The sequence below is a fragment of the Vigna unguiculata genome, chromosome 11 (assembly GCF_037176805.1).
Source record: "Vigna unguiculata cultivar grain cowpea cultivar isolate G323 ecotype 2 chromosome 11, ASM3717680v1, whole genome shotgun sequence".
NCBI classification, from domain to species: domain Eukaryota; kingdom Viridiplantae; phylum Streptophyta; class Magnoliopsida; order Fabales; family Fabaceae; genus Vigna; species Vigna unguiculata.
In genome coordinates, this window is record NC_140802.1 from 3,228,811 (window position 1) to 3,372,989 (window position 144,179).

The window sequence follows — 144,179 nt, forward strand, 5'->3', positions numbered from 1 at the left end:
TTTTCTCCACCACTCGACAAGCGGGCAGCGTCTCTCCATTTCTACCGAGCTGATTTGCTACGGTCTCAACTCGGGAGACGTACTCAGCAACCCCTTCATCTTCCTTCATCCTCATCTTTTCAAGCTCGCCCCTGAGAGTTTGAAGCCGAACTTGCTTCACACGGTTATCCCCTTTGTATGCCTTCTCCAGAATATCCCACGCTTCTTTTGAAGACATAGCATTTGCTATCTTCTCAAAGCCGGACTCATCAACAGCTCGGTACAGTACGTACAAAGCCGTTTTGTCCTTTGCTCGTGTTGCTTTTAACGTAGCAATCTGGGCTATCGTCATTTCTCTAATATCCTCTGGTTCTTGGTGCCCATTTTCGACCACCTCCCATACTTCTTGGGAACCAAGGAGAGCCTTCATCTGCAGGCTCCAGTTATCATAGCTGACGCCTTTTGATAATTTCGGCAGGGGCATGCTGTTAGCTAAGCTGGCCATCTCGATCAAACTCTCTAACTCACTCAAACACTCAAGCTCTCAAGCTCTGATACCAATTTGTTGACAAACAAGTTTCTCTGGATAAACACTTTGTATTTAGATTTGTTGTGTTTTTGAAATGAAGCACTACATGGTCCTTTTATAGGCCTTTGGACATTACCCTTCAACTACACTAATTAAATATAACTACTACCTAACTCACAATTAATACAACAACTTCCAACTACCCACCTTCCAACTACCAACTACCCACATTTAAGTTTACCTAACAAGCCGACTATTCCCTTGCAGTACTTTTCTAAAGTTTCCTCGATTGTTAGTTCATGCATAGAGTGTGGGTTAATTTTATTGGCGAAGATCCAAAGTGAAACAAAAGTGTCAAATGGATTTCTGCAGATATAAACTATCTTACAGTTGGAGTCCGATCTGTTGTATTTGATGATATAGGTCCATAGCTACGCCATAGATGAGGGACCAACTTAGCCTCATAAAAGCATCACGTTCACATCATAGTATATCTTCTAACATCTAAGAATCTTTAAGTGACATTTTACTATTTATGATGACAGTATTATTTATTTAATTATGGTTTTCTGATGTTTGATGTTCAATATTTATTAATTAATTTGGTATAAGATATCACTACTAGAAAAAAAAACATTTTAGTCACCAACAAAATCTGTGACTAAATAGTTAAAATTGGTGGCTAACACCCTTAATCACCAAAAATAACTAGTAATGAAAATCTAGTATAAAAATAGTTAATCACCGATTTTAAAATTATTGACTAAATAGCCACCGAAATTTGAGTCATTTAAATAGTCACTTTGCTCGATGTGGAATATATTTATATCTACCTACATCAATGATTTCTACTTTTTTTTGCTGTATCTACAATATTCATGTGTAATTCCTCATTATTTGTTTTGTATGTATTCGTTAAACTGGTGAGAGATGGTGTTTCTAGAGTTATTTGGTTCGAAACAAATGGGGACATATTTGATTTAATGTCATCATTTCATTTCACGTTACCCGAAGGCCAATGCAGATTGTTATCAAAATTTTGTGAAGAATAAATAATATATAGAGTAAATTTTATGTACTAATGAAATATAAAAAAGTTCATCTTCTTGAATGCTGAATAAAATTTATGCAGAATTTACTTTTCATTATCCTTCCACTCTCATTCATCTTCTTTTCTTTATTTAATATACATTTTCCCGGCTCATACCTAAACTTTATTCCATTCAAAACCAATGTCTTTGCCCTTTCAACTTCCATTTTCAAGATTTCTTACTCCATTTTCCAACCTCCCCTAATTCGGAAATAGGTTTCTGACATAAAGACTTCATTTTGGTAACTATCTTCCCAAAAACGAATATGATTTTCGTTTCCTCTTAACTAAGAAATATTTTTATCAAGCCAATTCCATTTTTGTCCTTTCCCACGTACTTTTCTAAAAAATTTCTACTACAAGAATTCATATGTATAGTCATTTTTCATTTTTGTTGTTCAAGCGTCTCCATCCATTCGTAACTCCAAAACATTATCACAAGAATACATTCATTTAGCAAAAGAGAAAATAGCATAGACAAAACATTGAAAGTAAATAATGTTGGCTCTTTGGTCGCAACACGAAAATAACAACAACATTACTGCATACAAAATTTAATAATTTAAAGAAATAAAAATTTAATCATTAACGAGGGTTTAACCCTTTCTTTATATCATTTTTTAAAATTAGTTTTAGTTTTGTGAGGGTATATAACCCTCTGTGTCTATTTTATTTTTAACATAATTTTTTTGCTGTAGAAATTAATTTTATCTTACAAAGAGTTTTGACCCCTCTTTATATTATTTTTTATTTTTTGAATTAATTTTAGTTTAACAAGGGTCTATTCCTCTCTTTATGTTATTCTTTTAAATGATATTTTACATTAACAAACTTTTTATAGTTTTTTTTTTTAAATTAAAGACTTTTAGGGTAAACTTACTATAAAAAATAACAATTTAAAAAAATAAAATTTCATCCATTAACGAGCATCTACTTTAGTTTAAGGAGAGTTCATCCCTCTTTATAATATTTTTTGAAATTAGTTTTAGCTTAACAAGCATCTAATCTCTCTATTTATTATTTCTTCGAATGATTTTCAATCTTAGAAATTAATTCTACCATACAATTCGTGTTTACAGTTGGTGTTTGTTTGTGTGGTTTTTAATATTACTAAATGTATATTATATTAAAATTGATTTTGAGGTCGAAAAAAAATAATATAAATTCATAATTAAGTTTAACGGGCAGTGACGCAGCGGAATCAAAAAAATTAAATTGACATTTTCCCTTGTCACTTCCCCATTTCGCTGTTAAAGTGAGTTCGAACCCGTAAGTTAACCCAGCTCATCACGAGTTTGAGTCGGATCGGGTTGAAAAAACATTATTTTTCGTGATTATGGGTCAAAACGGGTTGAGTTCACTTAACCCGTGAGCTGTGCGGGTTCGAGTCGGGTTTGAGTGAGCTGACCCACCAACCCACTTAACTTAATAAAATTAATTATTTTAATATTAAGTTTGACATTCACACAAAATCGCAATCCCTAAAATTGGAATAAAATCCCTAACCACTGCAATCCTCTTCCTCGAGCTACACTTCCAACACCAGACGAATCAAAACTCACTTCCCTTCCCTTCCCTCTGATTCACGGTCATGGTGGTGCCTCCATTTGGTGGTGGTCGTCTGGTCTGAGACGTGGTGGTCGTTCGTCGTCTGTCTGAGGCGTGGTGGTCGTTCGTCGTTTGCGGCAAAACGGTGGTCGACGTTGGTGCCCATTCGGTGGTCTGTGGCTTAGGTGTTGACGGTTGTCTAGTCTGAGGCGTGGTGGTCATTCGTCGTTTGCAGTAAAACGGTGGTCGACGTTGGTGCCCATTCGGTGGTCTGCGGCTTAGGTGTTGACGGTCGTTTGGTCTGTGGCGTGCGTGCTCGTTGGTGGTCTAAGTGGTCTACGATGATGCTGCTAGACTCGACGTTGGTGGCCATTTGTTAGTGTTGTGCGCTGTTCTGCAACGACAAGGTGCTTTTTTGGTGTTTTCCTCATGTACAATCATCCCTTGCCTATTGCAATCGTTGTCTACTGCGAATAGGTTAGTTGTTCACTCATCTCATCTTTTTGGTTAGATTTGTTCATGTGTTCGATGGCTGTTTTTAGTAAGCTTTTCACACTATTTTTTTCATAAATTAATCTGCAGCATGGAATCTGAAACCATTAATCGAAGTGTGAATGTGAATGTTAATGTTGATGATAATATACATAATCAAAATGCTAATGAGCCACAAGAACCACCCTCTGTAAACAATGAAGACAATGAAGTTCAAAAAGAAACTACGAAACCTAAGACAACTACCTCTGAAGTTTGGAAATATTTTTCTAAAGTTGGAGTAAAAGATGGTAAAGAGAAAGCCAAATGTAATGCATGTGGGCAATAGTATGTAATTGGTGGTACTAAAATAGGCACTTCAACACTGTTGCGCCATTTAAAAAAATGCAATGTTAGCCAAAAATATAAAGATGTAGGGGGGATGATAATTGATAACATGGGAAAGTTAAGGAGTAGGGAACTTGATCACAAGCATGTTAGAGAGATTATGACAATGGATATTGTCAAACATGGTTTGCAATTTAAGTTTGTTGAATACAAATGGATAAGAATTACTTTCATATTTGAATCCTGATGTAAAGCATGTGAGTAGGAATACATATGTTTCTGATTTGTGGAAATTACATGTTGAAATGAAGGAGAAATTAAAACATGAAATGCATCATTGTCATAACCGAATTTGTTTGACATCAGATTGTTGGACTGCTTTGTACTCAAGAGGGATATATTTGTTTAACAGCCCATTTTGTTGATAACAATTGGAAATTGAATAGTAAGATTCTTGCTTTTTGTAAAATGGAACCTCCACACACGGGTCATGATCTAGCAAATAAAGTGTTTGAATGTTTGAGTGATTGGGGAATTGATAGGAAAATATTTTCTATAACTTTAGACAATGCTACTGCCAATGACCGTATGCAACATATTTTGGGTGAACAATTAAGCTTACAAAATAGCTTATTATGTGATGGTGAATTTTTTTATATGAGGTGTTGTGCTCATATCTTGAATCTTATAGTTCAAGAGGGTTTAAAAGTGGTTGAAGTTGCTTTGCAGGAAATTAGAGAAAGCATTAAATATGTTAAAGGGTCAGAGGCAAGGAAAATGGCATTTACTGAATGTGTTGTTCAAGTGAGGGGCATTGATACTAAAATGGGTTTAAGGTTAGATGTACCTACTAGATGGACTTCAACTTTTATGATGCTTGAAAGTGGTCTTAGTATCGTCGCGCTTTTTCAAGTTTCACTTTACGTGATAAAAATTTTAAACATCGCCCAACAACTGAAGAGTGGAAAAGAGTTGAGAGGATATGTGAATTTTTAAGGCCATTTTATAAGATAACCAATTTGATTTCACGCACATCTTATCCAACCTCTAATGAATATTTTATGCAAGTTTGGAAAATTGAGTGGTTGTTAAGGGATACTCTTAAAAGCGATGACCCCTTGATGAAGGACATGGAAAAAAGGATGATGGATAAATTTGACAAGTATTGGGGTGAATATAGTACCATTCTTTCAATTGCTATGATTCTTGACCCACGGATGAAACTTGAAACACTCTGGTTCTATTACTCCAAGCTTGATTCTTCTACTTGTGATGAAAAGCTTATTCATATAAAAGGGAAGATGTACAAACTTTTTGAAGAATACGTGAGTGTGAGTGTGAAGTCAATTTCATCTAATGCATCAAGTTCTCAATTCACTTGTTCAACAGAAGAACATTTGAACATGGAAGAAGACAAAGAGATTGATCCATACAATGTAAGTTAGTCATCATTATGTCATTGTTATTTATTATTATGTAATCTTTATTAACCAATTTTTATCTTTGGATTATATTTTTATAGGAATATATCAATTACGTAAGCCAAAATGTGAATGTAACCTACAAGTCTGAGTTGGATCTGTATCTAACTGAAATACCACTTGAGCCAAAGTATTTTTCAAAGTTAGATGTTTTGAGCTATTGGAAGGATCGTCAAGAACATTATCCAAATCTATGTAGACTAGCATGCGAGGTGTTAAGTATTCCAATAACAACGGTTGCCAGTGAGTCTGCATTTAGCATTAGTGGTCACGTGCTTAACAAGTATCGTTCTAATCTTCTTTCTAACAATGTTCAAACACTGATTTTAACTCAAAATTGGTTACATGGTTTTGAAAATATTGGTAATGTATTTTTTCACTCTTTTCTTTACATCATACCTCTAATTCTAAATTATATTATTTTCTAATAATTTCTTCTTGATTTTGAAGATGAAGATAATGAAGATGATCAAAAGGAAGAGAAAATTATTCTAGACTTTTTAATCCATGACTCCAATGCACCTCATGTGTAATAATTCTAGGTAAGGAAACAAAAACTTGTAGTCTTCTCCATACTGTCTCTGTCTCTGGTATTATGTATTTTATACTATTTTTCAGAATTCAATATGCATGTGAGTTGTTGGTGTATTAGATTACTAAGTTGGAAAATAGTAATGCATATAGATGTCCCTTCTTCAAACTATAGGAAAATGTCAGTTGTTAGTGCGTTAGAAATAAATGTAATATTGAATGTTATAGCATCTTGAACAAAGAGTTTGGCAGACTGCACTGCCATTCAAATAGAAATAAATGGCATATAAATAATAAGTTAGAGAATAGAATAACGATTGCAGGAAGAAAATAAATTATGCAATAACTGTGTGACTTTGAGTGGGTGAACTTGAAATATTTAATGTGAGAAAATGACTTTGAGTGGATAATGTGAGAACTTGAATCAGAATCTTGATCTTCATACACATGGATAATGATTTTGAGTGGGTGAACTTGAAATATATAATGTGAGAAAATCTATTAGGTGGGAAAATTTAGAGTAGCACCGACTTTTTTATGATGTTGCTAAAATTACGCATAGATAATTTTGGTGTATCATGTTGGGGAAATCTTGTTCTTATTTTATCATGCTTTTTGCAGTCATTTAGCATCTGTCAAATTTCGAATTTAATGCTTTGCCTTTTATACACCATTAAGCAATGCCGGAGGAAGGTTTTGTTTTTTGCCGTTCGTGTAGGACACCGTCTATTTTGAGAACTGCATATGTTAGAAGAGTGGCAAAGGGAGATAAAACAATTGGAGGATGACAAGATTGAAACAACCTGTTATGAACCAAATTTTCTAAATTAACATGATAAAGATGTGTATTATTTTCATTTATGTTTTGTTGAATACCACGGTAGAAATTTCCTAGTATGAGCCTTGTTAGTGAGCATGATGGAGACACATTGGTACTTGATTTTATTGTAATTATCATCTCATACATTACTTAAAAAAAATTTAAATATTAAAATATTTAAAAATTAAAAAATAAATAAAATTTTAATTTTTTATGCGGATTGGTGAGTCAACCTACTTAACCTACCAACCTATGGTGGGTTGAACCGAGTTGTAAAAAATCTGGCTCACCTTAAAGTGAGCCGGGTTGGGCTTACTCGTTTTTTGACCCGGTCTGTGGTGAGCCAACACGTGTGAGTCGGGTTGGCTCACTTTCGCATGTCTTTCGCCCTTTCACTTTCCCATTTTCACTTTTTCGATACCATTTCCTTTCATATCTCACTTAACCTTTCCGCATCTCCTTCCACATCTCACTGCATCACTCACTTCTCATAATCTCACTCTCCCCTTTTCTAATTTCTCCAACCATTCTTACCACCGCACCAGAGAGAAAATCGCGCTCAAGGTCAGGTTAAGCCACCCTCGGTACATGATATTCCGACACGTCTCATAAATGGCGTGTACCGTGTCCGATATGTATCGGACACTGATACTTGTAGAATACATTATGTTCAATTTGAAATATATTTTTTTATTTTTTATATGATTCTGACAATTAAAATAAGGAACAAATATTATATTATCATTACTTTTCGCATGTTGGATATTAGATAGGTAGATTAGATTTATTTTTGTGTTAGTTGACAGTTTCAAACTTAATATATATATATATATATATATATATATATACTCCCGTGTTTTATATTTTTTCGATTTAGTCGTATCTTATCCTTGTCCATGTCGTACCCGTATCCAATCAACATAACCTCTAAATTCGTACACGTGTTGTCCAAAGGCAAAGTTGGCACCATGAACGAGCTGCAACGCTTCATCTTACGCGACTACACCGAAAAGTTCTTGGACCGTGAATCAACTCCGATGGAGGAGTTGCAGCATCTACGCTTGGACACCCTGCATGCACTGTCTAAAGGTGATGCAACCGCCGTGATAATTTCTTGAATTTCCAAGATAATTTATTTTTCATCAAGTCCTTAATTCTATTTTTTTTTAATTTGTTAGATTTCATTTAAATAATGCACGAAATGGTTTATAGGGAGAATGTTTGAATAAAAATTGTATAAAAATTTTAATAAACAATTGTATAAAAATGTTTTATTTACGAAAAATATATTAATTTATTACCATAAATATGTATTATTAATTTAAATTTTTGTTTGTGTGATTTCATTAAAATAATATATTATAATTTTTATTAGTCTATTTGATGTTTATAATTTCTAAATAATTGAAAGAGAACAAATATTTTAACGAGTGAAAATGAATTTTATGATGAAAATGGATTTGATGATGAAAGTATGTTATATTTTGATAACAAAATTTTTCATTCGTATTTGTTATATCTAACTTTTTTGTATTTTTTTTATATAGATGTGAATAGTGAAATTAGTCAATATTTATAGAATGAGTAGATATTTTGATTCTCAAATTTTTTAATTATGTATAATAATTCTATTCTCTTATATAATTATTTAATTGTTATTTAATATTTTAATTTGAGATTTATATAAATATTTTATCTTTAGATATTGGAAGAAAAGAAAATGTATTATTTTAACATTTTAAATATTATATTTGACGAATGATTTTTTGAGTGTTAAATTGTCTGTAAGAGCTTGCTCCCTAATAAAACAACAGTAGCATGTGATCTTCATTATTTCTCATCTACCTACCAATTAATTATCTGTCTTCCATCTTTTATTTTTATTATTCGTTTTTGGATCACATTCAATTTGCACTTTCAAAACAGTTTTTATGTCGAGCACACACGTATGACAAGTTACACACACGTGTGTGTATATATATATATATATATATATATATATATATATATATATATATATATTTATTGTTAATTAATTTATAAGTTTTTTAGAATGGGATCACAGAAACAGTATTATGTTTACGGATGCTTAAACCGTTGGGAAGGAAGTATTTTGGGACTACAAAACTTAAAGCTTGGATCAGGGTAAAATTAAAATTCAGAAAGCAACTTTCTTTTACTTTGACTCGTATAATACATAACATCCTATATTAGAACATCTTAATTTTTTTTTTTGTTATAGAATTATAACGATTAGAATTAATTAATATACATAATAAACAAAGTGATAAATATGATATATGTGTGGAATCTAAAATAATAAAAAATATATATAGAACGTTCACTAATTTTCACTAATAATAATAATAATATTATAAAACATGCACTAAAATGTTCACTTAACTGTTTTTTTTTATTTTATTTCAGAATCTGTTTGACCATAAAATTATAAAATAGGTTGCGTTGATTTTTTTTTTTTTAAATTGGGTCAAGTCATTATGGAAAGGACGTTATTAAGAATGAAGTCGTACTCTACCAGGCTGGTTTCGTTTTTCCTTTTTAAAATAATGTTGTCGTTGAAGAGGACGACTTATGTTGAATTGAAAAGTGAAGTCGTCCTCTAACATGATGACTTCACTTTTCACTTATTTTTGTTTTTTTTTTCAAAATTTTAAATTTTCATTATTTTAATTTTTTTTTTCAAAATTTTCACTTTTCATTATTTTTCTTTTTTTTTCAAATATTTCAAATTTCATTATTTTTCCTATTTTTTTTTAGATTTATCGGTTTTCATTATATTTCCATTTTTTCAAATTTTTTTAATTTTTCAAAATTCATTAATTACGAAAAAAAAATTGAAAGATGAAGTCGTTATATAAGAGTACTGACTTGACTTTTTTCACCCACATCACATAAAACATCCTCTATACGGATGACATTAGGTATTAAAAGAAAAAAAAAAAACTGATCGAGTGAAAGACGACTTCACCTACAACGTCGTCCTCTACCTTGACGACTTAATCCATTTATACAAATTTCAATTCAAATAGACCCCAAAATAAGAAAAAAAAAAAAAACCTCTTAAATCACACTGGTTGATGCTATAAAAAACTACTCCCAAGGTGAGAAAAATGACCACACACACTACTGTCGTAAACTACTTCCATGGCTTCGACAGATAGAAAACATGCAAAGACGAGCCAGTTTTCTCCCTTCGCAGAGAGAGGGGTTTAGCACCCACTTATCTCTGCCTATTTCAAGAATTCTGGTGCCCAGATCTTTTTATAGAAGGTGTAAAAAGTTTTCAAAAGTGCTTTGAAGCAAAAGATAGTGATGTTGTTGTTGCAAGCTTTCCAAAAACAGGTACTACTTGGTTGATAGCCCTTACTTTTGCCATTGTCAACCGCAAACACTTCTCTGCAGAGAACCATCCATTACTTATTTCCAATCCTCATACACTTGTGTCTTGCCTTGAGTCTAAGATCTTCTTCGTTGATGAAATCCATGACCCACTCCTTCACCTATCCAATATGCTTGAGCCAAGACTTTTTAGTACTCACACTCCTTTCACTGCATTACCTAAGTCACTCAATGAGTCTAATGCTAAGATAATATACATTTGTAGGAACCCATTTGACACTTTTCTTTCGGCATGGATTTACTTTAACAAATTGATGTTAAAACCTTTACCAGCATTAGAATTAGAGGAAGCTTTTGAGATGTTTTGCGATGGGAGTTATCTTTGGTCCTTGGTGGAGTCATATGTTAGGGTATTGGAAGGAGAGCTTGGCTAGACCAAACAAAGTTCTGTTCTTAAAGTACGAGGATCTTAAGGAGAATGTCAATTTTCACGTGAAAAGCATTGCAGAGTTTCTGGGATGTCCTTTCACTGCTGAGGAAGAAAGTGATGGAGACATTGAAAGTATAATGAAGCTATGTAGCTTTGAGAAAATGAAAGATTTGGAGGTAAACGTTTCAGGAAAGTTAGACAAATTCATTGACAATAAGTTATTCTTTCGGAAGGGTGAAATAGGTGATTGGGTAAATTACTTTTCTCCATCTATGATAACAAAATTATCCAAAGTTATTGAAGAAAAGTTGAGTGGATCAGGTCTTTCGTTTAAAATGTATGCTTAAAACTTCAAGAGCCAAACACATGTAGCTGTGTCTTTGGCTCAAATGTTGTCGTCACTTTTTCTTTTGCTGAATAAAGAGTCGTCATAATGTAATGTGGCTACCTTCCTGTAACCATCCAATCTGAGTTGAATGGAAAATGCATCTCAATGTTTCAAGACAAGTTTTTTTTTCTTTGGATTTCTTCATAGATTTACTTCTTCTTTTTTTTCGTCAGGAAATCTTTTACCACTACCAGTATATACTCAATCTATTGGCCTGAGTTGGAAACTAGTTTAGAATCCATTAATCGGAAAATACAATAGAGAGTAAAATAGGAATATAAGAAATGAAAAATAATTTTCTCCTTTTCTGATTCATTACTTATCTTGTGTTAATAATCTCTTTTTCCGACTATGCCAGTTAAATTACTATTTTATCTGTCATGTGTAATTACTCTGGAAATCTTAAAGTAAAATCATTGTTTCATTTATTCATCGGATTATCAATTAAATATTTTGCAATATTGTTCGTTATCACAATCAAATTACCAAGAAAAAATCGATGCAAAATAATTCTTAGTATCATCGCAGGTACATGCCACTCTAAGATCATAGATGCTAATTTGTTAGCATTGACTTTTATGGACTGACTCTAAATTTAGTTGGTTAAATCAACACTAAATTGTCACTTTTTTTATTAATAACAAAAAATTAAATAAATATAACATGATATTTGGGATGTTCTAACTCTTTTACAAGATTACAAAGAAATTATATAATTGGGTAATATAATGTAACTCGATAATCAGAAGACTAAAAACATTAATGAGTAGTAGATTACGTTGACATGACACTAGTGCAGGAAGGGCCTTTGGCAGCGGTTGTTTTTAATATTCTGCACCGGTTTGGTAATCGAAGCATATTGGGGTGAGGCCAAAAGAGCATAGCTTTTGGTCTCGGTTAAGAACCGAAGCCATAGAGTCCCCTTCGGCCTCGGTTCTGTACAACCCGAGGCCATAGAGCGCGGCCTTTTGGCCTCGGTTTTCCGTTCCACCCGAGGCCATATGAGCTTCTTTTTTTTTTAAAAAAAAATTCGATATCCTTTTGGCCTCGGTTTTGGTTGCACCCGAGGCCATATGGGCTTCTTTTTTTTTTTAAAAAAAAAAATTCGATACCCTTTTGGCCTCGGTTTTGGGTGCATCCGAGGCCATATGGGCTTCTTTTTTTTTTAAAAAAAAAAAAATCGATACCCTTTTGGCCTCGGTTTTGGTTGCACCCGAGGCCAAAAGTACGCTTTTTGCTTCGGTTCTAGTATGAACCGAGGCCTAATACGCTGTTTTTTTTAATGTTGTTTCTGATTTGGTGTTATTCCCACATTTAAACCTGCAAATTTTATTCAGCACCCAGCACAGACCAGAATAGACCAGAACATAATATTTTAAAACACATCCACAATTCAAATTCATTTAAAAGACAATTACAAATCATTTGCAATCAAGATACATGTTCTAATCAATAGTGTTATACATTTCAATTATATATTTGGCACATGCTATCCTACCAAACTTGATGGACTTTGCGGGAATTGCTGCAGGACTCTTGAATGTCTACAAAATAATAGATTAAGTTAAGTTAGTATATAAAAAGGAAATATTGCTAAGTATTCATTTTAATTCAAATATATATTACCGTTTCCCAATTTGTTGTAATACGAGCACACACAGTGGTTGTCATCCATTGCATTATATAGTAACCGTACTCATATGAGCCGGTTTGTCTATTACACTACATTATATTAACAACGTTACAATTAATTAAGGAAGAAAATCAAGCAAACAATCATGAAGATATGAATAGAAATATCAAACCTGGAGAGAACACCATACAAGACCTTTTGCCTTAGCCGTTGATCTCCCTAACAACATGTTATGTGCAGCAATTGAATTATGATATAGGGAATAAGTTAGGATATTTTTATATAACATGTCATATTCATAAGATTGATATTGAGGTTCTTACCAATCTATCACTTGTCTAAGATGGTTGGGGGGAGGGCGATGCAAAGAGCAAAACCATACAGCAAGGTTCTCCCTTAGGGAAACCACAAGTAACTGCCAATGACGCCTGATAAGAAAATAAATTCATTGTTATGCATTAAAATGACTGATTATATTCATAAGTTAACAAAAAAGACTTACCCAGCAACATAAGGGACAAAATAAATTTCTTTTCCACGTTGAAAGCATTTGGTCACATATGCTTGGATGTCATCAAACTTGTTGCCTTCATGGGTGAGTTGGGGGTCTATAAACCCATATAGATCATTCAGCCTCATAGTTTCAGTGACACCAGACAGATACCTAAACCAAAAATTGATTTGATATAAGTAAATACATAAATATATCAAATAACTATATATAATGACTAAAAGACTTACACCATCCATAATTGAATAATGGTAATCGGACAATTCAAGATTCAATACATTTAAATTATTAGTATTGTATCCCCTTATATCTAATTTTAAAAAAATGTAGTTTTTTGAAAATAAAAACTCGGGGACAATACATAATTTACGTATTGAATCTCAAACAGGAAACTAAGGCTAACTCACATATAAGAAAAACAAACAACATGTTTTAACAAATAATTAATAAAATATATAAAGCAAACAACATATTGGCATCGTAGGAAAATATTAGAATTAGGAACCTGGGAGCGCGTAAAAAGAGCAGATGACAGTGGAAGATGATGCAATTCAACGCGTTCGAAAGCTACAAGAGATAACAAAAAACACAAGAGAAAGTCATAAGTAACAAATAAAAGCAAAAACAACAATTTCCTTAACATCATATATTACCTATTTAATTATAGTGTTTTCACAATTCTGTTAAATTCAGACTTAATGCTCTACATATGAAGACACAATGCTCTTAAATTGAGACTCAATCCTTTCACAAAATTAATCAAAACACTCCAAACAATTTCAATCTCAATCCAAATTAACACTCACAATAACTAAAATTTAAAATTAACATACACAAAAACAGAAAATCAAACAAAAACGCGTTGGAAATTTACCTTAGAGAAAACCGCGGCGCGACAATTGCGGCAAAAGAACGAAAATGTTCGCGTGGTGGTGGACAGACGCGAGACGAGACGGCGGCAGGGGGCTCGCGTGGTGGTGGCTGGATGCAAGACGAGACGGCGGTGGCTGGATGCGAGACGAGACGGCGGTGGCAGGAGGCTCGCGTGGTGGTCTCGAGTGGTGGGCTCGCCGGAAGTCGCGGAGAGAAGAAGAGACAGCGACGACGGCAACGCAATAGTGGCAGTGGCAGCGGCAACACGAGAAGCGGTGGCAGTGGTAGCACGGAGCTCGCGTTGTTGGAGTGGCCGGAACTTGCAGAGAGTCACTGGAATTTGCAGATAGAAATGGCAGCTGCGTGCGCAAGGAAGAAAGGGCTTTATTTTTGAGCCCTAATTAAACAATATGGCCTCGGTTCGACGTAGAACCGAGGCATATAACCCCTATTTGGCCTCAGTTCCCCAACACCCGAGGCATATAACCACTATTTGGCACCGGCTTTTCCCCAACCGAAGCCTATAGGTCCCAATGTCAATGGTATTTTTGAAATTTTTGGCGATCTTTTTGGCTTCGAGCCTCCTTAACCGAGGCCTATTACAGCGTTTGGCACCGGTTTTTTCAGAACCGAGGCCTATAATAGCGTTTGGCACCGGTTTTTCTGTGAACCGAGGCCTATAAGTTGCCTTTAATTTCAAAATTGCCACCGCACCGTTATATGCTTCGGTTGCTCGCCAACCGAGGCCTATAAGGCGAGGTAAAAACGTAATTCTGCATTAGTGTGAGTACTAAATCTTAAAACTACCATGCAAATTTCAATTTCAATTTAGTAAACTACCACACATATATATTTGAAGAGTTCATATATGGAATCACCCAAAAGAATAACCTTCATATTCTCTTCATATTTGCTCCAACTTTTAGTTTTATAGAACATTTTAGAGTAGTCAGATCTTGTTACAAAGAGCCCTTGATTTTCTTGACTTTTACTCCTTTCTCATAAGTTCCAACTCCATATTAAATCTCAACATATCCTTGGACAACAACTTAATCTACATAGGAATAAGAAGAAGCTTATTTTTTTGCATCTCTATTTTTAACATTCCACATAACTTTTTACTACAATTTTGATTACTCCCTGTTAACTTATTGGCAAGTGTACCAATTCGTTTTCAAGTAGTAAAATGGTAGTCCAAGTGTCGTTTTCCCAAGGAATTTGTGTTTGTTAATCTACTTTTGATTATTTACTGATTTTAGCAATTGTGAAAAATATTTTTAATTCAAAGTACAATAAAGCATGCAAAATTATAAAAATAAATATGTGATTCGGTAAAAGGCATCATTAGGATTGGATTTCATGAATCAACTTAATGTAACGCTACACAATATATACATCTCTCCATAGTCACATTCATGTTAAAAGCATACTTACTATAATCCCTTAGAAGCAAGTTCTAAATCATATGTTAAAACTCTAATTCCTTAGCCATTTTAGCATACAATTTGCATTAAGATCACATTTCTAGAATGACCAAGAGTTAATGTTTATTCCTAGATCATAACTCTTGGGATGTTCTATCAATGTCTAGTTCCAAATTCATTTTCCACTGATTTAGTAACAACAAATAACATGATATTGCTATCATACACATTAATAATCAAGATAGAACAATTGAATACGAAGTAGATTATATTGCATAGGAAAAGTCACATAGTGTATGAATTCATTACATCCAATCCTAATGAAAATAGAGATTAGCTACTCCTAATCATCTAGAGCATACGAATTTGATGAATTCGCACAAATAAATGGAAGAATTCGCTGTAATTTCGTCCACAAGGTGCCCTTGACCGAAGTTTTTGAGTTTTTCTGTGTTTTCCACAACAATAGAACTCACTCCTTTCCGTTGATTCTCGAAACTTAACCAACCAGAACTGTCTGCTCGCCGGGCGAGCCCTATCTCTCGTTGGGCAAGAGATCACTTAACTGCCATAGAACTGTTGTGTCTCGCTGGGTGAGACAGACCATCTCGCCCAGCCAGAGCCCCTCACTCGCCTAGCGAGAAGTCTGTCTGACAATGACCTAAGAAAAGAAAAATACTTCTAACTAAACAAAACACAAAATACAAATAAACTACCTAAGAAATTGTTGAGAATATTACTTAATATCTTTTTTTATTTAAATTAGTTTTTAGAAAATATTTCAGTTTTAGAGATATGTTTTAGTTTTAGAAATTAGTTATTATTTTGGATTAGGAGTGAGATATTCTAAATATTTTAAACTTGATATTTGTTATATTTTGCTCTATATATAGAGTATATCAATAAAATACAAAAAAATGTTCCTCCGTATAACGTATCACATATATCTCATATTTTCAAAAGCCCTAAAAATCCCAACAATTGGTATCAAGAGCCATTGTTCTTATTACCGATAGAATGGAAGGAAATATGTCACACGTCGCTATTCCACTCTTTGACGGTGAAAGCTATGATCTATGGGCGGTAAGGATGCAAACATATCTAGAGGGCCTAGATCTATGGGAAGTTGTGGAGGAAGATGATGTTCCCTTATCTGAAAATCCCACCGCGGCTCAAATGAAAGCACATCAAGAAAAGAAAACAAGAAAGGCAAAGGTAAAATCATGCTTATTCGCAGGTGTTTCACAAATGATTATGACCAGGATCATAACCCTAAAGTCTCCCAAAGAAATATGGGAATACTTTAAAGCAGAATATGAAGGGAACGAGAAGATTCGAGGCTTGAAAGTTTTGAATTTGATTAGGGAGTTCGAGATGCAAAGAATGAAAGAGTCAGAGACGATTAAAGAATACTCAAACAAATTGTTGGGTATTGCCAACAAGATAAAATTGTTGAGAAAAGAGTTTTCAGATTCCAGACTCGTTGAGAAAATTCTGGTGACGGTGCCGGAAAGATATGAGACATCTATTGCTTCCTTAGAAAACACAAAAGATTTGTCTACAATTACCTTTACAGAAGTGATACATGCCTTGCAAGCATAAGAACAACGGAGATTGATGAGAGAAGATCATGAGGCGGTTGAAGGTAATTTAAATTACACGGAAGATAATGCTCTCATAGTCAAGAAAAATAGAAGGAGCAAATACAATAACACACAGGTTTTTTCATCTTGTCCCCATTGCAAGAGAAAAGGTCATCAACCCAACTGGTGTTGGTGGAGGCCAGATGTCAAATGTCACAAATGCGGTCAATTGGGACATGTGGAAAAGGTATGCAAATCTAAAGATTCTCAAGAAGATGTTCAGATTATGGAGAATAAATAAGAGGAAGATCTACTTTTTACAACATCATGTGTCACTACCAACGAATCTTCAAAAGATTGGATTATAGTAGTGGTTGCACAAACCACATGACTCATGATAGAGAAATTTTTAAGGAGCTCAATAAATCAAATATTTCCAAGGTAAGAATTGGGAATGGAGAACAACTTGCTGTGAAAGGTACATGAACAGTTTCAATTAAAAGTCATTCAGGTATCACTGGTGCAGATTGGGGTTTTTAACTTGCCTTATAGGCCTCGGTTATTGCGGGACCGAAGCCTATAAGGAGGCGGTGGCATTTTTGAAAATTTTCTCAGCATTTTGCCTCGGGTCCAAATTCAACCGAAGCATATAACCGGTTTTATGCTTCGGTTCTAAACCAACCGAAGCCTATAACCCATCTGTGGCCCTCAGTATTACAAAATTGCCACTGACAGCGCATGATTTGGCCTCGAGTAACAAAGGACTGAGGCTTATAACAGACGATTTGGCCTCGGGTGGCGAAGGACCGAGGCCTATAATGCTTTATGCATTGGGTGTTTACAGAACTGAGGCCATATCCTTTATTTAGGTTCCTAAATTGCGCGAACCCATCACTGTTCATCATCTTCTCTCTCGCGAACCCTCTCCGCCACCGTGCCCTCTGTCACGATTCGCCCTCCGTTGTCCTCCATCACCGATTGTGCCTCCGTCCACGAAGTTAGGGTCACTGATCTCGCTCTGCCACCGAACAACATACGAAAAGGAAGAAGATTTCGCCACTGTCCTGCCCTCGTTACGGCCTCCGTCGCGCCACCGTCGTGCCTCCGTTACGCCCTCCTGCGCGCCACCGTCACCCAGCCTATGTTGCGCCCTGGTTGCGCCCTCTTTCGCGCGTAGGTCGCGCCCTCCGTCGCCCCACTTCGCCATGGTCCCCCACAGCCACCACTTGGTGACAAACGTTGCACTGCTGCTCCGTCTCACTACTCCAGCAAGTATCTTGCGCCTCCTTCGCCATTTCCAGCCACCGTTGCATTGCCAATTCTGCCCGGGGTAAATTCAAAACGCGTTATTTTTTTTTTTGTTTTGTATATTTTTTTATGATTTATGTAATTGTTTTGCATTTTGATGAGGTTTTTGGTTGATTTTTGCGTTGTTCTTTTGCTATTTTTACGGTATTTTATTTATTTTATTGTCTCTTATAGCTCTTGAAGACCTTAGTATCGTGGGTGTGCATCATCTTCCATTGTCATTCCATTTTCACACTCCCAGGTTCCTAATTCTATTATTTTGTAAGATTTTGTTGTCTATTATGTATTAGTAATATGTTATATATATGTGGTTTATTATTTACTTAAATATTTGTTTGATTTGTGAGTTAGCCTTAGTTTCTCGTTTGAGATTCAATACGAAAATTATGTATTGTCCTCCAGTTTTCATTTTGAAAAAATTACATTTTTTTTAAATTAGATATAAGGGGATACAATACTAATAATTTAAATGTATTGAATCTTGAATTGTCCGATTGGACAGTTTAAGAAGATTAATCACTTTCTAGTAATTTATTAGTGCATATATATATATATATATGTATATATATATATATATACATATATATATATATATATATATATATATATACATATATATTTTAAAATACATATCTTAAAATTCATGAATATTTGTCAATTGTGTTTTGTATTGATCTTCGGATGCATATTTGATTGTGGTTTATAATAACTTTCATTTCGTGTATCCTGAAGGCCAATGCGAAATGCTGGCAAAATTTCGTGAAATTTAAGATATGTATTTTAAAAGTAATATGTACCAATAAAATAAAGAAAGTGAAATCCACTCATTTAGAAGAACGATAAATGTTGATGAAATCCGTCTAGTTGATGATGTACATGCAATTCGAGAAGATCACGATGAAGGAATATACATATGACCAATCAATAACTTTATGTATGAATTTCATATTCTTGTTAAAATTTAGGTGTTTTGTTAAATAATGTTTTATATATTATTTTGCCAGTTGCTTATTAATGTTTTTTTATGTTTTCATTTCACAGATACATGGCTGAACATTATACTTCATCAGAGGATGAAGCACCTACTAAGAGACCCACCAGAGGAGCCATTAGGTTGAGAGAGCTTTTAATTAGAAGAGCTAAAGGTCAGAAAACACATGTTGATATTAATGTCGACACTGATGAGCCTAGTGGTCGTTCTGGGGACGTCTTCAAAAGCTATTTAGGAATGTTGGCACGAGAGAGAATATCAATCCTTACGCCATCTTTTGATCATGTCACTGAAGCTGATCGGGAAATGATATGGCAAGATTTATTGGTAACTAATATTAATGTTATTAACGTTATACTTTGATTTTGTTGATAATATGATAAATATTGTTGATGACATTTTCTATATTGCAGCTAACATTTGATATTCCAAATGTGCCGACGCTAAGACAAAAATGTTTGTCATCGGTGGCTGAGAAATTTCATGGTTTTAAGACCAAGTTGACGTCTAGGTATGTCTTTGGACATAAAAAGAATGAAAATCCATTGTTGAAATACACTTGGATTGATGAAGACACATGGCGTCAGTTTCTTGAGCTTCGGACATCTGAGGGGTGACAAGTATTTTATTTGAAATCATCAATAGCACAATTGATAATTATGCAAAATTTTAACTAATTCATAAAGTGGGTTTTATATGTTACAGGTAAAGAGGAAAAAGGCTCAAAGCATAAGTGCTCAAAATAAAAACCCGCACATATTATCTCGTGGTGGGTATAGAAAACTTGAAGAGAAGATAATGACAGAAAAGAAAAAATCTAGGCCCCCACCTTCTGAGGGTGAAGATACTGAGCCTCCTTCACCACCATCACGTCATCAGAAGTGGAAGTTAGCCGGTTTACGCTCATCGGGCAACTACACTTTTGACTCTGCACGAGAAATCTCTGAGAAAATTGTAAGATACAATTCTTATCTAAATTGTTCGTTCATGTTTTATATTGTATTTTTATTTATAAATTTTTTGTTACATTGTAGGATTCGTTGGTTGAGCAGACCTCCCAAGGAGGATTCATTCCAGAAGGTCGTCATGACATACTTGCTGCTGCAATTGGACGACCTAAGCACCCTGGACGTGTGCGTGGTGTTGAATCAGGAGTCGGCATACGCCAATTTTTTGGTTCCTCCTCTCGTCAGTCTTCATGCAGTCATGGTGCTGATTATGAACAAAGACTAAAGGAAATGATCACGACGCAGGTGAGAGAAGAACTAATGCACCAATTTGAGCATTATGGAATTGGTTCGCCAGTGGATCATCCGCCAGAACTAAACCCATTTGTGCCTCCCACGGGTAAATTTGTTTTCTATAAGTTATCAATTGAATAAATGATATTTAATAAAGTAATTGAATAACATTAATAAATCGTTGACTCTAACAGGTAGAAGCAGAAAGGGGAGTTGTTCAGCTCCACCCGGGGATGACATGGATGGCATTCATCCATGTCAGCTATATATTTGGGATGGTATAGAGAAGACACTAGTGGCTCATGGAAAAGTATTTGAGACGGCCACAGTTCTTCATGGCATGGAGTAATAAGAGGATGAGGTTAAGGTCACAGTAGAGGAGGTTCTCATGCCGTATGCTTTAGTTCCTGTGCCAACAGATTAGGTGTATACTGTGGCACATGCATTCCAGTGTTTCCTCGCCTGGCCTAGAGATTTGGTTGATTCTGACCCCCCGGTACAGACTCTTAAACCCACAAATATACTACATTTTTAAGTTTACATGTTTATTATATTCAAACTTAAATTATATTCCATTTTAACTGAAATTGCATCAATATAGGAAAAACCTCAATCAAAGAAGATTCTTCTCTCTTTGGACGATCCTCTTGGTGCATTGCTCCAACTTGCAGAAATCATAACTGATAAGCCGATGCAGGTTCCTTGGGATGCTAACATTTTTGGGAGAGATCTTGACATCCCACTTTACTTGCATTCCCAAGATGTCTTGGAGCTTGCACGGGGACAAGAGGAACTCAATATTACCATTATTCAGTTATGGATGATGTAAGTCTTTTAGTCATTATATATAGTTATTGGATATATTTATCTATTTATTTATATCAAATCAATTTTTGGTTTAGGTATCTTTCTGGTGTCACTGAAACTATGGGGCTGAATGATCTATATGGGTTTATAGACCCCCAACTCACCCATGAAGGCAACAAGTTTGATGACATCCAAGCATATGTGACCAAATGCTTTCAATGTGGAAAAGAAATTTATTTTGTCCCTTATGTTATTGGGTAAGTCATTTTTGTTAACTTATGAATATAATTAGTCATTTTAATGCATAACAATGAATTTATTTTCTTATCAGGCGTTATTGACAGTTACTTGTGGTTTCCTTAAGGGAGAACCTTGCTGTGTGGTTTTGCTCTTTGCATCGCCCTCCCCCCAACCATCTTAGACAAGTGATAGATTGGTAAGAACCTCAATATCAATCTTATGAATATGACATGTTATATAAAAATATCCTAACTTATTCCCTATATCATAGTTCAATTGTTGTACATAACATGTTGTTAGGGAGATCAACGGCTAAGGCAAAAGGTCTTGTATGGTGTTCTGTCCAGGTTTGATATTTCTATCTATATCTTCATAATTGTTTGCTTGATTTTCTTCCTTAATTAATTGTAACGTTGTTAATATAATGTAGTGTAATAGACAAACCGGCTCATATGAGTGCAGTTACTATATAATGCAATGAATGACAACCACTGTGCATGCTCGTATTACAACAAATTGGGAAACGGTAATATATATTTGAATTAAAATGAATACTTTGCAATATTTCCTTTTTATATACTGACTTAACTTAATCTATTATTTTGTAGACATTCAAGAGTCCTGCAGCAATTCCCGCAAAGTCCATCAAGTTTGGTAGGATAGCATGTGCCAAATATATAATTGAAATGTATAATACTATTGATTAGGACATGCATCTTGATTGTAAATGATTTGTAATTGTCTTTTAAATGAATTTGAATTGTGGATGTGTTATAAAATATTATGTTCTGGTCTATTCTGGTCTGTGATGGGTGCTGAACAAAATTTGCAGATTTAAATGTGGGAATAACAACAAACAGAAACTGCATTAAAAAAAACAACATATTAGGCCTCAGTTCATACCAGAACCGAAGCAAAAAGCGTACTTTTGGTCTTGGGTGCAACCAAAATTGAGGCCAAAAGGGGATCGAATTTTAAAAACGAAAAAAAGAAGCACATATGGCCTTGGGTGTAGCAAAAACCGAAGCCAAAAGGGGACCGAATTGATAAAAAAAATAAAAGAAGCACATATGGCCTCGGGTGGAACGAAAACCGAGGCCAAAAGGTCGGGCTCTATGGCCTCGGGTTCCATTGAACCGAGGCAGAAGGGGGCTCTATGGCTTCGGTTCTTAATCGAGGCTAAAAGCTATGCTCTTTTGGCATCGCCCCAATATGCTTCAGTTCTCGAACCAGTGCAGATTATTAAAAGCAACCGCTGCTAAAGCCCCTTCCTGCACTGGTGTATCAAATTAATTTTTTATGTCTTACGTGTTCCTGAGATTACCCAGAATTTGTTAAGTGTTGCTCAATTGTTAGAGAAAGGTTATAAGGTCTCCTTTGAAAATAAAGTATGTGTGATCAAAAATACTAACAACATAAAAGTATTCAAAGTCCACATGAAAGACAAAAGATTTGCGCTGAATTTTATGAAGGAGGAATTTGCTACAAATAAAGTGAGTATAAAAGAAAGATCAAAATTAGAAGATAAATATCTCTGGAAGAAAGTAGATGTCCAAGTGAAGAAAGTAGATGGAGGTTCACATTCTACTATTCACAAAAGGTCCAATGCCACTCCAATGAAATCCACACCGAACAAAGAAAAAGAAGATGATGCTGATATAAGAAGAAATATGAAGGATGATGCCAAATTGAGGAAAGATGTGATGTCATGGAAGAAAGAGAAAAACAAATATTGCAAGCACAAAAAGAGGAGAAAATCAAGCATCAAAAGATGGAGAATCAAATATGAAGATATAAAATTTAAATAAACAAATATTAAGCAAGGAGGAATGTTGAGAATATTACTTAATATTTTTTTTTATTTAAATTAGTTTTTAGAAAATATTTCAGTTTTAGAGATATGTTTTAGTTTTAGAAATTAGTTATTATTTTGGATTAGGAATGAAATATTCTAAATATTTTAAACTTGATATTTGTTATATTTTGCTCTATACATAGAGTATATCAATAAAATACAAAAACATGTTTCTTCGTATAACATATCACATATATACATAAGGGATTAGCTAAAGATCTGGCATTAAAATAGCAGTTTAAAGACTGAAGGACTCTATATATACATAAGGGATTAAGGAAAAAAGGGTGAACTCAAGAGTGAAGGAGAGAGAGAATTATTGTTCTGATTTGGCCATCATTCCTAAACCAGAACACTTTCATATTTTCAAAAGCTCTAAAAATTTCAACAACAAAAAATAAACACCAAATATATGAAATAAAGACAAATAAAAAAAGTTAATAAGCTTAAATACCAAGTATTTATCGAACTTATCACTCGGTCATTTCATTTGGGCTTGTATTGACTCATCTTATGCTTGTTGAGAGGACTACCCAATTCCTCTCTTCACTAATATTTAAATTACTTTTTTACTACACTTACTCGTCACTGATATTTAAATTATTTTTTTATTAATGTAATTTAGCGTCAACCATATTGTAGTTAAACTTTATACTCTTCCTCATTTTAAAAAATTGTCCACGTGTCGTATTCACCGAAGGTGTTGAACAAATGAGAGAAGAAGAATGTTGACCATTTAACGTTCACGTTTCTCGTCTTCAACCTCAGTTGGTTTCAAAGATAAATTCGTAGGTTGACGTGATTTTTTGAGAGCACGGAATTGGGAGCATAATAACCATAGTTACAGAGCAACCAAACGAAAAGTGGGATAATAGTGAAAAAGTTTGGGAGTTAATCACTCAAGTATAATCTACTGCTGACTGATTTTCTTTTTTCTTTCACAGTCATTTATTTTTTATAATAGACGATATTAAATTTTAATAATTTTCTCTTATAATTTAAAATATTTGAAGTGTTAATTTTAAAATATAAAATTTAAAAAAATAGAAAATAAAATACCATTTAAAAAATAATACATTAAATTATAAGAAAAATTTGTAAAAATTTAATCATTAAAAAATCATTTTTCATATTTTATTCGGAAGCATGGGAAAAAGGCATCATTGGAGAGATTCATGCGCACAAACATCGCCGGTTGACTGACATATTTACAAATAATTTAAAACATAATTAAATAAAAACTGTCTATAAAGAAATCTATTTATTTCATGTTAACCTTTAATTACAAATTCTGTGTAATTTGAGGCTGTCCCATTGCATCATCTATCAATCATTTTCTGTTCTCAAAACAATTATGAAAGAAAAAAGGAAAATGTTACAGTTACTACCCAATTTGACTACTCAAATGACTACCTTACGTGGAATTAAATTTTTCATTTTTTTTAATTGAAACAAATGGAGTGGCACGTGAGTGAAGAAATCTGAACTTAAGTGCCCCTTTCACTTGTTGCCGTGAACTAACGGCCATTTTGTGAAATTGAGAAAAGAGGGAAAAAGTTTCACTTCGCAGACATTTGCAGAAACTTCACGGGTTCCATACCAACACTTTTGTTCTCCACCTCCATCCCACCTCTGAACTGCCACACCCCTTCGAAGTCCACAGCGCAGGCACAAAGTCCACCGTCCATTTCGAAAATCCACCACGACGACGAAGTCCGCCGTCCCTGCGAAGACCACCGTGCCTGCGAAGTGCCCCGTCCCTGCGAGATCCCCCGTCCGTGCGCAGTCCACCGTTTTGGTGGTCTCCTTCGAAAATCCACCGCCCCGAAACACGGAAAGGTAACTTCTTTGTGTTGTTGTGTGTATTGTAAGTGTTTAGGGTTTTCCAGTGAAAGGGGGTTTTTAACATCACAGTGTTCTCCATTTGCAGGGTATTCTTCCATTTGGTTCAAGGTATGATTTTTTTGTTTTCCCCAAATCATTGACGTCGTGGTTGTATCGTTTTGGTGTGGCCTTGAAAAATGTATGTCTAATAATGGTGGATTTGATAAAAAATGTCTCTCTAATATCACTGTTTACTTACTTTTTTAAGATTTTCATGATAATCATTGTGTTGAATGTAGGTTTTGATCGATAGTGTGTTATTTAATTGTAATATTGATGGGATGATTTCTTATGAATTTGTGGTGACTGCATTTGTGTTGAGAAGTATTTTACTGTTGGACTTAGCATCCTTATCCTAATACCTTAATAATTCATGCAGTTCACCAATCTGTAATAGAATAAATAGTAGGAGTTGTGACTACCAAGTAATTTACTCATTTTCTGTTGTTGTAAGCCTTACACCATTGTCAGTGATAGGAAATCATACCAATTCATGAATCATCATAGAATTGAAATCCATATGTATGCTATCAGTTGGTATATGTAGTTTTGAATGAAAAAGAAAATACTGATTTTAATTCTCCCAAATAGAACTAGTTTAAAACTATTATTTATTCATTCAACACATAGTTAAAACTAAATATCACTCTAAGGAACATTGTCAAGGCAAATAAAATAACAACACATAATTTAGTTTTTTTCTTCACTTGTACATATGGTTGAATTTGATACACTTTTCTCATTTTTCTGTTTAATAGGTTTTCAAATATGACATTAGCCCTCCAACTGAAGAAGAAGTAAAGGCTTCTTTGCCTGTAGTGCGACTTAACTATGTTCCGAAAAAAACTGTCGATCAAAATATGGAGACAAATGTGCAATCTGATTTAAACGTAAATCAAAACATAAATATAGATCATAATGTCGGAGCAAATGTCGACACCAACAACCCACCACCTATGTCGGCCAATGTGGACGAAATACTACAGAAGATGGTTCCTCCGTCAACTCAAAGTCCTTCTTATGAACTGGGGGAGACCTCTAAGGATGAATCATCTGCCTTGGATAATATTTCACTTAGTTAGCTCAAAACTATTTGATGTATTTTATTTCCATGCTATTTAAATTTTGATTAAGCATTGAATGTTGTTGTTTGTACTTTGAACTATCAAACAATATTTGGTTAAAGAAATGTAGTAACTTTCTATTATTGTTGTTATTATGCAGACCTCTTTATTCACCTAAGCAACATTCTCTGATAAAATCAAACTGCATAGAGGAAGTTGTAAGGGCAGCAAAATTGTTCCCCACTTACGGTGACAAGAATGACCCTCAAAGCATGTGTGTAAGGGATGTTGAACCTAATAAATATTGGTGCCACATAATTGGTCCACATAATTTACCTCACATAAATTAGGTCTGTAAGAAATATCTGGTGACCACACAATTGATAACTGCTGACCTCCCCTGAACGTTTTGCACAACTTATTCACCCCTGCTATGTTGTAAGGATGTCCACAACTGATACCTGAAGGATGTAAGGGAATACCTCAATCACAATTAGAGTAGGTATATACACTCCTAGTACAAAAAGGTCAGAAATAATTAGCCCACAAGTGCTTCAGCACACACATCCTAACATTGACTGAATTATCTGGTGACCCCTGATGTTTTATGTGGTGACCTTCCCACAACATTTTGTACAAACAAAATGAATTGGGGTCTGTTGTTTGGGCAGCAAAATTTTTCCCCACTTACGGTGACAAGAATGACCCTCAAAGCATGTGTGTAAGGGATGTTGAACCTAATAAATATTGGTGCCACATAATTGGTCCACATAATTCACCACACATAAATTAGGTCTGTAAGAAATATCTGGTGACCACACAATTGATAACTGGTGACCTTCCCTGAACTTTTTGCACAACTTATTCACCCCTGCTATGTTGTAAGGATGTCCACAACTGATACCTCAAGGATGTAAGGGAATACCTCAATCACAATGAGAGTAGGTATATACACTCCTAGTACAAAAAGGTCAGAAATAATTAGCCCACAAGTGCTTCAGCACACACATCCTAACATTGACTGAATTATCTGGTGACCCCTGATGTTTTATGTGGTGACCTTCCCACAACATTTTGTACAAAAAAAATGAATTGGGGTCTGTTCCATGGGCAGAAAAATTGTTCCCCACTTACGATGACAAGAATGCCCCTCAAACCATGTGTGTAAGGGATGTTGAACCTAATAAATATTGGTGCCACATAATTAGTCCACATAATTCACCACACATAAATTAGGTCTGTAAGAAATATCTGGTGACCACACAATTGATAACTGGTGACCTTCCCAGAACTTTTTGCACAACTTATTCACCCCTGCTATGTTGTAAGGATGTCCACAACTGATACCCGAAGGATGTAAGGGAATACCTCAATCACAATTAGAGTAGGTATATACACTCCTAGTACAAAAAGGTCAGAAATAATTAGCCCACAAGTGCTTCAACACACACATCCTAACATTGACTGAATTATTTGGTGACCCCTGATGTTTTATCTGGTGACCTTCCCACAACATTTTGTACAAAAAAATGAATTGGGGTCTGTTGTATGGGCAGCAAAATTGTTCCCCACTTACGGTGACAAGAATGACCCTCAAAGCATGTGTGTAAGGGATGTTGAACCTAATAAATATTGGTGCCACATAATTGGTCCACATAATTCACCACACATAAATTAGGTCTGTAAGAAATATCTGGTGACCACACAATTGATAACTGGTGACCTTCCCTGAACTTTTTGCACAACTTATTCACCCCTGCTATGTTGTAAGGATGTCCACAACTGATACCTGAAGGATGTAAGGGAATACCTCAATCACAATTAGAGTAGGTATATACACTCCTAGTACAAAAAGGTCAGAAATAATTAGCCTACAAGTGCTTCAGCACACACATCTTAACATTGACTGAATTATTTGGTGACCCCTGATGTTTTATGTGGTTACCTTCCCACAACATTTTGTACAAAAAAAATGAATTGGAGTCTGTTGTATGGGCAGCAAAATTGTTCCCCACTTACGGTGACAAGAATGACCCTCAAAGCATGTGTGTAAGGGATGTTGAACCTAATAAATATTGGTGCCACATAATTAGTCCACATAATTCACCACACATAAATTAGGTTTGTAAGAAATATCTGGTGACCACACAATTGATAACTGCTGACCTCTTCTGAAATTTTCGCACAACTTATTCACCCCTGCTATGTTGTAAGGATGTCCACAACTGATACCTGAAGGATGTAAGAGAATAGCTCAATCACAATTAGAGTAGGTATATACACTCCTAGTACAAAAAGGTCAGAAATAATTGTTGACCCCTGATGTATTATCAGGTCACCTGCCCATAACATTTTGCACAAAATTATGAAGTGAGGTCTGCTGTTTGGATTCCATTGCAAAAAATTATAAAATACAATATGTTGTATTCACTTCAATATTATTTTACAAACCAAAATATGTATCCTAAACAAAACAATTGAATATCAGTAACAAGACTTCACTAAGAATTTCAACAAAGTTGTATGAAATACAATTGTTTCACAACTACCATATGTAAATGTCAAATTAACATAATCCAAGCTGAACTCTTAATAACACAAAACAACATTCATCTAAATCAACTATTGACTGCGTTTCCTCCTGCTATACGTTGCAAACGGAGTTCTTATTGCAATACTCTTGAAACGCTTCCTTGGATCATCCCTGCGTCTTACATACATATTGCTTTGTTGTATTTCCTTGCCATCATGATGTACACCATCTTCTTCTTCTTTGCCAAGTTGATCCGTCGATGTCTCAACAAAATTACCTTCATCAATATCCCCAGATTTATGTTCAGCAATCTCACTGAATTTTTCTTCACCTATGTCAGCAACACTAGATTCATCCCATTGATAATATTTATCTTCAACCTCATCATGGCCTTGCTTCTTCCTTTCACTCATATTTGCTTTCAACTCATAAACTTCTTTTTGAATTTCACCCAACATTTGTTCTTGACGTTCAACAACTTCCATTAACTCATCTTTTCTGCCACCCTTACTTCCACGTCCAAATTCCTCAAAACCTTCTTTCACAAAGGTATTGCTGAGCTCTTCTGCAGAGGCAGCAACATCTGAAACAACCTGCAAGAAATTCAAAAAAACTCTCAACAAGTACTAATCACATAATTAAGAAAAGCTTAAGATCAATCATGTCAAACAGCTTACCATGTTTCTATGCACACTCCTTTTAATTACATAGTCCCCTACTTTCACTTCCATCCAATGCAAGATTCTAGGGAACTTGGTAGTTGGACGCCGTTCCTTTGAGTTGGACATCAGAAAATGGTCGAACGACCATAACTAGAACATTTGAAAGGAAAATTAGTCACATCTCTTCACCACTTACTTTTATCTCATGAAATGGAAAATCAACCAAATTAAAGATACGGTACCTGTAACAAGTAAACACATCCTATAACATGGAAGTTTTTTGAACCTGGTTTGTCTCTCATCAACATTTTAGCTTCACAAATGCTTCCAACCAAATACTCATACACCACACCACCCCAATTATATTTCCCAATACTACAAACGTCATCAACAATGTTGAACAAAATAGAAAATACTCTGCCACTACGATTGGCTAACAAAAACTCAGAAATTCCTAACAAAAGATAAAGCTTACAAAAATCATTAACTTCTAGATGTTTACTATGTTCTAATAGGTAGTCATATACCATTTCAACATCAACAACTTTTTAGGTCCAAATAACTTCTTGCAATGACTATCTAAGCCTTCTCGGGTTAAATCAATGTTCTGCCCAACTACCCTCAAACCAAGACCAACACATACGTCTAATAAGCTAAAAGCAACAACTTTTGTATCCATGTCAAACCCCCCCAGCCTTTCAACCCACCGACTAATTAACAGACTCAACAGATTCCTAGATATCTTCACAGACTCTTTCAACTCAACCAACCATGCAAATGGTGTTGCCTTAATAAATGACTTTTGATCGTTTGTTAACTTCTTATTCAAACTACCAATAAATTTGGTTCGGCATGAATGCCTAAAACAAATCTGGATCAACACAAAAAAAAAAAAACTAGTTATAGCAATTTTAATCAAACACACATTCAAAACAAAATGAATTAAAAAAATATCATACCTTCCGGTCAACACTAAAATCGCTTCCTTCACTAACTTGACTCATAATTTTGACCTTCTCAACACAAATGCAGTCACCACAAATTCATAAGAAATCATCCCATCAATATTACAATTAAATAACACACTACCAATCAAAACCTACATTCAACACAATGATTATCATGAAAATCTTAAAAAAGTAAGTAAACAGTGATATTAGAGAGACATTTTTTATCAAATCCACCATTATTAGACATACATTTTTCGAGGCCACACCAAAACGATACAACCACGACGTCAATGATTTGGGGAAAACAAAAAAGTCATACCTTGAACCAAATGGAAGAATACCCTGCAAATGGAGAACACTGTGATGTTAAAAACCCCCTTTCACTAGAAAACCCTAAACACTTACAATACACACAACAACACAAAGAAGTTACCTTTCCGTGTTTCGGGGCGGTGGATTTTCGAAGGAGACCACCAAAACGGTGGACTGCGCACGGACGGGGGACCTCGTAGGGACGGGGCACTTCGCCGGCACGGTGGTCTTCGCAAGGACGGTGGACTTCGTCGTCGTGGTGGATTTTCGAAATGGACGGTGGACTTTGTGCCTGCGCTGTGGACTTCGAAGGGGTGTGGCAGTTCAGAGGTGGGATGGAGGTGGAGAACAAAAGTGTTGGTATGGAACCCGTGAAGTTTCTGCAAATGTCTGCGAAGTGAAACTTTTTCCCTCTTTTTTCAATTTCACAAAATGGCCATTAGTTCACGACAACAAGTGAAAGGGGCACTTAAGTTCAGATTTCTTCACTCACGTGCCACTCCATTTGTTTCAATTAAAAAAAAATGAAAAATTTAATTCCACGTAAGGTAGTCATTTGAGTAGTCAAATTGGGTAGTAAGTGTAACATTTTCCAAGAAAAAAATAGTTTATCTAACTCTTTCGTATAAGTTCACATCTATTTTACTGTTGCTATTTTTTCATCTGGTTTTTAATTTGTACCACAAAATTATATATTAGTTATTAAATCTCAACGATAGGAAATTATTCTGATTTTGGCTTCCATCAAAATAATAACAATATTTTTATCAGTGAGGATTAACTTCACGGTCTTTTCTTTTAAGATAAAAAAATTGTAAATTGCATCAAATAGATACAATTTATGCATAATTCATCTTATAAAGGGTTAAACATCTTTTTTAAATTAATTTTCAATGAAAATTATAATTAATTCAATTTTAAAATTTTGGTCTAATTTAATCCTTTAATTTTAAAATTATGTTAATTTAATTTTTAACACGTTTCACGATAACATTTAAGTTGTTACATCCTGTGACATATTCATTTCAAAGATAGTTGAAAAACGTATTTAAGTGTTAAATAAGTTTAAAAAAATTTAGTTAAAAAAACTAAATTCACACATTATTAAATTTGAAAGTCTAAATTGATCCAAATTTTTTAATAAAAACTAATTTAAATATTTACTTAAAATTAAGAAACTAAAAACGTATTTAACTTTTTTTAAACCTACTTATTAAACTTACGGTGTTAATATAAAGGATAATGATATTTTAACTATTAAATTTATACAATTTTCTCTTACAATATAATATATCATCTTTTAAATGGTTTTGGAAGATTGAGAATGAGAAAAATGAAAAACTACTTAGAAGATGACACCTAAGGGTGTAAGAAAAAGTTGTCAAAGTTTAGTAGTCAAAATATCATTTTCCTAATATAAACATTATATAGTATTCCTTTTTCTTTGGCACACGACCTATAGCAAATGCTTTGCACTTCCAAATAATACAATAGGAATCTGGAATTATCTTAGAATTTCCCAAAATTTGGGTAATAATATTATTGAAGTCAAACGTTAATGATACAGAAAAGAAACTTAAATTTAACACAGGCTAAATCCAAATAATAAAAAGGTACCCACAATCAGAACACGAAGCAGAAGTAACAGTCATAGGTAACAAATTAAACACATTTTAAGAAGACGTTTTAAAGGAAAGACCAGATCCCCCTAATTTTTATTCCATTGTTTTGGATAATTTTTCTATCATAGCTGGGGAAAAGTAGTTTACCCAATCTCCTATTTCACCCTTCCGAAACAAGTATTTTTTCTCAAAGTTCCCGCAAAATGTTCCAGCTTTATTGACTTCTAGGTTCTTCATTTTCTCCAAACTGCATAAATTGATTATGCTTTCAATCACTCCGTTACTTTCCTCTTCTTCAGTGAAGGGACAATCCAGGAATTCTGCAACTCTTTTCACGTAAAAATTTGCATTTTCTTTGAGTTCTTCATACTTCAAGAACAGAACCTTGTTAGGGTTTGCTATGCTCTCTTTCCAGTAACCTAACATATGCTCCCAAGTCGGACCAAAGCCGAGTATTCCTTTGCAGTACTTTTCTAGAGTTTCCTCGATTGTTAGTTCATGCATAGAGTGTGGGTTAATTTTATTGGCGAAGATCCAAATTGAAACAATAGTGTCAAATGGATTTCTGCAGATATAAACTATCTTACAGTTGGATTCCTTAATTGATTTGGAGAGGGAAGGGAATGGAATGTGAGTACCAAAAACTCTTGGTTCAGTCATATTGGAGAGGTGAGAAAGCTTGTCTTGGATGTTATCAACATGAAAGATGAATTCAAGGGAAGGAACAAGTTCATGAGAATTGGAAGCGAGTAATGGATGATTATGAGAAGAAGAGAAACGTTGTCTGTTGAGAATAGCAAAAGTTAGGGCTTTCAACCATGTAGTACCTGATTTGGGAAAGCTTGAAACAATAACATCACTGTCTTTTGCCTGAAAGTGCTTTTGAAAATTGATTACACCTTGAAAAATAATTGATGGACACCAAAAGTCTTGAAAGAGATAGAGATGTTGTGCTACCCAACCCTTCTGTTTGGGAAGGGACAGAAGGCACTACAAAAAAATAGATATTACCGACGGTCGAGATCCGTCGATAACAACATATATCCGTCGGTAAACAACTTTTTTCGACGGATATCCGACGAGCCAAAATCCGTTGGTAAAAGGGTCGTAGCTAACATTTATCGACGGATACTGTCCGTCGGTAATTACCGACCGCAGAATCCGTCGGTAATTACCGTCCGCAGGATCCGTCGGTAATTACCGACCGCAGCATCTGTCGGTAATTACTGTCCGCAGGATCCGTCGGAAATTACCGTCCACAGGATCCGTCGGTAATTTGAAAATAGTTTTCCAGTGCAGTTTGTATTCGCACTATCCACAAAATTTATCAAACCTGCAACCTCACAAATACAGTCAGACCTGCCCATCTTATAGTTATCTATAGCCAATCCATACAGGTATCTTATACATACATCACACGCATAAATATTTTTAGAGTCTGCATATAAAAGTGAAATAAAGATAAACATCTTTCAATCACAATCTCATAGGTTATGTTTAACTAATCTAAAAGCAGACATAAATAACAAACTCAGTATAGAAAAATGTCCTAATAATCTACATAATCATCTGAATTATTTTCTTCTGTAGGGTCTTCTTGTTGCTCAATCTGTGGCTGGACTGGAGTGGGTTGGACTGGAGTGGGTTGTACTGGTGTGGGTTGGACTGGTGTGGGTTGGACTGGAGTGGGTTGTTGTTGGGGCGGTGTTGGGTTGGACTGCTGTTGTTGAAGACGGGTCTGGGCATCAGGAGGTAGAAAGGCCATGACTAGATTTTGGAAGTTTTGAAACTGCCTTGTCAAATTTTCATAAGCTTGACCACGTTCTTCTAGTCGTTGCGTGAGTCGGTTCACGGCCTCCTCAGCATTGCTGGAAGAAGATGCTTGTTGTTTGTGGATACCTCTTCCAGCAGTGTAACCTTTGCCAAGTTCTCCAGTGCCATAAAGTCTTCCTTTATTTTTTCCGCCGACAACATCAACCCAGCACATGACCCTTGCTCAGATCTGACCTGTGAGAGTCTAGTTGAAAATTCTTCCTGTTAAAGAAAACAATGACAAATTAGTTAAACAAGGTACAACATTTAAGTTTAAAGGAAATAATAAATAGTAAAAGGATTTCCTTACATGTGTTCTTCGAGACCTTTCATCAACAAACTGGCCAGATCCCTTGCGAAGATGAGTTTGGTAAAATACCTCATCAATATATGCCTCTCGCCCCAACTCTTTTTCCTTTAACAAAATAAATGGTTATATGTATAAATCGATTTTAAAAGAAGTAAATTATATCATAATATGAAAATAATATTTATATTGTCGAGCCGTCCAAATAAAGTCCTCAACTCCTATGATAAAATCTTCCTTTAAACCTCTTCTTCCAGGATAACAACGGTCATACATCCAACCACGGTGGATGGGAACTTCGGCCATGTCCTGAGACAAGCCAAAGGAGAAAAATGTTATGTTACACTATACTAGTGCAACAAAGTAAAATTATCAAACATGAGACTTAAGTAATAAACCTGTTACTACTTAAGCCCATGCATGTGGAAGGCAAAGATAGAGGGTGCACGAATAATTTCTTCATTCTAGCACACCTCTAGTTAACTTGATTTCAATTTTTGCACCAATTTTATAGTATTATTTTAGTCCAATAGCAATTCGCATATACAATTGGATGAGAAATTCGGCCATGTCCTAGGACAAACCAAAGGACGAAAATGTTATGTTACATTGGATAAGTGCAACAAAGGACAATTATCAAACATTAGACTTAAGTAATAAACCTATTACTACTTAAGCCCATGCATGTAGAAGGCATATGAAAGGTAGTATACTTGATTTCAAGGTAGCAATTGAATAAAGCAATTAGTATTTGCTATAATCATACTTCAATCATATATATTCAAACAACAACAAAAAATTTACAATGAAAGCTACATACCAAAAGCACCAGACAAGGGTTGAGGAACTACAAAAGAAGATAGTCAATGTACCTGCAAAAGAAGAAGCCATTTAGAAAGTTGACTAAACTTTGACTTTTTTATTTGAACCTTAAACGCAAGTGTAAACTAATGGAGAATGTTTAGGATGCTTCAATACACGTATTATAATTAACAAAAGAAAGGTGGAGAAAAGATCACAACTCAGAATTAACAAGGTAATTCAAGTTTGCCTAGTCAAAACTCAAAAAATGAACTAGAAAATGACCAAAATGAGCTAAGGCTACCAAATTAGCAAAGGAATTGTTAAGCAATGATGCAAACACAATCTAATTTGTATAAGAATGATGAAAACTTAGGCCAAAGTGAGGAATAAGATGGCACACGAAAATTCATATGTGGAGGCTAACTTTATGCATAAGTAGTCTACCACTCAAAACTTAGTTAATGTTTTTCTCATTGAATTAGAGTGACTAACTTTGTGGCTTGGTTTGATGCAGAAACAGTGATCCCATGGTAGAAAATGCAGCTGAAACAGTGGCCTAAATAAACACTAAATTGGATTAAAAGTTGCTAAGTTGACCAAGAGTTGACTTTTTGCATTTTTGCTCTAATATGCTAACTATGAAAACTGGTAAAAACAGAACCAAGAACCTACTCAACAAGCTTAAAATGACAAAAGGAACCTAAGAAATAACTCAAAACTAAAATCCTACCTAAAACTCAAAGTTTCACTACCTAAAACCTCCTAAAAGACACTAAAACTAGGCTAAAAACTATGGTTATGCTAAATCATGGGTAGAAGTGGATAGAAACTACCTAGACAAGTTTAAAATGACTTAGGAAAACTTAATCCTAACACACAAGCTGCCTCCGAACAGATTTACACAAAATCACTACCTAAAACCAAGACTAGTCTACTAAATTAAGTATTTTCTATGTGCATGTACTACCCTAACCTATGAAACTTTAATCTAACTATCCACACAAGTTTCTAATGCCAAAACATGACTACAAAGGAACTCACACGACAAAAATCAACAACAACTCGAAATCTTGGTCCTTAAAACCTAAAAGTACCACTAAACTAGGCTAAAAGTGCAAAAATTTAGAAATTAAGTACACTAGTGCATATAACTATTATAAAACTAATTGGACAAGTTCTAATTAACACAAGAGAGGTGGAGAAAACATCACAACTCAGAATTAACAAGGTAATTCAAGTTTGCCTAGTCAAAACTCAAAAAATGAACTAGAAAATGACCAAAATGAGCTAAGGCTACCAAATTAGCAAAGGAATTGTTAAGCAATGATGCAAACACAATCTAATTTGTATAAGAATGATGAAAACTTAGGCCAAAGTGAGGAATAAGATGGCACACGAAAATTCATATGTGGAGGCTAACTTTATGCATAAGTAGTCTACCACTCAAAACTTAGTTAATGTTTTTCTCATTGAATTAGAGTGACTAACTTTGTGGCTTGGTTTGATGCAGAAACAGTGATCCCAAGGCAGAAAATGCAGCTGAAACAGTGGCCTAAATAAACACTAAATTGGATTAAAAGTTGCTAAGTTGACCAAGAGTTGACTTTTTGCATTTTTGCTCTAATATGATAACTATGAAAACTGGTAAAAACAGCACCAAGAACCTACTCAACAAGCTTAAAATGACAAAAGGAACCTAAGAAAGAACTCAAAACTCAAATCCTACCTAAAACTCAAAGTTTCACTACCTAAAACCTCCTAAAAGACACTAAAACTAGGCTAAAAACTATGGTTATGCTAAATCACGGGTAGAAGATGTTAGCTAGCTAAATCAGATCTTTAATTCCAATCACAAACATATCAAAATTCACTACTTTTCACGTTCAAGTTTTCCATTCACCAAAATAATGCAGTCCAAAATACATGCATCTATATACATTGGTTAGTTAAAATGAAGTTTATCTAAACAATTATCAAAGATTGGTGATGATAATTATCATAAAATTAAGCTTCAAACCAGCAGCACATGCTCTATCATTCAATTCCATTCAATTCGGATGCACTGCAATAGGAAGAAAAATGAAAGGAAAATGGGTGTTACCTCCAAGACAGCCCAGCAGCACCAAAACCAATGGTTCCCCCCACGGTCAGAGCACCTCGACGGCCGGAATCCTCAACGGCCGGAGCAGCACCAAACAGAGCACCCTCACTCACGCGGAAGCCCAATTCGAATTTCTCTCGCCACAAAAATGGAAGCAACTATCAGAAAAAAAATAATGGGTAAGGATGAATTAAAAGCTTGGATTATTGCTCGAGCAACAAAACCCTTACCCTGCTTCTCCCGACGTCAGAGCGGATCCCCAAACTCGAACTCAAGCCACCGAAAGCGTTACTGGAAGGAGGCACTCACGGCGACGATTGGGAGTGGGATTGCGATGGCAGTGGCAGCAGCAATGGGCGGCAACAGCAGCGGCGACTTCAATAATGCGTTTGGAGAAGAAGAATCGAGTTTTGCAGTGGGTGACGGCAGCGACACCGGAAGAAGGTCGTTACGGCCAAGATTGGAAGTGGCACGGCGGCGGTTCAGAGTGGCGGTAATGGCGCAACGCGAGTGGCGCATTCTTAGTGCGTTTTGGAGGAGACGACCTTCACGAAATGGGGGGAAAGGGTTTCTGATTTTTTTTAAGTTTAATCCGCGAACTTACCGACGGACTAATCCGTCGGTAATCCGTCGGTAATTGCATGAAAAAAATTTACCGACGGATAAATCCGTCGCCAGCTGTCTCTTGTGTTATTACCGACGGACAAATCTGTCGGTATTGTTCCCGCTTAAATTCCGTCGCTAAATCCGTCGGAAAATTATCATTACAGACGGATAATAATCCGTCGGTATTTGTCCGTCGGTAATTAACATATTTCTTGTAGTGAGGAGATTCTCTTCTTCGTATGCTTGCAGGTCTTCTGTTGAAGCCATTGGAAGCTATAGCTATGGAATGTGTGTGAATGATAACTTACCAATGAAAGTTTGATGATATTTCGCTCAATATGGGATATATTTATAGCCTGATCAGTGTTTCAAAGTGGTGAAGTGCTTTTTTTTTTTACGCACATCCATGTGCTTTTTATTTGGAAGCATGTGGAAAAAGGCATGATTGGAGCTTTCTTTCCATTCTCTCCCAGATGGGCATTGAAAATATCTTTCTCCCATCGTCACGTCAGGGTGTTATTAGCCAGCTATGTTTGGTTGCTTGTTACATTGGGCCTTAGTTAGCTTTTAGTTTCTTTTTTTTTATATATTTGTACAGAGAGATCTTTAGTTGAATAATACTTGGTGGATTTTAACTGCTGGTTTATGTGTTTATGTTTGTGTAACATGAAGTGAAACGTAGTTTGTCAACGTATGATAAACTTTAACGTTATTAGAAATGAAAATCTAAAAACACATATTTTTTAAAGTAAATGAATTAAATGGAATCAAAGTTTTGAAGTGGACCGTTTGCAACTTTTAAAATAAATAAAACCATGGTATTATTTCATATTAATTACAAAACATAATATTTATTAAAACATAAAAACAATTACACAATATCATATGAGAAAAAAATAATCATATTATTCAATTAATAAAAAAATTAAATATAAACATATTGTAACATCCCATTTAATAGTTTTCACCCTACTAAATAAAATATTAACATCATGATCAAACAAAGCAGATAGTATGGATAAACCGTTATAGAGTGCTGATACAGTCATCCAAAATAATCATATAAGTCCCTATCAACAAAATACAGTCTATACAAGGAGAAGTCAGTTCATACAACTTAAACTCCAAGGAACCTAACTCAAAAAGTCACTACGGAATTTCCAAGCCAAGATCAGCTCTTGTCCAGGAGAGGGGTGTCTTCATCTGAATTCGACTCTGTTCACACCAACAGTAGGTGATCATTGCAAATGAGAACACACGAGGAAAACAAACATAAACAAAAAGGGTAAGCTAACTGAAATAAGAGAAAATCATACAGTTCACAGTATAAATATCATTCATAAAACATAGCTCAATTGTATAATTCTAGACTCGATATCCGGATTGTGTAAGCGACATTGGAGCTCTTGGTGGCTTGCACCTGTGAAGGTTCCCAAACTCTGTAGAGTTTGGGCACAAGGGGTTATCACCCAACCACTCCTAGGGTAAGTCCCCTTCACGTCTAAGACTTGATCAAGTCCAAAGACTAGGACCTCCTGCTACTCCTCACGACATAATCCATTCTGCTCTATCTGAGCGTGAAAGATTATTGGAGTTTCAAGATACCAACCAATACGGATTCCTGACGTCCTTACACACACTAACAAGCTCATATGAATTTCCCTTGAAATTCTATTTCAACCACAACTCCTCATAATTCATATTCATCCAATTTCACCACTCACTACAGTAATAATGACATTTCAAGCACATAAAAGACTAATTGCACAAGATCACATTTGAACATATAATTTCACCCTTTAAAACAGAACCTTAAGCACCTCACTACAGTAGCTCTCGCTCAAGCTAAACAATCTAGCCCAGGTGAGAGGCCATCTTGCTTAGGCGAGTTAGTCTCGCCTGAGCGAGGCGCTAACAGTAGCCAAAATAAAAACCTGGGCGAACTCTCGCTCAGGCTAAGTTGGTTCGCTTAGACGAGAGTGTCTCTCGCTTAAGCGACCACAGCTCGCCTAGGCCTCAGCTCACCTAGGCGAGGCTTTATGCAGGAACAGGGGTGGGTTTTCTAGTGTTTTCGCTCAAGCGAGAGTCACTCGCCTAGGCGAAAATACCATATTACGAACCTGTTCCCATATGCAGGAGCCCAGAATCCATGGAAAAAATCAATCAAGCAACCACACATGCATTTCAAACATCAATTTAGCACACAATGCTTCAATCAAACTCATCTAACATGGTTCCCGAATTGAAATAAGAAGAAAGACAGTTAGCTTCCCTTACCTTTGCAATTATCAAAAGCAAGAACTCTTTCAACTAGGGGCACCTCAATTTCACAACCTAAGGTACTGAATTACAAATGTTAAGTGTAAGAACAAGCCCAAACTCAACCCATAAATATGGAAGTACCCAAAATTCGAAAATTGGAAGGCAAGGGAGAAATTGAGATTGACTTACGCGTAGAGGGGAGGCTCAGCTTGAGGAAGTGGTCCTGAACTAGCCTCAGATCTGAATTCTGTAACAGAAAAGAATGATTCAGACTTTTGGATGTAAATTCAGAATGTTTTCTGGCAGAGAGAAGACAGAGAAAAATAGAGAGGGAGAAGGGTGCATGGTGAGAGTGAAGTGTTGTTTATGTGAAGTTGGTAGCAGAGAGAGGATTTATGGTTAAGAAAAAAATCAAAGAGGGGTTCTCACACATATAAATAAAAATTTATTAAAGACTTAATTGAAAATATTTAAAATTATAAATAATTTAAAACATTATTTAATAAAAACTGTATGAAAAGAAATTTATTTATTTCATGTTAACCTTGTAATTATCAAAATTCCGTGTAATTTGAGGCGGTCCCATTGGATCATCTATCAATCATTTTCTGTTCTTAAAACAATTATGAAAAAAAAATAGTTTATCTAACTCTTTCCTAAGTTCACATCCTATTTTACTGTTGCTATTTTTTTTATCTGGTTTTTAATTTGTAGCACAAAAATATATATTAGTTATTAAAAACCAACAATAGGAAATTATTCTGATTTTGGCTTTCATCAAAATAATAACAATATTTTTATCAGTGAGCATTAACTTTACGGTCTTTTTTTTTTTAAGATAAAAAATTGTAAATTGCATCAAATAGTTACAATCTATGCATCATTCATCTTATAAAGGGTTAAATATCTTTTTTAAATTAATTTTCAATGAAAATTACACTTAATTCATTTTTGAGTTCTTCATAAGAACAGAACCTTGTTAGGGTTTGCTATGCTCTCTTTCCAGTAACCTATGCTCCTAAGTCGGACCAAAGCCGACTATTCCCTTGTAGTAGTTTTCTTCCTCCATTGTTAGTTGATGCAGAGGGTGTGGGTTTATTTTATTGGCGAAGATCCAAAATGAAACAAAAGTGTCAAATGGATTTTTGCAGATATAAACTATCTTACAGTTGGATTCCTTAATTGATTTGGGGAGGGAAGGGAATGGAACGTGAGTACCAAACACTCTTGGTTCAGTCATATTAGAGAGGTAAGAAAGCTTGTCTGGGATGATGTGAAAGAATATACTAAACATATAGAAAGAAATATTATGTTTATTATTGTGTATCATTCAGTGATATATGAACCACTTATATACAGTAATCCAGTACTTAATTATGGAGAAAATACAACAATATCTCTTATAATTAAGCTAAGAAAATCTCGTAATATTCCATCTATTATGCTATCATAATATTACGCTAACACCTCCCCTCAAACTCTATAGTTGGTATAGATGTCAACTTGAGTTTGCTTAAGAGATCTTGGAATCGTTTTGGTAAAGATATCAGCAGTTTGATCAGCAGAGGAGACCGGAGTCAATAGGATAGTGCCATTAACAACATGATGACAAACAAGGTGACAATCAATTTCAATGTGCTTTGTGCGCTCATGGAAAACATCATTATGAGAAATGTGTATGGCACTTCTATTGTCACAATAAAGTAAAGTAGCAGAAGAATGTGTGACACTCATATCACTTAACAACCAGAGTAATTCAGAAGTGGCATCAGCAAGAGCACGATATTCAGATTCAGTGCTAGAGCGGGCAACAATAATTTGCTTTTTGCTATGCCAGGAAATAAGAGAAGTTCCCAAGAAGAAACAATAACATGTGGTAGAGCGACGATCTGTGGGATCACCGGCCCAATCGGCATCAGAGTATCTAGATAAAACCAAAGATGAATTAGCAGAGAAATGTAAACCATGAAACATACTTGAAAAATGGCCCAAAAGATAATAAAGAGTTAATCATGCTAAGTTAGACACTCAACAATGGTAAAAAGGAATGATGGTACTCATACTAGAGATGAATTCATTGTAATGGCTCCAAAAGGTCGAGATCAATGAGCTTCTGTTGTTGATTATTGTCTAAATGAAAAAATAAAGGCATAATTGAAACTTTTTTTTCATCAACCTTATTCATAATTATTAATTTTTATATGTTGATTATTATGACCATGCCCTAAAAAATAAAGAGAATAGAGCGAAGCAAACCATTGCTGACATAGGTCGATCTAAGAGCATTGCAAGGAAAAGAGATGAAATGGTTACATACTACATATTTTCAAGTGAAATTTATCTGTTAATTTTTTGAATTATGTCATATAATTTTTCCTCAATTTTATCATTAAAAGAATGTGGCCACAATGTCAACATAGGAGAGGTATGGATATCTACACACAAGCTTACTAATGGAACATATGCTAATGATGAAGTCAAAGAAATTGGTGTAAGTTAGCTTCTAATAAAGTTTATAATTATCATCCACACTTCATGTTATTTTATTAGTTTCTTCTCTTGTGTTCTATGTAGGAAAAAATTAAAGTATATGAATCAAAATTATCATAATCCTAATCAAAAAGATAAATCAAGTAATGATTTCTTAACTTAATTCTGCTTTCGAAAGTGAAGAACATTGTGGACATGTTTTGGGACCTTATACATCTAAAGTTTTTGGCTTCAACACTCTTTCATATCGTGGGGTGTCTTCAAGTTTTCCTTATATAGTTACAAAACTAGGTTGGTAACTTTTTTTTTATCACACTAGTTGTTTTTATTATTAGAATATGAATAACCCATTCTTCTGCTAGCTCTGGATGTGATGGCATGAGCTTGTCTCTATTCTCAAATGCTTGAGCCAAAGCTAACTAGTGCATTGCTCTAAATATCACAAAAGTACAAATAAACCTAAATAAACAATAGAATCAAGACCATTTGCAAAATTCATTAAAGTAGAAGACAAAGATGTGATTGTCATTATTTCAAATAGTTATATTCACTTCATCCTCAGGGGATTAAGTAGGTATGAAGTAAACTTAAATCTACCAAGATGATTGCAATTTACAAGCATTTCACTCACTGTTTAACCCTTTTGATTTTGAAATATGGGAACAATAGCAGAGTAAAGGGTTTCCATTTCACAATTTCAATTGTCACTGAATTGTGATAGATAGCTATAGATATATAGCATAATGTATGAATATAAGTAATATTAAAAAAAAAACTATATGATTTGATCTTTAAAAAAACAAAAAGATATAATATGGTTCTGAGACTAAACTAATTTAGGACTAAAGTAGGATGTTTTAGAACATCGATAGTGTTAGAAATCCAAGTATGAGTCTAAGTCCCACATTGACCATAAATAAGAAAGTAGAGCACTATATAAGAATAAAGACCTACAAATCTATTATCTTAAGGTTAGCTCAAGACTCGGTGTAATCCTAACAGATAGTATATTGAATAAAAGTCTGTATAACCTATATTTTAATATACGTTTGTATTATTTAGTTAACTTATTCATTAGAAGTGAACCATGCTTTTATCCGTTGTGTTGATCATCAATTATTGCTCCAAAATTTAAAAATGGTTTTGAACTCCAAATGCAATTATAGTTCACCACATTTCAGCATAAAATAATAATTAATTTGGAACCTCAAGCCATAAAAAATAGAAATAAACAGAAAAATTCAAGTAAATTGAAATGATTTTTCATTTGTAAATTGAAATTCTATAACCAACTTCCCAATAAAAAAGTCCCATTAAGATGAAGATAAAAATTGCATTAGAACCGTTTTTTTTTATCACACATAAGGATACTAGCCAATTTTAAAACCTTAATAAAGTTGGTGTCATACGCAACACATGTCTGCCACTACTGCCATTTGCCAAAGAAGAAAACAATAATGCTATGAAAGGGCACTAAAATATTCAAAATATTGAACGGTGTCGACAATGATAATTCATGCAATTATAACAAATTAGTGAAATATTTTACGCGCATGAGTATTATTCTTTTAATTTTAATAATAAATATGAATAATATATTAAATTTTATTATAAATATGTTTTACTTATTTTATAGATAATTTTTTTATTAAAGATATCTATATTAATTTAAAAGAAAAATTAAATAATAAGACAGTTAAATGTAAAAAAAAATAATCATTTAAAAAGTAAAAATAATAAAATAATAATTTTAATTTAAAAACGATTATTTATAAAACCATAAATTTAGAAGTAGAAATATGAACGCCGCCTATAATTATAGATATGTAACCGTTGCTTGAATGGTAACCAACTGCTTACGTGATACAATAAAACTTTAAAACATGTTTTACTTATTAAAACCCAACCATAGGAAATTATTATGATTTTGTCTTTCATCAAAATATCTATTTCGTTTTTAAAATACAATAAAACTTGTCTAACGAATATTTTATCAGTGAGCATTAACTTCACGGTCTTTGTTCTAAGTACAAAAAAGAAAATAGAAATTGCATCAAATAGTTACAATCTATGCATCATTCATTTTATTGAACTTACGTTGTTAATATAATATAACAAAAAGGTGTTAAACTTACGACCTATTGCTCCAAATAATATAACAGGATTCTGGAATTCTCAGAATTTCCCAAGTATGGGTAATCAAATTATTGAAGACAGCATACATAGAACCATATAATAAAAAGGTATCCACTTGTCTCTGCAACGCATGGATGCCTCTTCACACAGTAAAACCAGAATTCACATTATATATATATATATATATATATATATATATATATATATATATATATTAAGGAGATGTTTTAAAGGAAAGACCAGATCCACCTAATTTTTCTTCCACCGTTTTGGATAATTTGTCTATCATAGCTGGGGAAAAGTAGTTTACCCAATCTCCTATTTCACCCTTTCGAAATAAGTATTTTTTCTCATAGTTCCTGTCAAATGTTCCAGCTTTATTGATTTCTAGGTTCTTCATTTTCTCAAAACTGCATAAATTGATTATGCTTTCAATGACTCCGTTACTTTCCTCTTCTTCTGTGAAAGGACAATCCAAGAATTCTGCAACTCTTTTCACGTAAAATTTGGCATCTTCTTTGAGTTCTTCATACTTCAAGAAGAGAACCTTGTTAGGTGTAGCTATGCTCTCTTTCCAATAACCTAACATATGCTCCCAAGTCGGACCAAATCCAATTGTTCCCTTGCAGTAGTTTTCTAAGGCTTCCTCAATTTGCAGTTGATGCAGAGAGTGTGGGTTAATTTTATTGGCGAAGATCCAAAATGAAACAAAAGTGTCAAATGGATTTCTGCAGATATAAACTATCTTACAGTTGGATTCCTTAATTGATTGGGAGAGGGAAGGGAATGGAATGTGAGTACCAAAAACTCTTGGTTCAGTCATGTTGGAGAGGTGAGAAAGCTTGTCATGGATGTTATCAGCATGAAAGATGAAATCAAGGAAAGGAACAAGTTCATGAGAATTGGAAGTGAGTAATGGATGATTATGAGAAGATGAGAAACGTTGTCTGTTGATAATAGCAAAAGTAAGGGCTTTCAACCATGTAGTACCTGATTTGGGAAAGCTGGCAACAATAACATCACTGTCTTTTGCCTGAAAGTGATTTTGAAATTTGATTACACCTTCAATAAAATTTGATGGACACCAAAAGCCTTGAAAGAGATAGAGATGGCGTGCTGCCCAACCCTTCTCTTTGGGAAGGGACAGAAGGAGGTTATCTTCTTCGTATGCTTGGAGGCCTTCTGTTGAAGCCATTGGAAGCTATAGCTATGGAATGTGTGTGAATGATAACTTACCAATGAAAGTTTGATGATATTTAGCTCAATATGGGATATATTTATAGTCTGATCAGTGCTTCAAAGTGCTTTTTTTTTTACCTACATCCATGATTTTCTACTCTTTTGCTTGCACTATCTACAGTATTCACGTGTAATTTCTCAGTATTTGTTTTGTCTGTATTCATTAAACTGGTGAGAGATGGTGTTTCTAGAGGAGTTTGGTTCGAAACAAATGGGGACATATTTGATTTAATGTCATCATTTCATTTCACGTTACCCGAAGGCCAGTACAGATTGTTATCGAAATTTTGTGAAGAATAAATAATATATAGAATAAAATATAAAAAAGTTCATCTTCTTGAATGCTGAATAAAATTTATGCAGAATATTAATTTTCATTATTCTTCCACTCTCTTTCATCTTCTTTTTTTTATTTAATATACACTTTTCCAACTCATACATAATTAAAGTTAGCTTACTAAACTTTATCCCATTCCAACCGATCTAATTCGAAAATATGTTTTTAATAGAGACTTCATTTACGCAACTATCTTCCCAAAAACAAATAAGATTTTGGTTTCCTCTACACTACAAAATATGTTTATAACACACCAGTTCTTTTTTTTTCCCTTCCCACTACATTTTTAAAAATTTTCTACTACAAGGACTCGTGTATAGTCATTTTTGTTGTTTAAGCTTCTCCAACCATACTAACTCCAAAACATCATTCCATAAATTGAGTTTTTATTTTGTCTAGTCTCCATTTTTATTTACCTCATAAAGCTAGATGAAACACTTCTAATTAAGTCTCTCAAACGTAACTAACCCACCCTCTTATTTAGATTTGCATAAGTTTTTTTAGCTTACCCATGCAATTTTTCTGCCATTCTGTTCATTACAAGAAAATTACATAACAATAGTATGTTAGGTCTATACAGCTTTATTAGAGAAATATAATATCAAAGACTCATTAACAAAATTACATAAAAAATTTACATTATTTTTTGAACCAAAAATATTAAGACAAACAAAATTAAGACAATAAATTTATAAATTTTTATTCTCATATAATATTCTACTTTCTTGTTTTTATTTATATTTATATTTATACTTATAAAAACATCACTCAACTTATACCAGGATAAAAAAGATACACACATATGCCAGTGAGATTTGCACACAACACAAATATATATATATATATATATATATATGAGTCACATTATAATAATTATTTTGATTTTGTTTTCTAATTATGCTACTTAGTTTCACAAAATTAATGTCTAAACTATAAGATTAATGAGTTTCTTCTATCTTAATATACTAATATTATAAGTTTGGTTTAAATCTTTCAAATGTCCTTATTTTTATTTCAAAATTTCAATTAGATCTTCAAAGTTTAAGTTGTTCTAATTGGATTTTTATTTTTGAAAATGCGTTTTAATTCAACTTGTTAGCGCAACATTGAAGATATTAACTTTGTATCACGGGTCGGTTAATAATTTTTTGATTTTTGTTTCTAATGTTTTTAAAATAAATTGTCAAATATCAAATTAGTGATTAAAATAAATTGTCAAATATCAAATTAGTGTTTATCATATGTCAGGTCATCACTTCTTTTATTTATTCTTTTTATAATTTATTTTAAAAGTACATGCTAGATGTCACATCGTAATAATTAGTTTGATTTGTTCTCTAATTATGCTACTTAGTTTCACAATATTAATGTCTAAAATATAAGATTATTGACTTTCTTCAAGCTAAATATACTAATATTATAAGTTCTAGTTGATATGAACTTGCAGCTCAGACTTAGTAATTGATGTGGATTACTTAGCCTTATAGAGAGAATATTTTGCTTTAAAAAATACAATTACTCTTTTCTCATATCCGTTTCTGCATTCAATAATTTCTTCAACAATTTGGGCCATGGTGGTCCAGAACTTCCAAAGGCTTGCCCCCTGTCACTAAATTGGGCCTCCCAATCCCAACTACGCAATCTTTAGCATATAAATATTAAGGGGCTTCTTCCTACACCTTTAAGAATCTCGTTTATACCCCTAAAACCAATTTTATTTTCCTAATTGTCCATGGTTAAATATAACACTTACTATGTTTTTTTATTGCACACCTTGCACCCCTAAATGCCTGACGACGTTGCACCCCTAAACAAACCCCAATTTTGACCGCATACCCCTGCACCACTGCACCCCAAAACAAACCCCAATAAAGTGAGAATCTGATTCCCTGCACCCATCAGGAATCTTTGACCTAGCTGCTGGTCCAGTTTGTTCTCCCTCATTCTCCTCTTCTCCCACACAGCCTCCACACACTCTTCCTCCGTCTTCTCCCACGTTTGGTCTTCTCCCACACATTGTCGCACACATCCTCCACCACACAGTTCTTCTCTCGAGCGTCCACAACACATTCTTCATCTCTGCTGCCTCCCTTTTCTGGTCTTCTCTTGCGCAACACCACAGACCCATATTCTCCAAGTAATGTTTTTAAATTTGTAATTAATTTCAGGAATGATGGTTGTGTGTTTATTTGAATTGATTTTTGCATCTTCGTTTTAAGAGTGCACTTCCAGAATGGTGAAACGGAATACACATTCCGTTTGGTCTTTTTTTTTTTTCAATTTTACTGAAACGGCTTTTGTAAACTGTGTGGGAAGTGTATGAAACGGAATACACATTCCGTTTGGTAATTATTTTTTTTCAAAATTACTGAAACGGCTTTTGTAAGCCGTGTGGGAAGTGTTTGAAACGGAATACACATTCCGTTTGTATTTTTTTTTTTCAAATTTACTGAAACGGCTTTTGTAAGCCGTGTCGGAGGCGTATGAAACGGAATACGCATTCCGTTTTGGTTTTTTTTTTAATAGTGCTGAAACGGATTTTGGATTCCGTTTCTTGTTTTTTTTTTTTTTTGAATTGTGGTGAAACGGATTTTGGTATCCGTTTTGGGTTTTTTGGTGTTTTTTTCGGGTAATCCGTTGTAGCAGTTACTTGTTGAATGTAATTAAGGAGTGAGTCTTTAAAGCATTATGTCTGTGAAATGGAAAAAGAAAGAATGGTTAGAGAGGTATAAAGAAGAGAGAACACACGGTAGCTGGGCATTAAAATGAGGTAATTCATTGTTGGTACTAAGAACAAAAATGTTGCGAGACACTTTTGATATTTTCAAAAACCTGGACCGAAAGATTCATGCATTATATGATTAACTTTAAAGTGGTCCGTCACCAATTTAAGCAGTAAATCCAACAAACATTTCTTCCAAGTCTAGCATGTCAAATTTACAAACCAGTAGAGGAAATTGCCTTCATCACCTTGAAGCATCAATAATTTACCAGTGTTTCGTCCGTCGCACAAAACAACCATGCAAATAAGGATTTCAATTCTATTTCTAAGAGGAGGATAACACGTACATGCATGCCACCAATCTTATTCACGACTTATTTTCATTAAACATTGTTGTCGGAACCGGAAATGGAATCAAGAAGAAAGAAATGGGGTGTGGGTGTAATTTTGAAGAGATTATGATGCAAAATTTATCTACCACTAAGGATTAAAAGAATGAGGTGAGGGTGTAATTTTTTAATGAATGGGGTGTAAGAAAAAAAACAAAATTTATCGGAAACGGCATACACTTTCCATTTCATAAAATTGTGAAAAGGATTCCTCTTTCCCAGAGAAAAAGAAAATCCTTATTAAATTAAGAAAGTTGACTTAGAGCATCCCAGAACCACCTACGAACATGAGAGTAAGGTTTAAAATTAATGGGGAGGGGTGTAATTTTAGCATGGATGGAAAAATCAAAAGGCATGGGAAACGGATTACAGATTCCGTTTCATAATACTGTGAAACGAATTCTGTAATGTGTTTCATAAAAAAAATTGCAAATTTTTTTATGAAACGGATTACAGAATCCGTTTCACAGTGTTATGAAACGGAATCTGTATTCCGTTTCAAAAAAAATTGCAAATGTTTTTACGAAACGGAATCTGTATTCCGTTTCCCATACATTATGATTTTTTTCCTGAAACGGCTTTTGTATTTCGTTTGGTAAAAGTTTGAAACGCATTCCAGTATCCGTTTCGTAAAAGATTTCCTTATATACGTTTCACAGAAGCAAACAGAAAAAGAAAAAGTTTAAGCTGGAAGGCTAACCTGGATGGAAACTACCACTTGGAGAGAAGATAAGGGAGTTACTTACAACCACCTTCCTTCAAAGAACGATACAACCTTCGATCACAAGAACCACACAACGCAAAGTAAAGACAGTGAGTGAGAGAATAAATAACATTCCTTAAAAAAAAATGAAAGTGATACAAACCAGGGACCACCACCACCAGAGAGAATGAAGGAATGACAGAGAAATTAAAACTTTCAGGGACCACGAACCACAGAGAATGAGAGCAAAATTTTAAATGAAAGTCGGGATGGAGAAGAAACAAAACGGAGTAGAAGAAATAACGTTTTGGGGGTGCAGGACGTTGGCGACGCAGTAAATGAAATTTACTGCGTCCCAACACACTTTCACCCACTCTCTCACTGGTAATAAATAAGGGTATTAGAGTCATTTTGGGGGGTACAGAAGAATCTTTTGGGGTGCAGGGAGAAGGCGCCAAATATTAATAATCATGATAAAAATAATAATAATAAAATGGAGATGAAAATCAATGAAGTCAAACAATTTTTATCACAAAAATAAGAAAATAAATAAAATTGTAAATGAAAAAAGGATTACGAAAAGCTTGGATTGAGACATGCAGAACACTAACATTAAAGAGAAAAGACATTTTCACTAGTGTTCAGTTCATTGGAGCATTATGCCGATAACCTAATAATGTATTATAAGATAAAGTTAATAATGGCATAAAGAAGAGAATGAAGAATAGAGGATTAGGGAATATGCAACAATGTTTATGTATGTTTTATTACTGATCGGACAAGTTCTATTTATAAATATAAGATATAACCCATAATGAATGAGTATTAACTGTATCAATAATATAATTAACTATATCAAATTAATGACAACCATTAATTAGTAAGAATTACAACAATTATTACATTTTTGTTAATTTTTAACTTACCTGAGTATTCCCAAGTAATTCTCGTAACAAGTCTTTTCGTTATGCTTTCACACATGTAGAGGACGGACTATTAGAAAGTTTATTTGTACAGTGAATGATGTGGTAGATGAAATTAGAAAGCAAAAATATTGCGGAATCTTATATTAAAACTATATTTAGAGAAAACATATACATAATAAACTATTTATCTTTGTCGGTAGAATCACATAAATAAATTAAGTTATTATAGCACATTTGTTCTTCTTATCATTTTCAAGATGTCATTAAGAGTGAGGCAGCATGAGTTTTTTGGGGCGGACTGCTACAAGAAAATTCTTACATAATAACTACACTAATTTAAATATTGATTTATAAAATAAAAAAGTATTGATTTATAAAATAAAAAAAATATTGATTATTCAAATAGTTATTGTAAGTTCTTTTTTTAGTTTGTATGTGTATGGGTCTAGCCCTTTTCGTAGGTCCAAGATCAGTCCAGTTAGGGATCCTTAATACTCTGTCAAGCCCCTCACACTTTTACTTTACTCTTTTCCAAAAACCAGCTTCCTCTCCCTCTCCCTTCACTCCACCAAAGCGCTTTGCTAAGGCATAAGCTCCTCCCCTCACTAGTTATCTAAACTAATTCGTTCCCTCGGGTAAGTTGAACTTCAACTTTGTTCTTCTCTTTTATCGGTTCAGATGGCTCTAGTTCTGTCTTGGGTTCTCCCCGGAACCTCATTCTCAACTTTGGGTGTGTTTCTTTTTAACTCCGTAGCTTGCTCCAGTGCGCTGTTGCTCTTTCTTGGGTTACCATTCTTTTGTTAGCGTCTAAAGAGGTAAGGGAAGCTATGGTTTAAAGTTTTTTTATGATTATTGCATGTTTTCCTAGTTTTAAATCATGTTTATGATGTTTGCTCGGTGTTGTGGTTGTCTGGAAAGGGTTGAAATGTTGTTTGGTACTCCTTTTTTTGGTTTGCATGCGTGAGCAGGGGAGAGCTCTGTTGTTTTCACCCAAGCGAGCAACCCTCGCTTAAGCGCAATTAACAAGAAGTTTACCCCTAGGTTCTGCTTGAGTTGTCGCTCAGGAGATGAGCTCTAGTTTTGAGCGAGAGTAATCTCGCTCAAGCGAGGAGGCCTCGCTTAAGCGAGAACTCTTCATAATGCCTTTAATTTCAATCTCGCCTAAGCGAGAGCTTTTCGCTTGAGCGAGAGACTGTTGTCGCTTGAGCGATAGCTGTTTAGCTTGAGCGAGAGCTCTTTAGTTTGAATGAAATTGACAACTAAGTTGTTTAAATGCTTGTATGCTCCCAGGATTAATTTAAAATATCAGTACAATGTATTCCGGTAAAAAACAGAAAAAAATCAGTAAAGAATATTTTGTTTATAGCTTGAGATTCCGAATTAATTATTATTTTATGCTGAAATGTGGTGAACTACAATTGCATTTGGAGTTCAAAACCATTTTTAAATTTTGGAGCAATTGATGATCAACACAACGGATAAAAGCATGGTTCAGTTCTAATGAATAAGTTAACTAAATAATACAAACGTATATTAAAATATAGGTTATACAGACTTTTATTCAATATACTTTCGATGTTCTAAAACATCCTAGTTTAGTCCCAAATTATTTAAAATGTCAAAATCATAAAAGAAATAAAAGAAAAGAACAAGCTTATGTGCATAATATGCTAAGCGTTACCTAAGCTTACTTTGTGCATTATACGTAATTCGTAGATAAATTCTATGTAAAATCTTTATGTAATCAGTCTATAAATGTTATTTGTAATCGGTAGGTAATAAATATATGGATAAAATTTATTGGTAAATTATATAAGTAAATTTTTTTGGTAGTTTTAGGGAAGATAGTTAGTTACCTAAATGAAGTCTTTATGTTAGAAATTTATCTTTGAATGTTAGGTCTTTTAAGAGAGGATCATTACGGAAGATACAACATCAATGAACATTAATCTAACCCACATATAAAGGATTGATACCACTCTTAACCTAAAATCTTAAGATAATAAATTTATGGATCTTGATATGCTCAACTTTCTCATGTGGGATTTAGATTCATATTTAGATTCTATCATGAATTAGGAGAGGTTGGAAAATGGAGTAAGAAATCTTGGAAATGGAAGTTGAAATGACAAAGACATTGGTTTTGAATGAGATAAAGTTTAGGTAGCTAACTTTAATTATGTACGGGCTGGAAAAGTGAGTATTAAATAAAGAAAAGAAGATGAAAGAGAGTGGAAGGATAATGAAAACTAATACTCTGCATAAATTTTATTCAGCATTCAAGAGGATGAACTTTTTTATATTTCATTAATACATAAAATTTATTCCATATATTATTTATTCTTCACAAAATTTAGATAACAATTTGTACTGGCCTTCGGGTAACGTGAAATGAAACGATGACACTAAATCAAATATGTCCCCATTTGTTTCGAACCAAACTACTCTAGAAACACCATCTCTCACCAGTTTAATGAATACAGACTAAACACACGTGAATATTGTAGATACTGCAAGCAAAAAAGCAGAAATCATGGAGGTAAAAAAAAAAAGAAGCACTTAATCACTTTGAAGCACTGATCAGGCTATAAATATATCCCATATTGAGCTAAATATCATCAAACTTTCATTGGTAAGTTATCATTCACACATTCCATAGCTATAGCTTCCAATGGCTTCAACAGAAGGCCTGCAAGCATATGAAGAAGATAACTCCTTCTGTCCCTTCCCAAACAGAAGGGTTGGGCAGATATTTTGATGAAAATCAAAATCATAATAATTTCCTATGCACTATAATCTCCGGTTAAAAATCAATGTTAGAAAAAAAAAATAGTTAGTCACTATAATTGTAACGTATCATTTAATAGAAAATAAATCTATAAATGAAACATCATACAAAATATAATATAGAAGAGCAATACCAAGAGGTACACATGTATAAACCATTATAGTTATCCAGGATGTAGTAGAAAGGAAGACTAAGGCACACCATGATATCAAAATCAAAACAGAAAGTAGTAGTTTAACGATTGATCAAAAGTTTGCTCATCTAGTGCAAGATATTACATAAGCAATAGTGTCTACAAAGGTTACTTGAAGGAAATAGATCCAACCCAAGCCTGGCTACACTGTAGAATTTCCATCACCTTGATGAACACTAGGGGTCTCCACATCTGCTCACATCAATAAATTGATGATCATCGCAAAAGGAGAAAATCACACACAGAACACACAAGCAAATAGAAAGGGTAAGCTAAAGTAAAAAGGTTTTATCATACAATTGAACATGTAATTTAAAAGTCAATAACACGTGAATCAACCAAACATGTGATAGCAACCAAGCAAGACTCTAAGACTCACATATCCGGATACATATAATCATTCAGATTCACTGGAAGCTTACACTTGTGGTGGCCTCTACTGCTCTGCAGAGCCATTACCAATGGTTTTCACCTTACCACGCACAAGGTTGGCCTTCAAACATCTAAGGTCATTGTTCTGCCAAAGACTAAGGCATTCTGCTACTCTCACCACTTGAGTCAATACGCTCTACGTGAGATTAATTGACTCTTTAGAGTTTCAGGATGCGATCCTTACTTAATTATATACTGAGGCACCACCACGAAATCTTACTAAGAAGTTCATGGAATTACCATTACCTGAGGCACCACCATGAGCTCTTACCAAGAGGGTCATGGAATTACGTCCATTACATGAGGCATCACCATGAGATCTCACTAAGAGGTCCATGGAATTACGTCTTATTCATACCATAACCGTGTCTCACCAACCAATCATAGAATGATCATGCATACCAATCTCATGCCAAATTATAATCAACCATCCAATCATGTTTCATACACATAATCATACCAACTTATCAATTCTAGCCCATGAACCATTTAATACATGCATAATCACACAATTCATGCTTTAACAAAGTAATTCAATCAAACATGTGACCATCAACCAAAAACAAAGGAAAAAACAGTACCTGAGCATGCCCCTGCCTGTTCTCGCTCAAGCGAAAGGGGTCCTCTCACTCAGGTGAGCTCCTTTCGCCCAAGCGAGAACTCGAGTAGTGGAATAGTGGCTTTTGAGTTTTCCCCACTTAAGCGAGATGGACTCTCGCTCAAAATTGGAGCTCGTCGCCTAAACGAAGCTCGCACAAGCCCTAGGGAGCACTTTTGGTACTCTCGCTTGGGCCAGCCTTGCTCGCCTGGGTGTAAACACCAAGTTCCTCCACTGTTCACGCGTACAACAACTAGACATTCACAACTAAACAATGTTTTAGCATTTTCCAAGCAATCACAACATCAAACAAGCCACACTATCATGAAAGAAAGCCAAAGCAAGCAGAATATCACAAAAGATAGGCAAACCCTAACTTCCCTTACTTGGACAGATGCTAGCGGAAAGCACAGGCATTCAACAGAGGGTTTTCCACAACTCCAGGAATAGATTTGTGAGCTGGGAATACTGACAACAGAACCCAAAATGAGATTACTACAAGAACTTTAGTTGGAATCACGAAGAATAAGCTGCAGAATCGAGAGTATGAGTCAAGAACTAACTTACATGGATTAGGAATGGAGTTAGCCAGCTTGACGCGGAAAGGGGTCAAATCCTAGCAGAGCTCGTTCTATCAGGGAGGAGGGGAGCTATTTTCTGAAAAGTGGGTAGAATGAGAAGGTTAGGGCTAGTTTAGGGGTTTTGGGTACCCTATGGGCCAGTCTTAGGCCTAACAGATTAGGGTAGGCCCTTAAATATTGGGGCAGAAAAATAAATGGGCCTTACAATAATGACCAAATTAGATACTAATTTATAAAATTAAAAATTATTGGTTCTTAAAATAGTCACTATTATAAATAAAAAAGTTATAATTAGTCACTAATTAATTAGAGATAAATTTAGAAACTAAGTCATTTTGATAGTAAAACTTAAGCAGTTAATTTTTAATGACCAATCTTTTTTGGTAGCTAAAACTATGGTAGTTAATTTTAAAGATCAATTTAATGACCAATTATAATTTTTTATTCATAATAGTGACGATTTTAGTAACCAATAATTTTCAATTTTTTAAATTAGTATTTAAATATCTAAATTAGTTACTATAATTATTAATTGATCACTAAAACTAGTCTTTGAAAGTTTTTTTTAATGATAAAGTTTTAATAAATAATACATATCTACCGAGGCATCTAACTATATATAAAGGCTGTTATAACTATATATATAGGCTGCTTTCGTATTTCTATTTCTAAATTTATTTATTTATAAATAATCATTTTTAAAAATAAAATAATTATTTTTACTTTTTAAATAACTAGATTTAATTATTTTATTCATTTAACTTTTTTTCGAATTAATTTTTTTATAATTAATATAAATATCTTTGATAAAAATTTATCTATAAAATAAGTGAAAGGTATTTATAATAAATTTAAAATATTATTCATATTTATTATTAAAATTAAAAAATAACACACATACACATAAAATATGAATTTAGATTTTCTGCAATTTTTTTGATGTTATTTTTCTATTATGTATTATAATATATTGATTATATAAATTTTAATATTTTAAAATATATTTAAAATATCAACTCAATATATTTTTAATATTTAATAAAAAATAAAAAAATTAATAAAAAATCTAGATTCATAAATTATTTCACGTTTAAATGGTGAATTATTATTGCCGACACGGACACCAACCCATCGTTAATATTGAATATTTTAGTACACTTTCACAGCATTATTTATCTTTTCTTTTTCTGACAAATGGCAGCAGGGGCAGACATGTGTTGCGTATGCCACCAACTTTATTATGTAAGTTTTCAAATGGGCTCGTATCCTTATGTGTGAAAAAAAAAACGGTTCTAATGCAATTTTTATCTTCATCTTAATGGGACTTTTTTATTGGGAAGTTGGTTTTGTAGAGAATTTCAATTTACAACGGATAGAAGCATGGTTCACTTCTAATGAATAAGTTAACTAAATAATACAAACGTATATTAAAATAAAGGTTATATAGACTTTTTTTCAATGTTCTAAAACATCCTAGTTTAGTCCCAAATCTATTTAAAATCTCAAAATCATACAAATATAAAAAAAACAAGCTTATGTGCATAATATCTAAACGTTAGTTAAGCTTACTGTGTGCATAATATGTAATTCGTAGGTAAATTCTACGTAAAATTTATCTGTAATCAGTCGATAAATGTTGTGGTGTTTCGTAGACTATGATGCATCGATATTTTACTTTGAATTACGTATCTATATCCGATACGTATTTGTATCCGATATGTATCTGTATCTGATACATATCGTGTCCGATACTTTGTGATACTTTATTGATACTTATGAATGAAGTATCTAAATTATAAAGTCGTACTACACTACGAGAAAATATTTGAATAGTGATCAATTTTAGTAACAAATACTAATTAGTCACTATATAGTGATCAAATTGACAATTAAAATAGTTCTAAAAAATTATAATTGGTCTCTAAATTAATAATTAAAATAGTTTTAATTATGAATTGGTTTCTAAATTGATCACTAACATTAGCTACCTGGTTTTGGCTACCAAAATAATTAGTCTCTAAATTGATCTCTAATTAGAAAATTGGTTTCTAACATATTTTTGGTTACTAAAATTGGTCATTATTTAAAAGTTTTCTTATAATGGTACTTCTATGATAACAATAATTTATATTTTATGTTGACAATTTTAGTACATATAGTTTTAATTTGGATTTACACAAAAACAATCATATATTTATTATGTTTTTAAGAATTATTATATACTTTTGAATATTCATATATCACGTATCTATTACGTATCGTATCCTATTATTTTGAAAATAAACGTATCAATGTATTGGATAGGTGTCGTATCCGATACACGTATCGTATCTATGTATCATAGTCTGTAGGTAATAGATATATCGATAAAATTTATTGATAAATTATGTAAGTAAATTTTTTTGGTAGATTATTTTGGTAAATTCGGCCAATCCATATGTAATAGAATTTTTGTAGAAATTTGTTGGTAACTTCCATCGATAAATTGGATGTCAAATTTCCTACTATTTGTTTTGGACTTTGACCATTTTTGTGGTAATATTCGTCAGTTACTGATTTTTATATTGATTTGTTAGCAACTTTAATCATAAAATGGATACCAAATTTTTCGTCCAAATATGTCATACTAAACCCACAATTGCACAATAAAGAAGAGGAATAAGGAAGAGGAGGAGGAAGGGGTGGAGGAAGAGATGGAAGAGGAGGAGAGTAGGAAAAGGATGAGAAGGAGGAAGAAGAAAATGAAAGAAGAAGAATAGGTCATAGTCCGATTTCATTATTTTATTAGAATTTTCATCCCTCGATAAATTATTAATTTTGTACAAACTCTTCTAGGAGAAGTTGTTCATTTCTATAACATAATATTTTTCTAAAAGGGTTGTTAAGAACTAATCAATTCATGTTGATTGAAATTTAGATTGATGTATCTTTCTAATTTCTTACTATCGGTTCAATCTTTTTTCTTCTTTTATGTGGCATTGGAAGTCAAAAGGTATTGTGTAGGTGGTTGTTAGATTCTACCTATACCACAAAACATGTAGATTCTAGAGTTGTATAGGTAATAAACATGATACCTTCCAAGTGAGAATATGGACATGGTTGAAACATAAAAATAAAGATGTAAACTTCTCCTTCTCTGATTGGTGTCTTTGGCCCATACTTTGTTTAAGAGCCATGGGATTGGAACCCTTTGAATTAGGGAGAATATTAGGATAATTGTAGAGAATCTCTTATCTATAACCTAGACCTTGTTGTCTAGAGTGGATTTTTTTGTGGTTGCAGGTGTGATCTTTAGCTGATTGTCTATGCAAGAACCACACTATATTATTGGTTGGTGATATGGATGACAAAAAGTCGGGTCGAGTGCGGATAGTTCCTACCTGCAACCTGACCCGCAACAAAAAAATCCACTCACTACCCGCCTTGTTACCCGCGTTGGTACCCGATGATACCTGCAAATATTTAAAATATATAAGAGAAGGGGATTGTGTATTATTCACTGTGTATAAAATGTTACCAGAAGTGTGTTGTATATACACACAAAGTTATAAACCTAGAAGCCATAAGTAAATGGGCCAAAAACATGAGAATATGCTAACATCCCTCCTCAAACTCACAATACGGTAAATGTATTGAGAGTTTGTCAAATAAAAAATGAAAGCGTAAAATAGAGTACGATTTAGTAAATATATATGTAATCTGTAAAGTCGAAGGAACAAATGGTAAAAATATAGTGCCAAGTTGAAGATGATGACGAGTAAAATGACAATCTGTTTCAAAATGCTTGGTTCACTCTTGAAAAATAGTTAGATAACTAACGTAACTAAATAATCTCACAAGTACTCAAAGTCATGGCGTGATACTAAGCTTCTATGGACAATTGAGATGTAACATCTTGTTTCTTACTCTTTCATGATATAAGTGAATCACCATGAAAAATACATCACCAATAGTGGATTTTCAATCATTAGGATCACCATTCAAATTCGCATCACAATAGGCACGCAAGTCTAAAGAGGATGTAGAATAAAGAAAAAGAGATTGAAATTAAGTGTCTAGAAGATACTTGATAATACGAAGAATAGCACCCCAATGAACTATTCTGGGAGCTGAAACAAACTAATTAACAACATGAACAACATGTGCAGTGTTTGCACGAGTCATAGTAAGATAAACCAAACTCCAATAATAGTTCAATATAAAGTAGAATCAATTAAAGGAATATCATCTGATGGGGAATATCGTACACTTATCTAGGAGTATCAACAATCTTGTTGTCGATAAACTGAGCAAACACAAATAGGTCAACAATATACTTGGACTAAGACAGAAGATAACCTTTGGAAGAAGAAACAACCTCAATACCTAAAAAATAACGTAGTACACTTAAATATTTCATAGCAAAATGATGAGATGATGCAATATTTAAGGATGTAATTCCCTCAAAATCATCACCAATAATAATTATATCATCAACATATAAGAATAAAAAAATATGTCCTGCTGGTTTTCCTGACAAATAATGCACAATCATGATGACTAACAACAAAACCAAAAGGGACCATTATTGTAGAAAACTTCTAAAACCAAACACAAGGCGTTTGTTTAAGACCAATGAGGGCTTTTTGAAGTTGGTAAACTTCACTAGATTTGTGAAAGACAATTGGGGATGGAATCATGTAGACTTCCTCATGTAGATTCCTATTCAAAAATACATTCTTCACATCTATTTGAAAAATATCCATTGAAAAATAGAAGCAACAACAATTAACATACGAACAATAGTCATTTTTGCAATAATTTTAACTTTATACCTTTTAATTGAGCTATCTGATTTTGTCTTTATTTTTTATACCCAACAAAATTCAATAGGACGTTTTTCTGGTGTCAGTGAACTATATCCCATGTATGACTCTAATGTAGAACATTAAGTTTTTCAACCATAACATTCTGCCAAAGTGGATTATAAACATTCTCTCTACAATAAAATCACCAAATAAACCATAATAAGAGGAATAAATAAAAGTTGTTATTTTATCGGTGAAGTGTTCAATTACGTGTAGAGATAAAATAATTAAATAACAACGTATAAATGCATAATCACAAATTTTAATGATAACATAATGAAAATAATTTAATATGTGTAAATACGCTATCAACTTAAATATATTTTCTCAATAAAGAAAAATTAATTTATCGAAAATGAATAACTCATGTTCAAAATGTTGATATTTAACCTCAAATCATATCTTACGCCAAATTAATTAATAAATATTGAACGTCAAACATCAGAAAACCATAATTGAATAAATAATAATATCATCATCGTAAAATATATATTATTTGTGGATTTTAATTAGTTCTTATTAAAGTTTTCTGATTTATTGTATATTGAAAAATTTTATATTTTTCTTAATTAAGTTCTTCTTATTTAATTTTTTGATTAATTAATATAAGACACTAAACATATTAATTAAGAAACTAATCAATCATTGTTTTCATTAAAAAATATGGTAAGAAAACGGCAGTTTTTTAGCTTTCGGTACGTGTGGTGTTTGATTTAGAGAAATGTTAGTTTTTATAGAAATTATTGGTTTATGTTTGATCTCTCTGATATGAGATCTCATGTAGTTTTGAAATGTAGTTGGGACTTGGGAGGCCCAATTCAGTGACATAAACTGACATAAATATATCCCATATTTATCACATGGATGTGCGTAAAAGAAAAAGCATTTCATCACTTTGAAACACTGATCAGGCTATAAATATATCCTATATTGACCTAAATATCATCAAACTTTCATTGGTAAGTTATCATTCACACACATTCCATAGCTATAGCTTCCAATGGCTTCAACAGAAGGCCTGCAAGCATTCAAAGAAGATAACCTCCTTCTGTCCCTTCCCAAACAGAAGGGTTGGGCAGCACGCCATCTCTATCTCTTTCAACACTTTTGGTATCCATCAACTTTTATTGAAGGCGTAATCAAATTTCAGAAGCACTTTCAGGCTAAAGACAGTGATGTTATTGTTGCCAGTTTTCCAAAATCAGGTACTACTTGGTTGAAAGCCCTTACTTTTGCTATTCTTAACAGACAACGTTTCTCATCTTCTCATAATCATCCATTACTCACTTCCAATCCTCATGAACTTGTTCCTTTCCTTGATTTCATCTTTCATGATGATAACATCCAAGACAAGCTTTCTGACCTCTCCAATATGACTGAACCAAGAGTTTTCGGTACTCACGTTCCATTTCCTTCCCTCTCCAAATCAATTAAGGAATCCAATTGTAAGATAGTTTATATCTGCAGAAATCCATTTGACATTTTTGTTTCACTTTGGATCTTCACCAATAAAATTAACCCACACGCTATGCATGAACTAAAAATCGAGGAAACTCTAGAAAACTACTGCAAGGGAATAGTCGGGTTTGGTCCGACTTGGGAGCATATGTTAGGTTACTGGAAAGAGAGCATAGCAAACCCTAACAGGGTTCTGTTCTTGAAGTATGAAGAACTCAAAGAAGATGTCAATTTTTACGTTAAAAGAGTTGCAGAATTCTTGGATTGTCCCTTCACAGAAGAAGAGGAAAGTAATGGAGTGATTGAAAACATAATCAACTTATGCAGTTTCGAGAAAATGAAGAATCTAGAAGTGAATAAATCTGGAACATTTGACAGGAACTTTGAGAAGAAACACTTATTTCGGAAGGGTGAAGTAGGAGATTGGGTAAACTACTTTTCCCCAGCTATGATAGAAAAATTATCGAAGACGATGGAAGAAAAATTAGGTGGGTCTGGTCTTTCCTTTAAAACGTCTTCTTAAAATGTGTTCTACTTGTTACTTATTACTGTTACTTCTGCTTCGTGTTCTGATTGGTACCTTTTTATTATTTGGATTTAGCCTCTGTTAAATTTAAGTTTCTTGTTTGTGTCATGTACTTTTGTCTTCAATAATATTATTTCCCATATTTTGGGAAATTCTAAGATAATTCCAGATTCCTAGTGTATTATTTGAGGTGTAAAGCATTTTGCTGTGTACGGAAGAAAAAGGAATATTATTATTATTGTTATATTAAGATTAATAAAGGAGTTAAATATGTTTCAAATTTCTTACCTTGATAAATTTGGAATTAGTTTTTTTTTTTAAATACTTTTTTCGTCTCCATTTTCGTAATGTTTTCAAATTTCTTACTTTGATAAATTTGGAATTAGTTTTTTTTTGTTTAAATACCTTTTTCGTCTCCATTTTCGTAATGTTTGTTGCGGATGGTCCTTATTTTGACATAATGTTTTAAACGGTCCTCATTTTTACTTAATATTTAAAGGGTTAAATATGTTTTTGGTCTCTCAAGTTTTAGTGAAATTTGGAACTGGTCCCTCTTCAAAACTTTTGACAAATTTAGTCTTTCATCTCTAGAAACCTATGGATTTAGTCCTTTTAACCAGATTTTGTTAAGTTTATCTAACGTTTCAAGCGCATTTCATGATAGTATTTGAACTGTTTAAACTGTTTGACCCATCTTCGCTTAAATGCTAACTCAAATATATTATCATAAAACGCGTTTGAAACTTCAAATAAACTTAACAAATTTTGATTAAAAGGACTAAATCCACGCATTTCTGAAGATGAAAGACTAAATTGGTCAAAAGTTTCGATGAGGGACTAATTCCAAATTTCACTGAAACTTGAGGGACCAAAAACATATTTAACCCATATTTAAAATAGTCCTCATTTTCACAATTCGTGTTTTATTTGGTCATTCTTTGTGACATGTTTAAATTAGTAACAAAGCACTGTATAGATGGCACGATTTGTATTACGTTGCATTGGGGTATGTTAGTGATCCGTTACTAATTTAGACGGTGTCACAGAAAAGGACTAAATAAAACACGAATTGCGAAAATGAGAACCATTTTAAACATTATGTTAAGATGAAGATCATTCGCAACAAACACTACAAAAATGAGGACCAAAAAGATATTTAAACCTTTTTTTTTCAAAAACATTAGATTAATTAATCTTCCATTTTTAGAAATAGATGAATTTAATATTTTTAACTAAATTTTATGAAATTTAGTTGACTTTTTTAACTAATTTTAAAATGAAATAAATAACTCAAATATTATTATGAGATGCGATTGAAACCTAAATTAAACTTACAATATTTAGTTAAAAGAATTAAATTAATGCATTTTTAAAATTGGAAGTCAAAATTTTAAAAAATAATTTTAATTTTTACTGAAATTAATTTAAAAGAAAAAAAAGTAAATAAATTGTAACTATATTTGATGCTATTTACAATTGTTTTATCTTAAAACAAAGACCGTTATTGAGTTTTAATAATTAATATATATTTTTGCACTAGACATTAAAAACAAGATGAAATAATAGCAACAGTAAAATAGATGTGAACTTATGAAATATAAACTTAAAAAAGAAATTGATAATTGTTTTGACAACAGAAAATGATTGATAGTTAGCTCAATGGGACAGCCTCAAATTACACGGAATTTTGTAATTATAAGGTTAACTTGAAATAAATAGATTTCCTTTCAGACATTTTTTTATTTAATTATGTTTTAAATTATTTATAATTTATTTATTTTAATTGACTCTTTACTAAAAATTTCATTTATATTTGAGTATTGATTTTTTTTAACTTAGTTTATATTATTTAATTTTGTTATTTCGTCATGTGATATTGTGTAATTATTTTTATTTGTTAATAAATATTTGGTTTTGTAATTAATATGAAACAACATCATAGTTTTAGTTATCTTAAAATAAGGTTAAAATATATTTTTAAGAATTACAAATAGTCCCCGTTCGAAATTTTCCTTTTGCTTAGTTCCTTTATTTTTAAAGATATTGATTTTAGTTTATCGATTATAATGGCTTCAAATTTTATCACATGTGTCTGCCACACGTTGATTCAGATTTTTTTGAATAAAAATTAATTTTTTTTTCAACACGCATGCATTTGGGTTATCGTGGTTGCCACTGGACATTACTTCTCCAACGACAGTGGCACTATCTTTTCATCCTCTTCACTGTCATGCCTTCATCGGAGAGGGGCATCTCCTATTACGTGTTTGAATCTCCTTGCTTGAGTTCGCTGCAGGTTCTTCAAAGCGTTGTTTTCTCGTTTTTCTTGTGTGCCGTGATTGTAGAATAAAGATGTATACTTTAAGTGATTGGGTAAATTAGATATTTTAAACTTTTATATTTATTTACCCTATTATTACTAGTTGGCATGGTCCTTCTAGGTACCATGACTGATTTTGCAAATGATCTTGGATTTCATCGTTTGTTCAGGCTTATTTGTACTTTTTTTGATATTTAGAACAATCCCCTAGTTAGCTCTAACTTAAGCATTTGAGACTAGGGACAAGCTCATGACATCACATCCTGAGCTAAAAGAAGAATGGGCTATTCAGATTCTAATAATTAAAACAACTAGTGATAAAAAAGTTATCAACCTAGTTTTGTAACTATATAAGGGAAACTTAAAGACATCTCAATATATGAAAAAGTGTTGAAGTCAAACATTTTAGATGGACAAAGTCCCAAACTTAAACCGCTAACACGTGTTCTTGACTTTCAAAAACATAAGTTAAGAATCATTACTTGATATATCTTTTGATTGGGATGAATATAATTTTGATTCATATGCTTAAATTTTTTCCAATATAAAACATTTGAAGAAACTAATTAAAATAACATGAAGTGTGGATATGCTCATAATAATCAACATATAAAAATTAATAATTATGAATAAGGTTGATGAAAAAAAGTTTCAATTATGCCTTTATTTTTGCATTTAGATAATAATGAACAAAAAAAACCATTGATCTCGACCTATTCCTTTTAGAGCCATTACGATGAATTCATTTTTAATAGGTGTACCATCATTTCTTTTTACCATTGTTGAGGGTCTCTAACTTAACTTTTGGTTGTCTTTTGACCTGTTTTTCAAGTATTGGCTCTTTCCCAAATCAAAATTGACAGTTTTAACTTGTATTAAATGAATAATAAAAACTGACTGCAACAAATATGAAAGAAAAAATAATTAATATTATATATATATATATATATAAACATGTACTACTCTATAAAAAGAATTACCTGGTTCAATTGGGCAGAGTTCTCGTGTTGATACCGTATTATAAAATATAACTGTGTTATAAAATATAAAGTTGATAATGAAGAGAGGAAGGAAAATGGATAAGAGAGAATGAGAGAGAATAGAAACTAATTTTTTTTATCATTAATAAATGGAAAAATCTTGTTTATAGATAAAATATGGGACCCTAAAATACAAATCAATGATTACAAATAGTTAATATAAATAATTAAATTTAATCAAGAATAATCGATATGATCATACAATGTCATTATAACAAATCAATAATTGATGAGTAGTAACGGCAGCAAACCAATCAACAACCATTATAATTTATAAGAGTTTCAACCTTTTACATTTGTTTGAGAATGGGAGATGAATAAAAACAAATTTTATTAAAAAAATTTCAATAAAGAATATATTATTGAAAACAACGTACATGGACCAAAACATAAAACTTAAATTTAACGTGCTCAATCCGATTGATTTTGGTATAATACTACTAGAAAAATGCAATTTAACCACCGAAATTAGCTACTGAAATAATTTAGTCGCAAATGATTACTGAAATAATCACCGAATAGTAGTAGTTACAAATTAGCTACCGAATTCGCGATCGAATCAATGTACAATAATATTAATTGTTATAGCGACCGAATTTGTGATCAAAATTTTTTTGTCTATAAATGTAAGGTTTTAGTCATCGATTTACCAATCAAAATAAATATTATTTTATAAAATATATTTGATATGGTCATTAGCCACCAAATATTTTGGTCGCTAACATACTATTTAATATGTATTGTTGTAACCACCGATGTTGCGACCGAAATAAATATTATTTTATAAAATATATTTAATATGGTAATTAGCCATTAAATATTTTGGTCGCTAAAACATTATTTAATATGTATTATTTTAGCACTAATTTTGCAACAAAAATAAATATTATCTTATAAAATATATTTAATATGATAATTAACCGTTAAATATTTTTTATCGTTAAAATATTATTTAATATGTAATATTTTAGTCACCAATTTTATGATTGATTCTACCAACTTTGTTAGTGACTAAAATGCTTTTTTGTAGTAGAGTAAACAATTAATACAAAGGTAACCACTTCTCTCTAACAATTCATGGATCCCTCTTCACATAGCAAAAAGGAGGTATTTTTGTATTTCAGGGTTCTTTTAAATTGAAATTTGTAAAAATGGGCCTGTTAAGTCGTCGGTGGAGGACGACATTACAAGTGAAGTCCTCCTCCACCAAGTGAAGTCGTCTTTATACATGATGACTTCACTTTTAACTTTTTCTTATATATTTTTTATCATTAAAATTTATTATCATTTAAGATTTTTTTAATGAAAAGTGATGAACCTGAAGTTACTTCATAAAAGTTCGAGGCTTCGTTCACACTGTTCTTCTTCCTGTACGAGCACACCGGAGACTTTTGCCTCCATTAGAGGTGAAGGTGATCTTAGTGGTCCAACTTAAGCTGTGGCAGAGATGAATAACAATGAAACCACGTTTTTCTTTTCAAACTTTCCAAATAACTTTGGAGAGTATGATATGTGGAAGATCTTTCAAAGATGGGGGAGACTAAAGGAGGTATTCATCTCAAGAAGGTTAGACAGGAAGGGGCGTAGATTTGGTTTTGTTAGATTCTGGAATGTCAAGCACCAGGGGCAACTGGAAAGTGAGCTAAATGCAATAAGAATAGGAAATATTAAAATGCAAGTAAACATAGCTCGATTTAGCAAAGAGAAAGAAAAAAGCACTCGAGCACCCAAAGAGAAACCGAAGGTAGCAACAGTTTGGAAAAGGAAGGATGATCACCAAACATATACACATGCAGTTAAAAGCCCTATAAAAAAGCACTACTAAGAGGAATGGAAAGGACACGAAATCACAACTACTGAGAACGAAATAGAATGGTTGAATAGATGTGTGGTGGGAAGAGTAAACAACTACGATCTCATTGAATCAATACAAGAGCATTTCATAATGGGGGGAATGGGATCTTTATCAGCAAAATATATGGGTGACAATATGATGCTAATTTCAGGAGGAGAAGGCATCGAAGTAACAAAGGTAGTAGAAAAGAATAAGTCATGGTTTGAAACAATGTTTGACTCCATAGTGCCATGGTCAAATCGTGAAATTGCAGGGAACAAAGTTATTTGGGTTAGATGTCGAGGGTTACCATTATCATGTTGGAATGAAGAATGCTTAAGAAAAGTGATGGCCACATTTGGTACCCTCATAAAAGTGGTCCAAATTGTGAACTCAAAAAAGGATTTCGAGCACATAAGAGTGAAAGTACGTGTGCCCATTGCTGTTGATATGAGATTACTATGGAAGGATATTAAAATCAACGGGCACGTATATCGCATTACGCTGGAGGAGGAATTTTTCAGAGAGGAGAAATTTGAATGTAGCTGCGAAAAAAGGGGTTGCACATCATCAGAAAATTCTTTTGCCAAGTACCCACAAATATGCCTATCATCACAATCAGAATGCTCAGAACTCCTGGAATCTGAAGTCCAATGGCCCGATCATCAAATTGTGGAGCAAACGGTGGAGTCGCCGGAAGAACACGCCAACGGGGAAGAAAGAGACGTTGGAGCTGATACCGGACACCAGGTGTACAACACGTCAAACGTTGGAAAATCTTTCACCAAAAAAGAAAGTTTCCACCATGACCAGAAACACATGGCTCAAGGCACTGAATCAATCACAAAAGTGGAAAGCAGCGTGAAGACCATTTCGGATGGTAAAATGTCAGATTTGGGGGAAAAAGCTGACCCTCGATCTGTTAGTGTTGTGATGAGTCCACAATGTTGGCCCACTAATATGTCATTAGTGCAAGAAACACAACTGGGCCCAAATAAGGAGTTAAAGGTCCAAACATTCTCTACTCATCGCTCACCTACAAGTCCAACCACAAACACCATACTCAGTAATAAAAATTCCAATCTAAAAACAGGGCACCAAAAAGAGGGAAGGGAGGAATGCAACGAAGAAAATATCAGTCGACGTGATGATCGAGCCACACACATGGTATACTACTCGGAAAAAACAGGCCAACACTCCCAACAACAAGAAAAGGAAACCATTCACTACAACAATTTATAGTTTAGACCACACTAAAATAGACAACGGCTAAATAAATGTAGCATAAACATATAATAAACAACATTTTTATAAATGATGTATAAATATCATGAAAGTTCATGATTATATAATTGTTGCTTTAAACTATGTGGGTAAAACTAGTAAAAATGTGGTCTAAAAACATAGGTAAGGTATAAAATCAACATGTAAAATTGTTGTTTATTGTGAGAATTTTAAGCAACGGTTTTAAAAATATTGTCATATTAAAAACCGTTGTCTATTACCTATAACTACACTCACCTATACCACGCCTAAAAAATTGTGGTCTAATCTTTAGACCACGGTTTTTATAATTTATATCATAATTTTATGTTAATGTCTAAAGTGATTTTTGTTGTAGTGATTGCAACTACGAACGAGAAAAGAAAGAAGAAGGAACCCCAAACTAATTCAAATGCAATGACACTCATCAACCAAGCAACAATGGATCCAAAGACTTTTGCTGAAAGAAAGAGCTTCTGGGTAGGAGAATCGAGCAGGAGGGCTGAGCAAAGAACTGTCACTGACAACAATGAGGCAACCAATGCAGAACAAAGAAGAAAGATCAGGTCAGCTATTCATACCATAAGTAATTCCATATCTGATAGTGAAATTAATAATTGCAATAGGTTATTCTGGTTGAAAAATGGTAGTTTAGAAGTAATTAGGTTGTGGGAACTTGGAAAACAGATTGGTGTTACATTAAATGGCAAGGAGGAAGATATTCTGTTAAAACTAGAGGAATTAGAAAAAAGAGACAAGGAATTAAAGAAGGAAAGGGATAGAGGGGATACAAATTTAAATCAATGAAAATAATAACAATAAACATAAGGGGTTTGGGGAATGCAACTAAACGGAGATATATTAATGAATTAAATAGGAAAGAAAGGGCTAGTATGATATGTATTCAAGAAACTAAAATGAAAAATATAAACAAAGAAAAATGCTTTAAATTATGGGATGATAATAATGTAGAATGGTTACATAAGGAAGCTATGGAAGGAGCTGGAGGGATACTCACCGTATGGCATAAAAATGTGTTTGTATGTGAGAGAAATATAGTTGGTAAGGGATTTATGGTCCTAATTGGTAGGAATAAGGAAAAAGATATACCAATAGTGGTAGTGAATGTGTACTCAGCTTGTACACTAAAAGATAAATGTAATATGTGGGAGGAGATAATTAATATTAGAAAAACCGAAGGATGTAAAACATGGTGTATGGTGGGGGGTTTTAACGCAGTAAGAAAGCCAGATGAGAGGAAAGGTGTGAGTATAGGCCATGCTAATAAAAAGGAAATTTTAGGCTTCAATGAGTTTATTGATAAAACTGAAATGCTAGAAATCCCATTTGTTGGAAGGAAATATACTTGGTACAGACCTAATGGAAATGCTAAGAGTAGAATAAATAGAATCTTTGTTTCCGATAAATGGTTAGAACACTGGCCAGGTTATAAACAATACATCCAAGATAGGCAAGTTTCTGACCATTGTGCCATTGTCATAAAGAACTCACTAATTGATTGGGGTCCCAAACCATTCAGATGTCTAGAAGTATGGAACTCGGAAAGGGGGTTTAGAGAACTAGTAAAACGAAAATGGAGTGACTATAAAGTTGAAGGAGATTACATGAGGGCAGCAAAAGAAAAGTTTAAAAGAATGAAACATGACTTAAAGATCTAGAATAGGGATATATTTGGACATACTAGTAAATTGAAAAAGGAAATAATAGGAAAAATTGGAGAGCTAGACAAATTGGATGATGATAGTAATTTGGATAATGATAAGAAAAAGGAGCGCATAGAGTTACTTAGTCAACTTCAATTACTAAATCTGAAACATGAATCAATCATGCAACAAAAATCTAGAGTAAAATGGATCCAACAGGGGGATAATAATTCTAAATTCTTTCATTCATCCATTCAATGGAGGTCACTTAAGAGCGAAATTAAAGGGTTGGAAATCCAAGGTAAGTGGAATGAAGATCCGAATGTTTTTAAGGAAGTTGTGAAGGAGTTTTATAGGAAAAGATTAATGGCAAAACCAAACCTTGGAGTAAGGTTGGATAATATTTAGTTCCAACAACTTTCGGTAGAGGATAATAATATGTTGACTAAGTGTTTTGATGCAATTGAAATTAAGGAAGCAGTGTGGGGGTGTGGAAGTTCTAAGAGTCCAGGACCAGATGGTTTTAATTTTAGCTTCATCAAGAAATTTTGGGACATCATTGGCAAAGATATCATACACGCAGTTGAACATTTCTACAAATTTGGCAACATATCTAAGGGCTGTAATGCATCTTTTATTAGTCTAGTGCCTAAACTGGGAAACCCGATCACATTAGATGGATACAGACCTATTTTCCTTGTAGGATGCATATACAAGGCAATATCCAAAATCCTATCTAATAGAGTCAAAAAGGTCTTGCCTAAGATAATTGATGGGTCACAGTCTGCTTTTATATCTGGAAGAGGGTTGATGGATAGCATCTTAGTGGCTAACGAGACAGTTGAAGACATAAATCTAAAAAAGAAATGTGGGTTGGTAATCAAGATAGACTCACTAGTGCAGAATTGGATTTCTACCTCGCCTTATAGGCCTCGGTTGGCCAAGAACCGAAGCCTATAATGGCGCGGTGGCAATTTTGCAATTATTGGCAACTTTTATGCCTCGGTTCCCCTACAACCCGAAGCCAAAACCAGTGATAGGCCTCGGTTGTAAAAAACCCGAAGCCAAAAGCCCTGTTAGGCCTCGGTTAAGAAGGCCCGAAGCCAAAAAGGATGCCCAAAATTTCAAAAATGCCATTCTCGTTTTGACTTATAGGCCTCGGTTGTAAAAAACCCGAAGCCAAAAGGGGGTATATGCCTCGGTTCTAAATTGAACCGAGGCCATAGTGTTTAATTAGGGCTCAAAACTGCAGCCCCTTTCTTCCTCGCGCGCGCAGCTCCTCCATTTCTCTCTGCAGGAGCAAAACCAGCGGCAGCAACAACCAGAACAGCCTTCCATTGCAGATCTGCGCATCCTCGCTGGGCACCACCAACCTCTGCAGCGCCAGCTCCGCACACCACGGCGCAGCTATGGCAGCGCCACCATCGTTTTCTAACCTCTGCAGCGCCAGCTCCGCACACCACGGCGCAGCTATGGCAACCACCGCAACTCCGTCGCACACCGTTCACGCATCCAACCTCCATCATCTCTGCACCTCGCGCACTCTATGGCAGCGCCACCATCGTTTTCTATCTTCACAGCAGATCCGCAAGACCACCACGCCTCCGCGAAGCTTGTTCCGCGCACCACCATGGCCACCGTAGACCTGCAACCACGTCCTCACACAGACCAGATCGGAGCAGCGGCCACCACTTCACCTCGCAATCGCATCTGCACGAATCAGTTTCGTTCACGCACCTGTCCTCGCCGGAAAACACTGCCGAAACCACCAAAAGGGTTTCGAATTTAAAAAAAAAAAAAAGCAGCTCATATGGCCTCGGGTGGCACAGAAAACCGAGGCCAAAAGGTGGGCTCTATGGCCTCGGGTTCGTCTGAACCGAGGCAGAAGGGCACTCTATGGCTTCGGGCCTTAACCGAGGCCAAAAGCTGTACTCTTTTGGCCTCGCCCCAATATGCTTCGGTTCGCGAACCGGTGCAGAATATGATAAACAACCGCTGCCAAAGGCCCTTCCTGCACTGGTGACTACGAAAAAGCATATGATTCCGTAAGTTGGGAGTTTCTTTATTACATGATGGAGAGACTAGGATTTTGTAGACAATGGATAAGTTTGATTAAGGAATGTTTAGAATCTGCCACGATCTCAGTTCTAGTAAATGGAAGCCCAACCAAACAATTCAATCCAACAAGAGGGTTAAGACAAGGGGACCCAATTGCACCTTTTTTGTTCTTAATAGTGGCACAGGGCCTATCTGGAATGGTAAACCAAGCTGTAAGAGAAAATCTGTATACAGGCATAAATGTAGGGAAAAATAGAGTCAAGGTCAATCTCTTACAATTTGCAGATGATACTTTGTTTATATGTGAAGCAAACTACCAGAACGTTTTAGTCATTAAAAGTATACTTAGGTGCTTTGAGATGACTTCAGCACTCAAAGTCAATTTTCATAAAAGTAGAATTGGAGCCTTGGGTGTAGATAAAAATGCTTTAATGAGGTACTCACAAGTTTTAAATTGTAATACAATGCAAATACCATTCAAATATTTGGGTATGGTTGTAGGAGGTAACCCAACAAAGCAATCTTTTTGGCAACTAGTGATTACAAAAATTAAAAATAAATTGTCCACATGGAAAGGCAGACATTTATCATTTGCGGGACGAATTTGTCTAATAAAATCAGTCATAACAGCCCTGCCCCTCTACTATTTTTCTTTTTATAAAGCCCCGATAGGTGTTTGTGAGATTATTAAGAACCTTCAAAGAAATTTTCTCTGGGGTTGGGGACATGAGGGTAGAAAGATTGCTTGGATAAGATGGGAAAATATTTGTAAATCTAAGCATGAAGGAGGAATTGGATTAAAAGATATCCATTTGTTTAATAAAGCTTTATTAGCCAAATGGAAGTGGAGACTAGGCACAGAGGAACATGGATTGTGGAAGGATATTTTAGAATCAAAATATGGATCTTGGAGAGGTCTAAGAAGACATACCAGAAAGCATTATACATCAAGGTGGTGGAAGGACTTATGTGATGTATGTGGTGAAGGAGAGGAAGGAAAATGATTTAACCAAAACTTGGAGTGGAAAGTAGGTTCAAGATCTAGGATTAAGTTTTGGGAAGATACATGGAAGGGATCATTGCCTCTTTATATAAGATTCCCTAGATTATATGAGAACTCTATTAGTAAGGAGAAAACACTAAGGGAGTTCGGTGAATGGACTAACAATGGTTGGGTATGGTTGATGAAATGGAGAAGAGATTGGTTTGAGTGGGAATTTCCTCAATTAGAGGATTTTAAACAAATGTTAAATCAAACACAAATTCTAAGAGAAGGAGAGGACCTTTGGGTATGGAAAGATGAGGAACACAAATTCACAGTCAAATCTGCGTACTTGAAATTGAAAACTCCAATTATCGGGGAAAATTTTGATATGTTCAACATGTTTTGGAGTATAAAGGTAGCTCCATCATCACAATATTTTGCGTGGAGGGCAATATTGAATAAAATAGCAACAAAGGAAAACTTGAGCAGAAGAGGGTTACAATTAGCAGGAACATCATGTGTCCTATGCGGGTTGGAGGAGGAAAATACAATCCATTTATTCTTAACGTGTAAAATTGCAAACATGGTTTGGAACCTTTGTAATAAATGGGTGGGTATAAGTTCAGTGCAACATAATCAACTAAATATGCATTTCCAACAATTCTCTTTAATGGCCTTAAACAACAAAGAAAATAAAATATGGAAGGGCTTATGGATATCAATTATTTGGAATATTTGGAACCATAAAAATAAGATTGTGTTTAAACAAGGGAAAGTGGATCCAGAGGAAATATTTACTTTGGCACAATTAAATGCTTGGACGTGGATGAAATACAAAGTTCCACATGTCCATTTCTCTTATAATGATTGGAATTTGTGCCCAATTGAATGCATCAAATCAATAACGTAGAATCCTCCAATCAAAATATGATATGGAGGAAACATGTGTTATAACCCACTCAGACTATTCAGTCTAGAGGTTTCTTTTGCTTTATGCAGAATATTTCACAGGGGAAGTCTTCAAAGGTGCAATGATTTACTAGACGCATAATACTTTGCTGTTTACTGATCAGGAAGCTCTCAAATAGATCATGAACGTATTGAATCTAGCACTGGACTAAAGGAATGAATCCAATAATTGTCAATGTGTACCAACTTGAATAAGTTTCTATGAGTGAATATTCTTAAGATGGTACTTTTTAGTTGTACTTTGAATATGTAGGTCCTCTATTTGCCTTTGATCTTTTTGCTACACACATCTATTAGGTTGTTTTGTTTATCTAAGAACATCAATGTAAAATCAGGATCTGTATAAGGATTGAGGCACCCCTAAAGTGTCTCTGTATATATATTAATTCTTTGCTGATAAAAAAAAACAAAGAATGCAAGAAAATAGGGGCACTGTTTCTAAAATAAATAAACAATGAATTGGTACATTTAGGTGTGGAGCTGAGGAGTCTTTGCGAGAAAGGAAGGAAAAGGAACCAAAACATGGCCTCTACACGTCCACTAGACGAGCCTCAAACCACAGTTTCCATTCTCATCGTCACTCTCTGCAATTTTCATTCTCACCGCCACTCTCTGCAATGTTAAAAAGAATATATAAAAAAAATTAAAAGTGAAGTCTTTATTCAGAATATATAAAAAAAGTTAAAAGTGAAGGCGTTATTCACATGTAATGTCCTTCAGCCCGACGACTTACCTAATTTAAAAGAAAAAAATCCAATTTAAATGAACCCAAAATACAAATTACCCAAAAAGGAGAATTCACAATCGTAATCAGATACTCTTTATATATATATATTTATATATTATTTAACGTAAGTGGCGTGATCACACGTCTAAAAAGACATTTTAAAAGGATAGACCAGATCCACCTAATTTTTCTTCCATTGTTTTTGATAATTTTTCTGTCATAGCCGGTGAAAAGTAGTTTACCCAATCTCCTATTTCACCCTTCCGAAATAGGTATTTTTTCTCAATGTTCCTGTCAAATGTTCCAGATTTATTGACTTGTAGATTCTTCATTTTCTCGAAACTGCATAAGTTGATTATGCTTTCAATGACTCCGTTACTTTCCTCTTCTTCTGCGAAAGGACAATCCAAGAATTCTGCAACTCTTCTCACATAAAAGATGACATCTTCTTTGAGTTCGTCGTACTTTAAGAAGAGAACCTTGTTTGGTGTGGCTATGCTCTCTTCCCAGTAACCTAACATATGCTCCCAAGTTGGCCCAAACCCGACTACTCCCTTGCAATACTTTTCTAAAGCTTCCTCTATTGTTAGTTCATGCAAAGATTCTGACTTCATTTCATTGAAGAAGGTCCACGAAGAAACGAAAGCGTCAAATGGGTTTCTGCAGATGTAAACTATCTTACAGTTGGATTCCTTAATTGAGTTGGAGAGGGAAGGGAATGGAATGTGAGTACCAAAAACTCTTGGTTCAGTCATATTAGAGAGGTGAGAAAGCTTGTCATGGATGTTATCATCATGAAAGATGAAATCAAGGAAAGGAACAAGTTCATGAGAATTGGAAGTGAGTAATGGATGATTATGAGAAGATGAGAAACGTTGTCTGTTGAGGATAGAAAAAGTTAGGGCTTTCAACCATGTAGTACCTGATTTTGGAAAACTGGCAACAATAATATCACTGTCTTTTGCCTGAAAGTGATTTTGAAAATTGATTACACCTTCAAAATGAGTTGATGGACACCAAAAGTGTTGATGAAGATAGAGATGGCGTGATCCCCAACCCCTCTTTTTTGGAAGAGACAGAAGCTTCTCTTCCTCGTATGCTTGAAGCCCTTCTTTTGAAGCCATGGGAAGCTATAGCTATAGAATATGAATGAGAACTTACACTGAAGAAGTTTGACGATAATTCATATAAGTGATAGGTTTTATAGCGTCACCTAGTGGTTCAAGTCGAAGATGAATATTATTTATCAATTCTGTATATATAATTAAAAAAATCTAATTAATAAAATTATTTTTCAAAACAAATAAAATTATTTCAAGTCGAAACATTTACTTCCAAATAATAAAATATTTATATTTAACCATGCATTGCATCCACTTATTTCATGATAAACATTTTTTCTTTATCAGTCATAAAAAATATATTAGTAGAACAAACATGATGTTTTAGTAAAACAAAAAGTTATATACAGGAGATAATAAAAATTAATAAGTACAATAATATGATATCTATCTTCCTAATCAATAAGACTTTTTTCGATATATGAACAAATTTATTGCACGTCAAAATCACGACTTTCACATGTTGCATAGTGAGAAAATAGGTAACTTCTACCCTCCTAATCAGTGAGACTTTTGAATACATAATCAAATTCAAAATTACGACTTTGCATTATACGTTTCTGTTACCATTTACATGTATGCAAATATAATTTTCTAAAGAGTATCATCTCTCACATGTTGCACACTGAGAAAATAGGTAAGCTTAAAACCTTCACTTCAAACTGTAATTATTATTATTATATATATATATATATATATATATATATATATATTTGATAAACTAATTCTTTTCCTATTTTATTTTCCCACAATTTGTACATTTTATAAATAAACAAAAATTTGGTGGTGCATCAATCATAAACCACTTTTTGAATTGCATTGTCAAACAATCATAAAAGCAAAACGATGAACTGCTTTTCTTTTTTGTTTTCATCTATCCTTTTTTATTTGTTTGTAGCTTCCTCCTTTTGATTTAATCTTATTTAATTACATTAAATAATGGAGATTTCAACACCTATTCTATTGTGACTATCTTACAATCCATATATATATTTCCCTATTTTTGTTGTCATATGTACATTAAATTATAATTTTTTTATTTTTTTAAAAACAAATATCATCTTTTATGCTTTTTAGTTTCTCCATTATTAATTTTGTACATGAAATATTTTATTTAATAAATTATTTCTTGACACACTAACATAAAATACTTTAAAGTCTTATGTTAGTTTTAATATGCATTTTAGTTTGCACATTTAAAAATATGTAGGAAATATAGTAAAATTGATTTATTAGTTTACATTTAGATTTATTAGTTATTTAGTAAAACATGGGTTTAAACTCAAATTACAATTATAGTTCACCACAATTCAACATAAAATAATAGTTAATTCGGAACCCAAGCCATGAGAAAGCGAAATAAACTGAAAATTTCAAGTAAATTAAAGTAATTTTTAATTCGCTGTAAATTGATATTTTCTACAGAACCAACATCCAATAAAAAAATCCTATTACTCTAGATAAAGAGAATTTCATTATAAGAATCGTTTTTTTTTTTTTTGTGACACCTAAGGATACTCTTCACCCATTTTAGAACTTAAATAATAAAGTTGGTGGCATACACAACACATGTCTGCCACTGCTGCCATTTGCCAAAAGAAAATAATAATACTGTGAACCTGCGATAAAATATTCAGTTATTTTCAACTTATTAAACCACACTGATTGATGCTATAAAAAACTACACCAAGGTGAGAAACATTATTACATACACAACTGTGTGGTAAACTACTTCAATGACTTCAAGGGATAGAAAACATGTAAATGAAGAAGACAAGTTGGTTTTCTCACTTCGCAGAGAGAGAGGGGTTTGGCATCCTCTTATCTCTCTACCTATTTCAAGAATTCTGGTGCCAGCACACTAAAGATTTGATTTTTAATGTTTGTTAAGTGTGTGGTTTAGTACTTTTGTTTCTATAATAAATAAAAAGTACAAAACATGCAGAAGAACCACCGGGCTACACATCTTCAGAACGTGAAATGATTTTCAGAACCTGAAATAATTTTTGAAGGCTTGTTGGCAATGGCGGATCTACATGGGAAGGGAGGGGCTCTGTCCCCGCAAAATTTTCATTTTTTTTCAGTTTTTTTTTAATATATATATATATATATATAATATAAAAATATAAATTTGTTTAAATTGTAGGTAATACATATTAGAAATTAATAAAAATTAATTTTTTATTTTTTATTTCTTTTATTTAAACATAACATTTAATATAAATACATATTAAAACATAAAATTAAATATAATAAAAAATAAAAATTTTCAGTTTTAATTTTTCTTTTGATTCCTGTTTTTATTTAAAAATTGATACTAGGATTAGGTTAATTACACCAACAAAGTAAATTATTCATATTAAGAATATCAATTTTAATGAAAAGATCATTGATTTGTTTCGAGGAATTCAACGAAATTTATCGTAAAAGACCGAATTACATCAGTTTTTCAAAAATCGGAACCAAATTGAGATTAAAAAAACATTAGAGGACCAACTTAACATTTTTAAAGGAAAGCATGAATCAAAAGAGTAATTAAACCAAATATTTATTGACATAATTTTTATTTTCCTTTTCATTGTCTTTTTAGTTTTTCACAAATTGTAATAATCTCTCACTCTCATATGTCTTTTTTTTGTTTTTAAAGATAAAAAATTAGACATAAACTCATTATATTTCTTTTATCTTCTTCATTTCTCGTCCCTTGTCTTAATTAATAATGAAAACATTATTTTTTTTATCTCATGAGCTTTTTGTATATTCATTTTTTTTATGAATATAGAAAAAATAATAATGTATTATGTATTAATAATAATGAATATATTTTTGTTTTAATAATTACATGTCTTAATTTTTTATTAGATTATGATCAATTATTTTTTAGTATTGTTTACAAAATAGGTATATTGATAAAGAATGGAAGAATAAATGAATCGTTTAAGAGTGATGAAAAGGAAATTATTGACTAAAACAAGATAGATTCCACCTCTTCACATATGTTGAAGTATTATACTAATCATAAAAATGTTCAGTTAGAGAAGTCATTTTTTGAAGCATTATACTAATTATCGAATCTAATGATCTCAAAATTATATTACTTTGGCCCCTCCAACACTTTTTGTCAAGATCCGCAAATGCTTGTTGGCTGTTCTTTTTTTTTTAAGCCAAACTTCTTTATTTTTTCAAGTTTTTCTTATCTTTTTCATACAATCCTTGACTTGAATTTTTGTAATTTTGATAATTAATAACTTTTAGTTTGTAAATTGATATCTAAATTGGTTACTATAATTATTAATAATTATTGATCATTATAATTGGTCATTATTTATAAATTTTCTTATAATGATACAATTTAACCCTCATTGTTTCTGATGATTTTCTTAGCCTAAAACATTCCAAATTTTGAATTCCATATGCCTAGAACATATGACATATTAATAAAATTATGATTAGTCAATCATTTCACATTTCAAAAGTAGAAATCCATACTTTCAAATAAAGTATTAATTTTCCTTGATCTATCAATACCGGTGAGGTTTCCTCTTATAGTTTGAAAGAACATATTATTATCTTTAGTGTTAGAATCTTTCATCTCATCATCAAGTATATTAAACTCATTTAAAAGCTAATTTCAGTTCCTAAAAAAAACTTCATCAGATGTTATAGAATTCAGAACTACCTTATATCAAAACATTAATAGACCAAATTTTTAAGAATAATTAAGAAATCCAAGATATAAGGATAGTGCAGAATTGATACCACCGATCACAGACCTCTAAATGATTTTTTTTTATCGGAAAAATATAAGTATTTATATATCCGGACACTAAAATAGAACAACCACATGTTGTGAATTTGCTATCAAAATTTCAATCCAATTCAACAATAAAAGAAAAACAAATTATAATTTCATTGAATCTATCAATATGTCATTGACTTTTCATTCTTATTTTTCTAGTCCACACACGGTGAAAATTACACCCTCGACTACCCCTCTTCATTAAAGTAAGACAAAATATGTATGATTTGTTTAGACATTTTAAACATGTATAGTTAGGAGACTAATCCAATAACTTTTAGTTACAAAATAATATTAAAAAAATTGTTTTTTCACTAGCATTAACTTCACTTAACACAATCAAATTTACAGAGGAAGGTTGAATTATCTTAGATATTCAAAAAATGAATAAATAACTCATTCAAACCATCCAACGTAGAGACCCAAAAGAAAAATAAAAGAAACTTTACTTTAAAAAACAAGCTCAATCCAATCTACAACTCATAATACGTTTTCACAAATGAAAAGGATAAGTGAGAATCAGATGTATCCTGTGCCACACAACAGCTACCAAATTTATGAACACGTTTTAAAGGAAAGACCAGATCCACTTAATTTTTCTTCCATTGTTTTCGATAATTTTTCTACCATAGCTGGGGAAAAGTAGTTTACCCAATCCCCTATTTCACCCTTCCGAAATAAGTACTTTTTCTCAAGGTTCCTCCCAACTGTTCCAGATTTATTCACGTCTAGATTCTTCATTTTCTGGAAACTGCATAACTTTATTATGTTCTCAATGACTCCGTTACTTTCCTCTTCTTCTGTGAAAGGACAATCCAAGAATTCTGCAACTCTTTTAACGTGAAAATTGGCATCTTCTTTGAGTTCCTCATACTTCAAGAACAGAACCTTGTTAGGGTTTGCTATGCTCTCTCTCCAGTAACCTAACATATGCTCCCAAGTCGGACCAAACCCGACTATTCCCTTGCAGGACTTTTCTAAAGCTTCCTCGATTGTTAGTTGATGCATAGAGTGTGGGTTAATTTTATTGGCGAAGATCCAAAGTGAAACAAAAGTGTCAAATGGATTTCTGCAGATATAAACTATCTTACAGTTGGATTCCTTAATTGATTTGGGGAGGGAAGGGAATGGAACGTGAGTACCAAAAACTCTTGGTTCAGTCATATTGGAGAGGTGAGAAAGCTTGTCATGGATGTTATCACCATGAAAGATGAAATCAAGAAAAGGAACAAGTTCATGAGAATTAGAAGTGAGTAATGGATGATTCTCTGAAGATGAGAAACGTTGTCGGTTGAGAATAGAAAAAGTTAGGGCTTTCAACCAAGTAGTACCTGATTTTGGAAAGCTGGCAACAATAACATCACTGTCTTTTGCCTGAAAGTGATTTTGAAAATTGATTACACCTTGAAAATGAGTTGATGGACACCAAAAGTGTTGATGAAGATAGAGATGGCGTGAACCCCAACCACTCTCTTTTGGAAGGGACAGAAGCTTCTCTTCCTCGTATGCTTGAAGCCCTTCTGATGAAGAAGCCATTGGAAGCTATGGCTATAGAATGTGAATGATAACTTACCACTGAAAAGGTTGATGATAATTTACCTCAATGAGGGATATCTTTTATAGCCTAAAAACTAGTGGTTCAAGTTCAAGATGAATATTATTTATCAAATCTCAATAATAATTAAAAACATTAGGAAAATATAATAAATAAAATTATTTAAAAAAATCAAATGTTAGCCATAAGAATATAAATTAGAAACTTATCAAACAATCTCGAGATTAATTACATTCTTCTTATTTCGCTCAATCTTTTAAAATTTTCGTTTACATAATCATAAATCTTCTGCACCAAATACATTATATATTATTATACTAATAATGTTGAATCAATATAAATATACTTACTTCCAAATAATAAATTATCAATATCTAGCCATGCATATGTTGGCACCACCTTTTCATATTTTATTTTTCCACAATTCATACACTTTATAAAGAAAGATTTGGTGGTGCATTCATCGTAAACCACTTTTTGTATTGGATTGTCAATCATACACGAGCAAATGTTCAAATGTTTTTCTCTTTGTTGTTATCTATTCTTCTTTATTTGTTTGTTCTTCCTCCTTTTTTGTCATCTTTTTAAAAAAATATATTATCTAACTACCACTTACAAAATCAACATTATCTTTCTTAATTCAACAAATATTACCTTTTGACTTCAAATCCCACATGAAAGAAGAAAAGAAATTGAGCCGACAGATTTGAATTTTATTAACGTATCAACATTTATCAATTTATCATCGATAGACTTTACATAAAGTTTATCGACAAAATTTACAAACAAATTATTACAAAATTTAATTACCAACTAATATTACAAACGTATTTTATTGACAAAATTTATTGAAGAATTTATTACATATGAATGTTTTTGACAAATTCGTTACCTATTGTTTGAATTACGATTACTGACGAAAATATTTACACTATTTTTGTCAATAAAATTTATTTGTGTTACAAATAATTTCTTATTAACTATTATTCATTTATAAATACTAAATTTCTTGTTGTAAACTTAGCTAAGGCCTAGCATATTAAGCACATAAGCTGGTTCTTCTTCTTTTTTTTTAAGATTTTGAGATTTTAATTAAATTGGGGACTAAACTAGGATGTTTTAGAACCAGGGGCGGACCGAGGAAGGGACAGGTGGGAGCCGTGGCCCCCCCAACGTTTTTGATTTTTTTTTTATTTATGTTATATGAAATTTTTTTTTGTTTTTAATTTTTTAAATTATGTATAAGAAATTTAATGTTTTGGAATTTTTTAAATAATAAAAGTATATATTGGGAATTGATAAGAATTAAAATAGGTATCTTTTTATTTATTTTATAAAAATATAACATTTAATGCAAATAAATAATAAAACATAAAATTAAATTTAATAAAAAATAAATAAATTTATTAAGATATTTTTTATTTTCTTTCTCACTGTTTTTTGAGTTTCTCACATATTGTATCCACTTTAGACTTTTACTTGTTTTGTTTTCTTTTGTTTATGAAGAAAAAAAGAAAGTTGAACACAAATTCATTATTTTGTGCTCTCATTTTTGTATGCTTTCTTCCATTATTGAAGAGAAAAGTAATTCTTTTTTTCTCAATTGATAGTGAAATATTAGTTTAATAATTAATAATATTTTTTATCTCACGAGCATTTGGTATATTCATTTTTATAAATATCGAAGAAAAAGTAATGCACTAAGTGTTTTTTAATAACTGGTTTTTAATTGTGACTTGATTATCATATATTTTTCTTTTATTAATTACATATCACAATTTTTATTTAGATTATGATAAATTATCTTTTAGTATTTTTTTTAAAACATAAGTATATTGATGAAGAAATAAAAGAATAAATTAATTATTTAAAAGTGATAAAATGGAAGCTACGAGGAAGAAAATAGACAAAATCAATCTTTGACAAAAATAGGAAGTAAATTACATCTACTTGATTGATTTTTTAATCTGTCTTGTCTTATTTTAACTCTTCTTGTTTCTACAACTATATCAAAAAGATAATTTTCTACAATGAAAATTATCAAAATAAGACTGCAAAATAAAACGGAAGATGAATTTTTTTGCTAACGATATGATTATTTACATTAAAAATAAAATATAACTAAAAATTTTAGTATTGATTCAATTATTATTAAGTTAAATAATCTTACAGATCCATAATTAAATATATAAATTTTAAGTATATTTTGGCACCCCCATAAATATCGAGCAAGTTCCGCCACTGTTTAGAACATCGAAAGTCTATTGAATAAAAGTCTCTATAACCTATATTAATATATGTTTGTATTATTTAGTTAACTTCTTCATTAGAAGTGAACCATGCTTTTATCCGGTGCTTTGATCATCAATTATTGCTCCAAAATTTAAAAATGGGTTTGAACTCAAATTGCAATTATAGTTCGCCACATTTCATCATAAAATAATAGTTAATTCGGAACCTAAAGCCATAATAAATAGAAATAAACAGAAAAATTCAAGTAAATTGAAATAATTTTCATTTGTTTGTGAATTAAAATTCTCTACAAAACCAGCTTCCAATAATAAAATCCCATTAAGATGAAGATAAAAATTGCATTAGAACCATACTTTTATCACATAAGGTCTTACCCATTTTAGAATTTTAAATAATAAAGTTGGTGGCATACACAACACATGTCTGCCACTGATGTCATTTGCCTAAAAAATATTAATAATGCTGTGCACGTGAACTAAAATATTCAATATTAAACAGTATATTCAATAATAACTCATTATTTAAACGTTACTTGAATGAATGCAATTATAACTCAACATTTAATCGTTACTTGAATGGTAATCAACTGCTTAAGTATACAAGTTCAAAAAACACCTAATTTCATTTTTAATATAAGGGTTAAATATTTATTTGATCCTTCAACTTTTTAGTAAAAATTAAAATTAGTCCTCATGAAAATCTTGAATCAATTTAGTCTCTCAACTTTGTAAATGTGTGAATATAATTCTTTTAACCAAATTTTATTAAGTTTATTTAACATTTCAAACACATATCAATATAGTATTTTAGTTTGTTTACACCCTTTAACACATACTCACTTTCAATGTTAGCTGAAAAACACGTTTGAAACTTTAAATAAACTTACAAAAATTTGGTTTAAAGGTCTAAATTCATGCATTTCTAAAGATAAGGGACTAAATTGGTTGAATGTTTCTAAAAGAGACTAATTCCAATTTTCACTAAAAGTTGAAGGACTAAAAACATATTTAACCCTTAATATAATTTTTGAAAAACTAGTTCTACTACGTAAGTTATATATTATTCATCTATTCTACCAACTTTTTCAATTTATATCCTTGATTCTATTTATCTATAACATCCACTTATGCTCTTTATATTTGATATGTCATTCGTTAAGCTTAGTAATAACATTCTACTAATCACACAAAATGCATATAATTATATTTCAACATGCACACAAACACACAATTCACTCCTCTACAAAATATTTCTCTGAATATAGATATCTATATAACTCTAGAATCTAAAAGTTATTTCATATAGGTAGAAATCTAGCTTCAACCCACACAACCAACAATTTCTTTATTCATTAAACAAATATTACTTTTTGATTTCCAATCCCAAGGAAGAAATGAGATTGAACCGAAGATATTATGAAGTTTCCTCCATCTAAATTTCAATAGACTTGTATTGATCAGTTCTTAACTACCCTTTTAGAAAAATATTATTTATAGAAATGAACGACTTCTCAACTCCACACGAGTTTATACAAAAATAATAACTTATAGCGGAATGAATTTTCAAGAAAATTTAACTAATGTACATTTCTTTTTCTTTTGCTTCTTGTTTTACTTCTTCTCTCCTTCTCCTTCTCTTCCTTTTCCTTCTCCTCTTCTTCACTCACCTTCTCTTCCTCATTCTTCTGCTTCTTTTTCGTGAAATTGAGGGTTTAGTAAGACATAGTTGGATGAGAAATTTGATATCCATTTTACCCATAAATTAATATAAAAAGTCAATAATCGACAAATTTTACTACAAAATGTTAGAGCCTCGGACAAACGGCTAGAAATTTGATGTTTGTTTTACAAAAACAAATTATCAATAGTCTTTTGCGAAAATTCAAATAATAATAAATTTTATTGATGAATCGATTACCGACAAAATTTATTGATAAAAATTATCGATAAATTTTACTTATAAAATTTACTGATAGATTTTATCACCATATCCACTGTTGGTAGAATTTATCAACAACATTTACCGATTGATTTTACTAATAGATTTTTGATCAAATTTACCAATAGAGAGATCTATTAAGAAATTTGTTATCTATGGGGGTTATCAACATATCTGTTTTTTTTTATCAGAAAAAAATGAATAAATTAAAAAGAGCATTTGAAATATGCTCTGACCCTTATACAATAGACTAGACCTGCTCAATAGATATTGAAACTTGGCATCATGGCCAGACATTAGGAAGTCTACAAACAATCTGAGAACACATAAAGGAAAGACCTTCATAGTAATCAATTTAAATTTAAGAATAGTGGAGGCTAATCCTCTATAATCATCCCAAAAGAACAACCCACCAGCATTGCAGTGGTTAAAACACATAGGGTAAGGGTACCCCAGCTCATATGGTAACAAGATAAGAAACATAATGATGAATATGTGATTGTACCCGTACTGGGAGACCTTTCAGACACCACACTCTTTGCCTCGTGGTCTAATTCTCCTAGCAACTTAGTAATCATGTTAATGTTCTCAAATGCCCCTGCAACCCTTATCTGGTCGTGTTTTTTAGTCTTGTAAGGTGAAAAAATTGTTAGAATTAATTGACGAATTAATTCTATTATGTGATTCATTTGAAATATTATGATGGGTCCAATTGTGATTTAATAAAATATAAGGATCTATTGGTTATTATGGGAAGTAGTAATAAAATAAAATAAAACTTAGCCCAACTTGATGGACGTTGGCTTATAAAAGGATAGTAGGGTTCTGTCTCTGGTCATAAAATTCTCTCACAATAAGCCATCAAGAAAGAGAGTATGAGAGGAGTAACGAAGGCAAAAAGATAGATCGAGAAAAGGAAGTTGAAGAAAAGAGATTGAAGAACGCATTATCATTGGATCTCTCATGGATCAAGATTAGTATCCTATTATAATTTATGTACATGAACGTGTGATTATGTGCGTGAACGTGTGATTATGTGCGTGAACGTGTAAGAATCATGAATCTTAAGATCCTATAGTAGCTTTTTATAATGAAATATTATTGCATGAAAACTACAAAATAATTTACAAAAATCTCTCTCGTTTTGGTACTATTCCTTTGTTCGTGAGGAATGTACCAGCTTTGACTATTATGATGATCGATTTACAAGTTGTCCCTCAAACTTAGGAATTGCATAAAAGTTATTTCTCCAATTTCTGTATGAATTCCACTGCCATCTCGCATATCCCATCCAATTATGATTATCAGACTTAGATACATAGATACAGTGAATTTCTATTGTGTTGAGTTTTCCTTTTGAGGTACATGATCCCTTCCTCCAGAGTTTCCTGCACTTATTTGCCTAGCACACTTAAAACAAACACTAGTTACCTTATGAAAGAGATTTTAAACATGCATAGGGAGAAAAGTACCAATCATTGTATGAGAACTTTATAGATAAGATTTTATGTTTCATCCATACCCAAGTTGTTACTTCAGCAAAGCTTAAAATCTCTTCAGAGTCCACTATCCTTTGCTTGAACATTACACCATTCCTATGTTTTCAAATTTCCCCGCTATTGTTAGCCACATTCTTTGATATATAATTTTTTGTGTACTATTGAGGTTCACAAGGTTGAATTGTTGAAAGTTATCCCTACCCTTAGAGTGATGCATTGAGCTTAACCCCAACCACCTATCACACATATTTCACACCTTTTTGGATACACTACATAGAAAGAACAGATGTTTTACACTCTCTTCGCATGCTAAACATAATTAACCTAGGCTATGTTGTAGTTGCACTCCCCTCTCTATTAGTTTAACCTTTGTTGGTAGCTTTATCCAAGAGTAACCTCCATTCTAGAAGTTGTGCCTTTTGGGTTACCCTTGTTTTCCATAATGTTACATACTCATTATTCACACTCTGTATAGAGGTTCCTTGTAGTTTATTATAAGCAGACTTTAAAGAAAAAGCACTATCATTGTCTTTCTTCCACTTCCAAATATCTAGGCACCCCTTTTTGAGACTTTTACTATTTAGTAAGTAGCAGAGTTGTTCCTCCATGGTTGCCACACAGACGAATCTTTGTCTCTTCCATGTTAGGTCCCAAATCCAGAAGTTTGCTTCCCAATGTCCTATCTCCTGTATAACGCTTTCTGTGCATTCTGATATCAGATACAATCTAGAAAACCTAATACTAAGTGGTTTTTCTCCTATCCATTTATCTTTCTAAAACTTAACTTTTTTCCTTTCACCAACCACCCACTCTATGTTATTATCAAACCAGGTTCCTCTCTAAGAGGTCCCACACACCGTATGAATGTCTTTCCACCACCTTGAAACTTTCATGTTATCTCATTTTGAAATTAAGATTATTGACCGATCCATTAACGACGAAGTTCACTGGTAACCAGATTTTATTTACATATTTTACAAGGAATTTACCGAAAGATTACTACAAAATTTAATTGCTATTGTGTATTACTAACGTATTTTATTGATAAAAATTTTCAAAAAATTAATGATGGAAGTTTTTGACGGGTTCATTAACTCATTTTGAGAATTAAAATTATCAACGAAATATCTTTTAATAATAAGAATCCTAAAATTCTTACTATTTTTTGTCTGAAAATTTTTGTTTGACTGACAAATTATTTTTTATCTTTCGTCAATAAATACTAAATTTATTATAACTGGCTTAGCTAACGTTTATCATATTATGCACTTAAGCTAGTTCTTTCCCGTTTTTTTTATGATTTTGAAATTTGAAATAAATTTGAACTAAACAAGGATGCTTTAGAATATTGAAAGTATATAGATTAAAAGTCTATTAACCTATATTTTATTATATGTTTGTATTATTTAATTTTTTTTTATCACAAATATATATATATATATATATATATATATATATGTATGTTGTAACGCGTATACAAAATGATATATATAATGTTTGTCCAACATTGAGTCCTCATACACATGATAAACCTATTGATTTACATAAAAAAATGGTTCTCCCATCCGTTGGCACATGATTTTGGCAAGTTAAAGCACATATATACAGGACAATAGGTATGGGGGTAAAAAAATCTGTGTTATGATTTATGTTACTCTTACTACACTATTTCCACCACAAGAAAAGGTTACCATGCATTATTTCACCACCAGCGAAAGCCTATACATTCCAACATGATCACCTCAAAGTCTTCTGCAGATTGATATATTCCAGCATGCTGTTATGATTGTTGATATGTGCGTAGTTAACCTCTTCTTCAACGGATACTGTTAATTCTATTTGTTTACCTATTTTCCAAATTGTGATTGCCTTTGTATTATCGTTCTTTAGTCATTATATTCTATTACAATTCCTAATCGCAATATCAGATATTGTATTACTTTACGTATAAACTTCTAACCTGCTTTTCCGGAGCTGATGTGGTTGATACCCTTTGTCTGATCGGCTACCAGATTTCCCGTTTGTTGATTAGTGTTTGTATTATTTAGTTAACTTCTTTATTATCTTAAAAGCATATACTACAAGCGAATCATTTAGCTTTTATCCGCTGTCCTAATCATCAATTAATCATTGCTCCAAAGTTTAAAACATAGCTTTGAACTCAAATTGCAATTACAACCACATTTCAGCATAAAATAATAGTTTACTCGGAACCCAAGCCATGAGAAAGCGAAATAAACTGAAAAATTCAAGTAAATGCAAATAATTTTTCATTCGTTATAAACTGAAATTCTCTAAAAACCCAACTTCCAATTAAAAAACCAGAAGACAAAAACAAAAAGCAATACTGAAGATGAAGATAAAAACTGCATTTATCACACCTAATAAGGATACTCTTAACCCATTTTACAACTTAATAATAAAGTTGGTGGATACACAACATATGTCTGCCATTTTCAAAAAAAAAAATTAATAATACTGTAAACGTGCACTAACATATTCAATTATTTTCCTCATCTTAAACCACACTGATTGATGCTATAAAAAACTACACCAAGGTGAGAAAAATGATCACACACACTACTGTGGTAATCTACTTCAATGGCTTCCACGGATAGAAAACATGCAAATGGAGACGACAAGCTAGTTTTTTCCCTTCGCAGAGAGAGGGGTTTGGCATCCTCTTATCTCTACCTATTTCAAGAATTCTGGTGTCCAGGTATTGCTATAGAAGGTGTAAAAAGTTTTCAAAAGTGCTTTGAAGCAAAAGATAGTGATGTTGTTGTTGCAAGCTTTCCAAAAACAGGTACTACTTGGTTGATAGCCCTTACTTTTGCTATTGTCAACCGCAAACACTTCTCTGCAGAGAACCATCCATTACTTACTTCCAATCCTCATACACTTGTGTCTTGTCTTGAGTTTAAGATCTTCTGTGATGAAATCCATGACCCAGTTCTGCACCTATCCAACATGCTTGAGCCAAGACTTTTTAGTACTCACACTCCTTTCACTGCATTACCTAAATCACTCATTCAGTCTAATGCTAAGATAATATACATTTGTAGGAACCCATTTGACACTTTTGTTTCTGCATGGACTTACTTTAATAAAATTAGGTCAATGTCTTTACCAGCATTAGAACTGGAGGAAGCTTTTGAAATGTATTGTGATGGAATTGTTTCCTTTGGTCCTTGGTGGAGTCATATGTTAGGGTATTGGAAGGAGAGCATGGCTAGACCAAACAAAGTACTGTTCTTAAAGTACGAGGATCTTAAAGAGAATGTCAATTTTTACGTGAAAAACATTGCAGAGTTTCTGGGATGTCCCTTTACTGCAGAGGAAGAAAGTGATGGAGAGATTGAAAGCATAATCGAGCTGTGTAGCTTTGAGAAAATGAAAGATTTGGAGGTAAACGTTTCAGGAAAGTTAGACAAATTCATTGACAATAAGTTCTTTTTTCGGAAGGGTGAAATAGGTGATTGGGTAAATTACTTTTCTCCTTCTATGATAAACAAATTGTCCAGAATTATTGAAGAAAAATTGAGTGGATCAGGTCTTTCGTTTAATATGTGTTCTTAAAACTTTCAAGAGCCAAACACATATGTTGCTGTGTCTTCGCTACAAATGTTGTGGTCACTTTTTCTTTTGCTGAATAAAGAGGTGTCAGTGATGGGTCTACCTTGCTGTAACCATTCAATCTCAGTTGAATGGAAATGTATCTTAATGTTTCAAGACAAAGTTCTTCCTTTGGACCTTCACCGATTTAATTTTTTCTTTCAGGAACTCTTTTATTTTCGATAACAAATTTAGAAATTAATTCGTTTTGTATCTAATACTCTGATGACATAACTTAATAGAAGGGGAGTTTTTATTTTTTTTCTTTTTGAACAATTTAGCTTAATAAAAACAAAATGTAATAGTGTAAAAATGCTTTTTTGTATTTTTCTTTGGGGATGATTGATGTATAGTAGTTTAGCGTTAGGTAAAATAATTTATAAATAAATTAAAAGTCCAAAATATTTTTTCTTTTAAGAAACTTATTAAAAAAATTAACATTTAAATCCGATAAATTAATTTGTAAAATAATGTTTACACCAATATTTATATCGTAAACTTTCCTTATTTTATTACAATTAATTAATTGGGAAAGGCTGATTAAATTGTTAATCAAAGACAAGACTTAATTCAATGGTTTCAAGTTAAATTGCAATCCAGAGGAACAACACAACTCAACTTGACCAGGTGAGTGTTGGAAATATTTAATATAATTTAAGAAATAAATTATGTTAAAACCTCTTTTTTTCTATAAGGACTCTTTGCGCTTTAAACAAATTTTAACATTTTGTCATTCGATTATCAATTAAATATTTGACAATATGCGAACTTTTATTTTCTCAATCATTGCAACCTATCAAGAAATCCACTTTGTAAGCAAATTGATCTATAAATATTTCCTAATTGTAGCACACACGTTCTTGCACAGTGAAAAGCCAGCGAACAAGATGAAAACTGGTTATGATAAGGCAAGTTATATTCCTCCCAATACTATGCTTCTTGAATTTCCAAAAGAGTAGTTGATAATAGCTTGGAAAATGTAGGTTGTAGGTAGAGTGCAATCTCCCGATGAAAAATATATATTATCAAGTGGTCAGCTTGGATCACTACGTAATCATAATATTCTTTACCTCTAATATGTATTTATATTTTTAAAATTAAAAAATAAAATAATTAATTATATTTAATAGTACTAACACAAGTGATGTTTGATAATGATCCAATAATTGATTTAGAGTTTATACAATTGATTAAATGTGAATAATTCATATTCAAATGTATTAAACTTCTGACAGTATGATCAATGGCGGAGGATTATTGGGGTGGCATGGGACCCCACAATTTTTAATTTTTTATATTATATATATATTAACTAATTATTTTCAATTTTTTAATTTTTTTATTATATGTAACATATATCGGAAATTGATAAAAGTTAAATGAGGTATCTTTTTATTTATTTTATAAGACATTACATTTAATGTTAATAAATAATAAAATATAAAATCAAATGTAATAAAGAATAAAAATATTTATTAAGATATTTCTTATAAAAAATAAAAATATAACATTAATTTTTATCACATGAGCCTTATATTCATTATTTTTTTTTATGATTATAAGAAAAAAAAATGACTGTACTATGTGTTCTTTCATAATAATCTTTTAATGAGACTTGATTATCATTGATTTTTTTTTCTTTTAGTAACTCTTAATTTTTATTTTTTATTTAAATTATGATAAATTATTTTTTAATCTTAAACTAAAAAAAAATAAGTATATTGATGAAGAATAAAATAATAGATTTATTTCTTAAAAGTGATAAAAAGAAAGCTATTGGTGAAGATGAAATCAATACAAATTCAATATCTTAGCTTTATGTATCCTCAATCATGATACAAATCATCATATTGTTTTATTAGATGAACATGTTTTATATTAATGTTTTGGAACATGTTTATGTTTACATTGAAAAAGAAATAGTTGAAAATTTTAGTTTTAATTTAATTATTGATGAGTTCAAAGATCTGAAAAACGAAGAACAATCCTTTGTATATGTGTGTTTTTTTTTTTGTAGATGCACAGTTATACTAAATTATTTATTCATTTTTATTGTGTTAATGCCAATAATTAAATATATAAATTTTGAATTTTGAGTATATTATTTTGGCTCCCCCAATATTATTAGTCAAGATACATGTTTTAAACTTATTTTATATAAATGATTTGAGATTAGGTAGAAGATGAGTTTTAAACCTTGTAATAGTGATATGATGCACCGATACCTCAATTTTTTGATCATGTATCCGTGTCTGACACATGTCCGTGTCCGATATTTTAGGATACTTTAACGATACTTATTAGTGAAGTAGCAAGGTGTATAATTTATAAAGTCATAGTACAATACAAAAAAATATTTGAATAATGACAAATTTTAGTGACAAAAAATAATTAATCATTATGTAGTGACCCATTTAAGTACCAATTTAAAAAATAAAAATTATTTGCAACTAAAATAGTTTTAAAAAATTATAATTGGTGTTTAAATTAATAATTAAAATAGTTTTTATTATGAATTAGTTTCTAAATTGGTCACTAACTTTAGCTACCAAGGTTTCTAACTACTAAAATAATTGGTCTCTAATTAGAAAATTGATTTCTAACATATTTTTTGTTACTAAAATTGGTCTTATAGTAGTACTTTTATAATGATAATAATTTATATTTTTTATGTTGACAAATTTAGTACATATAGTTTTAATTTGGATTTACACAATGACAATCATATATTTATTATGTTTTTAAAAATTATTGTACAGTTTCCAATATTCATATATCATGTATCTATCACGTACGTATCGTATCCTATTATTTTTAAAATAAACGTATCGACGCATCAGATACATGTCGTATTGGATACATGTATCATAGTCGTGTATCATAGGTGATAGGAAATGTACACATGTTAACAACCACAAATATTCATGGAAATTTAAACACAAGTAAATTATTTCAGATTGAACTACACTACTACAAGAAAAACTTAAATAATGATCAATTTTAGTGACAAAATATATGTTAATTACATACAAAACATCAATATCTTAAAAATATATTTCTAACTAAAAAGAATGAATAAAAATCAATTGAATTATATCCAAATGTATAATTGACAAAAATATGAACTTGATGTTTAAGAGATAAGATAATCACTCCACAGCATATTGTCCATAAAATAGCAAATTAGCCTAGTTGTGAACATTTTGAAACTCTTTAACTATATTGCTTGACTTCACCGCATTGTACTAACCGTTAGGAATCCAAGTCTGAGTTTAAGTTTCACATTGACTAGAAATGAAAAAGTAGAGTACTATATAAGGATAAAGATCCATAAACTCATTACCTTAAGGCTTTGGGTTGAGTTGAGATCTCATTAGTGTTATATCTCTCCAATAAAACTCTCGATCTCATTGGTGCTAATCGTCGTGTAACAAAATAGATTAATCAATTTAAAATAAATAAATATATAGTTAGTAAATTGAGTATCATTCAGTTATAATCAACCATTGCTGAATTTCATAAAATAAAGAAGCCATTTGAACATAAATAAGCTTAAGAAAAATATTATCATAAAACTAAAATACAATTTGCCATCGAGTTTTGATTTCTACTAATGAAGGTAGCCACAACATTGTGTTTTAGACCTTTTACACTCTTTATTCGAAAAAAAGAGATACAACAACATTTGGATAAACTTATCTAGTAGTGTTAATAGAAAAAAAAAATAATAATAAGAAAATTCTATAAACTAAAATTAACTTACTCATAACTTTATAGTCATGAAAAATATTCATATAAATTGTTCTAGAAAAACGATTTTAAACTTTGCAAAAGTTAATTTTAGTTTATGATTTTTTTAAGCACTTTTAGATGCATTTATTTAAATAAACAACTATGTCAAAAACATCATTGACTAAGTACTATTATTAAGATCATACACTCTAAATGATAGATCCGACCCACTTAATTTTTCCTCTATAATTTTAGATAATTTTTCAACCATCGAAGGAGAAAAATAGTTTACCCAATCTCCTATTTCTGCCTTCCGAAAGAAATACTTATTCTCAACTATCCTTCCTTTGCCCATGGTTCCACATTTATTTACCTTCAATTCCTTCATATTCTCAAAGCTACACAACTTAATTATATTTTCAATCACTCCATTACTTTCCTCTTCTTTAGTGAAAGGATACCCCAAGAATTCTGCAATTTTTTTCACATTAAACACAACATCTTCTTTGACATCTTCGTACTTCAAAAACAAAACCTTATCTGGTCTAGCAATGCTCTCTCTCCAATAACCAAGTATATGGTTCCACGATGGACCAAACCCTATTATACCTTTGCAGTATCTTTCAAAAGCTTCCTCTAGAGGCAATGCAGGCAAAAACTCAGGCATAATTCTGTTGACAAAAACCCAGGTAGATATGAAAGTGTCAAATAGGTTCCTACAAATGTAAACGATCTTAGTATTTGTCTCTTTGATTGATTTGGCCAATGAAGGAAATGGAACATGAGTTCCAAAAATTCTTGGCTCTGGCATTTTGGGTAGCTCATGAACTTGCCAATTAGTTTCATCATATATGACAAATTCAAATGGAGGCACAAGTTCATGGGGATTGAAAACAAGTAGTGGATGGTTCTCTAAGGAAGGAAAATTTTCACGTTTGACAATGGCAAAGGTAAGGGCTTTCAACCAAGTGGTGCCTGATTTTGGAACACTAGCAACAACAATGTCTTTGTGTTTTGCTTGGAAGTGATTTTGAAAAGTGCTTATGGCTTGGATTTCACTTGAGGAATACCAAAAGCCTTGGAATAAATGGAGATAAGGTGTTATCCAACCCTTCTCTCTAGGAAGAGAAATAATCAACTCATTACAATCTTGACTTGGTTTGTTTTCTTCACTAACTTGTTTCTCATCCATTTTTTTTTTTTTTTTTGTGAAATCTAAGAGAATTGGAGACATAGAAAATGGTAATGATAGCTTGCTTTTATAGTAGTGACAAACGATTTAATATAAATTAGTTCAAGTTGGGAAGAATCTTACGAATGATTTAATATTGGTTTTCTATACGTTTGTCTTTAACCAAATGGTTAGTTATTTTAAAAGATATATTTTTTTATTGAAATGGTAATTTAGTTTCTTAATTTTTTACTATTTTTTTTTTTGTTTTTAACCGTACCATTAGGGCAATGGACATCATAACAAATGTTTTATAAGCTTATGATATTTGCCAAATATTAGCACTGACGATGACAGATGAAAACAAGCAACGGGCTCAAAGATTGTTTGCATTTTTCTAATAGGCTTTTTAAGTTTGATTTACTTAGAAGATATAAAATTAATTATTGAATTTTATAATAATTATTTTAAAAACTATTTTTTAAATAATTTATGATTAAGAAAATATTTATATTGTGTTTTAATAAAATTAAAATCTTTTATAATTTTTTGTTATATATGTTCATATAGTTAGCAAGATACTAGTTATATATATACTTATAAGATATGGTATTTCAATACCGATACAATTTTTTTTTGTTAAGATCTAAAAAGATCTTTATTTATATATAAATACACAATCATCAGGTAATATATGGTTTATCTACATAAACATCTCTATCATATATCTATTATATAAGTCTCTTAAAATTATCTTATACAATATATAATTAAGTGAAAACTGATAATATTTTTGTAATTTTGTATATAAAAATTTTTTGAAATCAAATCATTAATTATGTCCCAAAATATTTTGAAAATTTGACCTCCTCAAATCTTTTGGAAGTTTCGTCCGAATTATTGAATTTTCTTATTTGTTTAGGTCAATTTCTCATTGAAGTTTTCTTTTTATCTTTGTAGCCAATAGGTTTATTACGTTTAACGTTTGAAATTCATTTACTATATTGTATTATCCAATATATTTGTTTCTTTTGCCCACTATGAATCATTCATAAGATGAAAAAATGACATACACCCCACATTCATTCAAGAACCCATTCTCAAAATGATTTCAACATTCTTTTATCCTCTAAGGTTACAACAATCATGGTTTTTCTCCTTTAACGCTTACAACGAGCTTATTAAAATAATAAAAGACATTGTATCAAAGGGATGGACAAGTGAATTACTATTAAGCTAGCTTAATATGACTAGTGGTCTAAAATAAAACAAAATGTCTCAATTTTCTCAACTCATGCATTTAAACAAAGTTGTAAAATCAAGATAAGTTTTATAACATAAGTGAGCATTAGTGACATTACACTAGAAAGATAGTGTACACGGTAAGAAATCCTACCCAATTTTAGAGTAAAATATATTCATCACTGACTAAATTAGATGTTATGTTATAAAATAAAAATTATTTATATCTAAAATAGTCTTTATTATAAATAAAAAAATTATAATTAATGTGTGAAGTAGAATTTACATTGGTGTCTAATTAACAGTAACTATCAAGTTTTACTAATTTACTATTATTGAATCTTAAATAGGAAATACTAACAAATAACTTAAAAACATTAATTAAGATATAATTAATAAGCATAAAGTTCATAGTTAAATGTGATATTAAATTAATTTTGATCTCAAGAATTATTAATGTAATTTTCTTTTATTTAGAGGACAAAAATTACATTACACAACTGTAATTAATAATTTATTTAATACATACTAAAAAAATTAAAATAATTAAATAATTAAATAATTTTATCGTAGTTATAATGTAGTTAAATAAAATTATATTAAAAGTATAAATATTATAACACTATTTTGATTTAAAGGAATGTAGTACAATAATATTCACATTAAATTTAGAACTCTATACAATAATTTTTATAATGAAAATGAATAATACAATCTCATATTAAATTGAGATTAAAATTTATTTACCGTCGCAATTAATTATTAATTTTTATAAAATTTAATGTTTATTAATTATTCATAACTAATTACTAGCAAAACGCTGATCAATGATGACTGTATAGCACACACATAATAAAAATAAACGCAGTATGGTTGTAAGTAATGACACCATTATAACGAAGGTTATTCATTTAACCGTCGCCATTTTGAATAAAAATTTCAAACCATTTTCTTGAAACCAGTTGTCATTTTGAAAAAAAAAAAAATTACGACAGTTATCTTTAAATCCATAGTTATAAGTTTTAAAATATCGACGGCTAAGTGTATTAACCGTCGTTTGTCGTTTATTAATTGGCGAGGTTAAAATGTTTTATTTTTTGTTTGGACAGTAGGAGAGAGGTTCGGACATCAATGTCGTGGAGGGTGTGATAAATTGGTTTGGAAAAGGAGAATTTGTTCTAGCTTTTTGTTAAGGTATGAAATGGCATCGAAGGAATCAGTCATGAGGAGAGAGTATGGTCAACGAAAGCACTAATGAAAGGAGTCCCATAGAAGACAGAAAAGAATAATTCAGAGAAGAAGAGAAGAGGGGAAAGAGAATAACAGATGCAATGCTTTAGAAACTTGTTGTATTTTTTCTTGATCCCAAATCTTTAGGTGATGTTTATACAACGTGATTCAACGTGAAATACAAAAGGAATATAAAGTTATGCTCTCTATGGCATAGCCGAATCCTTCTATGTGTAAATAGTTGTCACGCTTTTAGTTGGTCACATAGTTTCTAAGGTAAATAGGTTTGTTCTTGATTTTCGCTCACCTCTCTCCGTTGGTCACTACAGGAACTTTTAAATTTAACTCCAAGAAGAAGAGAGATCGTAAACACCTTCCAAAACTAAGATTTTTTGTTTTTATTTTTTATCAGCAAAAACACATATATTAATAGGAGGTAATTAGTTACCTCAGTCCATAAATAATAACAACAACAACAAAGAAAAAAGAAAAAATTAATGCTATGACTTTGTTTCATCATTTTCCACATATAATAGTATCTCATCATCATAATAAAAGCATAGAAACAGATATTATAACAATCAAAGATTATAACGATATATACAACCAAGTAAGAAGCATATCTTTCATAACTATGATTTGAATACAAAGCTTAAATGTGTAGACAATAAACCTCCCTTGTGAAAAAACCTTTATTTGTTGTTTGTCATTAATACAATACACAATACAATTTATGAACTCACATTTTCTGTCCATTGTACTCTCAATGACTATAAACAACAATAAATGACTATAAATGGTTAACTTATTAACTACCTAGACTCCAATGATTAATGCATTAGCTACCAACAATGGTTAGGTCACTAGTGCAGATTTTGCTTTTTACCTCGCCTTATATGCCTCGGTTAGCCAGGAACCGAAGCATATAATGGCGCAGTGGCATTTTTGCAATTTCAGACAATTTTTATGCCTCTGTTCAACGAAAACCCGAAGCAAAAGAGGGTTATATGCTTCGGTTCAAAAAAACCGGTGCCAAAAGGGGGTTATATGCTTCGGTTCCATAGACCCGAAGCCAAAAATGTGACTGGATATTTCAAAAATGCCACTAGCCATTACGTCTTTGGCCTCGGGTGTTACTGAACTGGGGCCTAATAGGGCTATATGCCTCGGTTATTAATTGAACCGAGGCCATATAGTTTAATTAGGGTTCAAAAGTGGCCAACCCCTCTTCTTCCCCGCTGCATTTCTCCTCTCTCTCTCTCTCCAATCTGCTGCTTCATCCACCCACCACCACCACGCGAAGCTCTGCAACCACACCATGCTACCACTGCGCTGCTCTGGCCATCGTCTCCGCGAGCCGTTGCCGGTGGCTCTAGCGGTACGCCTCCTCCCCAATCTATCTGAACCGTGACGGCGCTTCCGAGGTTACATCGAAGCCATTTTCTGGCATCATTCGTGTAGCAGTGTTGCCTGATCCGTTTGGTGTATCAATGGCAGAAGGAAGGTTCTGGGATTTGCTCATGCTGGCTCACCCTCTTCATGGGTTCTGGAAACGGATTGTCGCGGTACGAGGAACGAGAGAAAAGGGGTTGCGTTTCTAAAGAACATAAAGGGCGTGGCGAGTGGGTTCATTGGGGAGAGAGAGGCTGCGGCCGTCGCCACGGCGGCGGCGGAGAAGGGTCAGTGGCTCCAGTGCCCAACTCTGAAGGTAAAATAATGGAGAAGAATCACCCCAACAAAGATTACACGGAGCAGGTTAACAGAGACATGATGGTTGTGGCAGAGCTCAAATCAGAAGAGGAAAAGAGTGCAAAGCTAGAAAGAGAGACAAGGAAAGAAAAAGATGAAGATGATGATAGTGGTGATGATGAAGATGGGATTCTGTGTCCTGGATATTTGTTTCATAGGATGTGTGGCACCATGCCCGTGTTTCTTTCAGGGTTGAAGACTGTATGGCCTCGGTTCTTACCATAACCGAGGCCTAAAACTCTGCAAAATTGCGAATCTATGGCTCCGGTCCCTCTGCAACCGAAGCAGAAAAATGTTTTTACAACCTCGGGTGATAACCGAGGCCAAAAGGTACCCCTTTTGGCCTCACCCCAATATGTCTCGGTTCTAAAACCGAGGCAGAATGACGAAAATAACCGGGGCCAAAACCCCTTATTACACTGGTGGGTTTTTACAACGACTAGTTACCCATAATGACTAATACATTTAAGTTCATTATAAACCCAACAAAACGTCCTCCTCCAATAACATCATTTATCCCACAAAAGATGAAGTCACAAAGATATGCAAAGACAATGCAAAAAGCTAATCTCACAATACTTTTGATGTAAACCAAACTAAGACTACAAATAACAGTGAATGAAATCTTAGAACATGAATATCAAAGTGTACAACCTTTAGCCAATGGCAACATACAAAAATCACATAAACTATATCATGGTAAGTCAAAAGGTGATAAACCGCCTCAAAATTGAAACTTTTAGATTAAAAAGAAACGTGTAATTGGACTCAAACACCAATCAGAATAAAAAAAATGTTATTGATAAATACTTATTGGTGATCAAAACCCATACTTCACTTTGAATCAACATAAAAACTATCTCGATATCTATTATTGTATTTTTTTAAAATAACATCATTTTTACGTGAACAAATATCCTAAATAATCATCCAGATACAACTCATCACGTTACTACATTTTTGGTATCCACATACAAACCCACCTAGGTTTTTTTCTTTTTTTTATGTACAAGGCATCAATCCTTTTTCAAGAGGTTGAACCCTACTTTTCAGAATTAATGCTTGTCAGAATGAATGATAAATATGCAAACCTACTTTTCAGAATGAATGATAAATATGCAAACCTACTTTTCAGAATGTCACACTCACTCATTCAATAATGAATGTCACGGTAAATGCTAAAGACAAACAAAAGAAAGAAGAAGAAAAATAATAAGAAAGAGGAACACACGTGAAAACAAAGAAAAAAATGCATTTCACTCTTAACAGCTAGACCAGGCTATAAAAGATATACCTTATTGAGGTGAATTACCATCAACCTTTTCTGTCTTAAGTTAAGATTCACACTCTATAGCTAGAGCTTCTAATGGCTTCAACAGAAGGACCGTACGAGGAAGAGAAGCTGCTTCTGTCGACCCTTCCCAAAGACACGGGTTGGCAATCACAGCATCTCTATCTTTTTCAAGGTTTTTGGTGTCCATCCTTTCATCTTCAAGGTGTGAACAGTTTTCAGAAGCACTTTCAGGCAAAAGATAATGATGTTATTGTTGCTACCTTTCCAAAATCAGGCACTACATGGTTGAAAGCCCTAACTTTTTCTATTCTCAACAGACAACGTTTCTCCCCTTCAGAGAACCATCCATTACTCACTTCCATTTCTCATGAGCTTGTGCCTTTCCTTGAATTTATCTTTCATCCTCATAATCTCCAATACAAACGTCCTTACCCTCTCAAAGATATGACTGAGCCAAGACTTTTTGCTACTCACATTCCATTCCCTTCCCTCTCCAACTCAATCAAGGACTCCAACTGCAAGATAGTTTATATCTGCAGAAACCCATTTGACACTTTTGTTTCCGCATGGGTCTTCTTCAATAAAATTAAGCCACACTCTCTGCATGACCTAACAATAGAGGAATCTTTAGAAAAGTACTGCAAGGGAATATGTGGGTATGGTCCACATTGGGATCATATGTTAGGTTACTGGAAACAGAGCATGGCTACACCAAACAAGGTTCTGTTCTTGAAGTATGAGGAACTCAAAGAAGATGTCAATTTTTACGTGAAAAGAGTTGCAGAATTCTTGGACTGTCCTTTCACAGAAGAAGAGGAATGTAACGGAGTCATCGAAAGCATAATCAAGTTATGCAGTTTCGACAAAATGAAGAATCTAGAAGTCAATAAATCTGGAACAATTGACAGAAACATTGAGAAAAAGTACTTTTTTCGGAAAGGTGAAATAGGAGATTGGGTAAACTACTTTTCCCCAGCTATGATAGAAAAATTATCCAAAACAATCGAAGAAAAATTACGTGGATCTGGTCTTTCCTTTAAAACATGTTCTTAAATTTGTGATCACGCCTCCTACAGTGTTAAATATTATATATATATATATATATATATATATATATATATATATATATATATATATATATATATATATATATATGACTGTATCGGATTCTGAATGTGACTATGTGAGAGGCATTCATGAGTTATGCAGATTGTTTTGTCGAATATCAATTGGATTGAGTGTGTGTTAACCTTAAGTTTTGTTTGGGTCCATGTACTTTCAATAATTTATTTACGCACTTTTTCTTTCAGTCCTATTATGTAATTTTGGTTCTCTGTTGTATGTTTGGAACTGCAAAAGCATGTTGTTACAAGTTGTGTACTGAAGAAAAAGTAATATTGTTATCTATATTAACACGGTATAAGTTTACTATATGAATGATGCATAGATTGTAAAAACATTTGATACAATATACAATTGTTTTTTCGTAAAACAAAAACCTTGAAGTTAATGCTCACTGATAAAAAGGTTTTTATTCGATGTTATTAGCAAACAATTTCTACCTTATACAATTGTACAGTTTATTGTATTATTTTTTAAATAATTAACTATTTTTCCAAATTATAATAATTTCATATAGATGAGTTTTATATTATTTTTTTACTTGTTGAAGACATCTAGAGGTAGGAATAAATTATTTAAGAGATCGAAAGTCGTTATTGGACTAAAGGTTAATAACGTAAATTACACGCAAACAATTGATAGTCAAAACCTCAGGATAATAAACCAATCTAAAGCCAAATTTTATGAAAATTATATTTATTGAGATACTATGAGTGAATGATAGTTTTATCAAGTATTTTTTTTAAGATGAATGTCATGAGACGAACATGTAACTCTTGGGAAGTTACCTAGCTATCCTTCGTCAAACCTCAATTAAAGAAAAACACATATCAAGAATGTTTATCGACAAACATTAAGAATCAATCAAGTAGAACAAAACAAACAATCGACCTCGAAAATTAGTGGATGACAATTGCTCAAATGTGAACCTAGAAAACCTAAGAGCAGTCTTAGGATGAATACTTGTAGTTTATTCAAATTTAAATTCAAATCTTGTGATTGTTTGGAGAAGGGTTAGAAAGTATAAATATGTTTATTTTGTATTTTACAAGAGTGAAAATTTGTGCAACAATACAAACTTTCTCAAACATCATGAATAAGAAAATTGCTAGCCCAATGTTGATTGTTGCAATTTGGGTCACCACTTTCATTAATTCATGTTACAAGTGATAAAACTTTGTAAAAATATAATAATTAGGAAAAATAAATAAATGAGGTGATAATTAATTATTTTAAAAGGGTTTATCTAAAATATTATTATAAGATATAATGGTTTATTATCATTTTTATTTAAAAGATTTTTTAAGAGTTAGAAACAGAAAGGTAGGAAAAAATATATATGATATATTATGGTTATTAGATACATAAGATCTCTTATTAGATACATAAGATCTCTTGAGTGTATCAAGGGTTTTAGGGTGAGAGTGAAGCCTATAATTTTACATACTAAATCCAGGTAAAGGAAACTAACATTTTATTTGTTTGCTAGTATGTGTTAAAAACAATATTGTTTTGGGGTTTGATGTTAACGAGTTTAGTGTAGTCAAATAATAATAATGCCTTGACACATGGTTTATTATACTTCCTTTGAACATGCTGAAAATTTTGATGTTGGTTTTGGTACCGGAGAAGGTGATATTTACATTGTTGAAAATTTTGATGTTGAGGTAGTTGGCATTAACCTCTTCGTCACTACAAGAGAATACCTCGTTAACAATCGGTTTTAATGATTAAAAATTGTTAATTACTATAATAACCAATTTAGATATCAATTTACAAAATAAAAAATGATTGGTTACTAAAATAGTCACTATTATAAATAAACAATTATAATTGGTCTTTAAATTGGTTTTTAAAATATAACTACCATAGAAAATTTGTCATTAAACATTAACTACCAAGGTTTTTACTACAAAAAGAATTGGTTTCTAAATTAGTCTGTAATTAATAAAGTTATTTTTTTGTAGTGAGTTAACAAGAGGGTTCACTTGCACTATAGTAAACATATAAAAGGTGACTCTAATTTGTTTTTTTCTAAAATTAGAGTTGTATTAATCACTCAATTTAACCCAACTCATTGTACACATACAGGGACAAATCTTAGTATGGTTTGAGGGGGCCATGCCCTCCCAAAATTTTGTAAAGTTTTCAAAAATACATGTAGTATAATATTAATAAATAATAAAATATAAAATTAAATATAATAAAGAATAAAATTTTATTAAGAATTTTTTTGTTTTCTTTTATTATTTTTTAAGTTTCTCACATATTATATTTATCTTCCACTCTTGTATTTTTATTTTTTTTTGTTTTTGAACAAAAATAAAATAAAATGTTAGAAACAAATCATTTTTTCTGCTTTCATTCCTCATTTAGTATTGTTTCATTTTTTTAAGATAAAAAATGGCATTCTTTCATGTCTTTTGATAATACAATATTAATTTAATATTTAGTATTTGTTTCATCTCATGATGTTTTTATAGATTACTTCTTTTATGAATATGGAAAGAAAAGTTATATAGTATATATTTTTTCATAACTATTTTTTAATTGTGACTTGGTTATTTATATTTTTCTTTTAATAATTGTCTCAATTTTCAATTAAATTTTGATAAATTCTTTTTTAGCCTAATTGTTTTTTTTAAATAGGTATATTGATGAAAAATAGAATGATAGATTACTTTCATAATGATTAAAGGAAATATACACATGAAGATGAAAACAATACGAAAACAATACAAATTCACTTCTTCACATTTTTTTTCTCTCAATTTTCGATTAGATTTCGATAAATTCTTTTTTAGTCTTATTACTTTTTAAATAGGTATATTGATGAAAAATAAGATGATAGATTATTTTTTCAGAGTGATAAAAGGAAAGGTACACATGAAGATGAAGATGAAAACAATACGAAAATAATTCAGATCTACTTCTTCACATATTTTCAAGCATGATATTAAGGATAAACATACAAAGAGATTTCAATACTAAATTATATATACTTTTATTATATTAGTGACAATTAATTATAAATTTTGAGTATATTATTTTGGCTCCTTTAAATTTTTTGTCAAATCTGTCACCACATAGAAACAAAAAAGCAAGAAAGAAAACAAAAATGTTACCTTCCCCTACCTCTTACTCTTCACTTCTTCTCCTTCGAAACTCGATCTTTCAAACCTTCTCCTCTCTTACTTGACTTGCCACAGTATCTATTAAAGTTCTCCCCCATAAACATTGTTCTCTTCTATATTTATAAGACTAGTATCTCTAATAGGGATGTTAAGAAAATTCGTACACGCGGGTATTCGCAGATAAAACCTACGATGGATAGGAAATGGATATTGTAAATAGATACCCTCAAGTAACAGGTACGGATACTTTTAATACCCCATGTTAATGACGCGTGTACGGGTATCATAGTATCCGTATCCATGGATAACCATACCCGCTATACTCTAATTTAAATTAAAAAAATAAAAAAACATGATGAAAATATTAACATAGTAATTTTGAATGAGTTATTTTTTTATCAATTAGTTTTAAAAAAAAATCATTTTTTTAAACTGTCATTCAACACTATTTAAATGGGTTATTTGGACTTGTTTAAAATTTATGAATGTTATATATTGTATTTTATTTGAATTTACAATTAAAATATGTTGTTAAATATTTATTTTATCTTTTTGTAAATATTCGCGGGTATCCATGGGTATCCGTGCATATTAAAAAATTATGCGGGTACCCGCATTACGGATACTTGACAGATACGAATACGGGTACATAGCAGATATTTATCCAGCGATTAGGGTACGGGGAGCTACTACCCGTAGTCTACCCGTCCTGTTGACATCCTAATCTCTAATATCTCTCAAAAAATTACAATATTCATTTTTACTTATTAATACCTAACAATAATATATAAGAATATATAAAAATACTTCGTAATATTCAACAATATCTCTGAATATTTTTAGTTTCTAATAATGTCTAATATATAAAATTATCCAAAAATATCTTAAGATCTTTTTAATTGATCATTTATCTTCAAAACTTTATCTTTTAAAAAATCTTTTAAATAATTAGTAAACCATTAATTCAACAACAAATCACATTGAATATATATTTTCTAATAATTATAACTTTTCATAATCTTACACCACAAATGTTTTTTTTTTATCACAAACAAACCTTTTAAAATTGCATCAATTCAGAAGCTGATTATATTTTAAAAAAATAAAAATTCAGTTATTGGTATACATTAACTTAAGTTCTACTCAACTAATTGGAGATCTCAAGCAAGTGTTCATTCATTTGAAAATAGAATAAGAACCCCTTTTGAACAGGTGTCCAAGAACATGTAAAATAGCTGTTACCAAGCTTACACTTTATTTCTTATTCAAACATAATGTATTTATTAGAAGAAAATGGGAATTTCTTAAAACATTTATCCTAGTTTTCTGATATTATGCTAAAATTCAACACCTTTAACCTAGCCTCTTCTTTAAAGGGGTTTACATAGTGTAGATTTGATGGATTGAGCAGCTTGTTCTGAAAATTTGGTTATGAAAAGCTTGTTCTCAAATGCATTTCATGCTTTCCATATGGAAAACTTGTTTCAAAAAATTTCCAAAATAGATAATTCAGAAATCACTTTTAAAATAATAAAATAATCATTTTAAAAATTATGAATGCCCTAAGAAGGGTGCAGGAAGAAAACAAACTTTTGAAATCCAACCAAACATGACACAATGTCATGCTATGCGAAGCCCATGTGTCAATAATCCATGATAATAAATTTTGTTTGCCTATAAACCTTTTACTGACACCACCTTTACAAGAGTTCAACATGCTGACTAAAGTAGGTCATTGTTCTTTATTCAAATTGTTAATTTGGGTTCTATCAGAACTAATCAAACATTCTTTTCTACATAGTGCTTGGACTACATCATGAGTAATAAACATAAATCATCACTATTAAAAAAAAACTCAGATTTTCTGTCAATTTTATTTAAAAAAATTTTCCATAAAAAATATTTATAAATTTTGTTGGAGAAAAAGAATTTACAAGAAATTGCTACCAATTTTCTTGCAAAGTATTTTGTATAAAACACTTTTTGCAACAAATTTTATAAGAAATACTTGTAAATTTTATAATTTTGTAGAAAATAATTACCCACAAAGAAATTACCTGTCAATTAAAAATCTTAAAAAAATATCAAAAAATAGTTTTTTTTTGCAAATTTTTTTAATAAATTTACATGTAATATGAGAATTTCTAATAGTTCATGTTCATTCATTATAATTTTCGCCTTTCAATTGGATTTTGGTAATTACGTTATTCAGATTATCGTTTGAACTCAATGCACAGGGATCAATTGTTTCTTATCAATCTACTCATGATGTTGTATAATGCTAAGAAAAAAAATGGTTAAACTTGCCCCATAACTGTAAATAAAGCTTAATATTTGATTATCTTTTTAAAAATGATTATTAGATTTATGATTATTGGGTCTCCGAAAAAAGATCATTGGAGATATACAACATTAATAAGACATGAGTTCAATCCATATAAAGGGAGTACACTCTAAACTCAAACTTTAAAACAATAAATTTATAAATCTTGACCTTTATATGTGTTTAACTTTCTCATCTCTATTCTATGACACTTAGATTCACACTTGTATTTCTAACTATCGATGATTATTATATTGATTTTGTTGTTTTAATATCCTAATTAAGGAGCAGACAAAACGACGCCAGAAATATAAAATGAGAAATATCTGAACCAATACTATACTTATGGTAATTCTTAGTATATTATTTCTATATACTTAAAATAACATTAACAAATATTAGATAAACCTTAAACCAATACTTAAAATACCATGGAACCCAACCAGGAGCCAAACATAACCTGAACACAATAAGACATAATCCACATAGCCTGGACAAATTTCCACACTGGACTGAAGAGCTCAAAGTTCTCGTCTAAATGGGAGAAAAATTGAGGAACACAGTCATGAGAGAAAGACAAGGTTGTGCTTATCCTAAGTATGTTCAGGTTCCACTTAAACAATATACGTTCCTGTTAAATATGATCATGCATCTTTCTCACCTATCAAACTAAGAGCATATGGTAGTCATCATATCACAAGGATTTTAAGCATGAGAAGGTGAAAAAACCCAATCACTATATGAAAACTTTACTGAAAAAATTTTGTGTTTCATCCAAACCCAGGCTATCATTTGACCAACCTCCTCTATGTATCTTTCTTTACTCTCTAATATAGAATATAGCCTAGGGAACCTACTATTAAGAGATTCATCCCCTACCCATGTATCTTCCCAAAAATTTACCTTTTTCCCTTCTCCTACTAACCACCCAATACACTTTTTGAACCATGCCCCATGCTCAGTGTTACTGCAAACTTTATGGATATCTTTCCACCACCTAGATGTATATCTAGATATACTAGTTTCATTAAGATTCCTCCATGACCCGTATTTTGATTCAAGTACCTCTTTCCAAAGACCATGCCCCTCCATTCCTAGTCTCCATTTCCACTTTGCTAAAAGTGCTATATTAAAGTTCCCTATCTCTCTTATGCCTAGACCCTCATCCTTCTTTAGTTTGCAAATATTTTTTCCATCTTACCCACGCTATTTTCCTATCTATTGATCCTCATCCCCAAACGAAGTTCCTCTATATTTAATGAGTTCATTGCTCACACTTTTTGGCATTTTGAAGAAGGATAGATAGTATAATGGTAATGTAGATAATACCGATTTTATTAGACATGCCCTACCAGCCATTGATATTAGTTTGTCTTTCTAACTAGATAGTCTACTTCTAACTTTATCTACCATAGGTTGCTAGAATAGTTTCCTCCTTGGATTTCCCCCTATAGGCAATCCTAAGAACACAAAAGGAATTTTCATGTGGTTGTTGTTTAGAATGCTATAAAGTCTTTAATCAAAGTTGAATTCAGACCCTGGCCTCCTACTTTGGTTTTGGAGAAGTTTACTTTGAGCCCTGACGCCAATTCAAAACTTCTCAATATAGCTTTTACAACCCTTACATTTTGAGTACTTGCTTCACACATGAAAAGAGTATTGTCTGCAAATTGTAGCAACCCCACTTTAGTTTCGTGTATTCCTACTTCAGCTCCACAATAAAGGTTTTTCTTGATTGCTTGTCTGACCAATCTAGCTAAGCCCTCCACTATAATTAAAAATAAGAACGATGTCATAGATTTTTAACCTATATTCTTCCACAGTTTCGTTAGCAACAAAGATGTTATCCATTAGTCCTATTCCCTTAAGGAATGTTGATTACGAGTAATTTATGTTCTTAGGAAGCACAATAAATATATATATATATATATATATATATATATATATATATATATATATATATATATATATATATATATATATATATTCATCCAAATAATTATTAAAAAAAGTTTCTGTAAATTGAAAATCAAACTAAAAGAAACAATATATTATTAAGAATTTACGGACAAAAACATATATTGTATTACATATCATGCATGGTACGAGAACACTAAAAATGAACAAAAGGAAAAAAAATTAAATTGGATTTAAACATATTAAATTTACCAATTATATTAAATCCAGAGAAATAAATTTTATACATACTTGATTATTAGGTCTGATCTATTAGATATGGATCGGGCCAATTTGATAAGACCTTAGATTTAAGTTGACTTAGTTCAATTTTCGGTCAAAAATATTTGTCTCAATTTTGGCAAAATTCGATTCAATTCAACTTGATCTTAGACTAAAGTGGCTCGGCTCGACCTAGAGTTTGGTTCGATTTGGTTGACATTTGTTATGGACTGACTTAGTCGACATTGGTTTAAGACAACTTGGCTCAATCTTCAGTTTGGGTCAACTTGACTTGACCTTCGATCAAGATTGACATAGGTTAATTTACAATTAAGACTGACATGGTTTGATTTTTGACTCAGACTGACTCAACTTTACATTTGATTAAATAGATTGGATTGGATTGTTTTTTTAAAATCCAAAAATATCTAATCTAAATCCAATTAAGCTGTTGGATTTCAAATCCAAAAAATATGAATTTGAATTTGGGATAAATCCATTTAAATAGATTGAAAGCAATAAAATTTTAGATTATTATAGATTGAATCTCAAAGTTTGAATTTTTTTTTTCTGCTCTTAAAAATATGTTTGCACAGTAGTATGAGTTTCATTGAGAATATTTGGGAAGCACGTAACTCGTTATTATTCACTAAGCTCGATGATAGTTCTAACCAAATCACAACTGCATTTAATTTTGCAACTACCAATATGTACCTTAAAGATTCTAATTCTTCCCCTAATCTAGTAGTTAAAATTCACATAATCTAGGAAATAATCATGACATTGATAGATATTATTTTGTCAAATAAATTATTATTATTTTAAGAATATTTTGTAGTATTAATCGTTTAAAGATTGGCCAAAATAATAGTTTGTCAATTGCAATAACAACCTAAATTATCTGTTGTATTTATTCTATATATATTCCTTATCAATAGAGAGATATATAACTCAGATAATTTCCTACGGACATTACATCGCTTTCAAGCATCATACAAATTGTCTTCACACATAGGTTCCAAGATCTCTCCACCAATGAATTTGAATTTGTTCGTCAATAACAAGGCACACTTCATAAGAACTTAAGAATGCATGGAATGAAATGAATAACTATGGAAGCTATATAAAACTATAGAGGTTTAGACTTTAGACAATCATGGCGAGAAGGTATACTGAAACCTACTTAATTCATGTCACAACAAATGTCACCGACAACACTAATAAAGCAGAGGAGAGACAGAAAAGATTCCATTCCTGGGCAGAAATAAACAGAACAAACAAAAGGCTTGAATGACCTAGTTGTCAGCAGATATCAAGAGGTGGAAGAAACACACTAAACATGCATGTCACAGTCACGGGTAAAACTAAAGAAGAAATGACAAAAAATCGACTTTAATATTTACCGTGCATGTATGGGATCGGACAACAATGAATAGAAATGGTGATTTAACCTAAAATAGGAAGACGTACCAATTATTGATAGTAGATTTTATCTTCAAATACTCCACGAGTATGAGTATTTTTGTCGTCTGTGAGCAAGAATTATGAATATCTGTAAAACGAAATCTTGAACTTGAACGCTATAAAAGATATCCCATATTGAAGTGAATTATCATCAACCTTTTTTAGTGGTAAGTTATCGTTCACATTCTATAGCCATAGCTTCCAATGGCTTCACCAGAAGGGCTGCAAGCGTACGAGGAAGAGAAGCAACTTCTGTCCCTTCCGAAAGAGAAGGGTTGGGCATCACGCCATCTCTATCTTTTTCAACACTTTTGGTGTCCATCAACTCATATTGAAGGTGTAATCAATTTTCAAAATCACTTTCAGGCAAAAGACAGTGATGTTATTGTTGCTAGCTTTCCAAAATCAGGTACTACTTGGTTGAAAGCCCTAACTTTTGCTATTATCAACAGACAACGTTTCTCATCTTCTCATAATCATCCATTACTCACTTCCAATTCTCATGAACTTGTTCCTTTCCTTGACTTCATCTTTCATGGTGAAAACATCCATGACAAGCTTTCTCACCTCTCCAACATGACTGAACCAAGAGTTTTTGGTACTCACATTCCATTCCCTTCCCTCCCCAAATCAATTAAGGAATCCAAATGTAAGATAGTTTATATCTGCAGAAATCCATTTGACACTTTTGTTTCATCTTGGACCTTCTTCAATAAAATAAAGTCAGATTCTCTGAATGAAGTAACCATAGAGGAAGCTTTAGAAAATTACTGCAAGGGAATAATTGGGTTTGGTCCGATTTGGGAGCATATGTTAGGTTACTGGAAAGAGGGCATAGCAACACCAAACAAGGTTCTGTTCTTGAAGTATGAAGAACTCAAAGAAAATGCCAATTTTTACGTGAAAAGACTTGCAGAATTCTTGGACTGTCCTTTCACAAAAGAAGAGGAAAGTAACGGAGTGATCGAAAACATAATAAAGTTATGCAGTTTCGAGAAAATGAAGAATCTAGAAGTGAATAACTGTGGAATAGTTGGGAGGAACATTGAGAAAAAGTACCTATTTCGGAAGGGTGAAATAGGGGATTGGGTAAACTACTTTTCCCCAGCTATGATAGAAAAATTATCGAAAACAATGGAAGAAAAATTAAGTGGATCTGGTCTTTCCTTTAAAACGTGTTCTTAAATTTGGTAGCTATTATGTGGCAAATGCATCTGATTGTCACTTATCCTTTTCCTTTGTGAAGACGTATCATGGTTGTTTTTATCAAAAATCAATTGGATTGAGCATGTGCTTTAAAGTAAAGTTTTTTATTTTTTTTCTTTTGGGTATGTTGACATGAATGATTTATTTACTCATTGGGAATATCTAAGATAATTCCACGTTCCTATTATATATGTAAATTTGATTCTCTGTTGTGAAGCTAATGTTCACTAAAAAAACAAGTTTTTTCTAATATTATTATTTTATTGTGTAGCTATAAAATTTTTCCAATCGTAGTATAGGCACTATTTAGTAAGTAGTAAGTAGACTCCATGCGCTCCTTGAAATATAATACTAGTAGTTCTTTTAAAGAAAATAATCAATAGAGTTGTCAAAACGGTCAAACCGGCCGTTTAACCTACCACGGATTTGTCGTCACTTAGTGAGTCAATATAATCCGATTCATTTATTAGTGAGTTTAAAAAATTTGAACTCGACCCGGCCTACTACGGATTTGTAGGTTTAATGAGTTTGCTCACTTAATTAAAAATAAAAACTATTTTTTTATCAATTAGTTTTCAAAAAAATTTATTTCTTTGTAAATTATCATTCAACACTATTTAAATAGGTTTTAGACTTTGTTTGACATTTATGAATGTTATGTATCGTATTTTATTTGAATATATGATTAAAATATATTGTTAAATATTTATTTTTATTTTTTTTAAATATCCACGGGTACCCGTGGATATCAAAAAATTATGCGGGTACCCACATAATGGATACCCGATAATATGCGTACAGATACGGGACGAATATTTATCCAGCGGGTAGGGTACGGGAGAGCTACTACCCATCCCCTCCGAAGGATCCGTCGACAGAAGCTCCTATTGTGGAGCACAGAGGGAAAAAGCGATCCGCGCGGCAGCGCGGGATGCGGACGGTGAAGGAGGAAGAAAGGGAAAGTGAAGGAAGGGCTCGTGCTCGCAGAGAGAGAGAGAGAGAGAGAGAGAGAGAGAGAGAGAGAGAGAGAGAGAGAGAGAGAGTGGAATTGCAGAGCTAGCGCGGGGAGGAAGAAGGGTTTGCGAATTTCGAACCCTAAATAAACCCTATGGCTTCGGTTGATAGAGGAACTGAAGCCATTGACCCCCTTTTGGCACCGGGTCTCCTTGGACCGAGGCCTATACCCCTGACTTCCAACCACTTTTTGGCTTCGGGTCCTACTGGACCGAGGCCTATACCCCTCTTTGGCATCGATTTTGAGCGAACTGGGGCCTATACCCCTCTTTGGCTTCAGGTATTTGGAGAACCGAGACCTAAAACTTGGCTCTAATTGCAAAAATGCCACCGCGCCATTATATGCTTCGATTTCTGGCCAATCGAGGCATATAAGGCGAGGTAAAATGGGAATTATGCACTAATGAGTGGCACTAAGTTGATAACTGTAACTTTGGTGTGTCATTTTACTTTTTGAATTTTTTTTATACACTTTTACAGTTTTTACATTGTTGTATAATTGTATTTGTTCAAAATAACTATATAAAGTTGTATCATTATTTTAGACAAAAAATTGATCAATCATACTAGTTTAGAGAGAGAATAAAGAGAGAAGAACATTTATGATTTTTAATTTTTTAATATAATTTAATATTTAAAATTTATGGGTGAACTAACCCGATTTGCAGACTAGGACATTATTCAATAGACCTTTGCCCTCAATAAAAGCTTATTATGAACTACAATTATAATCTTAGGAAAGATGGGCTTCAACCAATTGGATAAGACTTTGGAAATTGTCTTGTACATATTTACAACCAATGACACAGGCTTATATTCATCTAAACTAACTAAATTGATTGTTTCTGGAATTAATGTTATGAAGAATAAATTACAACCCTTTCGAATGTTCCCATTCCTTTGGAAGCTTTTCGTTGCTTTCAAGAATTCCTCTTTTAGAACCTCTTAGTACTTCTTAATGAAATTAAAATTAAATCCATCTTGACCAGGACAGTCAGTGCTGCACACTGCCACACTAGCTCTTTGTTTCTAACTCCATAGAACCCGTTATCAATTCCTTATTATCTTTAAAAATGTGATTGAAAAAAAAAGTATGAAATGTATTTTTTTTTTGGTATCATTGTAAACAATATCCACAATAAATGTGTAGAGTATATTTAGGAGCTATAATCCACGATATCCACACAGTACAGCAAATTTAGACAACGACATAAAATTGTGATTTAAATTATAAAAACCGTGGTCTAAAGATTAGACTATAGTTTTTTAGGCGTGGTATAGGTGAGTGTAGCTATAGGTAATAGACAACAGTTTTTAGTACGACAATACTTTTAAAACTGTTGCTTAAAATCCTTACAATAAACAACAGTTTTTCAGGTTGATTTTAGACCTCACTTATATTTTTAGACCACATTTTTATTGATTGTGTCCACATAGTTTAAAACAATAATTATATAATAATGGGCTTTCATGATATTAATACAACATTTATAAAAATATTGTTTATTATATGTTTAAGCCATATTTATTTAACCTTTGTCTAATTTAGTATGGTTTAAACTATAAAATGTTGCAGCGACAATATCAATGTTTAGGAATTTGTGTGAGTTAACATATTGGTGAAGAGAGAAGTCATTTTTTACGTGGCATTAAAGTGAAGGAGTGTCTAGTGGAGGAGTCACTCATATTCTATTTATTTTTCTTCCTTTTTATTCAATTTTGGTGAGCATAAGTTGTAGTTAGTTGATTTGTGAATTTATCATTTGAAACTATCCATGGAAGAAGAGTTGTTTGAGCAACGTTGACCGTTCTATGTTCTTTTTTTTCATAAAGAGTTCTATCTAATATTCAAATTCCAATACCTTAATGTAAAGTGTAATAAGGTGAGATCCTGAATCTAGGGGTGGCAACGGAGCGGGGCGGGCATAGGTTTCGTTGTCCCATACCACCGTAGAAAAAATTCATTCTCATCTCCATACTCAAACCCAACGAATATCAAACTTTTGTCTCATCCTCATCCCCACCTGGTAACGAGTATAATCTCGTACTCATACCCATACCCGCTTTTTACTACTTCAATATTAATTTTAATTAATTTTTATAAAATAGTAAAAAATTATGGTAAAGGAAACATAATATTATCAAATATTCAATATTAGAAATATGGTTGTTTCTTTGATATTAAATATTCACCAGTGCAGTAAAGGCTTTTTGCCCTGGTTATTTTCCACATTTTGCCTCGGGTCTGGAACTGAGGCATATTGGGGCGAGGCCAAAAGGTACGGTTATCACCCGAAGCCATAGACCCAGTTTTATGCCTCGGTTGTTTTGAAACCGGTGCCATATACACAGCTTTCTGCCTCGGGTCAGTTAGGACCGAGGCCATAGGTGATAAATATTTTTTTTAATTCAAATTTTCGCAATATGGGCCTTAGACCACAAGAACAGAACTGTGAGCAACAGTATCAAAATGTGGCACACCAGAGTAAGAAAGTGATACTCAAGCAACTCAAACAGGACCCAAGCAACAGTGGCTCCGCCAAGCACGCCAGCAGAACGAGATACAGAAGCCCTGAAATTTAGGAAGTAGAACGAATTACTGAAACTAAGAGTGAATGTTTGAACTCATTTGAGACAGAAACAAACCTTGGTGGCTCGAACCAGTGTCGAAACAAACGTTGAGAACAAACACCAAACACTTGACAAGCTGAGAAAAAGTTTTACAGACAAATAACTATCTAACACAAAAAAAGAAACAAGAGAAGGAAGGGGTCGGCGGCGAGTCGGAGATTCAACGAAGGCGATTCGGTCGCGTGTCAGAGGAGAAGATGATTGGTTCGTGTGGTTTGGCCCTCGCCGGCGATGCGTCAAATGGCGACCAGCGTCGCCGATGGCTCCTTTGGCAGCCATGGTGATGTACAGCGGCGATGGGCACCTGTGTATGTTTTGCTCTTGCTGGAATGAGAGAAGGGGCAACGAGTGGATGTTGTGGTGACGCCAACAAGGCCTCCAGTGTTGGCCGACGCCGGCACCAGTGACTGCGGAGGTCGTGCAACGACAGCATGGATGCTGGTCTAGTTTAAGTGCATCACGGGGGCATGTAGTACCGGAACCAGAACCACCAGAGCCACCTGAACCACCAGATCCACCGGAACCACCGGAGCCACCTGAACCTCCGGAACTGCCTGAGCCACCGGAACCACCTGAAAGAGTTGGTTTGACAGGCTTATGCTTTGGCCTAGGGTGTGGGACGGGGCATGTCCCACCTGCTACCTATCTCCCACTCCCCTCACGCTCGTGCACGTGCGCGTTCGAGTGTTGTTGTTGCTGGTGGTGCGGTGACGGAGACTCGTCGACGGTGGCCGGAGGGTGCGGTGGTAGTGGGTGCAACGGAGAGAGAGAGAGAGCGTGAAAGAGAGAGAGCGCACGAGAGAGATAGAGTGGAATTGCAGAGGCGCTGGCACGAGGAGGAAGAAGGGTTCGCGAATTTTGAACCCTAAATAAACCCTATGGCTTCGGTTCTTAGAGGAACTGAAGCCATTGACCCTTTTTTGGCACCGGGTCTCCTTGGACCGAGGCCTATACCCTTGACTTTCAGCCACTTTTTGACTTCGGGTCTTACTGGACCGAGGCCTAATCCCCTCTTTGGCACTGGTTTTGAGCGAACCGGGGCCTATACCCCTCTTTGGCTTCGTGTATTTGAAGAACTGAGGCCTAAAACTTGGCTCTAATTGCAAAAATGTCACCGCGCCATTATATGCTTCGGTTCCTGGCCAACCGAGGCATATAAGGCGAGGTAAAATGGGAATTATGTATTAGTGATTTTAAAATAAATTATAATTATTTACATTTTAGATTATAATACCAAATAAAATTTCATGAGAACCAAAACATTTATTAAATTTGCAAATATTAATAAAACATAGTTGATAAAATTTTAAAAATATTTTTTTAAAAATATAAAAGGAAAACAAATATTCAAATTAAAATATATTTTAAATGTTTGTTTACTTCAATTTTTAAAATTCCAATGAATCTCTTATTTATACACTAATAAAAGATATAATACATCATTTGATCAAAATAATACAAAGAACAAATAATCATAATAAAAGTTTAAAATAAATTATAATTGCTTACATTTTAGATTATAATATCAAATAAAATTTCACGAAAACCAACACATTTATTAAATTTGCAAACATTAATGAAACCTAATTGATAAAATTTAAAAATATTTTAAAAAAAATACGAAAGGAAAACAAATATTCAAATTAAAATATATTTTAAATGTTTGTTTACTTCAATCTTTTAAATTCTAATGAATCTTTTTTTATACACTAATAAAATTTATAATACATCATTTGATCAAAATGATACAAAAAATAAATAATAATCATAATAAAAGTTTAAAATAAATTATAATTGTTTACATTTTAGATTATAATACCAAATAATATTTCATGAGAACCAACACATTTATGAAATTTGTAGACATTAATGAAATCTAGTTGATAAAATTTAAAAATATTTTTTAAAAAATATAAAAAGGAAAACAAATATTCAAATTAAAATATATTTTAAATGTTTGTTTATTTCAATCTTTTAAATTCTAATGAATCTATTTTTTATACACTAATAAAAGTTATAATACATCACTTGATCAAAATGATACAAAAAACAAATAATAATCATAATAATAAAATTTTAACATATATCTTGTATCTTTTGAACTTCAATTATGTTGGATGGTGATAAAAAACTATTCACGACAATTACATTAAATTTTTAGATTGTAGTAAATAAAAGTTATTTATAATATTATAGTGAAAAAATTACAGTATGATTGATAATGAGTTAGAAAATAAAAAATAATTAGATAAAATATATCGAAATAGTATTCTACATAATGAAAATAATCAACAAATAAAAATATCAAAAAATTAACAAATGTTTATAAACAATTTGAGAGGCTATTGAAATAAATCGCACAAAGGAAAATAAATGTATAATTAAAGGTATGATAAGATGAAAAATACCTTAGAGAGATCTAAGAAAACTTTTCAAATATCAACATATATACTCAATGGTTAAGAAATAACAAAAATTGTTTTAGCGAAACAAAATAGTTCTTCAAATGAAACAAAAACTAATAATAATAAGTAAAGGATTTGTTTTATATTACCTAGTAAATGAAAGGTTTGTGCTATTAAATACTTAAATTGAGAGTATTAAACATTCTCATGTGAAAGGAAAATATACAATAAATAAAAATATTAAAAAATAATAGAAATATTCAAATGTGAGACATATATGTTTTTTAAAAAAATTTAATTGATATACATCTTTTTAACATAATTACATAAAGGTTGTGATAAGATAAAAAGTATAATTGAGATGCGAATGAGTTTCATGACAAACCAAATAAGTAGAAGAAATAAAAAATAGTATATATATATATATATATATATAGTTACTTAATTAATTATGAATATTTTAATAATTTAAACGGGAACGAGTATTATGGTGGGAATATGTACATCCCCATACCCATCTGTCGCAACCGGAATCGCGACGGGACGGCGAACCGAAAAAGAAAACGGGTTTAAAAAGAGATTTGGAGTCGCCACCATAGTTATTCTGGAAAACTATGGAAAACCATGAAAATAAAACAAGTCTGCGAAAAAACTAGATCTTGGATTCGGGAGTCGGTTACGCGTAGGGAAGGTGTTAGCACCCTACCGCGCCCGCCCGAGGGCGGTACCTTTAATTAAAAATGCAAAGTCGATGTGATTTTCAAAATGTTAATTTTCCCCAAAGTTAATAAGACAATAATGCTAAAAAGAAACAGAAATATTTTTTAATTTTTGGGCCCGACAAGGATTGACCTTGGTCCTACGTATTCTCATTAAAAATGAGAAATCAGGGTTACGTAGTTCTTTAAAGATATTAAAAAAAACAATTGAGAAAAAGATTTGATTTTTTAGAGGTGAACCTGACAAGGACTGACCTTGCTCCTACGTATCTCACAACGGAGAATCAAGGATCACGTAGTTCTTACAAAGACTTTCGTTTGAAAATGTTGATGTTTTTATATTTTGAAAATTGTATTTTTGGTATTTTTGAATTGCTTGAAAGTATATGTCACACGACGCGAACGGTCGGACAGACACTGAAAAAGAAAGAGAACTATTTTTGGTATGTTTAAAAAATAAGCGTCACACGGTGCGAGCGACCGGACAGACACAATGAAACGAAAGAAAACATTTTTATTTTTTTGATTTTTCTAGTTTTTGCAATTTTTATAATTTTCAAATATATTTGTTTTTTTGTTTTTTTTATAATAATAAAATAAATAAAAGGATGAAAATATTTAAGAAGAAATAAAAGTGGAAAATAAAATATGGGGTACATGAGTTATTAGTGAGGGTGCACAAAGTAAACACAACTACAAGCCCAAAAACAATAGACAAAGATATGGGGTGCATGAGTATCACATATGGGAGGTGTATGAAGTAACAGGCGGAGTGTGTGCAGTAAATAAAGGGGTGTGCTAAGCAAACACAAGATGGAGGTGCAAAGATTAAAAATGGGGGGGGGGCAACAGAGGAAAATACACAACAAAAACAAAACAAATGAATGGGGCGTAGAGATTAAAAAAAGGGGGTGCACGAAGGAGTTCATAAAGCAAAGAGGGTGTGAACAAAATGGAGGTGCAGCGAGCAGAAGCGTTCAGCCAAAAGCTAATCTCCTTGCGCAAAGGCCCCCAACTCGCGTGGATATTCTTCTTCTTCACGAACAGAAAACCACAAGGGTTTCTTCTCTCCTCCTCCACGTGCTCGGACCAACAACATCACCCTCTCCTTCTCGACACCACCACAACACAAACCCTTGTCACCGTTCATTTTTCAGCCACCACCGACGACCTCCGCCCTCTGGGACCGCGCCTGCACCGCCTGACTCACCGGTGACGATGCCGACCACCGTCGCAAGCCCCGCCGGCGACGACGTCGTTATTCGATCCGCCTCGCGTGAGGTACCTTTGCGCCAACATACGGCCAGCTTGCCGGCGGCGTCAATCGACGCCGGAGACGTCGCTCTCGTTCTCGGCAGCGGCAGCGGCGTCCACCACAGACGTTGACGGCGAGGACCCCGAGAAGCTCGACCTTCACTCTCCCCCTCTCAGGCTCGACTCGCGCTGCTCTCGCGACACCCAGGGTCGCTGCGATTTCCGTTCAAAGCTCCGAACCGCCGGCGGCCTCGCCGCCGGCGATGGTTTCTACTCCTTTGCCTATCTCTGTGCTATGATTGGATGGGACTGATCGGAGAAAATGAGACTAGAATGGGGTTTTGATCCGATGCAGTAATGGATTGCATGGGTGAGGGCTGTGATTCTGGATTTTGTGCAGGTGGATGAACTTGAAGGTGAGTCAAGACAGATGTTGGCTCGTTCGTGTGCTCTCGCAGTCCTCCCTATCAGTGTCTTCGCGACTTAGACGATCTTTCCTCTTCTTTCTTGTGTGTAGGTCGTGACCAAAACCCTTAGAGAAGGAGTGGAGTGTGGTTCTTCTCCCCGTCAGTTGGTGGTGTTCGTCCCTCTTCTCTTTTGAAGTGAAGGTTTTTCATGATATTATGATCTCCTGGTGCAGAGAAAACGTGCTGGAGGAGGGAAAGATTCATGATTCATGTTGGGTGGTTGCGTGTGCTTATAGATTTGTTTGCTGTACGTTGGTTTGGAAGGAAAACCAAAATTTGAATTTCAAATGAGACGTGATATGTGTACGTTGGACCAAGAAGTGTATGAAAATGGCAAAAAGTAGCTATCGGTTAAAGTGTGTGACGTGAATGAATGAATGAAGTGAGTGAGAGAGTGGATGAGTGGTGTGTGTGAGAGTGTGGGTCCCACGGATGAGAGAGAGAAAAATAAAATAACATAAAATAAAGAAATGAATAAAATAAAATAAAAAGAATAAAAAGGGTGATATTGTGAGAAGTAGTGTGGGGCCGTGAGATTGGAGAGATTTTGGAATGGTGTGAAAGAAAAAAAGAAGTGGGGGTGTAGATAGAAAAAAAGAAAGAAAAGAAATAAAAGGTCTAAAATAGGTTAAAATAATGGTATCAAAGAGGCTTTTTTTTTTTTCTTTTATACATTTTTATATATAAAATGACACAAAAATAAAAGAAGATGAAAATAAAAAAAGATAAAATAAAGTAAAAATTAAACAAAATTAAATCAAGATAAAATAAAAATAAAAATAAACCAAGATAATATTAAAGACAAACAAGAAAGAAATATATATTTATACTCACTTAAATGTTCCCTTTTTTGTATTATTTTTTTTTTAATCATTTTAAATTAAAATTTTTATTTCTTACCCGGACGAAATTGGGTGTTGACACCATCCTCACACCCAGTTGAAAAAGTTGGAGATTCTCCATACATACTCATTCCCAGTCAATGCGGGAATTTTCTGTCAAAATGAAGACATGTTCGGACAATACCCAAGGACGAGTTTATTTGTCATCTCTACCTGCATAAAGTAAGAAAATTACCTCTTGACAAAAAAAAAAACTTTTGACAAAATAATGATGTTTTTTAATTAAAATTTTAATTTTTTAATTAAAATAAAATAATATTTTTTTACCTGAACAGAAAACTTTGTCCAAAACTTTGCTAAAAACTTTAACCTATACTCTTATGTGTGAGGGTTACATGTTAAGATCAGGTGTTTGTTGTTTAAATTTATTTTCATATGAAATATGGAACCTTTATTTGTTTTTCTGATTTGAATCTTAATTGGATTACTTGGGTCAGATTTGTATCGGCTTCTCTTTCCTAATGACTTTGTGGGAATAAAATGTCAAAATACTCAACATCTGACTGGTGATTCTGGTGGCTGTCAGCACATTGGATGAATAACTGCTGATTTTGATAAAAACAATTTTGCTACTATTGCTTCTGTATATCTGGATCATACATATGAAATTTTGTTTCCCAAGTAACTTTTTGAATTAACTGGTATAACTCAAAGAAGATGCCAATTTTTATTTGAAAAGAGTTGCAGAATTCTTGGATTGCCCTTTCACAGAAGAGGAAAGTAACGGAGTGATTGAAAACATAATAAAGTTATGCAGTTTCGAGATGATGAAGAATCTAGAAGTAAATAAATCTGGAACATTTAGCAGGAACATAATAAATTAAGCATCCATGTATGTAAATTTGGTGACCAACGTATTCCATCAGCTAAAATACCATTTAGTCAGCTAATTTTACTAAGTTAGTAAAATCAACTAATTGACGGTAATTTTTATCTAATTAAATATGTCAGTCAACAACTTTATGTACAATCATTTTATGAAAGATCAAACACTTCCAAAAGAGAACAAATTTATTCAACCACCCACATTGCAAAGAAAAAAACTCATTTTCTTCCTTGCCTTTTACAGAACAAAAAATCACAACAAAAACTTATCTTCACCCACCAACGACCTTACGAAGAATGACCCTGATTATATTCCATCCCAGAGACGAAAGCTACAAAACTTACTGTTAGTATTTTAAGGTTGTGAAAGGGATATTTGAAAGGATAGAGAAAATGTGTAGATAGTAGAGTGTGAAAGCAGTAGTTGGAGAAGTGTATTTTGTAGTTGAGAGTAGTTGTATTGGATGTTGTGTTAGTTGTTCTTCATGTTACAAAATGGTAGCATACATGGGTATTTATAGACCCGTAGATTATTCTAGAAACTCCTAGCTAGAACTAATGCAAATACTTCTAGATTTTTCTACATAGTTGAATGTTCTTGATTTTTCTTTCTATCCTAGGCTTTTCTCCAATACTCTAGAAGTTTCTTTACATTTCAACAACTCTATCTTATATTTTTCTAGATTCTTCTAGAATTTGCATTATACTTTAATACTCCTCCTTGATGCAAATCCGGTAACTCCAAGCATAGTGTGTAGTAGTTCAAATCTTGGTCTTGGTAAAGCCTTTGTGAAGATATCGGCAATTTGATCTTCTGTCGGGCAGTACTCAAGTCGTATCTTCATATTTGTTTCCGCTTCTCTTATGAAGTGGTATTTAATTGCTATATGTTTTGTTTTGTTGTGGTGCACAGGATTCTTTGTCATTGCAATGGTTGATTTATTATCACAATTAATTGTAGTAGGGTCACTTTGTTTTTCTCCCATATCTTTGAGTATTCTTCGAAGCCATATAGCCTGACTTGTTGCTTCAGCGGCTGCCACATATTCTGCTTCAGCGGTTGATTGGGCAACTGTGGCTTGCTTCTTTGACGCCCAAGAGAATATTCCTGATCCAAGTGAAAAAGCATAGCCTGAGGTGCTCTTCATGTCGTCCACTGACCCTGCCCAATCACTATCAGTATAACCAAGCAATGTTGGATTGCCTGTGGATTTGTACCATATACCGTACTCTTTGGTTCCTTGTAGATATCTTAAAATTCTTTTGCCTACGCCAAGATGTATTTGGCTTGGGTTTTGCATGAATCTTGATAAGAGACTTGTAGCGAACATGATATCTGGTCGTGTAGCAGTCAGATAAAGTAGACTTCCAACTAGACTCCTATATCGAGATGCATCGGCTTCTAGTGCTCCATCCACCTTTTGTAGTTTCTCATTCGTCACTAGTGGTGTGCTTACAGGTTTGCACCTGTACATCTTAAATTTCTTCAGCAAATCTTCTGTATATTTCTTTTGTGAAATGAATATTCCATCATCTCTTTGACTTACCTCTATGCCGAGGAAATAACTCATCAAGCCAAGATCAGTCATCTCAAAGGTCTTCATCATATCTTCTTTAAACTCCATCAACATCTTTGTGTTGGTTCCAGTATAAATAAGATCATCTACATATAGAGAGAGTAAAAGAGTATGCTGACCTTGTGTCTTGATGTATAGTGTAGGCTCACTCTTGCTCCTCTTGAATCCTTGATTGGTGAAATATTGATCGATTCTGTTGTACCATGCACGAGGAGCTTGTTTCAAGCCATATAAAGCTTTCTTCAATCTCAACACTTTGGCTTCTTGGCCTTTAACCACAAATCCTGGTGGTTGCTCTATATAGATCTCTTCTTCAAGAACACCATTGAGGAATGCAGACTTGACGTCTAATTGGTAGATGCTCCATCCTTTTTGTACTGCAAAGGCTATTAGAGTTCTTATTGTGTCTAGTCGAGCAACTGGAGCAAATGTCTCATTATAGTCTACTCCAGGTTGTTGTGAATAACCCTTAGCTACCAACCTTGTCTTGTGTTTATGTATGGTACCATCGGGGTTTAACTTTGTCTTGAAGACCCACTTAACTCCGATGATATCTTTATCTTTTGGACAATCTGCTAGCTCCCAAGTGTTGTTTTTCTCTATTGTCTTTATCTCTTCTTTCATAGCCTTGACCCATTCTTCTTATTTTGCGGCCTCTTTAAAGGTTCCAGGCTCTAGTATAGCCAAGTTGCAAGATACATAGATGTCTGTTAGAGATCTGATTCGTCTCGGAGTGGATTCAGGCGATGATTCTTCTTGATCTTGAATTGATGTTGGAGTTGCAGGAGATTCTGGAGTTATAATGGTATCTTGATCATTATCTTCTTGGCTTGTAGTTGGTTGATTGTTGGGCATGTATATTGTCTTCCTTTCAATTTGTTCCTCTTCCCAGTTCCAAGTAGCGCTTTCATCTTCTTCAATATCTCTACTAATAGTTAGCTTCTTTGTTTGAAGATTATAGACTCTGTAGCCTTTGGACTGTGTACTGTATCCCAAGAAGATGCCTCGTATGGTCTTGTCTTCTAGTTTGTGTCTCTTTTGGTCTGGAACATGAATATAGCAAACAGATCCAAATACTCTTAGATGTTTAGCTGATGGTTTCTTACCGCTACAGGCTTCGATTGGAGTTTTGTCTTGGACTGCTTTAGTAGGACATCTATTGAGTAGGTAGACAGCAGTGTAGATTGCTTCTGCCCAAAATGTATTTGGTAGTCCTTTCTCCTTCAACATTGATCTCGCCATCTCCATGACTGTGCGATTCTTTCTCTCTGAAACACCATTTTATTGTGGAGTATATGCGACTGTAAGTTGTTGTTATATGCCTTCATCTTCGCAGAATTTGTCAAACTCACGAGATGTGTACTCTTTTCCTCAATCACTTCTAAGTACTTTTATCTGTTTTCCACTTTGTTTCTCGACAAGAGCCTTGAATTTCTTGAATATTCCGAAGACTTCTGACTTTGCCTTTAAGAAATAGACCCATGTCATTCTAGAGAAGTCATTAATGAAGAGGATGAAGTACCTGTTGTTGTGATGTGAAGGCGTCCTCATCGGTCCACAAACATCGGTGTGGATTAATTCTAGTAAGTCTTTCGCTCTCCATGCTTTGTCTGTTGAGAATGGCAATCGGTGTTGCTTGCCGAGAAGACATCCTTCGCATGATTCATTGTTCTCCTTCAAGTAAGGAAGATCCCTCATCATGTTTTTCTGATATAGAAGCTTTAAGGCATGTGTGTTGAAGTGGCCAAATCTCCTATGCCAAAGCCATGAGTCATCAATTTCCGCCTTCATGGCAATATTAGTTCCAGGTTTGAAGCTTATGGGAAAGCTTCTATTTCTCTTCTCCATTTTTACTTGGCCAATTTCTATCTTTCTACTATCATACATTTTGCATGTATCTTTCTCAAAGTGAAGAGAATACCCATTCTCCATCATTTGGCCAATACTTAAAAGATTTTCTTTAAGATTGGGAACTAGTAAAACATCCTTGATGAATTTCGTACCTTTCTTTGTCTCCACCATGATAGTTCCTTTGCCTTGAGACTCCACTGTGGCGCCATTTCCAAGACGAACTTTGACATTGATAGATTTATCAATGTCTTTGAAGATACTTTGATCTTTGGCCATGTGATTGCTGCATCCACTGTCCAAGTACCAGTTTCCTTCTCCACTATGAGATTCTTGATTGGCATAGAATAAACGTTGCTCTTGATTATGTTCTTCAGCAAAGTTTGCTTGATGCTTATTTTTATTACGACAATATTTCTCCACGTGTCTAGGCTTCTTGCAATAATGACATATTGGCTTCCCACGATGCCAACAGTCTTTTTCTGCATGACTTGACTTATTGCAAATGCCACATGGAGGATATTTATCTTTCTTGCTTCCAGAGAAATTTCTAGAATCTTTGCTTCTAGAATATTCTTCAATATTTTTCTTTTCTTCTTCTTCTCTCCTTTTGGGTTGTAATTTGAGCTTTGATTGGAAGGCATTTTTGATTTGATTTGTATCAGCATGATTATTTAGTCTTGCTTCGTGCGCTCCAAGGAGACCAACTAATTTACTTATTGATAGAGAAGATGGATCCGAGGAAGTTTCTATGGAAGCTACTATGGAATCATATTTCTCTGTGAGAGTGATAAGAATTTTTTCTATCACTCTTTTTTCCTTAATTTCTTTTCCATATAACTTCATTTTATTCACTATTTCTTTTATTCTTCCATAGTATTCTTCAATTAATGGTCTCAGATTCCTTCATTCTGATGGTCTCAAATTCTCTTCTTAGATAGTGTAGTTTAACGGAGCGTACCTGTTCATTGCCTTCATATTCTTCTTCCAAAATATCCCATGCCCTTTTTGCAGTTTCTGCATCCATGATCCTCCTGGCGATAGTTTCTCCCACAACTTGTTGAAGAACAAACAATGCTTGGGCATCCTTTTGTTCAAAATCTTCTAGCTTTTTCTGTTCCTCCTCAGAAAGAGTCTCAATATTATCTGATTTTGTATAACCAGATTGAACAATATCCCTCAATTTTTGTGAGATTAAATATGTCTTTAGTTTGAGTTTCCAAAGGTCAAAATTTTCACCAATAAAAACTGGTAGGGGGACTGAAGAAAAGTGAACAATGTTAGAAGCCATGAATTAAGAGAAAAAACTCTCTTCTTTTGGAAGTATAGAAGGAAGGTTTTGGAAGTAATAGAATCATTTTTCTACGCCCAATAAATGATCGAACGTAGCTCTGGTACCACTGTTAGTATTTTAAGGTTGTGAAAGGGATATTTGAAGGGATAGAGAAAATGTGTAGATAGTAGAGTGTGAAAGTAGTAGTTGGAGAAGTGTATTTTGTAGTTGAGAGTAGTTGTATTGGATGTTGTGTTAGTTGTTCTTCATGTTACAAAATGGTAGCATACATGGGTATTTATAGACCTATAGATTATTCTAGAAACTCCTAGCTAGAACTAATGCAAATACTTCTAGATTTTTCTACATAGTTGAATGTTCTTGATTTTTCTTTCTATCCTAGGCTTTTCTCCAATACTCTAAAAGTTTCTTTACATTTCAACAACTCTATCTTATATTTTTCTAAATTCTTCTAGAATTTGCATTATACTTTAATACTTACACTGATACAATCACTGTGGCACTAAAAACAACAACAAAATTCCCTCCTTTCCATGCCAAATGAAACAGAGGATGAACCGATGGAGATTTCGTCGAATGGGAAAACCCAAATCGTTGTCACGAATACGACTTTTGAAGAACAACACGAATATGAAGAAGAGGGGTTTTAAGAATAATAGGAGTGGAAGACGAAAAACAACAGTTGATACTAAAATCACCGCTTGAAGACGATGAACAAGGTGCTTTCCAGTCGTGCTTTCTGCCTTCTGCATCTCGCTTTCTTTTAAACATTTCTTTCAAACATTACCAACTTCAAAATAAAAATAGTTGAAAATAAAATGAAATGTCAAAGCTACGTAAAGATGTGGGATAAGTTGTCAAAAAAATGAATGTCACTGTATATTTTCCTTTAAAAAAATAAAAAATATGTCAAGGATGAGCTTGTTTCATCTCGCATACTATGAGTATACTTAATTTTTGAATTTTTTTAAATGGTAAAAATTAAAAATAAATTTTTATTATATAATTCATTGTCATAATGTATGATCATATATAATATTTAGTTACTACACTAACCTATCAAGTAAGACATATTTTCAAGATAAAATTACGATAAAGTTATTGAATTTCAAAGTAAAAATTAATTTACAGGCTTGCCAACATATTTGAAGTCAGAATATTAAAATTCAAAACGAGTGTTGAAATCATTAATTACGAAAATTTGGATATTCAAAACGAGTGTTCGAATCATTAATTACGAAAATTTGGATATTCATATCTAACAAGTAAAAATTGATTCTAAATAATTATGAATATTATTTTTGTTGTGTGACTCCAAAATCACTGATCTTAATTTCTAAACATTGACTCTAATTAACATTAACTTAGTTGACACTAATTTATCTCTACTTTTTAAATTATTTTTTTGATTAAATCAGTTTAGCATGACTAGTCAATGCAAGGCATTTTTATTTTTTAATTTAATTTGTGTTGGTTTGACCAATAATAACAATAACTTAAAATATTGTACAACATCTCCATGCTCAAATAGTATGAAAATTAAAATAAATAAATAATTATAATAAATTAAGGAGATGAGCATAAATAAAGAAAATGAATGTAGATGAAAAAGATGAGTATGAATGAAGGAGATGGGAAGAAAAAATGTGGATGAAGAAAATAAGAAAAAATGTTGATGAGAGAGATATGTATGGATGAAAAAGATGAGGATGAATGAAAGATATGAGTGTGATGAAAGATATAAGTGTGAGGAGATTTATAAATATAAAAGAACAAACTAAGTATGATGAGATTTATATAGAAGGTAAAAAAAAAAAATTGAACGAGAAAATATATCTTTAAATTTAAATCTTTAGATTAAAAATAATTTACGATCCATATTTAATATGAAAAACAACACATATGTAAATTATATAACTTAATCATGGTTAAGCTAATACTAATTTAAATAAATATAAATATTAAAAATAAATTAAGTTAAATCCGTTAAGTGAAAGTAATCTTATTTATGTATTGTTATAATTAGCTTTAAATAAATAAAGTTAGAACCTATTTGGTAAATTAAAAGAAAAATCTTTTTTACATTAATTAAGTTTGTATATTTTAAAAGAAGTCTACGTATATAGATAATTTTTTCTTATATTACTTAAAAAAGTTTTCGTTTTAAATTATTGTTTTGGAAAAAAATGATCTTTCTATTGTCTTAACAATGTATTTTATTTTGTAGTAGTGATTTCGTAACTACCAAATAGTAGTTTCTTCTTTCCACATCTCACATTTTTTTTAAGTTGAATTGGTTCAGTGATATTATCTTTTTATTACCATATTATCTTTGTTAATATTTTAAATATTTTTTAATAAATTTTAAAATATCAAAATTAGTAATAATTAATATATTATAAAGATACGATGCATAGAACAACAAAATCCCGAGAAATCAAATTTCTTTTCTTTCTGCAACTTTCTTCAAGTCCGTCCAAAAGATGTCCACCATTCTTTTTTTCTTTTTTTCTTTCTGTTTTTTACACAATTGACTGTTACAGCTCAAGTTGACCTCTCTATTCAGGCTTTTTTGGACCATTAGTTTCCAGTGACACTGTCAAATTGTGTAATTACTAATTTCAAGATAAAATTGAAACGTGGAAATAATTTTCAGAACATACAAGGTAATTATTTCATTTATTTATTTTTTTCTTTTATTTTTTTTTGTTAAGCAATAGAAAAAGGGGAAAAATATAAATATGTAGTTCTAATATATATTTAGGATGACAAATTGTCGCTACACAATTTTTTAGTTTAGACAATAGTCAAAAAGTTTTGTCTAAAGTAAACAATTTGTGGCCTTAAGTTTAGGATTTTCCGATCTGGAATAGAAGGGAACAAAGAATTTTTAATTTTTGAAAGCATGGACTGAAATGAAAAATATAAAGGTATGCACGCTTAAACTTTAGACATTCGTGTCGAAAGGGTATACTGAAACCTACTGAATTCATTTCACAACAAATGTCACCCACAACACCAGAAAAGATGATTAGATGGAAAAAAAAAAGTTTTGGGTAGAAATAAACAGAACAAACAAAAAGTTGGAAATACTTAAAATAGGAAAGTAAACAGGAATTAGGGATATTTATAAAATGAAATCTTGAACTTGAACCACTAGAAGCCGCTACAAAAGATATCCATTATTGAGGAAAGTAAGTTATCATTCAGACTCCATAGCTATAGAGCTTCCAATGGCTTCAACAGAAGGGATGAAAGCATACGAGGAAGACAACCTTCTGTCCCTTCCCAAACAGAAGGGTTGGGCTGCTGGCTATTACTATCTATTTCAAGACTTTTGGTGTCCATCAATTTTTATTGAAGGTGTAATCAATTTTCAAAAGCATTTTCAGGCAAAAGACAGTGATGTTATTGTTGCCAGCTTTCCCAAATCAGTTACTACTTGGTTGAAAGCCCTTACTTTTTCTATTCTCAACAGACAACGTTTCTCATCTTCTCATACTCATCCATTACTCACTTCCAATTCTCATGAACTTGTTCCTTTCCTTGACTTCATCTTTCATGGTGATAACATCCAACACAAACTTTCTCACCTCTCCAACACCACTGAACCAAGACTTTTTAGTACTCACGTTCCATTCCCTTCCCTCTCCAACTCAATTAAGGAATCCAACTGTAAGATAGTTTATATCTGCAGAAACCCATTTGACACTTTTGTTTCCGGATGGGTCTTCTTCAATAAAATAAAGTCAGATTCTCTGAATGAAGTAACGATAGAGGAAGCTTTAGAAAATTACTGCAAGGGAATAATTGGGTTTGGTCCGATTTGGGAGCATATGTTAGGTTACTGGAAAGAGAGCATAGCAACACCAAACAAGGTTCTGTTCTTGAAGTATGAAGAACTCAAAGAAAATGCCAATTTTTACGTGAAAAGAGTTGCAGAATTCTTGGATTGCCCTTTCACAGAAGAAGAGGAAAGTGACGGAGTGATTGAAAACATAATCAACTTATGCAGTTTCGACAAAATGAAGAATCTAGAAGTCAATAAATCTGGAACAATTGGCAAGAACCTTGTAAAGAAGTACTTATTTCGGAAGGGTGAAGTAGGAGATTGGGTAAACTACTTTTCCCCGGCTATGACAGACAAATTATCGAAAACAATGGAAGAAAAATTAGGTGGATCTGGTCTTTCCTTTAAAACGTGTCCATAAATTTGGTAGCTATTGTGTGGCACAGGATGCATTTCATTCTCCCTTATGCTTTTGCTTTGTGAAGACGTGTTATGAGTTGTAGATTGGATTGAGCATGTGTTTTAAAGTAAAGTTTTTTTTTTTTTGGGGGTCTCTAAGTTGGGTGGTTTGAATGAATCATTTACTCATTTTGTGAATATCTAAGATAACTCCACGTTCTTATTATGTAAATTTGATTCTCTGTTGTGAAGCTAATGTTCACTAAACAAACAAGTTTTTTCTAATATTATTATGTTATTGTGTAGCTATAAAACTTTTCCAATTGTAATTTAGGCAGTATTAATTTTTCAATAGCAAAGTTTTTAGGACAATTAATCAAGTTAAGAGGTAACCTTCTAGATTATTCAATTAAAAAAATTTGTCTTGATAATGTCCGTGAATTTACATATCATGTTTTTCATGATTATTAGTATGTCAACTGCGGGTATTTCTTAAACAGGGATCCGATGGGTAAACATGCGGGTAGCTGATGGATTTTTTTTTTTTGTGGGTTGGGTACCAAGTAGGCACTATTCGTGTCTGAACCGACCTGTTGTCATCCCTACTACATTGATTCGCATCAAGCCAACAAGTTATAAAAAATACTCTATTATGCAATTAGTTTTTTGTTAGTAACCTAATATTTTTCATTTAAGAATTTTTAGGTGTGGTGTATATGTTCCAATTTCCCCACCAAAAGCGACTACGATGGGTCCTCAAAGAAGATTGAGAATATATATTGGATATGATCCTCCATCAATAATCAAATATCTCTAACCATCAACTAGAGACTTATTTATAGTTTGCTTTGTCGACTCTCATTTTGTTAAATAAGTTTTTTCAACATTAAGGGGATGAAAAAAAAATTGGAAAAAGATATTGGTTGGAATGAATTATCATCATCTCGTCTTAATCCTCATACAAAAGAATGTGAACTGGAAGTTCAAATGATAATTCATTTGCAAATAAGTTAATCGATTATCATATGCTTTTATTGACAAAAAAAAGGGTAACTAAATCACATATACTAGTTTTTAATGCTCCAAATATAATTGATATTAATTTATAACACGCTTGAAGCGTGGTAGGCTTGTTGGTTCCAAAGACACGCTTGAAGTGTGGTAAGCCTATTGGTTTCAAAGATAAAAATCTTGAATGAGAGAAAGAGCTAAAAGGCAAGATGACCTAATCGAGGGGCTGGAAATCCCAAAAGATTCATTTAACATAATTAATTATTCAGTTTCGTAAGAACCTCAAGTACCTAAAAATGATGAGATCTCAATAAATTATACTATGAATAAGATAATATGAAACCGAAATAAAGTCAACATTAACAAGACTTTTTCGTATAATATAGCGATGAATGTTATGAGCGACAATGAGTATCAAGAAACAATGACCATTAAAGATTATCAACAAATAAATGATTGAACAAAATGGAAAGATGTAATAAAATCTGTTTTAGATTCGCTTTCTAAAGAAATGTTTTTGAACCTGTAGTTCGCACACTTGAGGGTGTAAATCCCATTGTGTACAAATGGATTTCTACGTAAAACAAAATGAGAATGATGAAATTGTTAGATAAAAAACACGATTAGCTACTCAAGGTTTTTCTCTAAAACCTAGTATTGATTTTTGAAGAGACATAACTCTAGTATTAAATGCAACAACACTTCAATACTTGATTAGACTAATTGCACAAGAATGTTTACATTTATATCTAATGGATGATGTTACAGCTCATTTGTACATTTCTCTTGAGAATTATATTTATATGAAACTCTCTAAAGGATTTAATTTGCTCAATAAGAAAAATTCTAAAGAGAATTATTTAATAAAATTGAACAAGTCCCTTTTATGAATTAAAACAATCAGGACGTATTAGTATAACCATCTTAGTAAATACTTGTTAAAATAATAGTATAAAAATGATGATATGTACTTGTATTTAAATGAAAATATTAAAAAATAATTTTGCCATAATTTTTGTTTATGTAGATGACATAAATATCGTTGGAACTCTTAATGAGCTCACAGAGGCAATAAATTACATAAAGAAGTATTAGAGATGAAGGATTTTGAAAGGACAAAGTTTTGTTTGGATTTATAAATTATGTATTTAAATAAAGGTGTTTTTGTACATCAAGAGACTTATATAATGAAGGTGCTTAAAAGGTTTTATATGGACAAGTTACATCCCTTATAAACTCCAATGGTTATGAGGTCGTTAGATGTTGATAAAGGTTGCTTTAGACCTCAAGAAAAATGATGAAGAACTTCTTGGTTCAGAAATATCATATCTTAGTGCTATAGGAGCACTAATGTATTTTGCTAATTATACTTGACCTGATATAGAATTTGCTATAGATTTGTAAGCAAGATATAGTTTTATACCTACAAGATATTCAATTGGAGTAAAACATATACTTCGTTACCTTAAGGGTACTATAAGTATGAGCCTATTTTATCCAAATGATTCAAAATCATATCTAATGGGTTATGCAGGTGCAGGTTATTTATTGGATCCTCACGATGGTTGACACAAAAGGATATTTGTTCACCTGTAGTGGCAGAACGATTTCATGTTTGTCTGTGAAACAAACCATAACAATAATATAGTCAAATCATGTAGAATTTTAGCATTACATGAGGTAAGTCATAAATGTGTTTGATTAAGGTTTATAATTCAACATGTGCGACAATCTTGTGGTCTATCCTCGAGAAAAATGGAATCAACAACCATATATTAAAAATTTGCTCAATTGAAAAAGTGATATAGAGATCCAAAAAAATTCGTCTATGTGAAAATCTGACAGATCTATTTATAAAATCTTTGCCAATAAGAACTTTAGAGCAATTGATTTACAAGATTGGAATTTTTCATCTTAATGATGTGAGTTTATATGAGGGGGAGAAATAAAATATGTGATGAATAATTTTTTATTGAAGAATAATGAATGATGTATTATTTTTCCTTCATTAGGTTTTTATTCCGAAGAGTTTTTCCTAGTAAGTGTTAATGAGACACATCCTCTAATAACTTTTTAGAATTTATACATCAAATTATTTCACCTAAATATTCAAATTATTTTATTTTATACAAGTGAAAAAATGTAAGAAATAAAATAATGAGTATTTAGGGAGTGATTTGATGTATAAATGATAAAAAATTATTTTAACAGGAATATATAAGTTGTAATTAAGCTTAATTACTAATTTGATTTCAAATTAGAGATGACAAAATTGGATTAATTTAAAAAATAGAGGAACTAAATTGAATAAAAATTTTAAATAAAGAGACTAAATTAAAAACAACCAATGATATATCGCATGGCCATGACTAGACGTGTGATAGTTGTTTTTTCAAGTCAAAAGAATTTATATGCAAATTTAAAAAACAACCATGACACCTAACCCAACAATGACACCTAACACAACCATGACATGACACATGGTAGTTTAGAAATTTTTAAAAAATTACAAAAAGAAATAAAAAAATAATTTTTTAAAAGAATGAAAATAAAATAAAAAAATTAAAATTTTCACGAAATGACATATGACATATACGAACACGGCCTGACATCAACTTAACAAAAACAATCAAATTGAACTTTTTTAAAGAATTAAAGTACCAACTTAACCCAAAAATAATATAAAATAATATAAAGATCAAAATCAACCAAACCAACAAATTAGAAATAACTAAATCACTGATTAAACATAATAATTAATTTTACTAATATATATATATATATATATATATATAATAAATTAATAATAATAAACAATAATATATAATACTAATTATCAATAATTATAATAATTATTAAATTTGTAATAATATATTAATTATAATTACAAAAATAAAATCATTATTTTATATTTTAATTTATTAACTTTTTTCATCTATTATGTCAATCTCATCAATCACAAATTCTTAAAAAGATAATTAAATAAATAATTAGTACAAATAAAATTCTTAAAAAAAAATCTTATGTGTTATTGATCACAAATTTTATTTTCAATTTCACTAATTCTTACTTTCAAATACTCTAAAAAAACATAGAAGTTTATCCTCAAATTCATTGAAAATACTCTTCGGAAAATTTATCAATTTAGGAAAAATATATCTTCTCTCTTAAATTTATGAAAACAAATAATAGTTTAACAAAAACTTTTTAACATTGACAAACTACCGATTTAGATAAAAAATATTATTTTATTTTAATTAATGTATTAGATAAAATTTAATTAAAATGACTAAATCTACGTATTAAAAGATGGAGAATTAAATTGGTTCAGAGTTTCGAAATAGACTAATTCTAAAATTTACTGAAAATTAAAAGACAAAAAACATATTTAGTTCAAAAATAAAAAATAAATTTATTATAATTCTATTTATAAAACTTTATCAATTTTGTCCTTTTTTTTTTCAAAACATAATTTTCCATTTATCAATTCAAAGAACATATCTTAAAGGTTGGAAAACACAAGGCAAGAGAAAAAAAAAAGGCTTAAATACTTTTTTGGTCCTGATTTTCGTAGTGTTTGTTGCAGATGGTCCTCATTTTGACAGAATGTTTTAAATGGTCATCATTTTTACCGAATGTTTAAAATGATCATCGTTTTCGCAATTCGTGATTTATTTGGTCGTATACTGTAACGCCGTTTAAATCATTGGAGCATTGTACAGGTGGCACGGTTTGTATTAGAGTATGTTACGTGTACTGTACAGGTGTCATAATAAATTGGACAATGCTCCGTTAATAATTTAAATGGCGTTACAAAAAATGACAAAATAAATCACAAATTGTAAAAAATGATGATCATTTTAAATATTCGGTAAAAATGAGGACCATTTTAAATATTTTGTTAAAATGAGGATCATTTTAAATATTTTGTTAAAATGAGGACCATCCACAACAAACACTACAGAAATGAAAACCAAAAAGGTATTTAAGAAAAAAATAATAATGAAATCACATGTAACAAGAAAAATATTATAATAAAGAATCCCTCACCATCAATTATGTGGACCTTTTTCAGAAAAGTAAAGGAGATACTGTATTTTAATAAAATATTTAAAATTGTCATAAATAAATATAAATAACTCAAATTTTCAGCTAAAGATTATCCAAAATATTCAGATATATCTCTCCCAAACTGCACATACTTCAATGCTAGGTCTTCAATGCGGACATTTGACGGTGATTGCCTTCTCTCAGTACTGTGATCACAGTGGTGACGTAACAATGGTCCCCTCTTTAAAATAGTTAGAACATAACGCAGAGATTTGATTTTATGTTTATGTGATCAGTTTCCAAATTTAAAATTTTTTTCTTTTCCTAACACCAACGGACTAATATACAATCAAAATTATTGTATATAACTCTATCATTTTTGTGATTATAGTTTCCATTAATCATTTCAAAATTAAAAATAATTTTTAAATTTTATAAGAGTTTATGTTATCTTAAACTACAATAATAGGAAAGTACAAGGATGTTCATATAAATTTCTCGAAACACCAATACAAATTATATAATTAAATATGGTTGCATATCATGTAATATAGTTCACGACCGAAAAATATAGAGATATAAGAAAATCTCCAATCAAAAATTCACAATAAAAAATGAAATTATAAATATATGTTCGTGAATAATAAATATAAATATCTTTTATATTCACGTATTAACATGAAAGATAATATTACAGTATCCGTATCTATAAATACTTATACTTACTAATATTTCATTTATTAAAACACTCTTTTATATATATATATATATATATATATATATATATATATATATATATATATATATATATATATATTTTAATATCTATACATTTTTTTTATAATTTTATACTATTTTTATATTTTTTCATACAATTTTTTTATAGATTTTTATGATTAAAATATTTTTAGATTTTTTTTTTGTAAATGTGGGTACCCACGAATATCCGCAGATATTAAAAAAATATGCGGGTACCCACACAGTTATAGAGACGAGTATGGGACATATATTTATCCAACGAGGTAGCGGGGGAACTATTAACCGTACCTGTTGATGAGTGTCTCCATGATATCAAAAAGCATAGTAATTTAGACACTTATTCAAGGCTTAAACTGTTATTATCAATGAAAAAAACCCTTGTTTAGTGACATCTTTGAACATCCTACTTAGTTGAATGAAAAACAAGGAAACTAATTAAATAACTATTTAGCGGGAGAAAGTGGGAGAAATCAGGCACTGAGTTGAGTCACTATGGACAAAGCTTAGCCATGAGAGCTGAGAATACAAAACAATCACATAAATCTTTGGTTGAGCTTGAAAAGTGTTGCTGAGCCACACACTTGAGCCTGAATCAATGGTAAGATGCATTGTATGGAGCTGACAGTGAAGTGACATCTCAATCATCAGAATAACAGAAGAAACTCATGTGGTTGAGCACAACAACAGAAAAAACTTAGAAAAAAAGTTCATGTGGCTAAGTTAAGAAAACCTGACTAAGCACCGTTCACATCAGTTTATAAAATAGGACATTCCCCTCGAGCTGAAGCATCATATCTGTAGAAAATTGTTTAGGATAGACAAAGAGGAAATTGAGTTGATTCGTGTGTATTAATGGGGCTAATTTCCATCATGTGTGGCTAAAACCCAAAGTGCAAGGTTGGATGTAATTGAACTCTCCCTTTTTTTTTGTTTGCAATTTATTTTTTTGTGCATCTATTGCTTCTTTGATTCTTTAAATTGTGAATTGTTTTATTTCTCTTTGACATTTTAACCGGTTCAAATTGAGTTAGGAAACTAGTTTAAATTGTGGTCCAAACAATTTGTCATACTTGTACTAGTGCCTATTTGGTAGTTAAAAGGGACGATGGGTAGAAAAGTCCTAAGCATTAAGGCAGGGATTTATTCTACCAAGAGTTGAGGAATCACCTTAGGTATAAATTTCCTAGGTTCTAGCAAGGATGCATTTAGATCTATCTAAAAGAGTACTTCCATAGCAAAGATTCTTGATGAATTTTAGGAGAAAGAGGAGAAATTAAAAACAGAATTTGGGACAAAGAGAAAATGTTCAACCTTGTCACTTGTTTCTATCATTCCTTTCGACAACTTTTCTAAAACAAAACGTTGTAGAATATAACAAAGTGTCATTATAGTATAAATGTTGGTAATACTTGACAAATCTACGTGGATATGACTCTTGAATACTACTTTAATTCACCAATACACATACCGAAACTAATCGTTAACAAAAGGTCATCACCTACCCCACCTTGTTGATATCCTTAAATATGGAAGCCAAGTACTTTTTCATGACTAACAGAAACATATTTGTCAATACCTGAGCCAAATTTCATCTTGCCAAGTTATATATTTTCTCAAAATTTAGACATCATTTTCTTCCTAATTCTAAATTCTTTAATTACAACTATTACACTGTCCAAAAATTTCTCCCCTCAAAAGCTAATTGAGTTTTATCTATAACCTTATCAGCCTATTTTATTATTTTAGACACTAATATTCATTGAATTCAACGATGGGAAATTGTTATTTCTTGAATAAATAATGCATTAGACCCTTTAGCCTAAATACTTTTGTTATAATATCTCTCCACAAAAAACATTATGTGACTTTCTACCTTGTATATTAAGCATTAAACATCTTATAAATTTTAGGGATATTAAGATATCTTTCTTTTCATATAATATTTTTCACAATATATTAAAATTTTGTAAAACAATATTAGTAAAAGATAAATAAAGCACAATCAATATTTCAATTTTAAATAATGATAAATGCCAATCTGCTAGATCGGCAACAGAAAAAAAAATCTTGGAAAAGGATTAAGTGACATATCAAAAAATTTTTAAAATAATAATATTTTGACTCATTTTTTTTATCTATTTTTAACTCATCATCCTAATTAATTCATTATCTATTTTTGTTTCTTTTACTGATGTAATATAATAATGTAAGAATAATTGGAATGATGAATAAAAAATATGAAAAAAACAATAGATCAAAATTTCATTATTCAAATTTTTATTCCCATCTAACAACTCATTTTATATTCAATAATTTTTAATTTATATTTTGATTAAATAACTTAATTTATTATAATATTATGTCAACGCATATTTTCCTAAAATACTTTTTTAAAGTAGTGAATTCAGACGTTCGACACAACTTTTAAGATCACAGAAAAGTTTCATGTAAGAAGTGTCATGAACTTATAGCCTAAAGATAACTTGGGGGCTTTTCCCTGCAACCCCAAAAATTCTTCAGTACCCCCAAAAATGACTTAATTAACCTTAATTAATTTTTTACCTGTCTCGGTAGTTGAGATAATTAAACCGACTTTATTGTGGCTGGCTGGTATTTACGGTGTTGTACCCCCAATTCATGTATTTCTCCTTCCACCGTTCTCTTTCTTCTTCCTTCATTTTCTTTCTTCTCCTTCCTCCGTTCTCATTATTATTCTCAGAGCAATGGTCCAAGGTTTCTCTCTTTCATTTTCATTTGAAAGTTCTTTTGCAGTGGTAGTGGTCCCTAATTTCGTTATGTGTGAACTGGGTCTTGCTACAGGTGCTCCAAACTCTGCAAGGTCATCCACACGTGGTTCAAATTTCTTAAAGTTTTCCTTGTTCTTTGCACGTTCCAGATTAATATTCGTTTTTTATTAATGGTTTTTTGGAATCTTTCTCTGTTGCATGGAGTTATATTTCATTTTGTGATGATTATTGATGTTCAATTTCTGGGTTTTTTCACTAAAACGGAAATGGATGTTGAAATTCGTTTCAGAGAAGTGTGAAACAGATCTCGGGATCCGTTTCATTAAAATTTAATGAAATGGATCCCGAGATCTGTTTCACACTTCTCTGAAACGGATTTCAACATCCGTTTCTATTTTATATGGCTTTTTTTACCAGACGGATGTTAACGGATATCGATATCCATTTCATTAGATTTTTCAAAAAAATTTAATGAAACGGATGTCGAGATCCGTTTCACACTTCTTTGAAACGGTTTTCAACATCCGTTTGATAAAAATGTCGTTGATGAGAGCTCGCTCACCACACCTCCACTCCCATCTTGTTTGGCCTCAACATTCGTTGGTTATCAAATCGTTTCTCGTGTGTATAATACACTTCAGAAGAAAACACACACTCACCGGAAACAAAAAGAAAAACAATGAAACGAAAGTTAAAATCCGTTTTTAGTTTTTGTGAAACGGATTTGCAACATCCATTTAAAAAAAAATGAAACAAAAAAAGCTAAAACGGATCTTGAGATTCGTTTCTCAAAGTACCCTCTTCTTTCAAAAATCATTGTATTTCTTGGGTTTTCATCCCCTGCATCGCATGGTTAGTGTTGCATATTCCCAAAGGGGAGCCTTTAGTCAAGTTTCTCACCATCACTTCGTCCTTGGAGTGACATTCTGATGGGGAAAAAAAACAACAAACAATATACCAGAGAATGCAGCGGATATAATTTCCCCTAACTTGCAAGAATCTATGAGGAGCAATAATCAAAGAGCAGCAATAATAAATCACCAAAAGCACAAATAAAGGCACCAAGATTTTTAACGTGGAAAACCCCTCAAATCAAGGGAAAAAACCACGAGTCGTCCAGACCAAAGAAATAGCTCCACTATGATCAACAAGAGTACAAAAGAGTCTCAATCAATAGCACAAATTAGTGCCAACACCCAACCAAATAACAAAGCAACAAAGCTTTCAAATAGAGAAGAACAAGAGGGGAAAACCTCTACAAATCACTGCTGCAGTGCGAAATTAATATCTCCCAACTCAGACCTCGTATCAAAGATCCGACCGGTCAGAATGAAGAGCAATGAGTTCCGAACCTGCTGTAAGAATTTCAGCCCGATCCAACGGTGAACGAATCCGCAGCGCCGAATTTACTGTGACAGCTCTGTGAAAAACGTGAACAGAATTTTCCCTCTACCTCTCCCTCTGTGTGTTAGGGCTTTCAGTGTATTCTGACTCTATTGTTCTGCCTCTCTCTTTATTTTATAGCCTCCTCTCCACTAGGTTTAAGTGAGACATGGGCTTCTCAAATTTTGGGCCTTTTCTCCACATAGGAAGGGAGCCCAATACCCAACAAATCTCCCCCTCACAACTATGTGGAGATAACCGCCAAACCGGCGATCTCACAACAAACTTCAAACTTTCCTCTTGGCAATGCTTTAGTCATCATATCAGCACCATTATCATCTGTATGAACTTTTTCCAACTCCAACAACTTAGCATCCAAAGCATCACGTATCCAATGATACCTCACATCAATATGTTTGGATCTAGAATGAAAAGTTGGATTCTTACCAAGATGGATAGCACTTTGGCTATCAACAAACAATGAATAGTTATCTTGCCTAAAACCAAGCTCCTACAAGAATTTCTTCAACCATAACACCTCCTTGCATGCTTCAGTAATAGCAATGAACTCTGCCTCTGTAGTAGACAACGCTACACACCTTTGTAGTCTTGATTGCCAAGCCACAGCTCCTCCTGCAAACTTTATCAAATAGCCCGAAGTGGACTTTCTGGAATCAATATCCCCAGCCATATCTGAGTCTGAGTAACCCATCAAAGTAGGTTTATCACCTCCAAAACAAAGCTTCATATCAACTGTACCATGAAGATACCTCAAAATCCATTTCACAGCATTCCAATGCTCTCTACCTGGGTTTGACAAAAATCGACTAACTGTACCAACAGCATGTGCAATATCTGGTCTTGTACACACCATCGCATACATCAAACTGCCCACCGCAGATGCATCAGGAACTCTACTCATATTGGTCTTCTCAACTTCATTTGAAGGACTCTGTTTAACACTCAGTTTAAAATGAGTAGCAAGAGGAGTACTCACAGCTTTAGCATTTTCCATCTGGAATCTCTGCAACACCTTCCTAATGTATTGCTCTTGTGATAGATAAATCTTCTTTTCTCTCCTATCACGTGGGATATGTATGCCAAGAATCCTTTTAGCAGCTCCCAAGTCTTTCATGGCAAAAGACTCGCCAAGTGTCTTCTTTAACCTGTCAATTCTGGAAATATCTTTCCCAACAATAAGCATGTCATCAACATATAATAACAGGATAATAAAGTCATCATTAGAAAACCTTTTAACAAAGACACAATGATCAGAAGTAGTCTTCATGTAACCCTGCTCACACATAAAAGACTCAAACTTCTTATACCACTGCCTTGGAGCCTACTTCAAACCGTATAGACTCTTCCTTAGTCTACACACATAATCTTCCTTGCCTTTAACAAGAAAACCATCAGGTTGCTTCATGTATATCTCTTCCTCCAAATTACCATGAAGGAAAGCTGTCTTCACATCCATCTGCTCAACCTCCAAATCAAGAGTAGCAGCTAAACTTAGCACAATTCTGATGGATGACATTTTCACCACAGGTGAGAAAATCTCATTGAAATCAACACCCTTTTTCTGTCTGAAACCTTTCACCACTAATCTGGCCTTGTACCTTGGAAGCGTAGAATTTGAATCTTGTTTCACTCTGAAAATCTACCTAGTTTCCAATGCCCTTTTGCCCTTAGGCAATTTCACCAAGTCGTAAGTGTGATTATCATGCAAAGATTTCATCTCATCTTGCATTGCATCCAGCCACTGTTTCTTCTCTTCACTATCCAAAGCCTCTTCAAAACACTCAGGTTCTCCACCATCAGTCAAGGTTATGTACTCATCACAGGAATACCTTGTAGAAGGTTGTTTTTGTCTATTAGACCTCCTGAGTTGGAC

The 144,179-nt window shown here is 32.5% G+C and overlaps 4 protein-coding genes and 9 pseudogenes across 5 annotated transcripts; 8 read left to right on the forward strand and 5 right to left on the reverse strand.

The window, feature by feature from the left end:
- The first annotated feature begins 9,962 nt into the window (after positions 1-9,962).
- Positions 9,963-11,094, forward strand: LOC114170488 (cytosolic sulfotransferase 15 pseudogene; annotated as a pseudogene).
- A 5,339-nt stretch (positions 11,095-16,433) lies between these two features.
- LOC146880851 (uncharacterized) lies at positions 16,434-17,018 on the forward strand. The gene has a single exon (XM_085668898.1). It carries the CDS (start codon positions 16,434-16,436, stop codon positions 17,016-17,018), a length of 585 nt encoding a protein of 194 aa, XP_085525024.1.
- A 15,492-nt stretch (positions 17,019-32,510) lies between these two features.
- LOC146880852 (cytosolic sulfotransferase 15 pseudogene) lies at positions 32,511-34,233 on the reverse strand (annotated as a pseudogene).
- A 10,789-nt stretch (positions 34,234-45,022) lies between these two features.
- LOC114170119 (cytosolic sulfotransferase 15-like) lies at positions 45,023-46,242 on the reverse strand. The gene has a single exon (XM_028055606.2). It carries the CDS (start codon positions 46,179-46,181, stop codon positions 45,201-45,203), a length of 981 nt encoding a protein of 326 aa, XP_027911407.2. The 5' UTR covers positions 46,182-46,242; the 3' UTR covers positions 45,023-45,200.
- A 15,462-nt stretch (positions 46,243-61,704) lies between these two features.
- Positions 61,705-62,895, forward strand: LOC114170569 (cytosolic sulfotransferase 15 pseudogene; annotated as a pseudogene).
- A 7,279-nt stretch (positions 62,896-70,174) lies between these two features.
- On the forward strand, positions 70,175-70,861 carry LOC146880853 (uncharacterized). Its single transcript, XM_085668899.1, has one exon. The coding sequence runs from the start codon at positions 70,175-70,177 to the stop codon at positions 70,859-70,861; it is 687 nt and encodes a 228-aa protein (XP_085525025.1).
- Positions 70,862-75,197: 4,336 nt separating this feature from the next.
- Positions 75,198-76,767, reverse strand: LOC114170066 (cytosolic sulfotransferase 15-like). Of its 2 annotated transcripts, XM_085668779.1 has the most exons (2): positions 75,767-76,767; positions 75,198-75,470 (listed from the first exon to the last, which is right to left on the reverse strand). In XM_085668779.1, the coding sequence occupies exons 1-2, from the start codon at positions 76,707-76,709 to the stop codon at positions 75,436-75,438; spliced, it is 978 nt and encodes a 325-aa protein (XP_085524905.1). In that variant the 5' UTR covers positions 76,710-76,767; the 3' UTR covers positions 75,198-75,435. The 2 variants fall into 2 exon arrangements, with proteins under 2 accessions (XP_085524905.1, XP_085524906.1); XM_085668780.1 differs by lacking the exon at positions 75,198-75,470 and having other exon boundaries at positions 75,491-76,714.
- Positions 76,768-80,924: 4,157 nt separating this feature from the next.
- On the reverse strand, positions 80,925-82,105 carry LOC114169029 (cytosolic sulfotransferase 15 pseudogene; annotated as a pseudogene).
- An 8,234-nt stretch (positions 82,106-90,339) lies between these two features.
- LOC114170217 (cytosolic sulfotransferase 15 pseudogene) lies at positions 90,340-91,517 on the forward strand (annotated as a pseudogene).
- A 3,761-nt stretch (positions 91,518-95,278) lies between these two features.
- LOC114169408 (cytosolic sulfotransferase 15 pseudogene) lies at positions 95,279-96,331 on the reverse strand (annotated as a pseudogene).
- Positions 96,332-101,757: 5,426 nt separating this feature from the next.
- On the forward strand, positions 101,758-103,038 carry LOC114170600 (cytosolic sulfotransferase 15 pseudogene; annotated as a pseudogene).
- A 9,023-nt stretch (positions 103,039-112,061) lies between these two features.
- On the forward strand, positions 112,062-113,407 carry LOC114168985 (cytosolic sulfotransferase 15 pseudogene; annotated as a pseudogene).
- A 17,894-nt stretch (positions 113,408-131,301) lies between these two features.
- LOC114168976 (cytosolic sulfotransferase 15 pseudogene) lies at positions 131,302-132,533 on the forward strand (annotated as a pseudogene).
- Positions 132,534-144,179: the final 11,646 nt, after the last annotated feature.

What these genes read in the sequence shown, in the direction of transcription:
- LOC146880851 (XM_085668898.1), top strand. Translation starts at nt 16,434, where the DNA reads ATGGAAGGAAATATGTCACACGTCGCTATTCCACTCTTTGACGGTGAA.
- LOC114170119 (XM_028055606.2), bottom strand. Translation starts at nt 46,181, where the DNA reads ATGGCTTCAACAGAAGGCCTCCAAGCATACGAAGAAGATAACCTCCTT.
- LOC146880853 (XM_085668899.1), top strand. Translation starts at nt 70,175, where the DNA reads ATGGAAGGAGCTGGAGGGATACTCACCGTATGGCATAAAAATGTGTTT.
- LOC114170066 (XM_085668779.1), bottom strand. Translation starts at nt 76,709, where the DNA reads ATGGCTTCAAAAGAAGGGCTTCAAGCATACGAGGAAGAGAAGCTTCTG. An exon ending in AACAATGGAAGAAAAATTAG is followed by an intron (nt 75,471 to 75,766) that starts GTGGATCTGGTC and finishes TTAACATTGCAG; the next exon opens with AGAGTGGCGGTGAGAATGAA.